Source organism: Schistocerca piceifrons, chromosome 4 (assembly GCF_021461385.2).
Source record: "Schistocerca piceifrons isolate TAMUIC-IGC-003096 chromosome 4, iqSchPice1.1, whole genome shotgun sequence".
In the NCBI taxonomy this organism is placed as follows: Eukaryota; Metazoa; Arthropoda; class Insecta; order Orthoptera; family Acrididae; genus Schistocerca; species Schistocerca piceifrons.
The window spans coordinates 566,131,492-566,275,670 of NC_060141.1; positions in this window are offsets into that span (position 1 = coordinate 566,131,492).

Sequence of the window (144,179 nt, forward strand, 5' to 3'; positions counted from 1 at the left end):
ACCGCCGTATCGTGCACCGAGCACATCGTAACCCTTTCAAAGCTGCGTTTGCCATTTGAGAACAATAATGGACGCCCTGCAACACTGCGTGTCATCCAACACCATTGATCGGAGACCAGCAGCAGCCAGACTAGGGAATTACCGCCCCATGTGTAGATTGCCGTTACCATCATAACATTAACGATGTTTCCAGAATGAGATTTTCACTCTGCAGCGGAGTGTGCGCTGATATGAAACTTCCTGGCAGGTTAAAACTGTGTGCCCGACCGAGACTCGAACTCAGGACCTTTTTCTTTCGCGTGTAAGTGCACTTGCACGCGAAAGGCAAAGGTCCCGAGTTCGAGTCTCGGTCGGGCACACAGTTTTAATCTGCCAGGAAGTTTCATTAACGATGGCGTTAGGAGTGCGACAGTCAGCGGAAGGCCGGGACTGTTGATGAATGGCGTCGCATTATGTTCAGCGATGAATCGTCATACTATACGAATCCATATGAGTCAAGCAAAATTTGTGACTGGATGAAGATTTTTTTGGTAGGGAGGACGCAGCAAAGTATCTTGGATGAAGAGTCTTCGACAGATGTAGAACTAACTTCGGTTGTTCACGAATAAAGTACGCTGGATCCCTTGCTGTTAATGTTGTATATTAACGACTTTGCGTTCATTAGTAACAGTGATCTCACACTTTATGCAGATGATGCAGTTATTTGTAACGAAGTGCAGTCTGAAAGACCAGAGCATTCAAGCAATGTTCCAGGGAGCCGTGGGAGAATCTGAATCTGTTGTAGTCGGAAGTCGAAGAATCAGGTTGGCTGGTCGGTTGATTCAGGGGAGGGGACCAAACAGCAAGGTCATCGGTCCCATCGAATTAGGGAAGGATGGATAACGAAGTCGGTCATGACCTTTCATAGAGACAATCCCGGCACATACCTGAAGCGATTTAGAAAAATCACGGAAGACCTAAATCAGGATGGCCGGACGCAGGTTTGAACCGTCGTCCGCCCGAATGCGAGGCCAGTGAGGTAACAACTGCGCCACCTCGCTCGTTGCCATGGGAGAGTTGGAGGATGTGGTGGGCAGCTCGGTATGCGATGGTGTCAGCTTATTGAACCAGGTAGTTGGCGGCTGTCGGGGGGAGGGGAAGAGAGAGTACTGCCAAACTTTTGCAAAGAAGCTGCGCAAGTATTCAGTCAGATCTTGATAAGATTTCAAAGTGGTGCAAAGATAGGAGACTTGCTTTAAATGTTCAGAAATGTAAAACTGTGCACTTCACAAAGGACATTGCTTACAAATCATTCGTGCGATCCATCCTAGAATATTGCTCAAATGAGTGGGGCCTGTACCATGTAACAGAAACAGGGGATTTTGAATGTATACAGATAAGAAAAGCACAATGGTCACAGGTTTCTTTGACCCACGGGAGGTTGCCACCGAAATGTCGAAAGAACTGAATTGGCAAACTCTTCAAGACATACGTGAACCATCATGAGAAACCCTACCTACAAAGTATCAAAAACGGGCTTTAAACGATGACTGTAGGAATATACTACGACCCCCTAAATATCCCCTTCCACAGGTACCGTGAGGGCATGATTATACCATCTACAGTACACACAGAGGCATTTGAACAGTCATTCTTCCCTTGCTCCATACGTTAACGGAGTGGAAGAAAACCCCTGTTACGTCGTACAGTGTGACGTACCCTTTGTCATGCACTTGACAGTGGTTTGCACATGTGAATGTAGATGAAGGTGACCATTGTCGGTGCATGTGGCTGTGACCTGACGAGATGTCCCATTTTTCCAACGTTTTGCTGCGGCACAGCGCGGTGTTACTCATGACGTAGTATGTGGATAGCTATCGGGTATGATTTCTGGCCACGGCTGGTAGTGATTGAGGGAATTCTGGCTCCACAATGGTAGATCTCAGAGATTCTATGTCCTCGTGTGTTACCTCTCGTGAGACTGTATCGCGGTGCCACTTTTCAATACGAATATTCGTCCACACATGGCATGTGTCTCAGTGAACGGTCTGCGTGATGCTGGGGTATCCCATATCTGCCCGGATAAAACATGTGTGGAACCAGCTCAAACCACAACTCTGCCCCAATGCCAGTGAAGTATGTCAAGGATCAGCTACAATATACCGAGAAAAGTGGCATAGTGGTTAGCTCACTGGATTCGCGTTCGGGAGAACGACGGTTCAAGCACGCGCCTGTCCATCCTGATTTAGGTTTTCCTCGATTTCCCTGAATCGCTTCAGGTAAATGCCGTGATGGTTCCTGTGAAATTGCACCTTCTTTAATTCGATGTGACCGATAACCTCGTTGTTTCGTCCCCTCCCCCGAATCAACGAACCAACCAGCTACAATAGTTGTGGGCACAGGTTGCGTCAGGACACGATACAGTGGCTTTATGACACGCTTTCCAACTGAATCAGTAGAAGCATCCCGACAACGTCATGCTGAAGAGGCGGCTCATACTTCCTAGTTCTTAGGTAATTTGACTCGATTTTGTGATCGCTGCAGCAACATCATACCTCTCAGTCAGTGAAGTTTTATTACCTTTCTAGCTGCGTCACTTTTTTTTGTCAGCAGTGTGCTGTACTGTGCTACTGAGAGGGTTCCTTTGGTTCTAGATGGAGAGGTTGAAATCAGGACGTTGGAAACGTGGAGTGGTGCTGCCAGAGATGGTAATTTGGCTTTTCTGTGGATTTACTGGAAGTTTCCACGTATTGTATCACTCGACCAGAGCATTCAAGCGATGTTCCAGGGAGCCATGGGAGAATCTGAAACTACTGTAGTCGGAAGTCGAAGAATCAGGTTGGTTGGACGGTTGATTCGTGGGTAGGGACCAAACAGCAAGGTCATCGGTACCATTGAATTAGGGAAGGATGGGGAGGGAAGTCGACCATGACCTTTCATAGAGACGATCCCGGCACATGCCTGAAGCGATTTAGGGAAATCACGGAAAACCTAAATCAGGATGGCCGGACGCACGTTTAAACCGTCGTCCTCCCGAATGTGAGGCCAGTGAGGTAATCAATGCACCACCTCGCGTTGCCATGGAAGAGCTGGAGGCTGTGGTGGGCAGCTCTATAGGCGATTACGTCAGAATATCGTAAGAGGTAGTTGGCGGCGGGTGGGGCGAGGAGAAGACTTTTGCAAATTTATGGAGAGTTTATCGCCATAAATGTTGTCGATCGTTTGTTTGATGATGTTTCGCGGTTGATGGACTCTTTGATCTGTTTATTACTGGCTAGAGGACGGGACGTGAGTGGCGCCTTGTTTGTTTTTATTCTTATGTCTGCACAAGTCAGTAGTGTCTTCGTAGCGCTGACAGGCAGCCAAACTGCTGGCAGCCTAAAGCCAGTGATAGATTAAAACTGTTCGGACGTTTAGCAAGATCGACTGACTTCCCGTTTACATTAGTATAGTGCTTTCGCTAAAACATAAATATTAACAAAGTCTATATCCTGGCCAAATGTTCCACTGCGCTCAGCTACGGCTGACTTACTGAATTGCTCGAAGCGTACAGGTCATTTGTGCTCTTTTAGGAATAGGCCAGTACATCGATTCGGAAGATTGTAGTGAGAATTGTGTGGTACCAGTACCCAAGAACTTCTAACGACATGCAGTAATATTTTGAGTATTAGGAAGAGCAGTTGCAGAAATCTATGGACTTGGATTGATCCTACTTTGTTGGCAACCACCACTGATTAAACACATTTGGTTCCGAACAAATTTGCTTCGTGAATTTCGTTCCTAATGTGTCAGACATCATACATTTTCTGGCAAAACACGTTAATATACCTGTAGTAAAGCCCTCCTCCACTGCCAGTGAGTTGTTCGAGCAAACTGAATTTTGCCACAAAGTAAGGAGCCAGTTTGAGTTCGAAAGACAGCCTCTTACTAATACACCATGACGATGAAGTGCTTAGCCTTTTTTTCCGAACGTATAAATGCTCCAGTATCGGCTGACAGGACTGCACCGAGGGCTTGGCGAGATAGGTCCCTGCCAAAGGCGCAGGCACATAGGGGGCGCCGGAAACTGAGTAAAAAAAAAAAAACAAAGAACAAAAACAATTTGAGAATTAAGTTGTGGCTAAAAGATGTTGATCCAATTATCGAAATAACTTTGAGTACATATATGAAAATATTAGTTACAGCAGCCTCTTGTGACCGCAGTTTCAACAAATTAAAATGATAAAAAACTATTTAAGGTCAAGTATGTGTGGTAGCATACTCTCAAATTTAAATGTCTTGTCTACGGAACGCGACACAGATACTAAATTCGAGGTCAGTGGCATAAATTAGCTTGCTTCGCTCAAAGCAAGGAAAACACCGTAAAATTACAGGGGAATTCAAAAAGCAACTTGCGCATAACATCCAACGCTAGGACCATTGCGCAACAAGAGCAGCGCATTCTCAGAAGAGAGAGTAGATCTTCCGGGTTTCCCGCATACGCAGTTCCGCTGCGGTACGGACTACGGGGACCAAATGCAATGTCACTTCCAATGCGACCAAAGTTGCAGAGACTTGGGTCATGCTGATCGGAAAGAAGGCCATTGACATCGAACAGAGACGACCATGTCCACAGGTAATCGGGAAACTCATTCACTGCAATCGGGAATTTTTCAACGTTGAGGACTTTCACACAGCGGTTCTCGAATGGTGCCATGACCAAAGACTGGACTTCTATCGTCGATGATGCTACGTTCCGGTCATTGTTTACAGAGATCTGGTGACTGTGTTGAAAAATCGTCTAATATAATTAAATTTTCCTCGATACATTTGAGTCTCATCTTTATCTACGATAATGATGGAAGCTGAAGAAATGATTAGATTAGATTCAGTTTTCAGTCCATAGACACAAAAAATGAGATGATCCTCGTGGATGTGGAACATGCCAGAAAGTATGAATAAAAACATCTGGCAATGTAACGGATAAGAGATCATTAATGTACACAAGGAAAAGCAATGGACCCAAGATGGAACCTTGAGGAACAACACATGTAATGAATTCCCAGTCAGATGAAGAGTGACTGCTTACTGCACAGGTATTTTGCAACGACACCCTTTGTTTCCTGTTAGATAAGACTCAAACCATTTCGTAGTCTTGCTGGTGACACCATAATATTCTAATTTACTTAAGAGAATGCTGTGGTTCACACAGTTAAAGGCTTTTAATAGGTCACAGAAAATGCCAGTAGCCTCTAATTTATTATCTAATGAATTAAATACATTCTCACTATAAGTGTAAATAGATTGCTCTGTATCAGAAACCTTGAGAAATCCAAACTGTGACTTGAAAAAAATATTATTTGCAGTCAGATCCATGAGGAGACGCTCGAACACAACATTTTCAAATGTTTTTGAGAAAGCTGGCAAAAGTGAAATTGGGCGATAGTTTGATGGTATGTCTTTATCCCCCTTCTTGTAAAGAGGCTTAATGGGAGTAGGACATCAAACGGGCCGTCTTGGAGCAGGAGAGACACCACAGGACATTTTAATTTCCACTGTCTATACTTTTACGAATAAATTCATAAAACTTTGGCAGCATGATCAGGAAGGATTCAGGATTCACAATCATAGCAGTGGAAGTTCAAAAAAATAGCAAAATAATTTTTTTTACATGTGAAAGTTCATCATTTTTTTCACTTCTATTGGCTGCGTTTGTTGCTATAGGTACACGTTTCTTCATAAGTAAGAGAGATTCTTCGATGGATTTTGCATAGCATACAAACCATACTTACAGGTGTATGAAACTCTAGAAATTATTTAATTTATGAAAAATCGAATGTGCTGTTACATTTTAAACTTCATGTTTAGAAAAAACTCAAATTTTATAGTTAATTATCTCAATTTTTACCACAGTTTTTAATAGATTTGGAAAATTCTAGAGTTTCATACACCTGTAAGTATGGTTTGTATGCTGTGCAAAATTCATCGAAGAATCTCCCTTACTTATGAAGAAAAGTGTACCTATAGCAACAAATGCAGCCAATGGTATGTGAAAAAAAGGTGAAATACAAATGTAAAAAAATAAATTATTTTCTTATATTTTTTAACTTCCACCACTATAAGCGGAAATCCTGAATCCTTTCTGATCATTCTGACGAAGTTTTATGAATTTATTTTTAAAATTATAGACAGTGGAAATTAAAAATTCCTGTGGTGTCTCTCCTGCTCCAAGTCGTCCCGTTTGACGTCCTACCCCCCTTAAGTTCAGCATATTCCAGCCAGTCTGGAAACGTTCCACTGATAAGAGATTGATTACACAAATAACTTAAGATAGAACTCAACTCGCATGAGCACTCTTTGATTAACTTCGTTGATATATTATCGTACCCACTGGAATACTTAAGATTTTAAGGTCCCGGGTTCGATTCCCGGCAGGGTCAGGGATTTTCTCTGCCTCGTGATGGCTGGGTGTTGTGTGCTGTCCTTAGGTTAGTTAGGTTTAAGTAGTTCTAAGTTCTAGGGGACTAATGACCATAGCTGTTAAGTCCCATAGTGCTCAGAGCCATTTGAAGATTTTAAGGATTTTATGATGGATGCTAAATCTTTGGGAGATGTGAGTGCCATTTCTATTTTACTGAAGTTGTTATTAAAGACTGGTCTCAGATACTCCATTGCACTGTTCACCGAACCTGATAACCACAAGCTGTCAGTTTCTGAAATTAAGTACTTGTTTAAGAGGCTTGCAACACTACATGCACGTGTTACCAAAGTCTCATTTATTTTTAGAGCTATCTGTTCCACTTCTTTTTTGGCTCCACCTGTCTCTGTCTTCACTATATCTCATACAGTTTTTATTTTGTTGCCTGGTGTAACTATCTTTTTCTCATAATAAAGCTACTTCGATTTCTGGATTACTTGCTACAATATTTTGCTGTATTCTTTGTAATGCATCACAATTCTAACATCAGAGCTGTTCCTAGATAGTAGATGCAGTATCCTTTTTGTCCCACATGATATCTTTATTCCTTGGGTAACCCACAGTTTATTTTTTGACTTCTGTGTGATTTGAGTTACCTTTAGGGGAAAACAATTTTTAAAAGTGGAGGTAACTTTGTTAATGAATGCTTTGTATTTTCCATTTGAGTCAGAAGTATTGTAAACATCTATCCAGTTCATGTATTTGAGCAATTTCCTGAATTTCTCAATTTTTTGACTTATTTATTACCCCTTGTATTCAGATTTAATAGATTTTTATCCTGACAAGTTTCATAATTTAAACCAAGATGCTGCATATCATGATGAGATAGCCCATTTACTATTGGTTTTGTGATATGACTTTTTCCCTAGATTTGTTTACAAATATATTATCAATGGCAGTCTCAGAGCATTTACATATCCTTGTAGCAAAGTTCACTGTAGGAATTAAATTGAATGATAGTGTTACTGACTGCAATAGTTGTTCACTGACAGAGCTTTTCAATAAATCCACTTTAAAATCACGAGCAACCACTACTTCCTTTTTTTACTATGATATGGGACAGCAGAGCTTCCAGATTTTTTTATGAAGAGGTTAAAATTCCCTGAAGGTGATCTGCATATACCTACTATTATAAAGGAGATATTATGAAATAGCACTTATGTTGCACAAGCTTTCAAGTGCTGCTCTGAGAAAAATTTATTAGTATCAATATTCTTGAAATCAAAACAGTTTCTGATAAATGTGGCAACTCCTCCTTTCTCCATATTTTCCCTACAGAAGTGAGAAGCTAACTTGAATGATGTAACATTAACATATCTGTACCAGTGGTCATATGATGTTCAGAGAGGCAGATTATATCAACTGGTTTGCTCAACTCTAATTCTTCAACACAAATAAGCAACTTATTAAGCTTACCTCTTAGTCCTCGGATATTCTGATGCAATAACGATACCTGATTTTGTGCACTGGTTGAATTACAACTGGATGAACCTAATTTTCCTGCCAATTTTTGAGTATCCCTAGTTTCAATCAGAGGCTGTCTGCATGAATTATGTACATTAAAATTTGCTTTCTGGCTGCCTGTTGTATCAATGTGAATATTATTGTCAGCCTGTCTCTGAACAACTTTTGTTTCTGCCCTCCCTACCCCACAGAAACTGTTGATCTGTCACTTGTAACCACTGGTATTTTACCACTTGTGACAGTGCCTCCCCCCCTTAAGTTATTTGCTATTAGCCCAGACAGTTTTCCCTTTCCTTTCCTGTTGAGGCGAAGGCCATGTCTAGTATAGCCCCATCTGCTGATAGAGTGAACAGGAACCACACTGATATGAGATCCCATATCTGATCCAAGTAGCTGTTCCACCTCTAAATTAACTCTCCTAACAGAAGAGTTCAAATGAGGCCAGTCTTGGCGCCCCAGAAGCCCAACACAAGTATGTCTCGTTGCTGAAGCTATTTTTACCAGGTTGAATAACTAGGATTTCTACCTATTGTCCGCCCCACCCACTATTACCACGGTGTCGTCCTTTGTGAAGTCTTTGCAAAGTGAACCTACAAGTTCGGATAGTAATTCAAAAGTTCTGCGGAAACAAAAACGATATAACTTGTACTGTTTACGTAAAGAAACAAAAAGTTTTACTTCTTTTTTAAAAGAAAAAGCTTACCCAATTTGTAACTTATTAACTACAGTCATATGTTTAATTTGCTGTGAACAATATTTTGACCAATTTAATTATTTTAAGTCATATTTCTCAATAGTATTACATTTTTATTGAAGCTAATTAAAAATATAAAGTTTTCATAGAAAAACATTCAGAAGTTTTGGCACTTCTGCCAGAGGCACAGAATCACATTGGTACGCAGTCCATTGATGATTCATGTTTGACTGCGTGAACTAAGGGCGCCTGAGTATACAAAAGTACGTTTTTCTACTTTTTTACCAGAATAATCATAACCGCAAATTTTATTCATCGTGTCTTCAAATAAACTCACTATTACCTTTCTTATTCTCTGGCGATAGCGAGCAACTTCCAGTATCACCAGTGTCTGACTACTGTTAAATCAAGATGTTACTTACGCACTCTGCCCTTACTTCCTGTCGTTTTTATTATCGTCACTTTCAATGGGATTTCTTTTCGTCAATATTAATTAAGATACCCTTCAAGTGATTTCTAAAACTTTGACTATTACGTCAATAATGTAATTACCCACAGCCTGATTTTCGTGGCCTGGAGGTCAGGCCTCAACTAGTCAAACTTGATTTGAACAAAAATTTTAATGGATTAAGGGTACCTGCCATCAAAAATATCCAACTTAAGGTTCTCACGCATAAACGACCTCACTCGCGTACAGATACATTTGTCTTTTGACTATGTTAGCCGACTCGGACGTTAGTAGTTTATTGTATTAGTTTTAGAGTATATTGTTCGCCACCATATATGATAGCACTTATTGGTCTTTTCTTTAGTGTTCGATGTACACTGAGGTGTCAAAAGTCATGGGATACCACCTAATACCGTGTCGGACCTCCTTTGCACGGCATTGTGCAGCAACTAGACGTGTCTTGGACTCAACAAGTCGTTGGAAGCCTCCTGCAGAAATACTGAGCAATGCTGCCGTTCATAATTACGGAAATGTCGCCGCTGCCGGATTTGTGCACGAACTGATCTCTCAATTATGTCCCATAAGTGTTCGATGGGATTCATGTCCGGCGATCTGGGAGGCCAAATCATTCGCTCGGACCGTCCAGAATGTTCTTCAAACCAATCCCAAATAACTGTGACTTGGTGACATGGCGCACTGTCATCTATAAGCGTTCCACCGTTTTTTTGGAAACATGAACTCCATGAATAGCTGCAAATGATCTCCAAGTAGCCGAACAGTACCATTTCGAGTCAATGCTCGGTTCAGTTGGACCAGACAACCCAGTCGATTCCATGTAAGCACAGCCCACACCATTATAGAGCCACCACCAGCTCGCACAGTGCTTTGTTGACAACTTGGGTCCATGACTTCGTTGGAGAGTGCGCGACACTCGAAAGTTACCATCAGCTCTTACCAACTGAAATCGGCTCATATGACCAGATCTCGGTTTTACAGTCGTCTAGGGTTACGAGCCCAGAAAAGGCGCTGCAGGAGATGTGCTGTTACAAAAGGCACTCACGTCGGTCGTTTGCTGCCATAGCCCATTAACGCCAAATTTCACCGCACTGTGCTAACGGATACGCTCGTCATACGGCCCACATTGATTTATGCAGTTATTTCACGTTGTGACTCTTGTTAGCACTGACAAAAGCCGCTCTCGGTCGTTAAAAATGGAAAATGGTTCAAATGGCCCTGAGCACTATGGGACTTAACATCCGAGGTCATCTGTCCCCCAGAACTTAGAACTACGTAAACCTAACTAACCTAAGGACATCACACACATCCATGCCCGAGGCAGGATTCGAACCTGCGACCGTAGCGGTCGCGTGGTTCCAGACTGAAGCGTCTAGAACCGCTCGGCCACACCGGCCGGCTCTCGGTCGTTAAGAGAATGCCTTCGCCTATTGAGTTGTCAGTGGTGAGAGGTAATGCCTGACATTTGGTACTTTCGGCACGCTCGTGAAACTGCAGATCTCGGAATATTGAATTCCCTAACGATTTCCGAAATGGAATGTCCCATGCCTCTAGCTCCAGCTACCATTCGGCATTCAAAGTGTGTTAATTCCCGTCGTGTGACGATGATCACGTCGGAAACCTTTTCACGCCTATTACCTGAGTAGAAATGACACCTCCACCAATGAACTGTCCTTTTATACCTTGGTACGCGATACTACCGCCATCTGTATATGAGCATGTCGCTATCCCATGAGTCTTATCACGTCAGTGTACTCGTCCTTATCAGGGACTATTTTTGGAGAACATCCATATGGTGTTTCATTCCATATTCTGTTCCTGACCTTCTCACCGGTTCCAGCCTTCCCACTTCATACATTGCTGTGCATCTCTGACATTTGTTTCTCACTCGTGTGATGAGGCTCCCTGCGATAGCTTGGTCAACAAATTTTGCAACATTCTTGCCTTGACTGTATTATGTATACTTTCGCCCCTCAGCATCTACCGCTCTTCCTCCGTCACGGAGGCTCTGATAAGCTAACTCGCCCACTACTTCGCTTTTTAATCCTTTTTCAGGTAGGCCTTCGTTGGATACGAAAGATGACCGGATATAAAATGAGATTGTAAATATCCTCCGCCAGCATTTCTTTCTTGGTCGGAAAATAATTCATGAACAGTTCTCCTAGCGTCGCTGGTATCCCGAGCTGCCTGCCACTCTCTCATTAACTTATTCCTAATTTTCTGTCAGTATTATCACTTAGAACGTCACGGACCTTCTCTCTACGCCATTTCTGCTCCTCTTCGTCTTACGATACAGTCAATAGGCCGTATCCCTACGATCATCATGCAAAGTTTTCTGCATGTGAAACTTTGAGCGAAATGTCGGAGTGGCTAACACACGGGACTCGTTTTCGGCACGTCAGGAAGCAAATCCCCGACAAGTCACTTAGATGTGTTCTGTGTTCCTGCCTCTTGGTGCAGGATGATTCAAAATGAAAGAAGAGATTTCGATTGTTTCTTATAGGCAAACTATAAAAGACAGAAACACATTGCGCATGTCAATAAATAGAGGAGGGTTCAAAGTTTCGATGCAGCTGCGCTGTTGTTTTATATAGGAATATGGCAACTACACCACAAGAGAAATAATTTTGTGTGCACGAAGTCAGTCCATTGTTCTAAAGCAACGTGCATTCCTCCGTCGATTCAGCAAGAAGCCGCTTCTGCACAGGTATCTGTATGCATGACTGGCATACAAAATTCTTGGAAATTGGTCCCATATGCAAAGGGAAGAGAACTAGTCGACGACGCAAGTCTGACGAAAATGTCGACTGTATCCGATTTGCGTTCACACGCCCTCGGAAGTCCAACAGACGGACACGTCAGGAATTTCAACTTCCTTAAACAAAAGTGTGTCTTATTCTGAAACGACGCCTGTATATGAAGCCTTACAAGTTGCAGTCACCGCAGCAATTGCGATCCGGCGACCATAACAGAAGGTACGAATTTTGCAATCTAATTCTCCAGGATACGACAGAGGACACTTTTCCAGAACGATTCATCTTTCCGGACAAATCGACATGTCAGCTATCGGGTAAAGTAAACCGCCGTACTGTATGAATTTGGATACCACAAAATCCTGGGGGCGTCGTCAAATATGAAAGATACTCATCGAAACTGAATGTGTTTTGTACCGTTTCTATCCACAAAGTTTGTGGACCTTACTTTTTTTACGGAGGAAACTGTGACAGAAATGTCATACCTGGACATGGATAGAAATGTCATACCTGGAGATGCTGCAACATTGGTTGTTTCCTCAACTTCACACAAAGATTCTAATGATTTCAGTCTGATGATTTCAGCTTTATGCATGAAGGCGCCCTGCCTCATTTTCATCTTGAAGTGCGGCGTAATCTTAACAAGCCATCCCACAACGATGCATTGCAAGAGATGGACAACAAGACCTTGTTCATTGCTTTTGGCTTCCCACGTCACAGGACCTCACACCTTGCAATTTTTCTCCGTGAGTGTGCATAAAAGACAGAGAATTTGTCCCACATATGACAGATACTCTTCAAGAGCCGAGTTCAAACTGTCGATCCAATAAACAAAGCCTGTTGATTCGTGTGTGGAATGAAAATGGCTACCGTTTCGATGTTTTTTAAGCAACGCATGGTGTTCATGTTAAGTGCAACGTCGTCCATACGACAGTTTTCAGGGGAAGGCGGGGGGGGGGGAGGAGGACTAGATATGGGGGCATGGTGTGCTTTTAACATTTTGGAAGACGAATGGCGACTTGTAAGTACCCACAAAACAGTTTCACTTCCGACTCTGTTAAAAACCTGCGTAATCTGTACATTTAAATCATTTTCTTGGAAGAAAAACACCTGACTGCACTATATTTTTTTTCCTTTCGCGGAGAGTTAGGGCAGGGACACAATCCTTCCTTGCCCCCGAATATGGGCGCCCTTGATTGAGTGTACGGTGTAGTGTGTGTGTGTGTGTGCCCGAGGCAGGATTCGAACCTGCGACCGTAGCAGTCGCGCGGTTCCGGACTGAGCGCCTAGCAGGCTGAACACAGGAGGAACATAGATACAAGAACCATTGGTATAACAGTTGTAAATTGTCGTAGCTGTGTTGGGAAAGTACCAGAGCTCCAAGCTCTAATAGAAAGCATCGATGCTCAAATCGTTGTAGGCACTGAAAGCTGGCTGAAGCCGGAGATAAGCTCAGCCGAAAATTTTTGCGAAGGACCTAACGGTGTTCCGAAAGGATAGGCTAAACACGGTTTGCGGTGACGTGTTTGTTGCTGTTAGAAGTAGTTTATCTTGTCGCGAAATTGAAGTAGATAGTTCCTGTGAGTTAGTATAGGTAGATGTCACTGTTGGCAGCCGGAATAAAATAATAATTGGATCCTTTTACCGACCTCCCAGTTCAAATGATACAGTTGCTGAAAGGTTCAAAGAAAACTTGAGTCTGATTTCAAACACGTACACGAGTCATGCGATTCTAGTTGGTGGTGTTTTAATTTACCCTCGATATATTGGCGAAAATTCATGTTTAATTCCGGAGGTACGCATGAAACATCGCTCAAAATTGTGCTAAACGCATTCTCTGAATATTATTTCAAGCAGTTCGTCCAAGAGCCGACGCGAATACTAAACGGTTGTGAAAACACCCTTGACCTCTTAGCAACAAATAATCCTGAGTTAATAACGAGCATCAAAACGGATACAGGGATTAGTGAACATAGGGTTGTCGTACCGAGACTGAATATTGTAACCGACAAAGCTTCCAAAAATAAAAGAAAAATATACCTATTCAAAAAAGCAGTTAAAAATTCACTGGATGCCTTCCTGAGAGACAATCTCCACTCCATCCAAATTAATGATATAAGTATAGACCAGGTGGGGCTTGAATTCAGAGAAATAGTATCGGCAGCAATTGAGAGATTTATATCAAATTATATTAACAAACGACGGAGCTGATCCTCCTTGGTACACAAAACGGGTCAGAACACTGTTGCAGAAACAACGAAACAAACATGCCAAATTTAAACAAACGCAAAATCCCCAAGATTGGCGATCTTTTACAGAAGCTCGAAATTTAGAGTGGACTTCAATGCGAGATGCTTATAACAGTTTCCACATCGAAACTTCGTCTCGAAACCTGGAATAAAATCCAAAGAGATTCTGGTCGTATGTGAAGTATGTTAGCGGCAACAATCAATGCCTTCTCTGCAAGATAGCAATGGATATACTATCGAAGACAGTGCTGCCAAAGCGTTACTAAAGAGTTACTAAACACAGCCTTCCGAAATGCCTGGACAAAAGAAGACGAAGTAAATATTCCAGAATTCCAATGAAGAATAGCTGCCAGCATGAGTAACGTAAATATCCTCGGAGTGGTGAAGGAACTTAAATCACTTAATATAAGCAAGTCTTCTGGTCCAGACTGTATACCAATTAGGTTCCTTTCATAGTATGCTGATGCATTAGCTCCATACTTGACAACCATATACAACCGTTCGCTCGACGAAAGATCCGTAGACAAAGACTGGAAGGTTGCACAGGTCACACCAACATTCAAGAAAGGTAGTAGGAGTAATCCACTTAATTACAGGCTCATATCATTAACGTCGATATGCAGCAGGATTCTGGAACATATATTGTGTTCGAACATTATGAATTACCTCGAACAAAACAGTCTATTGACGCACAGTCAACATGGGTTTAGAAAACATCGTTCTTGTGAAGCACAACTAGCTCTTTATTCGCATGAAGTGTTGAGTGCTGTTGACAAGGGATTTCAGATCGATTCCGTATTTATCGATTTCCAGGAGGCTTTTGACACTGTACCACACAAGCGGCTTATAGTGAAATCGCGTGCTTACGGAATATCGTCTCAGTTATGTGACTGGATTTGTGACTTCCTGTCAGAGAGGTCACACTTCGTAGTAATTGACGGAAAGTCACCAAGTAACACAGAAGTGATTTCTGGCGTTCCCCAAGGTAGTGTTATAGGCCCTTTGCTTTTCCTTATCTATGTAAACAATTTGGGAGACAATCTGAGCAGCTGTCTTAGGTTGTTTGCAGATGACGCTGTCGTTTATCGACTAATAAAGTCAACAGAAGAACAAAACAAATTGCAAAACGATTTGGAAAAGATATCTGAACGGTGCGAAAATTGGCAGTTGACCCTAAATAACGAAGGTGTGAGGTCATCACTATGAGTGCCAAAAGGAATCCGTTAAACTGCGGTTACACGATATATCAGTCAAATATAAAGGCCGTAAATTCAACTACATACCTAGGAATTACAATTACGAAAAACTTAAATTGGAAGGAATACACAGAAAATGTTGTGGGGAAGGCTAACCAAAGAGTGCGTTTTATTGGCAGGGCACTTAGAAAATGTAACATATCTACTAAGTAGACTGCCTACACTTTGCTTGTCAGTCCTATTTTAGAATACTGGCTTACCAGACAAGATTGGCGGAGTGCACCGAGAAAGTTGAAAGAAGGGCAGCGCATTTTGTATTATCGCGAAATATGGGAGAGATTGTCACTGAAATGATACAGGATTTGGGCTGGACATCGTTAAAAGAAAGGCGTTTGTCGTTGTGACGGAATCTTCTCCAGCAGAATCTTCTTCCAATCACCAACTTTCTCCTCCGAATGCGAAAATATTTTGTTGACACCGACCAGCATAGGGAGAAACGATCACCACGATAAAATAAGGGAAATAAGAACTCGTACGGAAAGATATAAGCTTTCGTTCTTTCCGCGTGCTATACGAGACTGGAATAATAGAGAACTGTGAAGGTGATTCCATGAACCGTCTGCCAGGCACTTAAATGTGATTTGTAGAGTATCCATGTAGAAGTAGATGCAGATGATATGATGAGGTTGGTACAGGAGAGGAATTCGTGACGGATCGCTTCAAACCAGTCAGAAACTGATGACATTGGTCACGCTCAAACAAGACATTCATTCTCATGTGATTTATTTCTTTTTATCGCAGCGCCATTATTATCTTATCCGCCGGGAAGTGATGCGTCGCAATATGTATCTTCCTCAGCGCTGAACAGCAGTAGTTCCTCGCTACTCCGTGAAACTGCGAGACATCAGATTAGGAAACGTCCGAAATGTCTGATAAAGTTCCGATGATGCTGCTCGTGCGAGTTAACCCAAAATACAGTTCTGTCATGGATTCACAAGGGGACTGCTCGAGCACGGAGTGGAGCAACAGTTGCAGTAACTGTACATTCAGGATTCCGTTCAACAAGTTTTTTTTTTTTAATATTGTAACATGCCATCGGGACATCTTCCACTCAAAGAGCTTCGGGTAACTGACGTGACCCACCAACCACTATGAGGGATCTACGCCGAATGGCCGTTGAGGAATGGGACAATCTGGACCAACAGTGCCTTGATGAACTTGTGGATAGTATGCCACGACGAATACAGGCACGCATCAATGCAAGAGGACGTGCTACTGCGTATTAGAGGCACCGGTGTGTACAGCAATCTGGACCACCACCTCTGAAGGTCTCGCTGTATGGTGGTACAACATGCAATGTGTGGTTTTCATGAGCAAGGGCCGAAATGATGTTTATGTTGATCTCTATATCGAATCCAGTGGATCCTACTAATCACTTCCAAATATTCAGAAGATACTCCTCGTGAAGTTCGAATATGTGAATTGTATGCATTACATTCTAATGCGTTTTTAATACACTGAACATGAATTTGGAATCCATTGTATTCCGCAAATCACATTGTGTTCACTGGGTATTCGGGGGACGCACACAGCAACGTCACACTTAAGACTCACACTAATGCTCGAGGCGGAGCTAGATCCCGCCACTTACACTGTACGAAGCACCGACTGTACCCGGAAACCACGGAGACCGACCAGCTAAGTTCACACAGTCGCTGGCTCAATGAAGCTGCGTTATATCGAAGCTGTGGCCTCGAACTTTCCAACGTGTATCTCTACCCTTGTCCTTATTGATGTATCACTTCTTCAATTTTCAGCGTGCAGCCTTAATTTGAGGTGACAAAAATGTGGTGTGTCTTCTAATATCGTGTCGGATCTCGATGTGACATGGACTCAACAAGTCGTCTGAAGTCCCCAGCAGAAATATTGAGCCTCTATAGCTGTCCATATTTGCAAAGACGTTGCCGCTGCAGGATTTTGTGCACGAACTGACTTCTTTATTATGTCCCATAAATGTTCGATGGGATTCATGTCGGGAAACGTGTGAGGCCAAATCATTCGCTTGAGCTGTCGAGAATGTTCTACAAACGAATCGCGTACAATTCTGGTCTGGAGACATGGCGCATTGTAATCCATAAAAATTCCATCGTTGTTTGGGAACATGGGGTCCATGAATAGCTGCAAATGGTCTCCAAGTAGCCGAATATAACCAGGACCTAATCCATTCCATGTAAACACAGCCCAGCCCACACCATTTTGGAGCTACAACCAGCTTGCACCGTACGTGGTTGACAACTTGGGTCCAGGGCTTCGAGGGGTCAGCGGCATTCTCGAAGTCTACCATCAGTTGTTATCAACTGAAAAGGGGACTCATTCGAACAGGCCACGATTCCAGTTGCCCAGGGTCCAACACACATGGTCACGGGAGAGGCGCTGCAGACAATATAGTGCTGTTAGCAAATGCACTCGCGTCGGTCATCTGCTGCCGTAGTCTATTAACGCCAAATTTCACCGCATTGTCCTAACAGATTCGTTCTTCGTACGTCCCACATTGATTATTACGGTTATTTCACGCAATGTTGTTATCTGTTAACACTCAAACGGCGCTTGCTCTTGGCCGTTAAGTGTAGCCGCTGGCCACTGCATTGTCCGTGGTGAGAGGTAATGCCTGAAATTTGGTATTCTCGGAACACTATCGACACTGTGGATCTCAAAATGTTGAATTCCCTAACGATTTTCGAAATGGAATGTACCATGCATCTAGCTCCAACTACCATTCCGCGTTCAAAGTCCGTTAATCCCCCGCGGCCTTAATCACCCCGGAAGCCTTTTCACATGGAACACCTGCGTATAAATGACAGCTCCGGCAATGCACTGCCCTTTTATACCAACTGTACGTGATACCACCACCATCCGTATGTGTGCATATGGCTATCCCATGATTTTTGTCACCTCAGTGTATTTCGTTTGTTAGCCGCTCTATTGCTAAAATAGTAGCTGCACTATTGCTAGTAAAATACCTATTAATCGCCTACCAGTCACTCTGGCTATAAGACCGTTCACCTAGCTGGACCCTAAGTTCTAATGATGCCTAAGTGTTCCTTAATCTAGGAGGGCTGTACATGAAACTAAAGACACCCTATTCCTTTGGGCAGAGAAAAAGTAAAGCAAGGAGTCAATAACGAATTATTTCAATCGCATGCATTTGTTTGAGAAACCTTCATCTGATTTCACGAGACAAGTCGTCGATATGCATGACTGTATAACTTATGCGCAGGACTTCAAATTTTTTATTTTCAATCGAAACATTCTATTTTACATGCATTACTTCTGTGGTGTCACCGCCAGACACCACACTTGCTAGGTGGTAGCCTTTAAATTGGCCGCGGTCCGTTAGTATACGTCGGACCCGCGTGTCGCCACTATCAGTGATTGCAGACCGAGCGCCGCCACACGGCAGGTCTACAGAGTCTTCCTAGCACTCGCCCCAGTTGTACAGCCGACTTTGCTAGCGATGGTTCACTGACAAAATACGCTCTCATTTGCCGAGGCGATAGTTAGCATAGCCTTCAGCTACGTCATTTGCTACGACCTAGCAAGGCGCCATTATCAATTGCTATTTATCTTGTGATGCATGTACCGTCAGACCGATGTTCACCAATTATGGATTAAAGTTAAATATTCCAGAAGCTACGTACTACTTTTGCTACTATAAAGACCTTGTCCTGTTCCAGACCTCACGCCATACTGCGTGAGCTTAAACGCGTGCCTTTCGGCTTCCTCTCATAGTGGATTGGCGCTCTTGCCAGTCCACTACAACTTCCTTGTCGTACTTTTTGAAAATACGTTTAAGACCAGAGTTAACTTTTACTTTCCACAACTGTTTAATGCGCCCTCAATTGAACGCACCACAAACATCCAGACGACAGGCAAATTCGTCACGTATTTCTCCGGTAATGTATGAAGTCTCTGCTTTCGCTGCTGTCGTCTGTGGGACATCGCAGTTTTCTCAGAATTGTTGGAAGGTGAATCCCATTTTTGGCGGAATCTTTCTCAAACCTCCATAAAGAAAAGCACATACAATGAGATCAGGCGATCCTGGAGACAAATGGTGCAATGCGAGATACATTCGCCCCTTACGCTATAAAAATGTCTACTCTCAACGAAAACCGTGTCATACAGTTGTAACTGAATTGCATTTGTAGAAACAGAGAACGCAAGACGCCTTCTGATGCTGTGGGATTGCCATCTCGATTCGACACACATTGGTTAATAAAGAAGGGGGCGAGGGAGATCCCATACCGGGGACCACACGAACCAGTATCTTACAGCTGGCGAAGACGCAAACATTCCGTTTCACCACGTAAACTAAAATGTTTCTATTCTCTATAACTGGTAAGGCACAGTACAACCTGAAAGTAATGTTCTCTTCTTAACGACATGTGAAATTTTTAAAGGGTTCTATTCACTTCGCAAGCGACTGCATCAACTTGGATACGGCTAGTTTCCGTAGTCTCGGGCTAGAGCCTCTGCTTTGTAGAATGGAGGTCGCTGCATCGAGATCCACCTGGATCATCAGTGTGGGCCTTACGTTTGAAGTTGCTGAGCGTGTCCCCTGAATACCCAATGAATACGACGTGATTCATTCACATCAGTGACAGTATCTTAGCAAAAAATGTGCACTTTTCTTCTCTGTGTTCCTAAATCAACGTGAATGACAGAGGAAAACAAATGCAGTGAATGAGGTTGAGGTAAAAGAGAACTGGCAGCCCAACAGATCCTTGGGTGATTTCTGGTCAAATGCAGGAATAGAGATGTCTTATCAATGAGAGCAACGTTGTACCGTGGATGAAAAGTTTTGAGGAAAGATGGTTTAATTGCAATAATAGAGAGGAGAAGAAACTCGTTGAATGACCTTATTAGAAGCCATCGTCGTGTAACATAATCTGTGTAAACTGACACATCTAGACTCAAACTGTCAACGAAGCATTCTACAATACACAGCTTCACACGGTTGAACTTAAAATTATAAATTCGTAGTGTCTGATGATTAACAGAAAGCGTCGAAATCGACAATGGAAAGAAACTGAATAAATATTAGGTTGGTGAATAAGTTTGTAGCGTTTTTGTTTTGCATGTTAGATTTCATGATGCAACGGATTTATTTATCGATTGTCGTTTTTATATGTAATTAACTGTTGCTATTTGAGTTTACATATTGTCATTTTGCTATTTGGAGATACTGAGTGGAGTTGCGGACGCTAGAAAGTGGAATGCCAAGTGGATAAATCGGAACATTTCCGACTTTATTCTTCTGTTTGAGTTCAGTAGAGGGGTGACAGCGGAGAGGGCAGCCAGAAGCATGTGCAACATGTATGGGGATAATGCCATTGGACAGAGCACGGCAATGAAATGGTTTTCTCCGTTTAAGGAGGATCGTTTTGACATCGATAACTCTTCTCTTTCAGGAAGATCTTCCGCGTTTGATAAATATCGTTTGAACGCATTAATCCACAATTGTCCATGTCAGTGCACTCGAGAACTGATAAATATGATGAACTATGTTCATTCCACCATCGAGAGACATTTGCATGCAATAGGGAAGGTTCAAAAATCGGGTGCATGGTTACAGCATGGTCTAAGCCAGAATCACAAAAATTAGTGGGTGGTCACATGTGTATATCTGCTTGCTCGTCATCAATTGGCTAGTGAACAACACCGACCATTCCTATCCTGTATCGTTACTGGTTACGAGAAATGGCGTCTCTATGCATACATAAGGAAAAGAAAGCAATAGTTGAGCCCAAACAAAGCAGCAGCTCCCCGTACAAAGATCTGCGCGCATCCACAAAGTAAAGTGTTATGCATCTGGTTGGACAGCGACGGTGTGATGTAGTACGAATTGTTTTCCCGAGGTGTAACTATCACTGCTGACATTTATTGTCGACAACTGAGACGTCTTGGAGACGCAATCCAAGAACAACGACCAGGAAGACAGCTCGAAGTGATGCCACCCCGGGATGACGGCCACCCGCATTCTGCTAGACTGACGAAAAACACTATAAAGGAGTTGGGTTAGGAAGTCATTCCGCATCCATCTTATTCACCTGATCTTGCGCTCTCAGATTTTCATCTTTTCGCTCTCTATCGAACAACCTTCAATGAACTACACTTCCGGATGAAAGTGCGCTCCGAACATGGCTCGACGATATCTTCGCCTCAAAACCACCTGATTTCTACAGTCGTGGAATCGAAAAGTTGCCCCAGCGTTGTCAGACTGTTACAAACAGTGAAAGAGAATATATTATTGATTACCAAAGTCTCTGTTATGTGCATCTGTTGTGTTTATTAAACATACGGAAAAACGCTATGAATTTACGTACCAAACCAGTACATTCACCTCAACATCTACAGTGTGTCACAAAAAGGTACGGCCAAACTTTCAGGAAACATTCCTCACACACAAATGAAGAAAAGATGTTACGTGGACATGTGTCCGGAACCGCTTAATTTCCATGTTAGAGCTCATTTTAGTTTCGTCAGTATGTATTGTACTTCCTCGATTCACCGCCAGTTGACCCAATTGAAGGCAGGTAATGTTGACTTCGGTGCTTGTGTTGACATGCGACTCATTGCTCTACAGTACTAGCATCAAGCACATCAGTACGTAGCATCAACAAGTTAGTGTTCATCATGAACGTGGTTTTGCAGTTAGTGCAATGTTTACAAATGCGGAGTTGGCAGATGCCCATTTGATGTATGGATTAGCACGGGGCAATAGCCGTGGCGCTGTACGTTTGTATCGAGACAGATTTCCAGAACGAAGGTGTCCCGACAGGAAGACGTTCGAAGCAATCGATCGGCGTCTTAGGGAGCACGGAAGATTCCAGCCTATGACTCGCGACTGGGGAAGACCTAGAACGACGAAGACACCTGCAATGGACGAGGCAATTCTTCGTGCAGTTGACGATAACCCTAATGTCAGCGTCAGAGAAGTTGCTGCTGACCACGTCACTGTATGGAGAGTGCTAAGGGAGAACCAGTTGTTTCCGTACCATGTACAGCGTGTGCAGGCACTATCAGCAGCTGATTGGCCTCCACGGGTACACTTCTGCGAACGGTTCATCCAACAATGTGTCAATCCTCATTTCAGTGCAAATGTTCTCTTTACGGATGAGGCTTCATTCCAACGTGATCAAATTGTAAATTTTCACAATCAACATGTGTGGGCTGACGAGAATCCGCACGCAGTTGTGCAATCACGTCATCAACACAGATTTTCTGTGTGTGTTTGGGCAGGCATTGTTGGTGATGTCTTGATTGGGCCCCATGTTCTTCCACCTACGCTCAATGGAGCACGTTATTATGATTTCATACGGGATACTCTACCTGTGCTGCTAGAACATGTGCCTTTACAAGTACGACACAACATGTGGTTCATGCACGATGGAGCTCCTGCACATTTCAGTCGAAGTGTTCGTACGCTTCTCAACAACAGATTCGGTGATCGATGGATTGGTAAGGCGGACCAATTCCATGGCCTCCACGCTCTCCTGATCTCAACCCTCTTGACTTTCATTTATGGGGGCATTTGAAAGCTCTTGTCTACGCAACCCCGGTACCAAATGTAAAGACTCTTCGTGCTCGTATTGTGGACGGCTGTGATACAATACGCCATTCTCCAGGGCTGCATCAGCGCATCAGGGATTCCATGCGACGGAGGGTGGATGCATGTATCCTCGCTAACGGAGGACATTTAGAACATTTCCTGTAACAAAGTGTTTGAAGTCACGCTGGTACGTTCTGTTGCTGTGTGTTTCCATTCCATGATTAATGTGATTTGAAGAGAAGTAATAAAATAAGCTCTAACATGGAAAGTAAGCGTTTCTGGACACATGTCCACATAACATATTTTCTTTCTTTGTGTGTGAGGAATGTTTCCTGAACGTTTGGCCGTACCTTTTTGTAACACCCTGTATATCTGTATCCCGCAAGCCATCTGGTGAAGTGTAGTGTAGAGTATTTTGTGTACGACTGTCACCCCCCGCCCCTCCTCCCCTTTTTTTCCTGTTCCAGTCGCGAATGTTGCGCGAGAAGAATGTCTGTCAGCAAGCCTATGTGGAAGCTCGACTCTGTCTAGTTTTACTTCCATCGTCGTCTCATATGATATATATAGGAAGAAGCAAAATGTTGTTTGAGTATTCTACAAAAGTATGCTCTCGGAATTATAATAGTAATCTACACCGCTATCCACAACAATTCTCTTGTAATTCCTGCCACTGAAACTGAATGATTATCTCCACGATGCTTTCGCTATTACTAAACGTATCTGTGACGAAACGCGCTCTCCTTTCCTTGTGTCCTCACTGTTTCCTGCATTAGAGCTAGCCAGTAAGAGTCCCATAGTCCCACACTGAGGTCGAGGGTTTTGTAAGCCATGTCCTCCCTGGGCGGACTACACTTTCTGTGAATTCTTTCAGTGAACCTCAGTCTGCCCTATGCCTTTCCTACTGTTAGTTATATGTGGTCGTTCCTCTTTAAATCTCGTCATACGCAATTTCCCAGATATTTAATGGATGTGACTCTTTTCTTTGGTTGTTCAGCAATCATATAATCATTCAATAACGTATCTTTGCCACTATTTGTGCAAAATGCATTATATCTTTTTATTTTGACGATCAGCTGTCAGTCTTTACACAAAGCTTCGATCCTCCGCTGACCTTGCGAAACTTCCCTTCAATTTTCTTGAAGTGCGACTTCTCTGTATACATCGTCCGTCGAAAAAGTTCCGAGATTGGTTGTATTCCTGGCGTATAAGCGACGGTGACGTAGTAATTACGGTGGCAGTTTGAACTAACAACTGTAAACAACAGATATGTGTCAGTTGGTGTCTAATTAAGAAAGTCAGCAGGGTCGAAGGATGTGACGATGATTTCTTCGACGACTAGTACTATATTCATCTACATCTACATCTACATGGCTACTCTGCAAAATCACCTCAAGTGCCTGGCAGAGGGTTCATCAAACAATCGCCACATCAAATCTCTATTATTCCACTCTCAAACAGCGCGCGGATAAAACGATATCTAAATCTTTCCATGTGATCTCTGATTTCCCTTGTTTTATTATGGTGATTGTTTCTGTCTATGCACAAAGTCGTCAATAAAATATTTTCGCATTCAAAGGAGAAAGTTGGTGATTGAAATTTCGTGAGAAGGTCCCGCCGCAACATAAAAAGCCTTTGCATTAATGATTTCCACCCCAGGTCCTTTATCTTATCTGTGACACTCTCTCCTCTATTTCTCGATCATATAAAACATGCTGCCCTTCTTTGAACTTTCTCTGTGTACTCCATTAATCCTATCTGGTAAGGATCCTACACTGCGCAGTAGTACTGCAAAAGAGGAAGGACAAGCGTAATGTAGGTAGTTTTCTGCCAATAAATTCCCCGTCCCCACAACATTGCCAGTTTAAGTTGTTCGTAATTGTAATTCCTAGGTATTTAGTTGAATCGACGGCCTTTAGATTTGATCGATTTATAATGTAACGGAAGTTTAGCGGATGCCTTTTAGCGCTCATATGAATGACCCAGGAATTACAGGAGAATGACCCCTCAGTTGCCAATTTTTGTACCATACAGATATCTTTTCTGAACCATTTTGCGATTTGTTTTGATCATCTGATGACTTTAATAGACGATAAATGACAGCGTCATCTCCAAACAACCTACGACGGCTGCTCTGATTATCTCCCAAATCGTTTATATAGATAAGGAATGGCTGAGGGCCTATCACACTACCTTTGGGAACGCCAGAAATCACTTCTGTTTTACTCGACGACCTTCCGTCAGTTACTGCGAACTGTGACCTCTCTGACAGGAAATCACGAACCCAGTCGCACAACTGAGACGATATTCCACAAGCACGCAATGTGATTACAAGCCGCTTGTGAGGTACGGTGTCAAAAGCCTCCTGGAAATGTCGAAATACGGAATCAGTTTAAAACCCCTTGTCGACAGCACTCAACATTTCATCTGAGTAGAGAGTGAGTTGTGTTTCAGAAGAACGATGCCTTCTAAATCCTCGTTGACTATGTGTCGGTAGACCCTATTCAGTAAATATTCTGTTTTAATTTTACGCTTGCACGTACACGTTCTCGTTTTCAGAACTGCTGTGTCCGTGCTAATTAATCGGATATATTACTATTTGAATGGACATGTTGGCACCTACGACACTTGAGAATGGCCTGTAAGGCCGAAACTGGTCGGTCGTGCGAAATTAAATAAAGTGAATACTTGTAAACAACAACCGAGATGGAATCATTACAATATCCTTCAACAAATATACGACTGTGGAACCCAGCATGAAGACAACGACTGACATATGCTGTCGACCAGTCAGTTGCAAACAGGCAATAATAAGTAGTGGACGTGAGCCCAAGTCTGTCAACGTTGTTGTGTCACAAATCCTAATAGAGAGACGTCTCTAAATCAAGTGTCCAAGAACTTCTCCAGGATGATTTGAAGAAGGGAAAAGTACACTATTTGATAAAAATTATCCAGCACCCCTAAAAACATACATTTTTCATATTAGGCGCATTGTGCTGCCACCTACTGCCAGGTACTCCATATCAGCGACCTCAGTAGTCATTAGACATAGTGAGAGAGCAAAATGGGGCACTCCGCGGAACTCACGGACTTCGAACGTGGTCAGGTGATGGGGTGTCACTTGTGTCATACGTCTGTACGCGAGATTTTCACACTCCTAAACATCCCTAGGTCCACTGTTTCCGACGTGATAATGCAGTGGAAACGTGAAGGGACACGTACAGCACAAAAGCGTACGGGCCGACCTCGTCTGTTGACCGACAGAGACCGCCAACAGTTGAAGAGGGTCAAAATGTGTAATAGGCAAAAATCTATCCAGCCCACCACACAGGCATTCCAAACTGCATCGGGATCCATTGCAAGTACTATGACAGTTAGGCGGAAGGTGAGAAAAACTTGGATTTGATTGTCGAGCGGCTGCTCACAAGCCACACATCACACCAATAAATGCCAAACGACGCCTCGCTCGGTGTAAGGAGCGTAAACATTGGACGATTGAACAGTGGAATAACGTTGTGTGGAGTGACGAATCACTGTACACAATGTGGCGATCAGATGGCAGAGTGTGGGTATGGCGAATGCCCAGTGAATGTCATCTGCCAACGTGTGTAGAGCCAACAGTAAAATTCGGAGGCGGTGGTGTTATGGTGCGGTCGTCTTTTTCATGGAGGGGGCTTGCACCCCTTGTTGTTTTGGGTATCACTATCACAGCACAGGCCTAATTTCATGTTTTAAGCACATTCTGGCTTCCCACTGTTGAAGAGCAATTCTGGGATGGTGCTTGCATCTATCAACACGATCGAGCACCTGTTCGTAATGCACGGACTGTGGCGGAGTAGTTGCACGACAATAACATTTTTGTAAAGGACTGGCCTGCATAGAGTCCTGACTGGAATCCTATAGAACATCTTTGGAATGTTTTGGAACACCGACTTCGTGCCAGGCCTCACCGACCAACATCGATACCTCTCCTCAGTGTAGCACTCCGTGAAGAATGGGCTGCAATTCCCCGAGAAACCTTCCAGCAATTGTTTGAACGTATGCCTGCGAAAGTGGAAGCTGTCATCATGACTAAGGGTGGGCCAACACCATATTGAATTCCAGAATTACCGACGGAGGGCGCCACGATCATGTAAATCATTTTCAGCCAGGTGTCCGGATACTTTTGATCATATAGCGTATGTTTAAAATTTGTTCCGTACACCTTGACTCAACAATGCGTGGATTCCTGCCGCGACTTAACTGAAAAGCGATACATGGACAATTCTTTTCTGGAAAAAAGCATCATGGGTAACGAGACTGGGTCTTATCAATACGAACGTACCACTAAATGACGAAGTGCGGAAATTCACATGAACTGTCAACGCTTTGATGACATAACCGTCATTCAAGCCAATAAATCGCACGAAATGAACCACATCCCAAACAAGAACTTTTCTGACAGTTTCCCATGGTTGTATGAACGTTACGAGCGTTGTATTCCAGTGGGAGAAGATTATATGTAACATCTGAAGCATTAACTTTCTCTCTTTTTTATTAGTACAGTCTCGATACTTTTAGGACTGATGGGTACCAACAGTACTATTCGCGAACAGCCTCATGAAGTTTATATTATCCTACAGGTACTGTTAAAACAATTTCAGAGTCTATATATCATGTCCGTGATGACTTAACCGCTCTACAACCCAAATTTTGATCTCTGTTTTTCTTTTTAATCCTCATTAGACAGCTTGTGCAGTAGTTAAAATTCTTGCAGAAGAATTTTTTACCAGTGGCTTCAGATACGAAAAAAAATGGACCGAGAAGGTAATGACGAGGATCGGTTTGTTTACATCTGATTACTTTGGTATCAATTTCATACTTCTACTCTCACAATAAAATGTTCACGAAACAGGAGATATTACTTTCATTACAGTCTTGCTGTTGGTTTGGTAACTTTGGAAGTGAGTTGCAACACCGATATGATTATGGGAAATCGGAGAATGGATTGATCAAGATTCGGTATTTTAAGAGAATGACTCTTACTCCTTGTGATGGTTAACAAGTACTACTCATTTATCCAAAACAAACTGCTGCCTCTGGACCAACAGGGGTGGGGGGGGGGGGGGGATAACACACACCATTCGCACATGATAGTTGCTCACTTCCTGTGCGAATGGGGTTAAGATGAGTTGATGAGCTGGTGGCGAGCGAAATTTATACAAAATAATTTTTTGCTTACACCGTATTTTTCGGCTTGAGCATGCCTTGCAGTCACTATATTATGGTATGGATAGCACTTCTGAGGACTAAAAACTTTTTTTATGGAGCCACACAGGTAACTGAAAATAGTAACATTTAATGGTAACGAATAACACATACAGCTGAAACTTCCTGGCAGATTAAAACTGTGTGTCCGACCGAGACTCGAACTCGGAACCTTTGCCAGGAAGTTTCATATCAGCGCACACTCCGCTGCAGAGTGAAAATCTCATTCTGAACACATACAGCTGTTTTACGTTTTTAATGAAAAAGGTAAAGAATAGTACAAATACATAACTTTGTTCTGAACTGAAATTACTGTCTGTTCTTCAGCTTGTGCGTTGGTTTTCACAAGTAAAACATTAAACACTAAGTAGGTAAAATGCTATTACCAACAGATAGTCCAGATATTACAGAAATTATTCGTGATAATAAACAGGCAATTAATTGTGCAGGTCGTTGTTGTCGTGGTCATCAGAACTAAGACCTAATCTAATCTATTGTAATCTAATCTAATGTAATCTTTATGCAGTTCTCCACATTAGTCTGTCCCGTGCAAGTCTCTTCATCTTTACGTAACTGTTGTAACCAACAATCATCTGAACCTGCTTACTGTATTCAAACCGTAGTCTCCCCCCCCCCCCTGCCACCCCATTCGGTTCATTAACAAAGTTACTATTCCTTGATGGTTCAGGCTGTGTCTGATAAACGTGTTCCTTGTTTTAGTCAAATTGTGGCATGAACTTCTTTTCTCTCCGACTCGGTTTAGTAAGTCTTCATTAATTAACCGATCTACTCATCTACTCTTCAGCGCTCTTCTGCAACACCGCATTTGGAAAGCTTCTAATCTGTCCGGGTCTTAGTGTTTCTCGATTACGATTCACTAAGATTACACTTCACTTTTGAATTTCAAAATTTTCTTGACAGCGATCCAGCAACATTTTTTAAATTTCATACAGCGCTTATTAACAAATTTGTCATCAGTTGCAGTACAAATATTCGGTGACTAGTTTCAAACGTTACACGTTCATTTTCAAGCTCGGCCTACTACGATGCAGTGAAAGTGCCTGATCTTAATAAAGAACATGAAAGTGGCAACACATGCTTTATAAAATGTATGCAGAATGAATGTCATAATCCAGACGTACTTCTTAGCAAGTCAAAATCAGACCTTTGTAGGGAGTCAGGATAATACCTGATGTGTTCCCAGTTCTGGTAAAAAAACGCCAACGCAGACGTATGCCCTAAACAAAATACCTTTGTTTAAAATGTTACCCTTCCTTTCCTTTTACAAAATGTTAGTTCAACATAATTTTTCACCAACACTTATGTTCTCTACTATCGACCAGAACACCAATATAAAATGTAGTATTATGGAACACCTTACTCCTAGTTTTACACTTATTTGCAATTGATGGCCAATCTGTAACTTCGTTTACAGACACACATTTTTGCGGTTTGCTACAGGTATTAAATTTATGAGCATTCTCTCCGGTGTACTTCCTCCTTCGAACAACAGATGAATCGAATCCTTGCAAAACTAAATTTACCTAGATTTGTACTAATATACTATCTGATTTTTTTCCGTAGGTCCGTGTTCGTCAAAGAATTTCTTAGATGCTTGACTGTCGTTCGCACTACGTTCCTTTCTAACGTTAATCCTATAAACATATGTTGCAACCTTATTAATAATAACATTACTATATTTATTTTTAAAGATCGTTAGTTCATCTTTAATGTTGTAGTGCCTAAATGTAGCCATCTATTTAACATATATATCAAACAGGCCTGCGTCCTCTTGGCTAGTAATTTTTACACCATAATTAATCTCAGTCGGCCACGTTTGAAAATGAACCTGTAAGTTTTGAAGCTAATCGCCGAATATAAGCACTACAACTGTTGAAAGATTCGTTAATGAACGCTTTATGAGATTACACTTCATACAAATACTTTCAGAAAAGACTTTCTAACACTTAAATTCATATTCGACGTTAGCATATTTCTCACTTTTAAGAAAGCTTTTCCTGCTGTTACCAGTCCGCATGTTATATCCCCGTTGCTTGTGCAGTTGCCAGTTATTTTTCTGTCCAAAGAGCAAATCTAATTTAATACTTTTGGCATTTCGTTTCATAATCTAATTCCCTGAGCTTCAATTGCTTTAATTCTGTTTCATACTATAGTCCCTGTTTTACCTTAGTTGGAATTTACACACTCGTCCTTGGCGATTCTGTGAGGTTTGATTTTTGATGCGGGGTCTAGTGGCATTATCAGTGAAAAATAATTATTTGAATCCTCTCTGTCTATTGCACGAATTGACTTGCAGGTAATCACAACATGCCAACGATCCATATCTCACCTATTCCGATTAAGGTGCGCTGTCGAGTGCAAAGGAGTAGATCATCGAACAAACTAAGTGATCCAGAAGACTGCGATTTACATTCTATTGACAGCTTCCAGTCACGTTGTCGCAAGGGTATTACGTCTTTAGCGATATCCGTTTGCACATCACATGGTTTTCCTCGCACGAGAACATACTTGATCTGTGGTATGGCTCTCATACGCTGCACTAAACGAGCTTGCCTCCTTCAGAACAGAATGCGTGTTACGAATAGCCGTATCTCAACATATATGTCTATTGGAATAAGTAAAAAAGATATAAACCCCTTCAGTCAAGTTAATTACTTGTCTATTTAGATGAAACCATTGTCGTGCCTCACGTATGGTGCATCAGTTCTCCTTACGTACGTATGCAGCGCCATTTACATTAAAACCGAATAGGAGCATTCGCCTTGTGGAAGTAGGTCCAGATTGGCAGTACTCTGACGTTGCGCTGAGGATATACAAGCAACAACAACAACAAAAGTTTGAGTCGAAAGCTATATTAGTCGTCAGCGCGTCATTCGCAGTATCTTTATCCGCGTCGAACACAGTGTTTCCCCTAATCGCATAATATGCGAACGTTGTAATCCCATAACTATTTACCAGCAGGCGATAAGATATCAGCACATACGTGGAGCAGTGTCATTGCTGTGCGCCACGACTGATGCACGTCCTAAGGAGAAACCACTCGTGTGAAACACAGCTAGCTTTTTATGTAAACTGAAGGTTGAGAGGGGAGAAAGGAAAGGTACTAATGATATCAGCTGTATCAGGACTTTATGCGGAATAAGTGCCGAGGAGTGAAAATGTGAACTGGACCGGGACTCGATCCCAGGATCTCCAACTTACTAAGGCAGTTGCTTTAACCATTGCGCCATCCGGATACAATAGTTATCGCAAATGCATGGACTATCTCGGCACGCTCCGCAGCTGATTCATATTCCACTTAGCGCCACCTATCCACAGTCCACGTCCATCTGCTCTGTGCTTGTTAATTTTAGAGTCCCACTGGAGTTCGAGTGTAAATGTGCATCTTCACCGAAGGTTTTGGATTCACTGCCCATCGAGGATAATCAGTTATATGAATGAGTGGTGTCTGTTTTTTCGGAGATGTCCGAAAAACAGACAAAAAATGGTTCAAATGGCTCTGAGCGCTATGGGACTTAACATCTGTGGTAATCAGTCCCCTAGAACTTGGAACTACTTAAACCTAACTAACCTAAGGACATCACACACATCCATGCCCGAGGCAGGATTCGAACCTGCGACAGTAGCAGCCGCGCGGTTCCGGACTGCGCGCCTAGAACCGCTAGACCACCGCGGCCGGCAAAAACAGACACCATGCAGTCATGTAACAGCTTGCTTTATTTAAAATGTACACTACTGGCCTTTAAAATTGCTGCAACACGAAGATAACGTGCTACAGACGCGAAATTTAACCGACAGGAAGAAGATGCTGTGATACGCAAATGATTAGCTTTTCAGAGCATGCACCCAAGGTTGACGCCGGTGGCGACACCTACAACGTGCTAACATGAGGAAAGTTTCCAACCGATTTCTCAAACACCAGTTGACCGGCGTTACCTGGTGAAACGTTGTTGTGATGCCTCGTGTAAGGAGGAGAAATACGTACCATCACGTTTCCGACTTCGATAAAGGTCGGATTGTATCCTACTGCGATTGCGGTTGGTCACATCGCGACATTGCTGCTCGCGTTGGTCGAGATCCAATGACTGTTAGAAGGATATGGAATCGGTGGGCTCAGGACGGTAATACAGAACGCCGTGCTGGATCCCAACGGCCTCGTATCACTAGCAGTCGAGATGACAGGCATCTTATCCGCATGGCTGCAACGGATCGTGCAGCCACGTCTCGATCCCTGAGTCAACAGATGGGGACGTTTTCAAGACAACAACCATCTGCACGAACAGTTCGACGACGTTTGCAGCAGCATGGACTATCAGCGCGGAGACCATGGCTGCGGTTACCCTTGACGCTGCATCACAGACAGGAGCGTCTGCCATGGTGTACTCTACGACGAACCTGGATGCACGAATGGCAAAACGTCATTTATTCGGATGAATCCAGGTTCTGTTTACAGCAACATGATTGTCGCATCCGTGTTTGGCGACATCGCGTTGAACACACATTGGAAGCGTGTATTCGTCATCGCGATACTGACGTATCACCCGGCGTGATGGTAGGGTTTGCCATTGGTTATACGTCTCCGTCACCTCTTGTTCGCATTGACGGCACTTTGAACTCTACCCTTCATTCGATCCGTGCGAAACCCTACATTTCAGCAGGATAATGCACGACCGCATGTTGCAGGTCCTGTACGGGTCTTTCTGGTTACAGAAAATGTTCCACTGTTGCCCTGGCCAGCACATTCTCCACATCTTTCACCAACTGCAAACGTCGGGTCAATGGTGGCCGAGCAACTGGCTCGTCACAAAACGCCAGTCACTACTCTTGATGAACTGTGGTATCGTGTTGAAGCTGCATGGGCAGCTGTACCTGTACACGCCATCCAAGCTCTGTTTGACTCAATGCCCAGGCGTATCAAGGCCGTTATTACGGCTAGAGGTGGTTGTTCTGGGTACTGATTTCGCAGGATCTATGCACCCAAATTGCGTGAAAATGTAATCACACGTCAGTTCTAGTACAATATATTTGCCCCATGAATACCCGTTTATCATTTGCATTTCTTCTTGGTGTAGCAATTTTAATGGGCAGTAGTGTATACCTCGTAAATAGTAGATGCAAATAAACTGGTAGTTTCCATCTTCGAGATCTTCGAAAGTCATTCGACACCATATCACAACGCCGACTAAAATCAAGATATGATCATACAGAGTACCTTCACATATAAGTGAATGGCTAAGGGTTTCTGACTAACGGGAATCACAATTCTGTACTGAACGGTGAATGTTCAACTGCAACGAAAGTAACATCAAGTTTGACTCGAGGAATGGTCATCACTATCACACTGATGCTTATTATCGAAATGACGATCATACTGTTAGCAAACGAAATTTGTGATTGAATTGAGGATTTGTTGAAGGGAGGACGCAAGAGGTAATCTTTGATGAAGAGTCGTCGACAGATGTATAAGGAACTTTGGGTATGCTCTATGGAAGTGTTTTGGGACTGTTACTATTCATATTACATATTACAAGAAACGACAGGTATTTTGCAGATGATACAATTTTCTATAATGAAGTACTGTCTGAAAAAACTGAACAAGTATTTACAGTGCTTAACAGATTGGTAACTCGTATGAAATGTTGAAAAATGTAAAACTGTGAACTTCACATAACGGAAACACATGGTGTCTTGTGGGTACAATAGACCCCTACAACACCAATGGGTCACAACTGGTACCTGTCAACTCTTACATACACTTGGTATAACAATTTGTAGGAGTGAAGTAATTAAAAATATATGTCATGACTGGGTGGGAGTTCTTCAAGATGTTCAACTGCCTGTTTACAAGTTCTGTCAAGTGTACGCCACTTTGGCGACTTGTGCTACCTTAATCTACCCAAGTTCAACATGGTATCCAAGCCAGGCATCGTTCCAGATGACAAAAGTCGTGGGATAGGGATATGCACGTATACAGATGGGGGTAATATCGCATACACAAGTTATAAACAGGCAGCGCTCACATTTGTACTCAGGTGAACCAAGTGAAAAGGTTTCCGACCTGATTATGGTTGCGCGGCGGGAATTAGCAGACTTTGAACGAGGAACGGTAGTTGCAGTTAGACTCAAGGGACAATCCATTTCGGAAATCGTTAGTGAATTCAATAGCCCTAGATCCACACTGTCAAGAGCGTGGCGAGAATATCAAATTTCAAGAATTACCTCTCACCGCGGACAACGCAGTGGCCGACGGCCTTCACTTAATGACCGAGTGGAGTGGCTTTTGTGTATAGTTGTCAGTGCTAATAGACTAGCAACACTGCGTGAAATAACCGCAGAAGTCAATGTGCGACGTACGACGAACGTATCCGTTAGGACAGTGCTGCGAAATTTGGCGTTAATGGGAATTTTGCAGCAGACGACCGACGCGAGTGCCTTTGCTAACAGCACGACATCGCCTGCAACGCCTCTCCTGGGCTCGTGACGATATCGGTTGGACCCTAGACGACTGGAAAACTGTGGCCTCGTCAGACGTGTCCCGAGTGCAGACGGTACAAGCTGATGGTAGGGTTCGAGTGTGGCACAGACCCCATGAAGCCATAGACCCAATAATTTTTTCATAATGTGGGGGCACAGTCATATTTCTTTAAAGTCAGTACCGCCATTAGACTTTTATGTACAGTGTTACATTTACACTTACACGATCATGATTTCGGCTTCAAAGTGCCATTATCAAGTGTTTTAATGTTACACAGTGCCTAAGACGGCATACTGTCGTATTTAAAATATGGTACTTTGAAGCCGAAATCATGATCGTGTAAATATAACACTGCAAATAAAAAACAGTTTAATGGCGACACTGACTTTATAGAGCCATAGACCCAAGTTGTCAATAAGGCCGTGTGCAAGCTGGTCGTGGCTCCGTAATGGTGTGGCCTGTGTTTACATGGAATCGACTGTGTCGTGTCGTCCAACTGAACCGACCATGAACTGGAAATGTTCGGCTACTTGCAGATCATTTTCAGCCTTCATGTTTCCAGACAACGACGGAATTTTTATACATGACAGTGCGCTACGTCACGAGGCCACAATTGTTCGCGACAGATTTGAAGAACGTACGAATTTTTGGCCACCAATATCGCCCGACATGGATCCCATCGAAATTTATGCGACATAATCGAGAGGTCAGTTCGTGCACAGAGTCGTGCACCGGCAACATTTCCGCAATTATGGATGGCTATAGAGGCAGCAGGGATGAATATTTCTGCAGGGGACTTCCAACGTCTTGTTCATGTCACTTCGAGTTGCTGCACTACCACTTGGCCAAAGGAGGTCCAACATGATATTAGGAGGTACCCTAAGACTTTTGTGACCTCAGTGTCTTGAAATCAAGGAGAGGTAAGTGTTACGGTAGAGGCAGACTGCAAAATACCAGTGGGTTAGCGGGGTTCGACCCCACGACCTTAGACTCTCCAAGTCTCACATTTTACCGCTTTTTTTCCTCTTCATGTGGTTTGGTTGGACGTCACATAGCAACCCTTCAATTTTATCGGTGAATAGTTCATTAGTTTTTTTTTTTTTTTTTATTAGAGAGGGCAGCCAGCCCTCTGACCAAACACGTTGAGGTACTGTGCCTGCAGCTCTAGACTATGAAGCCCAACAGCTTGCAGAAGTGTGAAATGGAATGTTCACTTAGACCTGGACCTCTATACTTGGAAAATGGAGTCAGTCTGCAAAGAATAGTTAGTACTTTAGATCGTACGCGCACCCCATCTTTTTTCTTTAAATTCATTTGATTTGAATCCTCATTTTTTGCAAGGTTTTCCCATAGTTATATTTTGGTGTGGTGCATATTTAAAGGGCCCAAAATGATGTGGTTAAGATCTCCGACCCATTCAGAAGTGGTTAAGATCTCCGGCCTCTTCAGGATGTTCGCTACAGGAGGGAGAATGTATCATTCCGATCCTATAGAAGACAGCAGTGAAACATGTGTGTCCCAACCTTATTCGAATAATTAATATCACATGTCTCCTTCGAAGATTCTTCTGGGTGTATGAAGGTTTTGTTAGAATAGTGCGGTGGAATGAAGTTTACGTACCCATTGCTTGTATATCTCTTTCCTTGAAGCGTGGAGAATGTTGGAATACCGAAACGGTATAAATAGTGAATTCCGTTCTTTGATGTTTCTTTTGTAAGACTGTCAATTACTTCGTTGTGTCGTATAACTGAGTGCTCCTTAACCACAGTAGATGAATTTTCTTACGTTTCTTGGCTTTCATTATTGATTACACTACGTCAAAAATCTTCACATCCGATGATCTAAGTGCTACGAAGTACTTCTCAGAGCAGGTTAGAGGTCCCACCCTAGAATATTGCTCAAGTGTATGGGACTCATACCAAACAGGACTAACAAGTGACACCGAAGGTATACAAAGAAGGGTGTCACGAATGGACACACGTTTGCTTGATCCATGGAGGCTGCAAACCTGATTTGATAGACGCTAGAAGATGGACTCCAATTACATCGCAAATGCCTATGTACAAAGTTTCAGGAAATAGTATAAAGTGAAGAATTGAAGAAAGCATCTCTATGCATCGGTGCCTTTAGATCTCGTAAGACAAGATTAAGCTGACTGCAGCGCACGCAACCACTAACCCCTGATGGTGGCGGACACATTATGGTACGAGGTGTGTGAGAAAAGTAATGAGATGGACAACACTGCGAGCGATCTAGCAACGGTGTGTTGTTCTACTTGTGTAGACCGGTGTGTTCATCCCTTCCAGTTGATCATTCTGAATTTTAGCTCCGGACAGCCATCACGTTATTTTTGAGAGCGCCATCAGTGAAGCTGTCTGTGTTTTTGTTCTGTGCTACGACAATGGAACAGCGAAATTTAGAGCAATGTTAGGCCGTCAAGTTTTGTGTTAAACTTAGGGAATCCGCAAGTGTGACCTTTGAAAAGTTGAAACAGACCAATGGGGAACATTCCAAAACAAGAGCACAAGTTTTTCGCTGGCACAGGTCATGTTTCGAAGGCCGTGAACACGTTGACGATGAACCTCGCGTAGGGAGACCTTCAATTTCAAAAACCGACGAAAATGTCGAATGTGTGCGTGCTCTTGTGAGATCAGACCGACGTTTAACAATAAGGGTGATGTGTGGTCTCTTAAACATTTTCACCATGCATCAAATTTTGACCGTAATTTTGCGCCAGCGAAATGTTTGTGCAAAAATGGTTTCGGAAACCTCATAACTTAACAGAAGGATAATCTAAGAAACATGTAAGTTGACCTTCTTGAGAGGTTTGCCAATGACCACGAATGGTTCAGTCGTGTGATCACAGGTGATGAATGCTGAATTCTTGAGTACGATCCTGAGAGAAAGCGACAAAGTGAGGAAGGGCACACTGAAACATGTCCTCGACCGTAAGAGCTCTAATCAGCAAAACAATGCTGAGTTGATCTTTTGACAGTAGGGGTATTAGGCATAACGAATTTGTTCCTTCAGGACGAACTGTCAACAAGCTGTTTTATAAAGATTTCCTTGAAGGCTCAGGAAAAAGGGTGAATCGAGTGAGACTGGACAAGTGGTTGCTGCATCATGACAACACCCCATACCACATGGCGACTTTCATCGCGGAATTACTGACCTTAGAACGCATTCCTGTTGTTTCACAGTCCCCCTATTCACCTGATTTGAATCCTTTTGACTTTTTCCTTCTTCCAAAATTGAAAAATATCTTAAGAGGACGTCATTTTCGGACTCTGGAGAACATGCAAAGGAACTTCATCGACATTTTAAAGGCTCTATCAGTTGAAGCCTTTCAGCGCTGTTACCAAACTGGGAAAAGCACACCACAGAACTGCTGAAGCGTCTTAACAAATCTCTATTTGCAATGCGAATTGTGTCAGGCATATGGGATATAAAAATGAAAAAGCTGGCATACTATGCTTACTTTCAATCCATAATGTCATATGGGATTATTTTTTGGGGTAATTCATCAAGCCAAACTTAAGTTTTATGGGCACAAAAACGTGCAGTAAGAGTTATATGTGGTGTGAACTCAAGAACATCCTGCAGAAGCCTGTTTATGGAACTAGGGATATTAACTACTGCTTCCCAATATATTTATTCTTTAATGAAATTTGTCATTAAAAATATATCACTTTTTCAAACCAACAGCTCAATTCATGGAATCAATACTAGAAATAAGAATAATCTTTACAAGGATTTAAAGTCACTTAGTCTTGTACAAAAAGGTGTGCATTATTCAGGAACACACATTTTCAATAACTTGCCAGCAGCCATAAAAAGCTTAACAACCAAAGAAATTCAGTTTAAGGGAAGCCTAAAGGATTTATTGGTGACCAACTCCTTCTACTCTATTGATGAATTTCTCAGCAGAACCAAGTGATTTGTGTGTGTATATACGTATATAAGTACAATTTAACTTCTGCACAATTTCAGTGCAGTAATGTGTTCATTGTAAATAAGAGTGTATGCGTGTGTGTGTGTGTGTGTGTGTGTGTGTGTGTGTGTGTGTGTGTGTGTGTGTGTCTGTGTGTAAGTACAATCTAACTTATGCACCATTTCAGTGCAGTAATGTGTTCATTGTAAGCCGGCCGAAGTGGCCGTGCGGTTAAAGGCGCTGCAGTCTGGAACCGCAAGACCGCTACGGTCGCAGGTTCGAATCCTGCCTCGGGCATGGATGTTTGTGATGTCCTTAGGTTAGTTAGGTTTAACTAGTTCTAAGTTCTAGGGGACTAATGACCTCAGAAGTTGAGTCCCATAGTGCTCAGAGCCATTTGAACCATTTTTTTGTTCATTGTAAATAAGTATTATAGTAGTTGTATTACACGTTTATTACTTTATAAATAAATTAAAAAAACTTTTTTATTTTAAATTCAGTACAGTAGTATTTCTAAAATGATTCTTTCATATAGTGTTCATTAAAAATGACAATCATTCCACTTAGGACCTGTGGAATGGTAAATTAGCTTATTTGTTTGAGTTGTAAATATTTGTCATGTATTGTTGTTTTTCTGACATGTTCTACATCCTGGAGGACCTCCTCACTACGGATCAATAGGAATGAGAGTAAATATAATCTAATCTAATCTAACCAAGACTGGGAACAACGACTCCGCTGGTATATAGCTGCTGAACGAAACTACTTTGAAGGTGACGTTGTTCTTTAAAAAAAAACTCTGTTAGACAAAAAATCACTCACAGCGCCTCCAAGCACTGCCTTCTCATGTAGTCTCCAATCTTGGCGTGATGATGTTTGTTATAACTGAAACAGGTTACCTCCAACAGGACGGAAATAGCGATTAGAGCCTTACTTTTTATTTGTACACAGACTGAGGTCAGTTGGTGCTGGGCTCCAAGTTACAGACCGTACCCGACTTATCGCTCTTGGACCATATGGGCGCATTAAATATGGTCTTCCACCAGCAGCTAAATGTGCCTGTGCCACATCATGCATCTACCTCATTCCCAGCCATGGGCCATGTGTAAAATTTGAGTTCAGTTATACGTGGAAAAGTTTAAATTTCAAATGCGCTTCTACTAACTAGGACAATTTTTCATCATCATCTCAGCGTTGGCTCGTAACAACACATCCGCAGTTATATCTCAAACTGATAGTCTGCGAACTTGTGTTTGCTGGAACGTTTTTGCTTTTGTTACTGTATAATTGCACCTGTGTCAGCTTTCGCTGTTAAATATTATGCTATCTGTATACTATACTGCTCAAAATAATTAGGGGAAAATAACTTTGGGCGTCTGCCATACTCCACTGAGCAATAGTTGGGGACTGGTTATGTTACCAAATACACTTATGTATCACAGTTTAAGTACACAACAAAACATCATTACATCCCCGAGAGTTTACATAAGAAGAACTGAAATACTCGACAGGTGTCGAAAAAAAATGGAAACAGTCATTCGTCCCGTACTCCTGGGTGCTTTTCATTAGACTTCAATAGCGTGTATGCGCTCCATAAGCATTTATCACTACCTGACACCTATACGGCACGGTCCGTATGTGTCTGTGGTAGTCACCCTGTGGTATCCGTTCCCATTCTTCAGTAAGAACCCATGAGAGAGCCTATGTTGGAAAAGGCGTCCAGGAACACGTCTGTCAAGCATGTCCCATATACCCATGATGGGGTTAGGTAAGGACTCACCGCCAGCCACTCCATTACTTCAGTGTCCAGGCTTCACAAGACATCCCTGCTGACGCCCGCCACATGGTTCCTGGAATTATCTTAGATGAGAAAGAATTCAGTGCCACCATCGTATGCAGCAGTCACCTCACAGTCCTACAGGCTCTGTTCGATGTACAGCCTGGCGATAAAGCGATCATGAACAACGACTAGATCCGTACAGCTGTCAACACTGATGTCCCCCACCACACCATCAGAGAGGACCTTGGCCGAGTCCGTCAATTTCCCGGACAATATTTGGTAGGTACCGCTCACCACACATGAACACGGACATCACCTTGTGTCAGAGGATATATGGACTTGTCTGTGAATAACACGTTTCGCCAGTGACGAAGTTACCGGTTGGTATGGGACGAGCAGAACTGAAGACGAACTGCAAGATGTTGTCGTGTCAAGTGGCATGCTCGAACAGGATGTCTTGGTCGTACAGTCATTTCTCATAACTTTTTCGTTACAGTCTGATCGGACATAGAGGCATCAGACTGAGCACGTCCTATAGTGCTCTGTCGGTATCCGTACGACGCCGAAACGCAGAAATGGCCAGATACCGGTCTTCATTTAGGGTTGTAATGCGTTGGCGACCCTGTCCAACTCGCCCTATGAACTGACCTGTCTCCCTGTAGGATGTCCACAACCTATCGACGATACATGGAGAGGCATTGGCATCTCCAGCAACACGACCGAACGTCCATCCATTTTGAACCAAACAGTCCGTCCTTGCAGCTTTCAGTGCAATAAGACGTCGCATTGCGTGCGCTTGGTTGAATACAACGTCCACAAATGACAATTGCCTTCTGTGTACTACACTAGAAAACACAAGAACACCGATACTCACTTCCTTTTGAGGGACCAGCGCACACTGTAATGCACAGTACAGCGAATAGATGGCGAATGATTTTAATTGTTGCCTACATTGAAAGCGAAGATCTCATGCCATACAATAAGACCACAGGTATCGAAATATAATATTTAACATATCGGACGGTGATACACGTTCTCCCCTAACTCTTTTGAACAGTGTATATACGAGGGTGAGTCAAATGAAAACCTTAAATATTTTTTTAAATATTATTTATTGTGCAGAAGTGGTACAAAGCTGTATGACTTTTCAACATAATCTCCCCCACGTTCAATGCAAGTCCTCCAGCGCTTACAAAGTGCATAAATTCCTTTAGAAAAAAATTCTTTTGGTAGTCTGCGCAACCACTCATGCACCGCGTGGCGTACCTCTTCATCAGAACGGAACTTCTTTCCTCCCATTGCGTCTTTCAGTGGTCCAAACATATGGAAATCACTTGGAGCAAGGTCTGGGTTGCTCATTCTCTTCGTTTCCGGTTGGTGGAAGTGAACCCAGGTTTCGTCCCCAGTAACGATTCTTGCAAGGAAGCCATCACCTTCTCGTTCAAAGTGCCGAAGTTCTTCACAAGCATCAACACGTCATTCTCTCATTTCAGGAGTCAACACCCATCTTGCAGACACTTTGTGAAACTGGAGCACATCATGCACAACGTGGTGTGCTGACCCATGACTAATCTGTAAACATGCTGCAATGTCATTGAGCGTCACTCGGCGGTTTTCGTTCACAATGCCTTCAACTGCTGCAATGTTCAATGGAGTCACAACTCGTTGTGCCTGACCTGGACGGGGAGCATCTTCCACTGAAGTCACTCCATTTGCGAACTTCCTACTCCATTTGTAGACTTGCTGCTATGACAAACATGCGTCACCGTTCTGAACCTTCATTCGTCGATGAATTTCAATAGGTTTCACACCTTCACTACGCAGAAACCGAATAACAGAACGCTTTTCTTCCCTGGTGCAAGTCGCAAGTGGGGCGGCCATCTTTATACTGATACTGCGACGGTATGTGTGCATCTACACTATGCTGCAACCTACAGGCCATTCTGCACGCTGTTTGTAGCACGCTTACCAACTTACAGGATATCGACGCGAAATTTTTATTTGTTATTACATATTTAAGGTTTTCATTTGACTCAACCTCGTATTTACGTACATGTACAGGCACGACGTACATATACCGTGCCTGTTAGCTTCCGGCGCAAAAGTCAGCGAGCTGATAACGTGTATCTTTCGTAAGCCGTGACTTCCGAGGTACGTTTCCTCTCTCTCCTGCCGGTAATATGCTAATGAAGCCTGCTTGTCTCGGCTTTTGTCCTTCAGCCGGCGCGAGGCAGTTTGAGCCTAGCACGCTTCACTCGACACAAATGCACTTCCTTGCCTGCGGTGGCGCCAGCTACGGAAGTACTCTGTTCGAGTCCAGCTTGTGAGAGAAAGTTCCAGCGCGTCAGTTTCGCGGCTGGCGTAGGAGAGAATGCAGCTCGTAGTTACTGGTTAAAAAACTTGACAGCCGGGGTTCTCAGCTAGATTAAAAGTTTCTAGCCAGTGTCTTCCACATATCCATCCACATCCATAAGCTGCAAAACCACTGTGGATCCGTAGTACCTGCAGAAAATACTTCCGTTATGTACCAGTTATTATTAGGTTTTCTACCCGTTCCATTCGCATGGGGAATGCTAGAATGATGAGTACTTAAACGCCTCCGTGCGCGCTGTTAAGTAGTCAAATCTTGTCGTCTCTGGGGCAATGCATAGTGGCAGTAGTTGTTTTTTTTTTTCTCGAGACTCTTCACATCATACTTGTTCGTAAAACTTTGTAAGCAGGCATTCGCGAGATAGTTTGTGCCTATTTTCAGGAGTCTACCAGTTCAAGTTATCCACCATCTTCATGACGCACTCCCGTGAATCAGACAAACCTGTGACGATTCGTGTCGTTCTTGTTTGTATACGTTCAAGATTACTTCTTAGTCACATTTGGTATACCCTAGAATGGAACGCTCTAGTGTTTTGTCTGCAGTCTCCTTTGCATTTCCATTTGTATAGAATCTGACCCATTGGTCTCTAGAGCCATGTTCAGTTTTCGTGATTTCAACTGTTTGTTACGGAGTAAGAGTAGCTTGTCCTTCGGGTGGGTGTGTTAAGTTCTGTGGCCTGCAGCAAATTCACCCATTCGTTTCCTTATATTCTATTCATAAATACAGAAAACCCACCGTTAACCGATCATAGACACTCTTCGCAAATCAGCCATACACTTCACATGTGGTCGACAAATCGGAAGGAGGTACACTTGACAGCACAAAATTTTGCCTGCGAAAATCGCAGCTAGTGTTGAAGTCTGGTATTGCACTGACGTGAATGAAATGCAGATTGCGGTTTTTTCTCTTTACCTTTGAACATGCAGGCGAGAAAATATTACTTCAAAAACTACAGGAATCTGATCTCGGCCGCGCGGGATTAGCCGAGCGATCTCAGGCGCTGCGGTCATGGGCTGTGCGGCTGGTCCCGGCGGAGGTTCGAGTCCTCCCTCGGGCATGGGTGTGTGTGTTTGTCCTTAGGATAATTTAGGTTAAGTAGTGTGTAAGCTTAGGGACTTATGACCTTAGGAGTTAAGTCCCATAAGATTTCACCTACATTTGAACATTTGAAACTGATCTCGTCGTTATTCCAGATATGTTCAAGAAAACACGACACCGAGCGAGGTGGCGCAGTGGTTAGCACACTGGACTCGCATTCGGGAGGACGACGGTTCAATCCCGTCTCCAGCCATCCTGATTTAGGTTTTCCGTGATTTCCCTAAATCGTTTCAGGCAAATGCCGGGATGGTTCCTTTGAAAGGGCACGGCCGATTTCCTTCCCAATCCTTCCCCAACCCGAGCTTGCGCTCCGTCTCTAATGACCTCGTTGTCGACGGGACGTTAAACACTAACCAACACCACCAAGAAAACACGAAATCTTTTCTACGAACAGACTAAGCTAGTATTACCTATAGACACTGCGTGGAAACTGAACAGATATAAGTCAGTAAACAGTCATTATGCCGACTAAACAACTCACAGGATTTATAAGTGAAGTGTCTCATGTTTTAATCCAAGTGAAATTTTCTTTTTGCCAGACACCCTCCACTGCATTATATGAAACACATTTCGATGACGGGCAGCTAATTTTCCAGAGAAGGTGCGACGGAATTTCGACTATAAATCAATGAGAGTCACATGCGGTGGAGAATAAACTCCCTGGAATCGAAAAATTAAAATTATTGCCTCTATTTGTCGTAACACCTGGATTATTCACACAATTTCGTTTACATTACATTATAATAGATTGATATTCTGTCGTGGCGAGTTAGGTCTGCAAGCATACGGGTCGTTCTACAACAACTGACAGTACCTGAGAGAGGTCAAATACCTGCACCGCATTCCTTTCAGTCGAGTCACATTATTCTTTCGTCATGCCTCATCGTCAACAGGCCATTCCTGTCCGCGTCATTGCTCGTGTGGATGAAGGGAATTTGACGGCGGTAGAGGACGGGTCGCGGTATAATGTTCCTGAGCACACTTTGACGATGAATCAAACGTTATCGAGATAGTGCAGAAGCCGTTACGCGTGTTGGAACTGGATTTTGGCGTTCAAAAAAAGTGGTTCAAATGGCTCTAAGCACTGTGGGACTTAACATCTGAGGTCATCAGTCCCCTAGACTTAGAACTACGTAAACCTAACTAACCTAAGCACATCACACACATCCATGCCCGAGGCAGGATTCGAACCTGCGACCGTAGCAGCAGCGTGGTTCCGGACTGAAGTGCCTAGAAGCACTCGGCCAAAGCGGCCGGCTGATTATGGTGTGTAACAATGATTGTCCAGGATAAAGATCTTGTGAATACGCCTTGGGAAAATCCTTTTTAAAGACGGGCCCGTTGAAACATAGGACTGCGTTTCTTGGGTTGGTGGATGCGGTTTAGCGCCGGGTTCGGGAGACCGGACTATTAGTAAATTGGTGGCCATCAAGGAGAAGCTCCGCGTCGATCATAGACTTCACTGATCGGTGTTTGTCAAGGACAATGTCAATCGTGACTTGTGCGGTGTGATATTTTCCAACGAATCGGCATTGACCTCAGCGAATGGTGGTTCATTCGAGTGTACAAGCCGCACGGTGCCCGTTTCGACCCCAAATACACCCAAGAGTCATCTCGCGGTGGCTGTGTGTTCGTGGCAGTTTGGGGCTAGTATTTTTACCATGGACTTATAATGCTTCAATGATAGACGGTGGAATTTATGTTGCTCAGTATACTAATATTATAAGTAATATTATGGCCCCATCAACGTGACAACTATATCCTGAGGGAGTAGTCTGTTCCCACTAGGACCAGTCTCCTATAAACATGTCAGCAATGGTGCAGGGGTGGATTGCAGAACAGAATGTCATTTCTCGGTTCGCCTCCTCCTGCACCAGACCTAAACCCAATTGAAAATGTATGATCAGAGACGAAACGGACAAGGCGAGAAAACTGGACCGACCCCGCGCCAAGAACCAGTGATAAGCTTTGGAACGTCACCCTTGCTGCGTGGGAGGACTTGAGAGATTTATCAACCACGTTACAGATTCCCTTCCGCGCACATTGCAGGCAGTCAATGAAGTTGAAAGCCTCTGGACTGAATAGTAAGTGGTAAAAAAAGCCACGTACTGTGTCCTTTCGGGGACCGAAAATATCACAATAACAACTGTGAACTGCTCATTCTATTAACGTCGTGTTTTCTGTTCATTAAACAAATTAACGGAGTTAACTAGCACTAAGCCAGATACGAAGGGAAACTTTGTCCCCACGCAGTTGCCAACTACACCATCGACTACGCCACTGTTGGTGGGCGAGTGCGGGGAGGGAGGGGGGAGGCTCCTCCCTCCCCTTCAGCCTCTTCCTTGCGCTCATCAATATTCTGCTTTCCCGGCCTGCCACTGAAATGCGAATGCAATATGCTACAGCTGACGACATGGAGATAGTTCTTACCACTGTTGACTCCACACTACGAAACTAAATGACTCCGCTAGGTCTGCAATGCTACGAATGACGCGGTATCACGGTGTAAGTGTATACGTGTGGGTGTGTGGGGCCCACTTATCCCGGGAAAATTATATATTTTTATTTTTATAATTATATATTTTATGATTTTGGTTGGGGTGGCTTTAAATATTGTGGGCTGGCATGAGACTTTTATTTAACTTATACCGTGATAACACTCGTACGGACATCGGCTGCCCCGAAGTACGTACGACATAATACTTTTTTAACACAACGCTCGACTCATCGCCTTCTAATAAATAGTTTGAGTGAGCGCGGCTATTTAGAAAAGAAAATATGCGTATTCTTAGGCAAACTGTAATTATTAATATGGGTCTCAGGGGCTACTGGTTATTTATGTACCAAATGTCACAAAGATTAACTGAGATATTGCGGAGCTTATTGAATATACTGATTTTCAGTATTTCTTGTTCATTATTTGCAAGGCAAAACTGGAGAGAATCTTATCTGCCGTCAGGCGGCCAAACTGAACGATACTAAACTCATTCAGTGCTGTGGATTTTAGTACATGAAATTTATCACTACTGTCTTTAACCTTGAAATTAATGTAAGATCAAAATTGAGAGTCTCTCGCATTTACATTTAATATTATGATATGAAATTTTAATTAAATAATACAGTCAGCGTAATGGTCGACTAAATCCTGCTAGGGGTGATGAGCTCCCTGCACTATAAAGTAAGGCAAAAATTTTGTTAATTGTAATTAATGGTTGCGACTGTGAGAGGTGACAACTAAGTCAATAATACACACTTTCTAATAACAATTACAAGTATATTTTACTAAATTAAAACCAAAATTACATTAAACATTATCCAGCGCTACAATGGCGGCCTACCTCTAGACGAAATAAAACATGAGAGCTTTCAATAAAGCAATGTCTTTGATCTTCACGGTCTATGTTACAAAGAGATTATCCCAAAAAACAGTGTTTTGTTAATTACATCCATATTTGTGTTTTGGTAATAATAACTTCGGTTCTTTACTATTTGTTATACATCGCGCACACGTACACAGTCTTGAAATAATTTATGTTTCACACGTCTCATAGCAAAAACTTCTTTTCCCTTTCTCCAAATGTCCATTTACGTGACGTACCGTCACAGCGGCGCAGTTTTCTTGCGTGTTTCTAGAAGGTGCGACCTTACGCTGTATGTCAAATAGGTGTTAATCCTTCTAATGCGCTCACAACTACAAGTGCTCTTTACTTTTATGAGCAGGTCTGTACACCCTGTAATGTGAATGGCTCCAGCGTAACATGCCGTGTAACTCAAATATCAGCCACGAACATTTTTTGTGCTCTCAGTTGTACGTATTTCTACCGAGGTTTCAGAAAGAAAGTCGAGTGAGATTCCTTCGTGAGACCTTTCTTATCTTCCTTCCACCACATACAGAGAACTCATCAGTATCACAATAAATATTCTTCTCTTTGGATCTTCCGGTGCCAAAGAAGGGCGATTCATTTCACTTTTATTCTAAAACACTTCCGTTAACATGTTTGCGCCTTTATAAACTGTAATCGCAAACGTTAAACAAAAATTTAACTGTATCTGCTTCAGTGAAATATAATCTTATGCGTTCACTATTACGTCTTCTTCAAACACGTCACTGTAATGCACTTCTGTTAACTTCTGGTATATTTTTCATAGATTTAAGCGTATCTTACAGAAAAATTATTGCGCAACTTGACTAAAAGAAGGCATCGGTTGACAGGGCTCATTCTGAGGCATCAAGGAACAGTTATTTTTTGAAGGACATCACAGGCGCCGTTGACTGTAGAGATTAGTTATTTCACAACTGCAGTTTCGGCCTTAGGGTCATTTTCAAGTGGCGTCGCAAAACATCTCAAACTTTAAAATGTTCCAACATATGTATATGTCGTCATCACAACTGAACATTTCCACTGTAAGAATGCAGCAACATTACAAGAGCACGAAGCACCGTACATCGTGAAATGGTGTTAATTACATGAACTACTGCCAATGTCTACATCCCTAATACATATCGCATTAGTGAAATAAAGGCTCTACACTCAGCGGCAAATATGATGTCCTTTAAAAAATTCTGCGTGTCTGTGAATAAACGAAACAAATTCTATATAATTATTGTTGTTATTTTGTCCTCAATAGAACTTTGTTTATCATGATCAAAGGCAAGAGTTTTCTGTTATAATTGATAGGTATCGAAGTTGTTTAGGAATAACAGAAACATGTTTTATATAGGTTCGACGAGGTATTGAAGCGATCTTTTGCATTTTTAAAATTTTGCCTTCTCTTTAGGAAATTGCTTTTTCTAGCGCTGTATGATAAATCTGTATTGTTTCTTTTTGTCTTTACTACAACATCCCTCTGTTACAAGTTGAAAATCAACAATTTCCAAATAAAACCTGAAATAAACAGACAATTTCAATTTTGATATAAATACTGTTTATTTTTAGGTTACAGGCAAGAGGATAACTATGTAGAACAAAAATGCTCCTTAGGTTATGCGGCCGCTTATGTATCCACAATCAGTCTCTAGATGGATTTCCGGTATCTGGGGGAACCTGGTAAGATACTGATCGCAATATGGAAACAAAGCTATCGAAATGAGATAATGCCCGGCAGGTATGCAACACACCTAACATGTAAGTAACATGGCTACTTAACTGACCTGAGCTACTAATAATACTACCGTAGTCTACTCTCACTTACGATAGTCTACGGTAGCCTAAGGTAGCTTTACAACTCTATTACTACAGATGGAACTATCATTTTCCTGCTTCATAGTTAAATTTTATGTAATGGATAAAGGCAGATCCTTATCACAGAGAGTTTTCTTGTTCAAGATCCAGTCATGATCAGCCACGAAGACACAAACAAAATTATAGACAAGAGTAAACTTGTAGATAAGAACAATCGTCACCCGTCTTTGCGAGCTTGACGTTCGTTGCTGTTTTCAACTAAACATGTATCATCTCTTGTAATTAGGTAACATGTGTGGTTTTTATGGATCCTACTCTTTTCGTGTGCTGATTGACTCTTGTTTAAGCACTAGATGAATACAATAAAAATTTCCAAATAACTCTGTTATTGGGAATTTCAATAGAAATAACCAACTTGCCAGCTTGTACACAAACAAGGTTATGTCCAGTGAAATAATAAATTTTAACGTACAGATAATAGACAACTTATAATGTGTCCATCTGGTGCTTACACAAGAGCCAATATGCACACTAAAAGAAATAGAGACATAAAAATCACCGGTGATGCCTAATACAAACAGGTGAAACGTATTTCGCTGATAACAGTCGTAGACACGTATTTACAAAAGACGAATAGAATATATTCTAATCTACGTGATAAACGTGTAAGAAATAACAGTTGAGGAAAAATAGCTGCAAATATAAACAACAGAAAATAATTTTTACACATTACATAATAAAAGAATGCGTCAGCACTTGTTAGAAATTACTGTCAAATTTTACTCAAGATTCTAACAGAGATCGAATCCACACTTTCCCTTTCGCGGGCACTCTACAGATTACGTGACGAGTGGCTTCCTGGAGAACGTAAATCCTTTCCTCAAGAAAACTAGGGCACCGCACGAGTAGTCGTAGTAATTAAGTCTTCAGACGCTTCCTCGAAAGGAGTCCTCCATTGTTTCCCCAAATCATCTCATTTAAATGCCGTGAAGGCTCCTTTAACAAGGCCGTAGTCGGTTTCCTCTTCCGTCGTTCGCGAACTCCGTATCTAAAAGACCTTCATATCTACAATATATTAAACTCTACACTCTTCATTTCCGGACTGTATTTAGATGGTACAGTCTAAGTCATCGTATTACATAGTACATAAAATTTTGCATCAGCTGCACGTCTCTTTTCATGCCACAACTGGTTTCCGGAGTACAGGTCTGTTTCAAGCGGTATCTAAAGTAAATACATGAGTGAAATGTAGCGGAAATGAGGTCATTAGAACATCGAATTATCGAGAAATACTATTACTATTAGTTTAAAATAAAATACCGTAACATAAAAACTCAATGTCTAATGCCAAAAATCCAATCAGCAGTAGGAGATACAATGAAAATAGATGCCGGTGTAATTGTTAACAGTCCATGTTAGCAAACATTGTGCCATATTTCATGATGACCTCTACAAAGACTTCAACGTCATAGATGCAGCTACTACTCCACTGAAGCCCGCCCGGCTAGCAGCGCGGTTTAACGCGCTGCTTCCCGAGCGGGCAGCTGTGCCGGTCCCCAGCACGAATCAGCCCAGCGGATTAGTGTCGAGGTCCGGTGTGCTTGCCAGTCTGTGGATGGTTTTTAAAGCAGTTTTCTATCAGCCTCGGCGAATGCAGGCTGGTTCCCCTTATTCCACCTACACTGTCGACGATTGCTCTCCACGTACGCGTACACCATCATTACTCTACCACGCAAACATTTGGGGTTACACTCGACTGGTATGCGACGTTACCGGGGAGGGGAAGGGGGAGGGTCACTGGGGGCCGAACTGCACAACAACCCTGGGTTCAATGTGGTGCAGCGGTGGTGTGGGTGGACTGCTGTGGCCTGTTGTGGACCACTGAGGGCTACGGCGGGACAAAGCCTCTCTGTCGTTTCTACGTCCCCAGTTCAATACACACACAATACACACACCCCACTGAAAGCTTTAGGGAAACTCGAAATTAATTTAGGTTATAAAAAAACCTAAAAGTTAAACTTAAAAGTTAAAATAAAACATTTCTGGATTTAATTACGATACTTGAGGGATTCATCATGATGTTTCCCAGATATCAGAAGTCGACTGTTTGCCCTTATTTTCGTATGTCAGCGCCTTTCAATGAATCCCGTATAGTAAACTGGATTTTATTGTTGGACTTTACATGAATTTTGTTATTGTATTTTATTATAAATCAACTATGCAGATAGTACTTCAAGATGTTACTGGATATTACGTGTATTTTTGTGGTGTCACCGCCAGACATCACACTTGCTAGGTGGTAGTTTTAAATCGGGCGCGGTCCATTAGTACATGTCGGACCCGCGTGTCGCCACTGTGTGATCGCAGTCCGAGCGCCACCACAAGGCAGGTCTCGAGATACGGAATAGCACTCGCCCCAGTTGTACGGACGACTTTGCTAGCGACTACACTGACGAAGCCTCGCTCATTTGCCGAGCAGATAGTTAGAATAGCCTTCAGCTAAGTCAATGGCTACGACCTTAGTAACATTGCATGTATCTATGGAGTCTCACTTATATCGTCAATAGCGATGTACCAAGGATGGATTAAAGTTAAGTATTCCAGAAGCTACGTACTTTTCTTTATAGCATTCATTACGTATCCTGTTACAGACCTATCTCTTGCCTGCGTGAACTAAACGCGTGCCTTTCGGCTACTTCCGTGGCGTGGCTGTCTTGCTACGCCACAACAATTTTATTTTAATCCAAGTATCTGATGGTATTCTTCTACAATTCACTTAGTTTTATTGTGTTTTTAAAATAAGCTAATTTACGTACGGCGCTTACGTCAGCTGCTGCGGTTATCCCCAAATGATTAAAATGTAGCTATCATGAACTGTATTCGCAAACAGTGAATACGGTACCGCTACAGCTATACAGTTTATTGGAAACAAATGAAAATTTGTGATGGAGCGTGACTCGGACCCGGATTTTCCAATATCCCAGTGCTTGCTATTCATAGTGCTCACACGGTTATGTGATTATCGCACAGGGAGAGACTTGTTTACTTTTCTCTTCAGATTGCTTTGGATTTGACATGAAATGCTTTGGTGCAGTGTCTGTATTTCAGTGTGTCAAGTTCGATGCAATGCATGATGATGCATGCATGTAACGTATGGAAGTCTGGGTCTGTCTGTGTAGGGGGCTCGCATAGCCAAAACGGTTAAGGCGACTACTCTCGTAAAGCGGGAAATCAGCGTTAGAGTCCTGGTCCGGCACAAATCTTCATTTGTTTCCAGTAAGTTGCATAGCTTTGGTGGTATTTCATGGTTTGATACGGCTACGAAGGTCCGAACTTTGCACTGTCAGATACAGACGTTGCACAAATGTATTTCATGCCAAAGCTAAGGCGATGTGACGAGAATATGAAGTAAGTCTCAATCTGTGCGGCAATCACATAATTGTGCGAGCACTATCAGTAGCAGACACCGGTACGTTTGGAAGTTTCGATCTGTCGTGAAGAGTGCTCGGATGGCTAAAGTTGTTAAGGCGACCGCTCGTTAAAGCAGGAAAATTCAGTTAGATCCAGGTTCGGCACAAATTTGTTTCCAGCAAATTGTGTAGCTATGGTGGTACCATATTAGCAATTTGCGATACATTTCATGATTTAATACTCACATAAATCGTCAGTAGAGTTTTCACTCCGTCGAATTTTACATTGTCAAATATAGACACTACACTAATGGATGAAAATATAGATTTAATCACCCATACGACGATATGTTGTGCAGCAGGAAAGAACAAGAACCTGTAGCCTTCTTCGAGTGAAACCGGTCCGTACTGTACCCAGGACCGTCTTTAACCTATAGAAGCCTTGGGTACATTAGGATAGTGGGGCCCCTATGAGGATAGTGGGGCCCCTATGACCCTGACAGAGCATTATTTTGTTAGAATAGTCACAGAAAGTAGATAAGCGAGGTTCTAGATATATTTTCATTTCTTTACAATCACGTTAAATGAATAGGTAACATAATATAATCTGCAAAAGTAACTGTTTCAGCATTCACAGATTAGTGCTTAAAAGTCTGTTGTACTTAGTTCATTTTTATTCTTTTCAATTTGTTTTCTTTCAAAAGGTGATATATTTCCAGTATGCTATTAGTTCCTCCATTTTTACTATGAACAATTTGGAAGTATTCTGTTAAATGCAGACATTCCGTTTTCAACTCTCGTTCGTTAACGCCTTCATAATAAATTTCAGCAAATTCTTTGCAGCTTTGTCTCAGCTCTTCGGAATTCAGAGTTTTCAAGCGAGAAGAGGGGCCTGACTGTTCCTTCCCCGCTGAGGATTCCACGTGAAGCGCTAGGCAGACTGGGACGTGCTGTTGTCATGGTGACGTTCTCGACATTCTCACGACCCCAGAAGAGCCGCGCTGCAGTCATGATTCACCACAGCTTGAAACCTCTATCCATTGTTCAGTAGACCTCCTTGCGCCTGCCGTTGTTGACGTTTCACAAGGGACTCGTCGCCTCACATACTTACCGTCTCCATGAAGCCTTCCGCTCAATGTGCTCTGTAATCACTCTTCCCGTGGAAATTGCAGGAAATGAACGTTGACGAGATCTGGCTGTGGTCTTATTCCTTCTTGAGTATGACACACATCGCTCAATGGCGAATTCCTAATCTTGTAAATGCCGCGACTGTTATTAGAAAATACTGCCACAGTCTAAGGATAACAGGAGGAGGACCATATAACCATCTGACTTACGCCCTGCAGCTAACTGAAATTGATGAATTTACCGTAAGCTTAACTGATCTGGTTAAATGAAATGGCATGAAATACTATGGAAGGTAGCCAGTCACAAAAAATCTTATTAAAATGGCTTCAAGTTTCTAATAAAATTGAAAAGCTCCAGAAAATATTTTCTTTTACTCACAGTCGACCAATATTAATGTAACAGCCTTGGATCTCCGTACTTACGCGAAATATCTGATGGCGTGGATGAGGAAAGAAAATGTACTGTCATGACTGACAGATCCAAGGACACCAGGAGTTCTGAGGGAATGTCGTCTGCTACAAGAGGCTTGTTTCGACTTAGCTCTTTTAATGCTTTATCAGATTTTTCTGGCAGTATCACATCTTCCATCTCATCCTCTTCTAATTCCTCTACAACATTCTCTTCTAGTCAATTTCGCTTGTATAGCCCCTCATATACAGGGTGTTACAAAAAGGTACGGCCAAACTTTCAGGAAAAATTCCTCACACACAAATAAAGAAAAGATGTTTTGTGGACATGTGTCCGGAAACGCTTAATTTCCATGTTAGAGCTCATTTTAGTTTCGTTAGTATGTACTGTACTTCCTCGATCCACCGCCAGTTGGCCCAATTGAAGGAAGGTAATGTTGACTTCGGTGCTTGTGTTGACATGCGACGCATTGCTCTACAGTACTAGCATCACGCACATCAGTACGTAGTATCAACAGGTTAGTGTTCATCACGAACGTGGTTTTGCAGACAGTGCAATGTTTACAAATGCGGAGTTGGCAGATGCCCATTTGATGTATGGATTAGCACGGGGTAATAGCGTGGCGCGGTACGTTTGTATCGAGACAGATTTCCAGAACGAAGGTGTCCCGACAGGAAGACGTTCGAAGCAATTAATCGGCGTCTTAGGAAGCACGGAACATTCCAGCCTATGACTCGCGACTGGGGAAGACCTAGAACGACGAGGACACCTGCAATGGACGAGGCAATTCTTCGTGCAGTTGACGATAATCTTAATGTCAGCGTCAGAGAAGTTGCTGCTGTACAAGGTAACGTTGACCACGTCACTGTATGGAGAGTGCTACGGGAGAACCAGTTGTCTCCGTACCATGTACAGCGTGTGCAGGCACTATGAGCAGCTAATTGGCCTCCACGGGTACACTTCTGCCAATGGTTCGTCCAACAATGTGTCAATCCTCATTTCAGTGCAAATGTGTGTTTCCATTCCATGATTAATGTGATTTGAAGAGAAGTAATAAAATGAGCTCTAACATGGAAAGTAAGCGTTTCCGGACACATGTCCACATAACATATTTTCTTTCCTTGTGTGTGAGGAATGTTTCCTGAAAGTTTGGCCGTACCTTTTTGTAACACCCTGTATATCTTTCAACTTCGCATTCTTTGCTTAATATTGCTTTCCTGTCTGAGCTCTTGATATTCATACAACTGCTTCTCTTTTCTCCAAAGGCCTCTTTTAGCGGTATCTGTCTTTCCCCTAGTTACACGCACTTCTATAGACTAGCATTTGTCTTCCAGCCATTGTTGCTTAGCCATTTTGCATTTTCTGCCAGTCTCTTATGTTAACATCTTTCGCCTACTTCGTTTGTTGCTTTTTTTTTATTTTCTCCTTTCGTCAGTAAAGTTCAATATATCCTGATGTAACCAAGGATTTCTGCTAGGCCTTGTCTTTTCACCTATTTCATTCTCTGTTCCTTCACTGTTTCATCTATAAAAGTTACCCATGTTTTTCTGCTGTATTCCTTTCTCGTGTTTGAGTCAGTCTTTACCTAAGGCTCCCTCTGAAACTCTCAACGGTCTGTTACAACTTATACAGGTCCCATCTCCTTCATTTCCAATCTTTTTGGAATTTCTTCAGTTTTAATCTACAGTTCAAATTCAATAAATTATGGGAAAGGTCCACGCCTGTCCTTGGAAATGTCTTACAATTTAAAATCTAATCCCGAAATGTCTGTCTTAGCATCGTATTAGCATTCTTAAAACTTCCAGAATCTCCACGCCTGTTCCACTTGAACAGTCTTCCTTCACGATTCTTAGCCCACATGTTAGATATGATTAAATTATACTCTATGAAGAATTCTGATTGGTGGCTTCCTCATCCATTCCTTCCCTCCAGTCCATATTCACCTATTATTTTTCCTTCTCTTTCTTTTCCTGTTTTATTTCTCCCTTAATCCATTAACCCCATCGGTTATCTATGTGCTGATAACTTACGCCGAATGCAACCTGTGTTATTGCTGTTTTGTGATCATTTTTCGTAATTTTTGTACGGTTATATGTTAAAAGTTCAGACTGTTCAAATTTCGGTTCGATTACGTAGCAAACTTGAGTACGGTACTCAACAACGAAGTATAACAGCGCGTTTAGTTAATGCCTGTCTTAATAAGACGTTATTTATTTCCTACAGACGAAATTTGTAATACGCAAGCTAACGCACATTTTTTAGGGCCAGATACTTCTTCATATTCGTCAGGAATGGTTCGTCTGAAAGCAACTATCGACATCCATCCATATTTTTCTGAAATTTACAGTCGTGGTCTTTAAGTAAGTCGCATGCTGGAGGAAGTAACGTGTTTCCCGACTCCACTTGAAACTCGGGCTCCCCATACGATTGAGAGTAAGGCTCTCTGCGACGGACAATCAATTTCTTTTGGCGTTTTGGGCTGAAGTACATGACTGTTTCACGTTGCGAGAGAACACGCGGCCCTTCTCTGGATCTTCTGCCCGTCTAATTCAACTTGGGAAAGACATCATAACCACGATTAATATTCAACAACTGGATATGTGAGATATATCTGTCGTGGGTGAATGACGTTTCCCTTAATTCGTCGGATAAATCTCCGTTTTGGCATCTACCTTTCCCAAAGCTAAGTATATGATGTAGTTCCACTTTTACATCACACCAGAAATATGCTCCTAGTTAATTTATTGGTTCAAATGGCTCTGAGCACTATGGGACTCAACAGCTGAGGTCATTAGTCCCCTAGAACTTAGAACTAGTTAAACCTAACTAACCTAAGGACATCACAAACATCCATGCCCGAGGCAGGATTCGAACCTGCGACCGTAGCGGTCTTGCGGTTCCAGACTGCAGCGCCTTTAACCGCACGGCCACTTCGGCCGGCAGTTAATTTATTCTCGTTACTAATCGTCAATTCAGTTGTCAAACGATTTCGGGTTTTTCCATTTGCTTACGGACATTATCATGTTACATCTGTTCATGTTGAGGTTCAGTGGTCACCCTTTCCACCAAGTCTTTATACACTTGGCAACAAATTTCTAACTCTGAGACCTCTCAGTGCACAAGCGCGTTATTTGCGAACTGCTCAGAGCGCTAGAAACGTTCGCTGCCAGGTCATTTATACAGGCTGACTTTTCAATATACAGTAGTGAGCCAGACCACTATGGCACAGCCCAATACTTTTCAACCTTTTGGCTAAGATCAAAGTGTAGTAATTTCGCCTGTCAGAGTTGCGAGCACGTGTCGCTGTAATGAAAGTATACAGAGTCATTCACCTAAGATATTTCCTGAATCGTTTAAATATCGTTATTCTGTTTTCATCGACATGAATTGTAAACAAAAGTCCTCACTAAATGACGTATAATCTCTCTTTACAGCTAAATTAATTACACAGATATTGGTATCAACTTTGTTTTCTTTTTTTTCCGAATGGAACAATATAAATTCCTGCTGCTAGTATCGTAGTTTTAAGAGATAAATGCAGCAGCTTTCACCTTTCAAAATGCGATTGGTGGTTTCGGAGATATCACAAAATCGAAAACTCAGTACTTGTCTGTTCTGAATATGAAACTGATGACTGTCTTATGCGGAAGTTCGTCTCATACGTAACTATAGCATCAGCCTGATGTGGCGCCCTGTTTGACGCTCCCAAAAGGGCCTGCTTACGAAAGCGGAACAGCGGAGAAAAGTTTACTTTAAAACTGATTCGAGAAGGCGTAATTAAGCTGTGGTATCCGAGGCAATGTCTTAGGACCTCTGTGGATAAAGGTTTCAGGCGTCCGGAAAAGAAACCAGAAGGAAATGGAAAGAAAAAGGGGAAAGATTTATAAACTCTGTCAGTCATGTGATGTATTTCCCCTTGTTAAAATAATCAAAGGTGCCTTTGTAAATCATTCAGAAGTAAAAATATGTGACTTATTTAGCTCTTTTATCCAGATCAAAAATCAGTCGCGATCAGAACTCGAACATATATTAGATCTATAGAACAAAATGGACTAGACGTGAGCAAATCATGTGGCCAAGGTTATGACAGAATTATGCACTTCAAGAGGTATTTGCAAAGTGCAGATTAGAAAGGTCCACACAGCAGCACATTTGGCGTGAATGTAAAATATAGTAATATCTGTAACATATACAGGCTACATAATTTGGAGAGATTTACTCTAAAATTTCGATATGTATAAGAGACTTAGATGTTCCTGCAGCCTGGGCTACAAACAGAATCAAAAAATCATGCAGAATAGCAAGGAAGTATGATTACAGGATTAAATAACATTCCAAAGTTAACTGCAAAATTCTACGAAAAATCGTCGTAGACTCAAAATGTACGTATTTTCAAAGAATGAAGCGAGATTATCGTTTAACGTCCCGTAGGCGACGAGGTCATTAGCGACGGACCACAAGCTCGAAAGCGGAAACATAGACACCGACTACAGGATGGTTAAAGAGACCTGTGGAAAAAAAGAGATGCAACTGTTCGAATATCAAGACTTTAGACAGCACCCCAGTTCTAAGCAATGAAGGGAAAGCTGAAAGGCGGAACGAATTTTTTTGGAGGGGGGCTCTACAAGCGAAAAGAATTTCAAGGCAATATTGTAGAAAGGGAAGAGGAAGTAGATGAAGATCAGACGGGAGATATGATACTGCAAGAAGAATTTGACAAAACGTTAACAGATCTAACTGGAAACAAGGCCCTGTAGTAGACGTCATCCGCTCAGAATTACTCACGTCCTTGGTAGAGCCAGTCACCTGATGTTAAGATGTATGAAATCCTCAGATTTCAAGAAGAATGCAAGAATTCCAATTCCAAAGAAAGCAGGTGCTGACACGTGTCTTGGTTGCAAAATGCTAAACGAATTCTTTACAGAAGAATGAAAAAACTGGTAGAAGCCAACTTCGGGGAAGGTGGGTGAGGTACCGCAGAAAACTGGGATCACACGAGGGAGTAGGTAAATATCGCTTATATTAAAATTGAAGAGACCTTTGGACAAAATGAAAAGTTAAAGAAAGCCAAACATACGTTTACAGCATTGACAAAATGAAAAGTTAAAGAAAGCCAAACATACGTTTACAGCATTTGTAGGCTTACTTACAGCTTTTGACAATGCTGACTTGAATATTTTCTTTGAAATTCTGAAAGTAGTAAGGGTAAAATACAGGGAATAAAAGGTAATTCTGGCAGACACGGTAACGGACTTGGAAGCTCAGTTGAACGGAATGGACAGTGACTTGAAAAGAGATAACTGCAAAAGATGTTATAAGATGAACATCAGTAAAGCAAAGGTAATGGACTGTAGTCGAAACAATTCAGGTGCTGCTGCAGAGAACTATACCAGAAAACGAGACACTAAAAGTAGTAGCTGAGTATTGCTATTTGGGGAGCAAATAATTGACGATGTCGGAAGTACAGAAGATATAAAATGCAGACTGACAGTAGCATGAAATGTACTTCTGAAAAAGAGAATTTTGTAAACGCCGAACATAAATTTAAGTCACAAAGGAATTACATTGGCTGCGAGCTGGCATTGATGTAAATCAATGGGGAAAGTTGAAAATTTGTGCCGGACTTGGATTCAAATCTGGGTATCCTGATTACTAGGGACTTGCACTGATCACTGCGCCATCCGGACACCGTAGTCATCACAGCTGCATGGACTACCCTAGCGCGCCTTCCACCAGACCCAAATTCTCAACCTATCGACACACTTCTAATGCCCTTTAACCTCATTATTCGTGGTATTTTGCCGATTCCCGCGAGAGTTCGAGCTTTGTGTGCATCTGCAGTAAAGAGATCATTAGCTGTCCTCGCCTTAATTTGGTGTCCGTTCTTTCTGACATGTCCGAAAGAACAGACACCACATGTATAAATTTAAGTGTTCGGAAGTCTTTTCTGGAGCTATTCGTATCTAACTCTGTACGGTAGGGAAAAGTGAAAATTAGCAGTTCAGACAAGAACAGAATAGAAGCTATTGAAATGTGACGCTGTAGAACATTGTTGAAGATCAAAAGTGTACAATTAGTAACTAATGAAGAGGTACTAAATCGAACTGGAGACAAGAGAAATTTATGGCGTAACAAGACTAAAAGAAAAGATCGGTTGACAGGAACCATTCTGAGGAAAAGTAGGGTAACAGGAGAAGTATCTGGCCACCTTTTACACCGACGTAGCAAATGGTTCAAATAGCTCTGAGCACTACGCGAGTCAACATCTGAGGTCATCAGTCCCCTAGAACCTATAACTACTTAAACCTAAATAACCTAAGGACATCACACACATCCATGACCGAGGCAGGATTCGAACCTGCGCCGTAGCGGTCGCGCGGTTCCAGATTGAAGCGCCTAGAACGGCTCGGCCACACCGGCCGGCTCACTAACATAGCCAATCCATAAATTAACACGCCGATCCCGTGAAGAAACGGGATAAAGGACAGGGGAAAGAAATACTTCAGTTGACGAGCCAATTAAAAGTATCTTTTGCACAAGCGACGCTGCAACAAATAGTCAGTGTCGTTCTCAACGACTAGATATGCCATGACCAGTGTTTCGTGGGACGTAACAAGTAGTATTCTCATTACTGTCTTGCAGGGAGTAAAATAATAAGTGGAAAATACTACACACCTCTTCTGTATCAATTGAAACAAATACGACAGAAGAGCGCTGAATTGTTGTAGGTTAAATTCATCTTTCGTCACGATAAAGCAGCTTTTATGAATGGGGATTCTAAAGCTTTTTGGAATATCCGTTCTGTTTTTCAGATATGTCACCCTCTGCCTTACAACCATCTCCATATATAAAGGAATTAGTGATGGAGAATTCTTTTAGTGCACTGAAGTTGTTATGGCGGTGATACAGGGTGTTTCAAAAATGACCGGTATATTTGAAACGGCAATAAAAATTAAACGAGCAGCGATAGAAATACACCGTTTGTTGCAATATGCTTGGGACAACAGTACATTTTCAGGCGGACAAACATTCGAAATTACAGTAGTTACAATTTTCAACAACAGATGGCGCTGCAAGTGATGTGAAAGATATAGAAGACAACGCAGTCTGTGGGTGCGCCATTCTGTACGTCGTCTTTCTGCTGTAAGCGTGTGCTGTTCACAACGTGCAAGTGTGCTGTAGACAACATGGTTTATTCCTTAGAACAGAGGATTTTTTTGGTGTTGGATTTCCACCGCCTAGAACACAGTGTTGTTGCAACAAGACGAAGTTTTCGGAGGTTTAATGTAACCAAAGGACCGAAAAGCGATACAATAAAGGATCTGTTTGAAAAATTTCAATGGACTGGGAACGTGACGGATGAACGTGCTGGAAAGGTAGGGCGACCGCGTACGGCAACCACAGAGGGCAACGCGCAGCTAGTGCAGCAGGTGATCCAACAGCGGCCTCGGGTTTCCGTTCGCCGTGTTGCAGCTGCGGTCCAAATGACGCCAACGTCCACGTATCGTCTCATGCGCCAGAGTTTACACGTCTATCCATACAAAATTCAAACGCGGCAACCCCTCAGCGCCGCTACCATTGCTGCACGAGAGACATTCGCTAACGATATAGTACACAGGATTGATGACGGCGATATGCATGTGGGCAGCATTTGGTTTACTGATGAAGCTTATTTGTACCTGGATGGCTTCGTCAATAAACAGAACTGGCGCATATGGGGAACCGAAAAGCCTCATGTTGCAGTCCCATCGTCCCTGCATCCTCAAAAAGTACTGGTCTGGGCCGCCATTTCTTCCAAAGGAATCATTGGCCCATTTTTCAGATCCGAAACGATTACTGCATCACGCTATCTGGACATTCTTCGTGAATTTGTGGCGGTACAAACTGCCTTAGACGACACTGCGAACACCTCGTGGTTTATGCAAGATGGTGCCTGGCCACATCGCACGGCCGACGTCTTTAATTTCCTGAATGAATATTTCGATGATCGTGTGATTGCTTTGGGCTATCCGAAAATTAGAGGAGGCGGCGTGGGATTGGCCTCCCTATTCGCCAGACATGAACCCCTGTGACTTCTTTCTGTGGGGACACTTGAAAGACCAGGTGTACCGCCAGAATCCAGAAACAATTGAACAGCTGAAGCAGTACATCTCATCTGCATGTGAAGCCATTCCGCCAGACACGTTGTCAAAGGTTTCGGGTAATTTCATTCAGAGACTACGCCATATTATTGCTACGCATGGTGGATATGTGGAAAATATCGTACTGTAGAGTTTCCCAGACCGCAGCGCCATCTGTTGTTGAAAGTTGTAACTACTGTAATTTCGAAAGTTTGTCTGCCTGAAAATGTACTGTTGTCCCAAGCATATTGCAACAAACGGTGTATTTCTATCGCTGCTCGTTTAGTTTTTATTGCCGTTTCAAATATACCGGTCATTTTTGAAACACCCTGTACATGTGTATTTAGTAAAGCATCCACGCTCCCACTTGATTAACGGAGTTCACTCACTGGAAAAGAGATGGGCAACAAAGCTTGCGCTAAAAAAAACTGCACTTTCACCTGAACCAAAGGTAGTTTTTGATTGCCGATAAGAGAAATATTCATCTAACTCTTGTCAGCTAAGTAAAAAGAACATTGCTCTCATACAGAGGCTCTGTTAACAACGGACGAAAAGAAAGAGCGTGAAGCAGAGCAGCAGCTTCCAAACCTTGGATATGACACCAGGATGAAAACACACGGAGGTCATGGGATACCTCATAATACCCTGTCGGACCTCCTTTTGCGCTGCGTAGTGCAGCAACTCGACGTGCCTTGGACTAAACAAGTCGTTTGGAAACCCCTTGCAGAAATGTTGGGCCGTGCTGTCTGTTTTATTTTTTTATTTACACGTCAAGTTCCGTAGGACCAAATTCCATGGTCATGGAACGTATCAGTACATCAAATTACAACATAAACCTAATAACAGATAAAAATAAATGTTCATGAACCTGAAAAATGTCAGCCCATAAGTTTAAGTAAACACTATCAGCAATACAATAAGAATCAGCTCAATTTTTCAGGGAACTCCTCGACAGAATAGGAGTGACTCATGAGGAAGCTCTTCAGTTTCGATTTGAAAGCGCGTGGATTACTGCTAAGATTTTTGAATTCGAGTGTCAGCTGACTGAAAATGGATGCAGCAGTATACTGCACATCTTTTTGCACAAGAGTTAAGGAAGTCCGATCCAAATGTAGGTTTGATTTCTGCCGGGTATTAACCGAGTCAAAGCTGCTTGTTCTTGGGAATAAGCTAATATTGGTAGCAAGAAACGACAATAAGGAATATACATATTGAGAGGCCAATGTCAAAATACTCAAACTCGTGAACAGAGGTGGACAAGAGGTTCGTGAACTTACACCACTTATTTCCTGAATCGCCCGTTTCTGAGCCAAAAATATCCTTTTAGAAAGGGAAGAGTTACCTCAAAATATAATACCATACGACATAAGCGAATGAAAATAAGCAAAGTAGACTAATTCTCGTGTCGAACGACGATTCACTTCTGATACTGTTCAATGGTAAAAATGGCAGTATTAAGTCTTTGAGAAAGATCCTGAACGTGGGCTTTCCACGACAGCTTACTATCTATTTGAACACCTAGAAATTTGAACTGTTCAGTTTCACTAATCATACGCCCGTTCTGTGAAATTAAAACGTCAGGTTTTGTTGAATTGTGTGTTAGAAACTGTAAAAAATGACTCTTACTGTGATTTAGCGTTAGTTTATTTTCTAAAAGCCATAAACTTAGGTCATGTACTGCACTATTTGAAACCAAGCCAATGTTTCACATAACATCCTTTACTACCAAGCTAGTTTCATTAGCAAACATAAATATTTTAGAGTAACCCGTAATACTAGAGGGCATATCATTTATATAAATAAGGAACAGGAGTTCAAAAATGGTTCAGATGGCTCTGAGCACTATGGGACTTAACTTCTGAGGTCATCAGTCCCCTAGAACTTAGAACTACTTAAACCTAACTAACCTAAGGACATCACACACATCCATGCCCGAGGCAGGATTCGAACCTGTGACCGTAGCGGTCGCGTAGTTCGACTGTAGCGTCTAGAACCGCTCGGCCACTCCGGCTGGCGAACAGGAGTGGCCCCAACACTGATCCCTGGGGCACCCCCCACTTGACAGTACCCCACTCAGACCCCACATCACAGCCGTTATCAACATTATGAATAATGACCTTTTGCTGGCTCTTGCTAAAGTAAGAGGTGAACCAGTTGTGAGCTAATCCCCATATTCCATAATGGTCCAACTTCTGGAGCAATATTTTGTGGTCAACACAATAAAATTCCTTAGTTAAATCAAAAAATATGCCAAGCGCTCGAAACCTATTGTTTAGCCCAACCAGTACCTCACAGAGAAAAGAGAATATAGCATTTTCAGCTGTTAAACGACATCTAAAGCCGAACTGTACATTTGATAGCAAACCTTGTGATATAAAATGATCAATTTTCCTTACATACACAGCCTTTTCAATAACTTTTGCAACACTGATGGCATAGAAATAGGTCTCAAATTATCTACATTATCCATTTCTCCCTTTTTATAAAGCAGCTTTACTACTGAGTACTGTAATCGCTCAAGAAACTGACCATTCCTAAACGAAAAATTACAAATATGGCTCAATACAGGGCTAACATGTGCAGCACAGTACTTTAATATTCTGCTAGGCACTCCATCATAACCATGAGAGTCCTTAGTCTTCAGTGATTTAATTATTAACTCAATCTCCCTCTTGTCTGTATCACAGAGGACTATTTCAGACACCAATCTCGGAAAGGCATTTGCCAAGAAAGTTATATGATTTCCTGTAGAAACTTAATTTTTATTTAATTCACCAGCAATGCTCAGAAAATGATTGTTAAATACTGTATATATATCTAATTTATCAGTAACAGAAATATTTTTACTGCGAACTGACTTTATATCGTCGACCTTGTGCTGCTGACCAGACACTTCATTCACAGCTGACCATATGGTTTTAATTTTATCCTGTGAATGAGCTTTTCTATTTGCATACCACATACTCTTTGCCTTCCTAATAACATTTTAAGCACCTTACAGTACTGTTTGTAATGGTCTACTGTAGCTTGATTGTGACTACTTCTACCATTTTTATATAATTCCCACTTTGTTCTACATGATATCCTTATCCCGCTAGTCAGCCACCCGGGCTGCCCATTACTGCTAGTACTCTGTTTAGAACGTTCTAATGGAAAGCAACTCTCAAAGAGCATGAGAAATGTGTTATGGAAACCATTGTATTTATCATCTATGTTATCGGCACTATAAACTTTCTGCCACTCTTGTTCCTTGACAAGGTTAAAAAACTCTATTGCTCTTGGATTAACTTCCCTACATAGTTTGTAACTAAATATGACATTGGTTTGAGTACATGTGCATCATGGTCTGAAAGGCCATTCACGCTTTTACTAACAGAATGCCCATCTAGTAATGAAGAATGAATAAAAATATTGTCTATGGCTATGCTACTGTTCCCCTGCGCCCTAGTTGGAAAAAACACAGTCTGCATCAGATCATATGAATTTAGTAGATCTACTAACACCTTTTCTCTTGCACCATCACATATAAAATTTATATTGAAGTCACCATATATAACTAGTTTCTGGTACTTCCTACAAAGTGAATCAAGAATCCTCTCTAGCTTAAGCAGAAATGCTCTGAAGTTGGAGTTAGGGGACCTATAAACAACAACAATTAGAAGTTTAGTTTCACTAAATTCAACTGCTGATGCACTACATTCAAATATCTGTTCAGTGCAATGTCGTGATACGTCTATGGACTCAAATGGAATACTGTTTTTTATGTTCATGGCCACTCCCCCACACCGCAAGGAACTCCTTGAGAAACAGCCATCTAATCTGTAACCTGGTAAAGGAAGCCTCTGAATTGTCAAATTACTTAATTGGTGCTCTGATATACCAATAATTTCAGAGTCAACATCTATAAGCAATTCACTAACTTTATCTCTAATACCTCTTATATTTTGATGAAATATGCTAATTCCTTCTCTACTTGGAAACATTACATCATCGGAAGGTGAGCCCTTAGTTAGAGAGACTCCCTTTAAGCAGGTATACCTATCAGCTGTCTTCAATCTAAAAAAGGTGCAGCTCTAACACCAACTACTACAGGAATTTTTCCCTGAGTGACACCACCACCACCACCACCACCACCACCACCACCACCACCCACTACACTGTCACCTATAAGCTTAGCCAGCCTCCCCTTCCCATAACTCTTTAAGTGCAGGCCATGCCTAGTGAAACCCGATCTACTGATAGACCCAACTGGCACCACTGAGATGTGACCCATGCCTCTGGCATCAGTGTCCTCCCCAGCCCCACATTAATGCGCCTAAAAGCTGCATTAAGTTGAGGCTGATCATGACGCTGAAACAGTTGCACGAAATGCACATTAGTGCCACCAGTTTGAGTAGCTATTTTTACCAGGTCACCACCTACATCATATTCCCCATCCCTATCAAGACTGTTCCCTGCTCCACCCACTATCACTACCTGATCCAACTTCGTAAAATTCTTACGTAACTCCCCTATGCTGTCAGTCACTTGAGCCAGCCCTGCACTAGGCTTCACAATGCTGGTGACCTGGTACCCACTCCCCAACACTTCGTGCAACTGCTGGCCCACACCTTGGGAACTACCAAGCAGCAGAACCTTCTTCTTTCTGCTAGACTTTGCAACTAACCTAGGCCTCCTAACTTCTGAGGACTGCTGCATGTTCCCTACATCTACAGCTGTATAGCCGTCCATAACTACAGAAGTCTTGCACGTTTTTGTGCGCGAATTGATCTCTCGATTATGTTCCATAACGGTTCGCTGGGATTCATGACAGGTGATCTGGGTGGCCAAATCTTTCGCTCGAATTGTCCAGAATGTTCCACAAGCCAGTCGCGAACAACAATGGCGCGGTGACATGGCGCATTGTCATCCATAAAAATTCCATCGTTGTTTGGGAACATAAAGTCCATGAATGACAAAAAGATCTCAAGTAGCCGAACGTAATCACTTCCATTCAATGATCGGTTCAGCTGAACCAAGCACCCAGTATATTTCATGTAAACACAGCCCACACTATATCATGGAGCTACCACTAGCTTGCACCGCGCTTTGTTGACAACTTGAGGTCTGTGTCACACTCGTACCCTGCCATAATCTCTTACCAACTGAAATCGGGACTCATCTGACCAGATCTCGGTTATCCAGATTTCTAGGATCCAACCGATATTGTTATGAGCCCAGGAGAGGCGCTACCGGCGATGACGTGCTGTTAGCAAGGGTTTTCGTATCGGTCGTCTGTTGCCATATCCCATTAACACCAAATTTTGCTGCACTGTCCTAACGGATATGTTCATCGCATGTCCTACACTGATTTCTAAGTTTATTTCACGCAGAGTTGCTTGTCTGTTAGCACTGACAACCCTACTCCAACAGTGCTGTTCTCGGTCGTTAAGTGAGGGCTGACGGCACTGCGTTTTTCGTGGAAAGAGGTAATGTCTGAAAATTGGTATTCTCGGCACTGTCTTGTGGATCTCAGAATACTGAATTTCCGAACGATTTACGAAATGGAATGTCCCATGCGTCTAACTCCAACTACCATCCCGCTTTCAATGTCTTATCTCGCGTTTGTGCGGCCATAATCACGTCGGAGTAAAAGTCACAGTACCGCTAAAGCAGTGCCTTTTATACCTTGTATACGCGCTACTACTGCCATCTTTGTATGTACATACCGCTATTCCATGATTTTTGTCACCTCAGTGTATTACTATTAAAGTAGTTCTCATATAACATAAATGGACACTGTAAACTGTGTCCTAGATGAGGTAGGTAAATTCAAAGACATTTAATGAGAACTAGGGGCTAGTAATAATAATTTGTATCGAGAAGAAGTGAAAAACGCGAAAAGTACAGGAAGAATAGGCTATAGTTGATGGGACGGATAGGTCTCAGGAATGATTTGACAGTCTGCGAGAGGAGATGGAGTGTGTGGAGATATAAGGAAGACGGAACGTGGTGACAAGAGGTGCGGCAGCAGTTCAGGTTTCTCAAGGGAACGATGGGATAGGACTGGCGAGGATAATCCTGGTGTTTAAAGACATGTTGCATATTGTTTAGCCAGTACGGAATACGGATGGAGGAGGGTAAGCTGCTGACGAAGTCGAGGTGCACCACGCTCAACGATTCGTATTATGTACTATAATCTGGAAAGGGTAGTGATCCATGCAACATCTGTGTACTGTGTAGGTGAGGATGGGACAAATGAGAGTGTGGTCTGTATGTGATAGGCGAGGTATTTAGTCCCATGTTCGACAAGTTAGTAGTTTTAGTCTATTGTGGGTTTCCTTTGGATGAGTAACTGGAGGATTGCGTACTAGCCCAAGGTATTGTAGTGTTTTAATTATGTGAAATGAAGAGTTGTGGATTGTGAGGAAGAGATCAAGAGTAGCGTTTCTTAGCCTTTCAGTATTCGGGACCCAATATTCAATCATAATTTTCATCACCCTCCCCTCCTTCGTATCTCGTCGTCCTCCCCCCCCCCCCCCCCCCTTTCCTTCATTAGAATGTGTTTTGCGTATTTTGCCGCTAAAGCTACAAACCTTACAGATTACCAAGAATAAGTAAATTTACTGCTACTTTGAACCAGAATCGCTGACCCTCTGTACCTCCCTGTCTTACAGCTAGCGCGCTAAAATGCTTCCAGAAGTCTCTCAACTGGCGAACAAGATGACTTCATAGATTTCACGGCAAGTGGCGAAATCGAAAGACAATTTAGCAACAAATCGCTCTTTGAATTTTAGGCAGAGGTGGATTGATGAGTTTTCTGCACAGAAAACAGGAGCGTTTCGTATAATATTACGATTTTCAACACCTTACATTTGCGAAACCGAATTTTCTGCGTTGTCTGCTTTGAAGACAAAATATGGATCTCAGCTAAACATAGGAAAAATACTCAGTGTCTTTTTCTAATATTAAAACTTCCTTCGATAAATTTTGCTCTGCAAGCCCGGCCCAAGTGATTCATAATTAATTGCAAAACTAGACTTTAATTTATAACTGGAAGATGAATTATTAAATGCATTCTCCAATACTAATACAGTCCTATTAATAGAAGCACTGTATCATTGTAAATGCGAATTTTAATTTTTTATTATATCAGAATATATTTTGCAGGGCTTTCATTTCAGAGAATTAATCTGTTTTTCAATTAACATCATCTTCTTTTCAATAATCTCTACAGGTTGAGAGTGGCTGATCTAAAGGGCAAAAAGCTCGTTGACTTTTTTTACAATTATTGGCTGAGATTGTGGAGGACTGATAGAGAGGTACCATCGGTTACAGCAACTAACGTGCCTCTTTTTACTGCGTCGAATATTGCGATTTAGAAATATTATTTTACTTTGTAAATCTCATATGTATCTTCTGTGATTTTGACTGTGGCACATATTGTCACCAATTGCGAATAAATAAAAGGAAATGTTTAATTATCAGTGAATTTAAATCGTCGTTATAATATTCGGACTTTGTTGTTACTTACCTTGTGTTGGCTTTCCATTAGAAGTCATTCTCGTTGTTGGTACAGTTTCTCTAATATGTATATCCTGCTCGCATAAAGCAATTTCACCGTACTGTGTAGATCAACGTACTCTTTTAAAATGAAATGTATCAGGCTTTTTCTTTCTATCTTGCACATTTTAATCAACACTTCCAATATACTTCTCAGAATACCTCCAATCGACAGTAGGTAAAATTTACAACACATTACACATCATACACGATACAGTTCCCGCCAAAACTTCACGACAGAGAAGATACATCAAAGATTGTGATCACAACGTTAACGTAAATAGTTCATTCATATTGTACATACTTCTGATCCTCTACAAATATTTCGGTAAGAATAATGTCAAATGTAATTTTAACAGTTTAATATAGACGTAATAAACTGTATCCGAAATACATTAACGCACCGTGTTGTATATTAAACTAGTGTATCGTGTTGTTTAGTAAACAGTGAGAGCGTAGCATTCACCAGTTTCATTACAAGAAAGAGAGAAAAATTGTAAAAGCGGAATTCGAGGTATCTTTGGAAAAATTGTAGTGAGGGATTTGAAATGATTATCTGATTCAGTTAGCCTTTGCGTGGCCCCTTAAAGGTCGGCGTCTGCTAGGACTAACAGATAAGGCGGTATCGGGCGTAACGGCGGTATTCTAATTTTCAACCACAGCTGGAAGTATTCCTCTGTGTAGAGTTTCGGAGGTACGTGACAGCTGAGATGCCTTCTTTCGACATTATTTAGCGCGTGAGCGTCCGTGGTAAAACAGCATAACATTAGCGGCGGGCCGCGAGCTGTTTGTTTCCGTGTAGCGCTCCCAGAGAGGTTCACTGACTCTCCGCTTTCACCTGCACTTCCCCACTGGCTGCCTGAGCCCGAGACCGAGGAGAACACTGTTTTTCTAATGGCGGCGCTCGGCTCTAAGTTACAGCCCTCATCCACGACTAACGTGCGAAGTTCAAAGTCGCGGACTTGGCTTTTTGCGAGGTATCCCGTTAGCAACGCTAGTAAGCTACACTTAACGCTTGGAGATAAGTGGCTAGATTCAGAAATGTGTAGTAACGAAATCTTGACTTCTGAATGGAATACACACATTCGCCTCAATAGGCAACCAATCCATAACCTTCATCGCGGATGCACGTTATCGTTCCACCTCCAGCGGGAATCTAAAATTAACAAGCATGAAGGAAATTGACGGGGACTGCGGATACGTGGCGTTAGGTGGAAACGTGAGTCAGCCGGGGATCGCGCCGAGATAATTCGTGCATTTGTGACGAACACTGTGTCAGGGTGGCGCAGTGCTTAACGCAACTGCCTCGTAAGCAGGAGGTCCTGGGAGCGAGTCCCAGTACGGCACACTTTTTCACTCGTCGCCGGTGATTCCGTATAAAGTCCCGATGCACCTGATATCATAGGTTTCTTTCCTTTCTCACCCCCCTCCCCCTTCCATCTTTAATTTACGTAACACACAGGAAAGGCAGGACGGACATCACTGGTAGCCGTGTTATTGTTCAAATGTGTGTGTAATCTTATGGGACTTAACTGCTAAGGTCATGAGTCCCTAAGTTTACACATTACTTAAATTATCCTAAGGACAAACACACACACCCATGCCCGAGGGAGGACTCGAACCCCCGCCGGGACCAGCTCAAATGGCCCTGAGCACTATGGGACTTAACTATGGTCATCAGTCCCCTAGAACTTAGAACTACTTAAACCTAACTAACCTAAGGACGTCACACAACACCCAGTTATCACGAGGCAGAGAAAATCCCTGACCCCGCCGGGGATCGAACCCGGGAACCCGGGCGTGGGAAGCGAGAACGCTACCGCACGACCACGAGCTGCGGACCCGGGACCAGCCGCACAGTCCATGACTGCAGCGCCTCAGACCGCTCTGCTAATCCCGCGCGGCGCCGTGTTATTGATTTCTGTGAAAAACTGAGGAATGATTAATGAAACTCGTGTGATGTTGTTGTGGTTTTCAGCTCGAAGACTGGTTCGATCCAGCTGCCCACTCTAGCGGATCCTGTGTAAAAATGGTTCAAATGGCTCTGAGCACTATGGGACTTAGAAGCTATGGTCATGAGTCCCCTAGAACTTAGAACTACTTAAACCGAACTAACCTAAGGACATCACACAACACCCAGGCATCACGAGGCAGAGAAAATCCCTAACCCCGCCGGTAATCGAACCCGGGAACCCGGGCGCGGGAAGCGAGAACACTACCGCACGACCACGAGCTGCGGCCGATGCTGTGTAACTTCTCTCCATTCCTTAATTAACTTTCTCTTGATGCTTCAAGATGCTTCCTATAAATCTACCCCTTCCTTTAATCAAGTTTTGTCATAAGTTTCTTTTCTCCCCAGTTCGATTAGCTGAGTAGGTCGGATTTTTCTGTAGCGCCTCAGCTTCTGTGGCATCTGCTCTCCTCCTGTCTGAAACGTTTGTCATTCACGTTTCACCTCCGTGCACGGTGTAACTGCTCCTTTTAAGATATATTGGAAATGTTAGTTGATGATATTCGTGCTCCGACTTACTAGCGGTAATATTGTCTTATGAGGAACATGTGGTGGCACCGCCAGACACCACACTTGCTAGGTGGTAGCCTTTTAATCGGCTGCGGTCCGTTAGTATACGTCGGACCCGCGTGTTGCCACTATCAGTGATTGCAGACCGAGCGCCGCCACACGGCAGGTCTAGTCTAGAGAGACTCCCTAGCACTCGCCCAGTTGTACAGCCGACTTTGCTAGCGATGGTTCACTGTCTACATACGCTCTCATTTGCAGAGACGACAGTTTAGCATAGCTTTCAGCTACGCCATTTGCTACGACCTAGCAAGGCACCATATTCAGTTACTACGAATGTATTCTGAACAGACGATATTGTGAATCATGTACCGTCAAGAGCGACGTTCATCATTAATGGATTAAAGTTAAGTATCAAACTAATTACGTCCGCTTTCTGAATTCTAATTATTTGTCATGTTCCAGACCTCACGTCAGTATAGTTCTTCCCTCCTCACTCCAGCCTGCGTGAGCTAAAACGCGTGCATTTTCGGCCTCCTCTAGTAACACAGAGGAGCCAACACAACAGAACATTACATAAAATATCTGTCCTGCCGCACTGTATTCACGCCGAGTGCGTATCAATGATACCGACCAGTTCAAATAACTACACTCCTGGAAATGGAAAAAAGAACACATTGACACCGGTGTGCCAGACCCACCATACTTGCTCCGGACACTGCGAGAGGGCTGTACAAGCAATGATCACACGCACGGCACAGCGGACACACCAGGAACCGCGGTGTTGGCCCTCGAATGGCGCTAGCTGCGCAGCATTTGTGCACCGCCGCCGTCAGTGTCAGCCAGTTTGCCGTGGCATACGGAGCTCCATCGCAGTCTTTAACACTGGTAGCATGCCGCGACAGCGTGGACGTGAACCGTATGTGCAGTTGACGGACTTTGAGCGAGGGCGTATAGTGGGCATGCGGGAGGCCGGGTGGACGTACCGCCGAATTGCTCAACACGTGGGGCGTGAGGTCTCCACAGTTCATCGATGTTGTCGCCAGTGGTCGGCGGAAGGTGCACGTGCCCGTCGACCTGGGACCGGACCGCAGTGACGCACGGATGCACGCCAAGACCGTAGGATCCTACGCAGTGCCGTAGGGGACCGCACCGCCACTTCCCAGCAAATTAGGGACACTGTTGCTCCTGGGGTATCGGCGAGGACCATTCGCAACCGTCTCCATGAAGCTGGGCTACGGTCCCGCACACCGTTAGGCCGTCTTCCGCTCACGCCCCAACATCGTGCAGCCCGCCTCCAGTGGTGTCGCGACAGGCGTGAATGGAGGGACGAATGGAGACGTGTCGTGTTCAGCGATGAGAGTCGCTTCTGCCTTGGTGCCAATGATGGTCGTATGCGTGTTTGGCGCCGTGCAGGTGAGCGCCACAATCAGGACTGCATACGACCGAGGCACACAGGGCCAACACCCGGCATCATGGTGTGGGGAGCGATCTCCTACACTGGCCGTACACCACTGGTGATCGTCGAGGGGACACTGAATAGCGCACGGTACATCCAAACCGTCATCGAACCCATCGTTCTACCATTCCTAGACCGGCAAGGACACTTGCTGTTCCAACAGGACAATGCACGTCCGCATGTATCCCGTGCCACCCAACGTGCTCTAGAAGGTGTAAGTCAACTACCCTGGCCAGCAAGATCTCCGGATCTGTCCCCCATTGAGCATGTTTGGGACTGGATGAAGCGTCGTCTCACGCGGTCTGCACGTCCAGCACGAACGCTGGTCCAACTGAGGCGCCAGGTGGAAATGGCATGGCAAGCCGTTCCACAGGACTACATCCAGCATCTCTACGATCGTCTCCATGGGAGAATAGCAGCCTGCATTGCTGCGAAAGGTGGATATACACTGTACTAGTGCCGACATTGTGCATGCTCTGTTGCCTGTGTCTATGTGCCTGTGGTTCTGTCAGTGTGATCATGTGATGTATCTGACCCCAGGAATGTGTCAATAAAGTTTCCCCTTCCTGGGACAATGAATTCACGGTGTTCTTATTTCAATTTCCAGGAGTGTATATGCTCCCCCACATGTACGAGCACTGCTACCCGTAGTTGCACACCAGTGGCTATCCTTGTACTAATTATGGCTACAGTCCATGTACGGCAATAGTTTCTCCCCTAAAGTATTCAGTTTACGTAAGATTAATAGTTCGAATCGGCACAATAGTTTTCTAACGCGACAAAGAATATTTATGTATGCTGCGCTCTGTTGTTAATCTATGTCGTCGCACAAATAACTATTTCTTAAACACACAATCCCCCCCATGAACCATGGACCTTGCCGTTGGTGAGGAGGCTTGCGTGCCTCAGCGATACAGATAGCCGTACCGTGGGTGCAACCACAACGAAGGGGTATCTGTTGAGAGGCCAGACAAACGTGTGGTTCCTGAAGAGGGGCAGCAGCCTTTTCAGTAGTTGCAGGGGCAACAGTCTGGATGATTGACTGATCTGGCCTTGTAACAATAACCAAAGCGGCCTTGCTGTGCTGGTACTGCGAACGGCTGAAAGCAAGGGGAAACTACAGCTGTAATTTTTCCCGAGGGCATGCAGCTTTACTGTATGATTGAATGATGATGGCGTCCTGTTGGGTAAAATATTCCGGAGGTAAAATAGTCCCCCATTCGGATCTCCGGGCGGGGACTACTTAAGAGGTCGTCGTTATCAGGAGAAAGAAAACTGGCGTTCTACGGATCGGAGCGTGGAATGTCAGATCCCTTAATCGGGCAGGTAGGTTAAAAAATTTAAAAAGGGAAATGGCTAGGTTAAAGTTAGATATAGTGGGAATTAGTGAAGTTCGGTGGCAGGAGGAACAAGACTTCTGGTCAGGTGACTACAGGGTTATAAACACAAAATCAAATAGGGGTAAAGCAGGAGTAGGTTTAATAATGAATAGCAAAATAGGTATGCGGATAAGCTACCACAAACAGCATACTGAACGCATTATTGTGGCCAAGATAGATACGAAGCCCACACCTACTACAGTAGTACAAGTTTATATGCCAACTAGCTCTGCAGATGACGAAGAAATTGAAGAAATGTATGATGAAGTAAAAGAAATTATACAGATAGTGAAGGGAGACGAAAATTTAATAGTCATGGGTGACTGGAATTCGAGTGTAGGAAAAGGGAGAGAAGGAAACGTAGTAGGTGAATATGGATTGTGGCTAAGAAATGAAAGAGGAAGCCGCCTGGTAGAATTTTGCACAGAGCACAACATAATCATAGCTAACACTTGGTTTAAGAATCATGAAAGAAGATTGTATACATGGAAGATCCCTGGAGATACTAAACGGTTTCAGATAGATTATATAATGGTAAGACAGAGATTTAGGAACCAGGTTTTAAATTGTAAGACATTCCCAGGGGCAGATGTGGACTCTGACCACAATCTATTGCTTATGACCTGTAGATTAAAACTGAAGAAACTGCAAAAAGGTGGGAATTTAAGGAGATGGGACCTGGATAAACTGAAAGAACCAGAGATTGTACAGAGTTTCAGGGAGAGCATAAGGGAACAATTGACAGGAATGGGGGAAAGAAATACAGTAGAAGAAGAATGGGTAGCTATGTGGGATGAAGTAGTGAAGGCAGCAGTGGATCAAGTAGGTAAAAAGACGAGGGCTAACAGAAATCCTTGGGTAACAGAAGAAATATTGAATTTAATTGATGAAAGGAGAAAATATAAAAATGCGGTAAATGAAGCAGGCAAAAAGGAATAAAAACGTCTCAAAAATGAGATCGACAGTAAGTGCAAAATGGCTAAGCAGAGATGGCTAGAGGACAAATGTAAGGATGTAGAGGCTTATCTCACTAGCGGTAAGATAGATACTGCCTACAGGAAAATTAAAGAGACCTTTGGAGAAAAGAGAGCCACTTGTATGAATATCATGAGCTCAGATGGAAACCCAGTTCTAAGCAAAGAAGGGAAAGCAGAAAGGTGGAAGGAGTATATAGAGGGTCTATACAAGGGCAATGTACTTGAGGACAATATTATGGAAATGGAAGATGATGTAGATGAAAATGAAATGGGAGATACGATACTGCGTGAAGAGTTTGACATAGCACTGAAAGACCTGAGTCGAAACAAGGCCCCCGGAGTAGACAACATTCCATTGGAACTTCTGACGGCCCTGGGAGAGCCAGTCTTGACAAAACTCTACCATCTGGTGAGCAACATGTATGAAACAGGCGAAATACCCTCAGACTTCAAGAAGAATATAATAATTCCAATCCCAAAGAAAGCAGGTGTTGACAGATGTGAAAATTACCGAACTATCAGTTTAATAAGTCATAGCTGCAAAATACAAACACGAATTCTTTACAGACGAATGGAAAAACTAGTAGAAGCCAACCTCGGGGAAGATCAGTTTGGATTCCGTAGAAACACTGGAACACGTGAGGCAATACTGACCTTACGACTTATCTTAGAAGAAAGATTAAGGAAAGGCAAACCTACGTTTCTAGCATTTGTAGACTTAGAGAAAGCTTTTGACAATGTTGACTGGAATACTCTCTTTCAAATTCTAAAGGTGGCAGGGGTAAAATACAGGGAGCGAAAGGCTATTTACAATTTGTGCAGAAACCAGATGGCAGTTATAAGAGTCGAGGGACATGAAAGGGAAGCAGTGGTTGGGAAGGGAGTAAGACAGGGCTGTAGCCTCTCCCCGATGTTGTTCAATCTGTATATTGAGCAAGCAGTAAAGGAAACAAAAGAAAAATTCGGAGTGGGTGTTAAAATCCATGGAGAAGAAATAAAAACTTTGAGGTTCGCCGATGACATTGTAATTCTGTCAGAGACAGCAAAGGACTTGGAAGAGCAGTTGAACGGAATGGACAGTGTCTTGAAAGGAGGATATAAGATGAACATCAACAAAAGCAAAACGAGGATAATGGAATGTAGTCGAATTAAGTCGGGTGATGCTGAGGGAATTAGATTAGGAAATGAGACACTTAAGTAGTAAAGGAGTTTTCCTATTTGGGGAGCAAAATAACTGATGATGGTCGAAGTAGAGAGGATATAAAATGTAGACTGGCAATGGCAAGGAAAGCGTTTCTGAAGAAGAGAAATTTGGTAACATCGAGTATAGATTTAAGTGTCAGGAAGTCGTTTCTGAAAGTATTTGTATGGAGTGTAGCCATGTATGGAAGTGAAACATGGACAATAAATAGTTTGGACAAGAAGAGAATAGAAGCTTTCGAAATGTGGTGCTACAGAAGAATGCTGAAGATTAGATGGGTAGATCACATAACTAATGAGGAAGTATTGAATAGGATTGGGGAGAAGAGAAGTTTGTGGCACAATTTGACCAGAAGAAGGGATCGGTTGGTAGGACATGTTCTGAGGCATCAAGGGATCACCAATTTAGTATTGGAGGGCAGCATGGAGGGTAAAAATCGTAGAGGGAGACCAAGAGGTGAATACACAAAGCAGATTCAGAAGGATGTAGGCTGCCGTAGGTACTGGGAGATGAAGAAGCTTGCACATGATAGAGTAGCATGGAGAGCTGCATCAAACCAGTCTCAGGACTGAAGACCACAACAACAACAACAAACACACAATATTATATGGGTTGAAAGAAATGTCACACGGTAAATCCACTTTATGCTGTTTATTCTATACTATTCACGCCCTATCATTGTATTAAGCAAGTGACTTTTCCCTAAGCTGAGTGGAATTAGCTATGTAAATTTCCGTCAAAGAGTTTGTACCAAGATCCAGATTTCATTTGCTACTTTAACGAAACTTCAGTACTTTCTCACAATTCGATACCAATGTCATTTCCTATGTCGGTAAATTGCCAACAGTTTATTACTTTGGATCAAAGTTCAGTGTTCCCTGCATGATAATTTAAGACAAGTTGCAATCTTTTCCCCTCTCGGCCGTACGTACTGATATGCTCAAGGATGCTGACCTACCTATTTCAAGTTTAATGGTTCCTAGCAGATCTCAAAATTTCCAAAAATGAAAAAAAAAATGTCGTCGCTTCTACGTACAAGAACATACGTTGTGGTACGACCTGATCCAGCAAGCGCTAGCAGCACATTAACAATGTATGACTTCTTTCTTCTGTATTATGCAGTGTCCTCATAGAGCACTCACAAGGAGTATTCTTTGAGTTCACTCGATAAGTACACTGCTTTTGCGATCTACTATTATTTTAATTTGAAACTAATGTATTCTTTTCTTTTCTTTCCCTTTTCAAAACATTAAGTCACTTTTTCTTTTCTATATACTCGCTACTATTCAGTGATGCTATTCCAATGGGACAACCGAGCGAGGTGGCGCAGTGGTTAGACACTGGACTCGCATTCGGGAGGACGACGGTTCAATCCCGCGTCCGGCCATCCTGATTTAGGTTTTCCGTGATTTCCCTAAATCACTCCAGGCAAATGCCGGGATGGTTCCTCTGAAAGGGCACGGCCGACTTCCTTCCCCATCCTTCCCTAATCCGATGAGACCGATGACCACGCTGTCTGGTCTCCTTCCCCAAACCAACCAACCAACCAACCAATGGGACTTGAAATTGGATAATGGATTTTGGGACTTTTATTGGATTTCGGGTACTATTTTATATTTTCAGTTTTGCGTCCAAAGAAAGCGGCGTCACAACTGCTACACTCCAGACAAATACATTCAGAAAATACTTCCTAACGCTGAAATTTGTATTAAATATTAACATATTTCTCTTTTACAAAAAAGGTTATGTTGCTATTGCCAGTCTCGATTTTGTATCCCCTCTACTTCTACCATTCTGTAGTACAGGAAGTTAAACTCATGTATTACGTTTACTGTCTTATTTCCCAGTCTAATTCCCTCAAAATCACCTGATTTGTCTGACTACACTTCTTTATCCTTGTAGATGTTCATATTAATCATCTTTATGAGACACTATTCGTTCCGTTCAACTGATCTTTCAAGTCTCTTGCTTTGTCTGACAGGACGACGATCTCATCGACAAACTTCAAAGTTTTTTTTTTTTTTTTTTTTTTTGTTTCTAAGGAGAAGAGCAGTCTGTTTGAGGTCGGACCCATTACGCGTACGCATTTCTTTTCAGCTAATACCTCAGTAGGCTGGAGATGGAGCAGAGGAAATCTGAATTGGAAATACGAGGTGCATTCAAGTTCTAGGGCCTCCGACTTTTTTTCTCCGGACTGGAAAGAGATAGAAACATGCGCATTGTTTTAAAAAGAGGCCACGTTCATTGTCAATACGTCCCAGAGATGGTAGCACCGTACAGCAGATGGAATTTTACCGCCTGCGGCGAGAATGAGAACTGTTTTAAATACTTAAAATGGCGACGTTTTCCTTACTTGAACAGCGTGCAATCATTCGTTTTCTGAATTTGCGTGGTGTGAAACCAATTTAAATCCATCAACAGTTGAAGGAGACATGTGGTGATGGAGTTATGGATGTGTCGAAAGTGCGTTCGTGGGTGCGAAAGTTTAATGAAGGCAGAACATCATGTGACAACAAACTGAAACAACCTCGGGATCGCACAAGCCGGTCTGACGACATGATCGAGAAAGTGGGGAGAATTGTTTTGGGAGATCGCCGAATGACTGTTGAACAGATCGCCTCCAGAGTTGGCATTTCTGTGGGTTCTGTGCACACAATCCTGCATGACGACCTGAAAATGCGAAAAGTGTCATCCAGGTGGGTGCCACGAATGCTGACGGACGACCACATGGCTGCCCGTGTGGCATGTTGCCAAGCAATGTTGACGCGCAATGACAGCACGAATGGGACTTTCTTTTCGTCGGTTGTGACAATGGATGAGACGTGGATGCCATTTTTCAATCCAGAAACAAAGTGCCAGTCAGCTCAATGGAAGCACACAGATTCACCGCCACCAAAAAAATTTCGGGTAACCGCCAGTGCTGAAAAAATGATGGTGTCCATGTTCTGGGACATCGAGGGCGTAATCCTTACCCATTGCGTTCCAAAGTGCACTACGGTAACAGGTGCATCCTACGAAAATGTTTTGAAGAACAAATTCCTACCTGCACTGCAACAAAAACGTCCGGGAAGAGCTGCGCGTGTGCTGTTTGAGCACGACAACGCACCCGCACATCGCGCTAACGTTACGCAACAGTTTCTTCGTGATAACAACTTTGAAGTGATTCCTCATGCTCCCTACTTACCTGACCTGGCTCCTAGTGACTTTTGGCTTTTTCCAACAATGAAAGACACTCTCCGTGGCCGCACATTCACCAGTCGTGCTGCTATTGCCTCAGCGATTTTCCAGTGGTCAAAACAGACTCCTAAAGAAGCCTTCGCCGCTGCCATGGAATCATGGCGTCAGCATTGTGAAAAATGTGTACGTCTGCAAGGCGGTTACGTCGAGAAGTAACGCCAGTTTCATCGATTTCGGGTGAGTAGTTAATTAGAAAAAAAATCGGAGGCCTTAGAACTTGAATGCACCTCGTATTTAGGAGGGGACTTTCAATTTCAGTATTCGCCCGACAACCAAGGGAGACCTCCTAAAAACCTTTGTCAGATATGGGAGATTGAAATGTTATTTTATTTGTTGGATAATATTATGCACCGTCCGAGATAAAAGTTAAAATTTGGTATGTATAAGAGTGTGTTTATATGTGCACATACATTAACTTAGCAAATGTCTTGGGATAGTGGGCCATAGATGGCGCAGGCGTCTTGTATGCGCACAACAGTCCCACTGTGCCAGCTGCAGTTTTATAGGTCACCATCAGAGAAATGGTTGTGCAAGTGATTTCTGTAACATGCAAAGTCATTCTTTGCTTCACACATTCAACCGTGTCCACGATGTATCGTGAATGGTGGAATGAGCATGTCACATCTATAACAGACGATCCATCAGCCGTCCAGCCACCCTCGATGAGCGTGACCAGCGACAACTGAGACCGATCATCAGTAGTGACAAAAAACCGTACTTAACACGTCTCGTAGTGGAAAATCCGTGGGAACGTGGGTTCCATGGGGTATGCGAGCCGGCGCCACGCCAGGTACGTTTTTTAAACCAACGACATCGGGCACAACGGCTTGCACTTGTCGCCGGTCACCGAGAATTTCCAAACTGGATCAAAGGCGTAACGTGATATGATCGTACGAATCACAATTTCGACTGCACCATGCCAGTGAGACCACATGAACTGATCGAACCCGCCTGCCAAGAAGATGGGATCCAAGGCGGTGGGTCTCTGTTACGGTCTGAGATGCATTTTCCTGGTAGGTGATGAGCCCCCTAATTGTTCTGGAATGGACTTCGAACGACCCGTGGTATGATGAGCTGCTCGGGGACCATCTCTACCAATTTTTGGCCTTCCAACACCCTGACGGTTCTGCAGAGAGACGATAACGTGCAACCACTACCCCGCCGCCCAGGAAAATTCCAGGAACTTTCTGGAGAGGTCCAAAGAGTCTGAGACGGGCAATACCAAGCCCAGACTCGAACCCCATCGATCATATCCATGATGACACAGAACACAGGCTCCGTGCCATGGAACCTGCATCCACAAACGGGCCATAATAGACTGTATCTCTGTAAACAATTTGGTGTTAGCTGCTTCCACAGGAGTACCAGGGACTTGTAGACTCACTGCAGTCCGCAGGACCAGACGGGGCCCCACGCGGTATTAACTACCTGTCTCATTACATTTCCTAAGTCAGTGCATAAAATTAGGGCTTAAGGTCACGTCCTCAAAGAGATCATTATAGATGGAGCACAAGCTCGGATTGTTTAGTTCACGATGGGGAAGGAAATCGGTCGTGACCTTTCAAAGGAACCATGCCACATTAGCCTGAATCTATTTAGGTAAATCATGAAAAACCTAAATCTGGACGGTCGGACGCAGGTTTGAACCGTCATCCTCCCAAATGCGACTCCAGTGTGCTAACCACAGCGTCGCCTTGCTCGATAATATGTATGTATGCGTGTGCGTAGTGTGGTGTGCGTCAACGTTTATTTTGTCACTGATTGTTAGTCGTCCACGGTTCAGTTCCACTCATGAGGCAAATACGGAGTCTGAACGCTAGAAAATAGAAATCGGTTGTTTATATCGTCCACCCACATCACGAAGTTTGATTGGTCGGCGCAAAGCTTGCCAGGAAAATTCATTTATCTCCAATGGGAGACTTTACAAGAAGGGTGCTGAACTTGGCGGACATGGCTGAAAAGTCTAATAGGTCGTATTTTAAAACGAGTCATGAAAGGCATGACTGGATCCAACTTACCTTCTGTGGCCGAGCGGTTCTAGGCGCATCAGTCCGAAACCACGTGGCTGCTACGGTCGCAGGTTCGAATCTTGCCTCGGGCACGAATGTGTGTGATGTCCTTAGGTTAGTAAGGTTTAAGTAGTTCTAAGTTTAGGGGACTGATGACCTCAGATGATAAGTCCCATAGCGCTTAGAGCCTTTTGAACCATTTGAACCAACTTACATTCCACGTAGTGACTACAAGGGTAAAATTAGAGGAATTCGAGCGTGTACTGAGTGGAACCAACAAATCTGACCGTACACATGAAACAGGAAAGGGGACAAAGAGATTTTGGTACACCACGTAACCTCCGTCAGACCTCTTAGGTGACTCAGACACTAGAGATGTAGATGTAGATGAACTATAGAGTAACAGCAAATCACGGTAGCTCTCCTAATTTTAAGACAACAATATTTGGTTAAAATGTACACAGGGAGTGTTCCTGTGAGAATTTAATATTGGAAGAAAGGAAATTTAGAATACATCACAATGATATCGAGGTTGATAGGGACGGAAGATAGAGAAATAAAGCGTCCTTACCTGTGTCACTGGAACCATCCCAGATATATGTAACGCAAGACATTGTGCTTCACGGAGAGGTTTACTACTGAAATGTCGAGAGAGCATTTTCCACACACATCTCGCACTTTACACATACATCTCGCAGTTTCCAGATACATTTCACGTAATGACCAGGACAAGAAAATTCGAGAAATTAGAGCCAATACAGAGGCTTAACGGCAACCATTCTTCCCACGCACCATTCGCGAGTGGTACTGGTCGGGATGAGGGGGAGGGGGGGGGGGGGGGGAGAGGGCGAGGGGTGACGCTTAGTGCTACCAGAAATACTCTCCGCCGCACACCATTAGATGGCTTACAGAGTATGATGCGAATGTAGATGAACGACAAACGTAAAATTAGAAAGGCGTTCTTCCCTTGCGTTGATAATTTTATATTGTTGTTGTTGTGGTCTTCAGTCCAAAGACAATGGAAAATTGTACTGAAATGCAGGAGGATCTGCAGCGAATTGACGCATGGTGCAGGGAATGGCAATTGAATCTCAATGTAGACAAGTGTAACGTGCTGCGAATACATAGAAAGATAGTTCCCTTATCATTTAGCTACAAAATAGCAGGTCAGCAACTGGAAGCAGTTAATTCCATAAATTATCTGGGAGTACGAATTAGGAGTGATTTAAAATGGAATGATCATATAAAGTTGATCGTCGGTAAAGCAGATGCCAGACTGAGATTCATTGGAAGAATCCTAAGGAAATGCAATCCGAAAACAGAGGAAGTCGGTTACAATACGCTTGTTCGCCCACAGCTTGAATACTGCTCAACAGTGTGGGATCCGTACCAGATAGGGTTGATAGAAGAGATAGAGAAGATCCAACGGAGAGCAGCGCGCTTCGTTATAGGATCATTTAGTAATTGCGAAAGCGTTACGGAGATGATACATAAACTCCAGTGGAAGACACTGCAGGAGAGACGCTCAGTAGCTCGGTACGGGCTTTTGTTAAAGTTTCGAGAACATACCTTCACCGAGGAGTCAAGCAGTATATTGCTCCCTCCTACGTATATCTCGCGAAGAGACCATGAGGATAAAATCAGAGAGATTAGAGCCCACACAGAAGCATACCGACAATCCTTCTTTCCACGAACAATACGAGACTGGAATAGAAGGGAGAACCGATAGAGGTACTCAGGGTACCCTCCGCCACACACCGTCAGGTGGCTTGCGGAGTATGGATGTAGATGTAGATGTAGACTGGTTTGATGCAGCTCTCCATGCTACTCTATCCTGTGCAAGCTTCTTCATCTCCCAGTACCTACTGCAGCCTACATCCTTCTGAATCTGTTTACTGTATTCATCTCTTGGTCCCCCTCCACGATTTTTACCCTCCGCGCTCCCTTCAAGTACTAAATTGGTGATCCCTTGATGCCTCAGAACATGTCCTACCAACCTATCCCTTCTTCTAGTCACGTTGTGCCACAAATTTTTCTTCTCCCCAATTCTATTCAATACCTCCTCATTAGTTATGTGATCTACCCATCTAATCTTCAGCATTCTTCTGTAGCACCACAGTTCGAAAGCTTCTCTTCTCTTTTTGTCTAAACTATTTATCGTCCACGATTCACTTCCATACGTGACAACACTCCATACAAATATTTTCAGAAAAGACTTCCTGACACTTAAATATATACTCGATGTTAACAAATTTCTCTTTTTCAGAAACGCTTTCCTTGCCATTGCCAGTCTACATTTTATATCTCTCTACTTCGACCATCATCAGTTATTTTGCTCCCCAAATAGCAAAACTCGTCTACTACTTTAAATGTCTCATTTCCTAATCTAATACCCTCAGCATCACCCGATTTAATTCGACTACATTCCATTATCCTCGTTTTGCTTTTGTTGATTTCATCTTATATCCTCCTTTCAAGACACTTTCCATTCCGTTCAACTGCTCTTCCAAGTCCTTTGCTGTCTTACAGAATTACGATGACATCGACTGACCTCAAAGTTTTTATTTCTTCTCCATGGATTTTAATTCCTACTCCGAATTTTTCTTTTGTTTCCTTTACAGCTTGCTCAATTCACAGATTGAGTAACATCGGGGATAGGCTACAACCCTGTCTCACTCCCTTCCTAACCACTGCTTCTCTTTCATGCCCCTCTACTCGTATAACTGCCACCTGGTTTCTGTACAAATTGTAAATAGCCTTTCGCTTCCTGTATTTTACCCCTGCCACCTTCAGAATTTGAGAGAGAGTATTCCAGTCAACATTGTCAAAAGCTTTCTCTAAGTCTACAAATCCTAGAAACGTAGGTTTGCCTTTCCTTGATCTATTTTATAAGATAAGTCGTAGGGTTCGTATTGCCTCACGTGTTCCAACATTCCTACGGAATCCAAACTGACCTTCCCCGAGGTCGGCTTCTACCAGTTTTTCCATTCGTCTGTAAAGAATTGGCGTTAGTATTTTGCAGCCGGGGCTAATTACACTGATAGTTCGGTAATTTTCACATCTGTCAACACCTTATTTCTTTGGGATTGGAAATATTATATTCTTCTTGAAGTCTGAGGGTATTTCGCCTATTTCATACATCGTGCTCACCATATGGTAGAGTTTTGTCAGGGTTGGCTCTCCCAAAGCGATCAGTAGTTCTAATGGAATGTTGTCTACTCCCGGGGCCTAGTTTCGACTCAGGTCTTTCAGTGCGCTGTGAAACTCTTCACGCTGTAGCGTATCTCCCATTTCATTTTCATCTACATCCTCTTCCATTTCCATAATATTGTCCGCAAGAACATCGCCCTGGTATAGACCCTCTATATACTTCTTCCACCTTTCTGCTTTCCCGTATTTGCTTAGAACTGGGTTTCCATCTGAGCTCTTGATATTCATGCAAGTGGTCTCTTTTCTCCAAAGGTATCTTTAATTTTCCTGTAGGCTGTATCTACATTACCCCTAGTGATATACGCCTCTACATCCTTACATTTGTCCTCTAGCCATCCCTGCTTAGCCATTTTGCACTTCTTGTCGATCTCATTTTTGAGATGTGTGTATTCTTTTTTGCTGCTTCATTTACTGCATTTTTGTATTTTCTCCTTTCATCAATTAAATTCAGTACCTCTTCTGTTACTCAAGGATTTCTATTAGCCCTCGTCTTTTTACCTACTTGATCCTCTGCTACCTTCACTATTTCATCTCTCAAAGGTACCCATTCTTCTTCTACTGTATTTCTTTCCCCCATTCTTGTCAATGGTTTCCTAATGCTCTGCTTGGAACTCTCTACAACCTCTGATTCCGTCAGTTTATCCAGGTCCCATCTCCTTAAATGCACACCTTCTTGCAGTTTCATCAGTTTTAATCTACATTTCATAACCAATAGATTGTGGTCAGAGTCCTCATCAGCCCCTGGAAATGTCTTACAATTTAAAACCTGGTTCCTAAATCTCTGTCTTACCATTATATAATCTATCTGAAACGTTCCAGTACCTCCAGGCTTCTTCCTGGTATACAACTTTCTTTTACGTTTCCTGAACCAAGTGTTAGCTATGATTAAGTTATGCTCTGTGCAAAATTCTACCAGGCGGCTTCCTCTTTCATTTCTTACCCCCATTCCATATTCACCTACTACGTTTCCTTTTCTTCCTTTTCCTACTATCGAATTCTAGTCACCCATGCCAATTAAATTTTCGTCTCCCTTCACTATCTGAATAATTTCTTTTATCTCATCATACATTTCATCAATCTCTTCGTCATCTGCCGAGCTAGTCGGTATATAAACTTGTACTACTGTGGTAGGCGTGGTCTTCGAATCTATCTTGGCCACAATAATGCGTTCACTATGCTGTTTGTAGTAGCTTACCCGCATTCCTATTTTTTATTCATTATTAAACATACTCCTGCGTTACCCCTATTTGATTTTCTATTTATAACCCTGTATTCATCTGACCAAAAGTCTTGTTCCACCTGCCATCGAACTTCACTAATTTCCACTATATCTAACTTTAACCTATCCATTTCCCTTTTTAAATTTTTTAACCTGCCTGCCCGATTAAGGGATCTGACATTCCACGCTCCGACCCGTAGAACGCCATTTTTCTTTTTACTGATAATAACGTCCTCCTGAGTGGACCCCGCCCGGAGATCCGAATGGGGGACTATTTTACCTCCGGAATATTTTACCCAAGAGGACGCCATCATCATTTAACCATGCAGTAAAGTTGCATGCCCTCGGGAAAAATTACAGCTGTAGTTTCCCCTTGCTTTCAGCCGTTCGCAGTACCAGCATAGCAAGGCCGTTTTGGTTGGTGTTACAAGGCCAGATCAGTCAATCATCCAGACTGTTGCCCCTGAAACTACTGAAAAGGCTGCCGCCCCTCTTCAGGAACCATACGTTTGTCTGGTCTCTTAACAGATACCCCTCCGTTGTGGTTGCACCTACGTTACGGCTATCTGTATCGCTGAGGTACGCAAGCCTCCCCACCAACGGCAAGGTCCATGGTTCATGGTGGTGGTGGTGGTGGGGGGGGGGGGGGGGATAATTTTATATTTACATTTATATGTGAAATCTGTCATCTAGTACGTAAGCGGATTGTTGCATTTTAGACGTGAGATATAGCACCTATGTGGTGGCTGTTGCAGTCCTTAATTGTATCCTGTGTCTACGATTACTTTGGTCTTCAGAGGCGAATCCAAGGCCGTACACAGGGGAAAGTCAGCTGTTAATTAAATTAGGAGTACTACATTTATTCTGTTTTTTTTTCTATTAGAGTACCTCTCAGATGCAGCGAGGTAGCGTGGTGATTAAGGCATTGATAGTGTGTGCGAGAAGAGTGGGGTTCGAATGTGTTTACAGCTACTCGGATTTTGGTCCTCAGTGATTTCATCAAAGGCAAATGTAGGGATGATTCCTTTGAAAAGAATACTGCCGATTTCACCTTCATGACCAGCTCGAGTCTGTATTCCAGCTCCAACGATCTCTTCGTTGAAAAGTCAAATCTTCTCTCATTCTTTTACTGAATACGTCTGAAAAAAAAAAACGCTGCTCTTCGAAACAGGCAGCCATTTCCTGGCTTCCTTTCATCCTATAACTGCATGGCTATTGACTGGTGTTCCCCAATCACAACGCAGTAAGTTGGTAGCTCTTTGAGTCAGGTGCTACCATTTAATCCTTTGACATGTGGAAGTTGCTTAGCCGCTAAATTTGATGGGTTACTTTGCAACAAGGACACGTAGACTAGGCAACCAGAAAACTTGATGATTGTGTTAATCCTACTCTACGAATTCACTGTCGAATGCAACACATTTTTCCCATCGATGGCAGGGATCTTGGCTGACTGCGTTTCGTGCTCTTCAGCAGATGTTCCAGCTCAAAGATTACCCCGTCGTCAATTTGAGAACCCTTCTGACATAACAGTTTCTTCGTCCGAGCAAAGAGGGAGAAGTCACATCAGGAGTGTGCAGAGGCCGAATCATAATTTGAGAGTGAAGAAAACAGCCTGTATGACTGTGTCCTGTGGAGAATGCTAGTGGTTGGGGGAAAGGCGGTGGTGGCCCGTAATCTCGTCAAGATTTGTATAGTACGCTCCTGTGTCGGTTTGCCCCTATGAGCTTAACTGTATCACCACAACGAGGCAGTCTCAGGCAACACTCAGTATCGCCTTGCATGATGGTTGAGTCTTCGTATATTTCGCCAGTGGTAAATCCTCATGATTTCACTGTTTGCTGTGCACCTTTGTCTAGAGGTCATAGTGATACAGCAATCATCCATAGTGATTAGGTGGCTAAAGAAGTCATGCGGATTGGCCTGACACAGCCACAACACTTCAGCTGCTGCCTCTGTTCGAGGGGCTTTTTGAATGGATGTGAACAGTCGCGGTACCCAGGGAGCGGCGACCTTTCCCGTTTTTAAAGTGTCGTACAGGGCATCGAAAACAAACCCAAGACGGATTTTCACTTTTTCACTATCACCTCGATTTTGATACGCCTGTTCTCGAGTGTCATGGCCTCCATTTCTTCTGCGATTCTCAGTTCTTCATAGAGAGATGGGCTGTCACTTTATTCTTCGTTGTGCAGACTTGTTTGATCACAATGTGCCACCTATGCACTGTGTCATACGATGGTGAATTATTGCAATAACTTCCACCAACTCAATCATTAATTGTTTCAGCGTTGTTCCCCTCCAAATGCGGAAAACGAATTATCGCACGACATCGTACTTTATCAATGGGCTGCAATATTTTGTTTTCAATCCTCTAGCGCCGTGCAACGGAACTAAGGCGCGGCAATTTCAGTATGTACTAGAGCAGCATACACGTACCCGTACAGAAACAAACACATTAATTATGGGACTATTTGTTTTTAGGCAATAATTGAAAACTGATGTTTTATTCTTCATGTAGAGCCACAGTCATGTAAAACTTACGAAAAGATACAACCGCCATTTGACTGTACGATATGCCTTATTAGGCGATCTAGATTTTAGCTTTAGATCATTTTCAAGTGTTACAACTGGAATGAATGAAAACACAACAAAAGTACAAATAGCAAAAAAGTAGAGCAAAATATAATTAGGAACACAAGTCATCGTTAACATCTTGTTCCTTTTTTGTTATTTCATTCCCCCACATCCCATATGGGAGGGGAGTGGACTGTCAGCGGTACAATACTCCGCACTCCAGCCTAAAGTGCTAATAAAAAGATAAGGTAGGTGAGAAAAAAATAAAAATATGAGGACTGTTTGCATTTTAAGTTAAAAAGAATAATTACGGACAGCTAAAAGAACGAAGAATAGATACAATTTATACTGGAGGGCCAAAGAAACTTGTATAGGCATGCGTATTCAAATACAAAAATGGTTCAAATGGCTTTGAACACTATGGGACTTAATTTCTGAGGTCATCAGTCCCCTAGAACTTAGAGCTATCTAAAACTAACTAACCATCCATGCCCGAGGCAGGATTCGAACCTGCGACCGTAGCGGTCGTGCGATTCCAGACTGTGGCGCCTAGAACCGATCGGCCACCCCGGCCGGCTATTCAAATACAGAGATTTGTATACAGGCAAAATACGGTGCTGCCGTCGGCAACGACTATATAAGACAACACGTGTGTGGCGCAGTTGTTAGATCGGTTACAGCTGCTACAATGGAAGGTTATCAACATTTAAGTGAGTTTGAGCGTCGTGTTGTAGGCGATGCACGAGCGATGGGACACAGCATCTCCGAATTAGCGACGAGGAGTGGTTTTTCCCGTACGAGTTTACTAAGAATATCAGTAATCCGGTAAAACATCAAACCTCTGACGTCGTTGCGGCCGGAAAAAGATCCTGCAAGAACGGCACCAACGACGACTCAAGAGAATCGTTCAAAGTGACAGAAGTGCAACCCTTCCACAAATTGCTGCGGATTTCAATGGTGGGCTATAAGTAAGAGGCAGGCTGCGAACCATTCAACGAAACATCGTCGGTATAGGCTTTCGGAGCCGAAGGTTCACTCGTGTACCTTTGATGACTGCACGAAACAAAGCTTTACGCCTCGCTTGGGCCCGTCAACACCGACTTTGGACTGTTGATGACTGGAAACATGTTGCCTGGTCAGAAGAGTCTCGTTTCAAATTGTATCGAGCGGATGGACGTGTACTGGTATGGGGACAACCTTATGAATCCATAGACTCTGCATGTCAGCAGGGGACTGTTCAAGCTGGTGGAGGCTTTGTAATGGTGTGAGGCGCGTAGATACGACTCTGACAGATGACACGTACGTAAGCATCCTGTCTGGTCACATGCATCCATTTATGTCCATTACGCATTCCGACGGATTTGCGCAAATCCAGCAGGGCAATGCGACACCCCACACGTCCTGAATTGCTACAGAGTGGCTCCAGGAACACTCTTCTGAGTTTAAACACTTCCACCGGCCACCACACTCCCTAGGCATTAACATTATGGAGCATATCTGGGATAGCTTGTAACATGTTGTTCAGAAGAGATCTCTACCCCCTCGTACTCTTACGGATTTATGGACAGCCCTGCAGGATTCATGGCTTCAATTCCCTGCAGCACTACTTCAAACATTACTCGAGTCCATGCCACGTCGTGCTGCGGCACTTCTGCGTGCTCGTGGTGGCTCTACACGATATTAGGCAGATGTACCAGTTTCTTTGGCTCTTCAGTGTAAAAACGGTTACGATAAGGTGAAATTCTTCTATAAAGAAACACTGGAACACTGCACTTTCACTTAACATTTCATAGACCTGCACTGGGTAAAAAAGTATTCTGGGAGGAGAGAATATGTTCTATAGAGGTTCGGGGTCGGAGGGTTCAAATGGCTCTGAGCACTATGCGACTTAACTTCTGAGGTCATCAGTCGCCTACAACTTAGAACTAATTAAACCTGACTAACCTAAGGACATCACACACATCCATGCCCGAGGCAGGATTCGAACCTGCGACCGTAGCGGTCGCTCGATTCCAGACTGTAGCGCCTAGAACCGCACGACCACTCTGGCCGGCGGGGTCGGAGGGGAGGGGGGGGGGTCTAATGAGATAGGGGTCTGTTAGGTGGAGATGATAGGTAGGAAATGAAACAGAAAGTGGGAATACAAGCATTGGGAAGGACAGAGGACAGAGTGTGAGGAGAAGTAATGGTGTGTGGGGAGGGCAGTGACACAAGAAGAAGTGAATGCAGGTGGTTGCAGAAGGAAGGGAGAGAGGGGCCCTGATGTACAATGAGACAGATTGGGAAGGGTTAAAGTTGGTAGAAAGGATAAATATCGGTGCGGATCTCATTGTCTGGGAGAGAGGGTTGGTTGAAGATCATTAAAATGTGTATCTTCGGTTGTATAAACCTGATGTTTCGTAAGTAAAAGTGAGAACATTTTTGTGATATATTAATTGGTTGGCGACTTATGTGACTTATTAATAGGATAAGGCTGTGAAATAAAATATATGACCAAAGCACACGTTTACACTTCGTTTCGCTGTGTCTAAGCAGCAACCAACATAAACATAAGAAAAGCGATCGTCAAAAAATGTGATATCTCTGTGACGAATTTTGATGATTGTTGTACTTTGTATTTATGTTGGTTGCTGCTTAGACACAGCGAAAAGAAGTGTAACTGTGATTTGGCCATCCGTTTTATTTCAAAGCCTTATCCTGTTAATAAGTCATGCAGGTCATCAGCCAATTAACGTATTCCAAAAACGTTCTCATTTTTACGTACGAATCGTCAGGTTTATACAATCGAAGATATATATTTTAAGTCAGATGGTTTTTGACTTGTAAGTAAGAAAACAAATCATGTTTATATCTTTTCACAATAACTGGAACTCTCAAACTACTCCTCACAACTCTGTAAGTTGTCTCTCAAGCTGAGTTAGTACGCTATATATACTTAAGTGCCACTTTTTTTTTAAACTGATCTGATAATGGGTTGTGTGTAATCCAAAGCCGCTAATGTTTGAATAGACGTTGCGACCCCGGGCTACTAAATTAAATCTGTTAGTTAGATAATGGTCACTGTTCTCCTTTTACATAAAACTGTGAAATTTTGTCATTTTTGTTTATATTTAAATGTGCGATTTGTTGAATTTTTAACGTTTCGTGTAGTTCCGGGTCGCAAATTCCTTATGTGATGTGTTTATTCCAGATTTGTGGTGAGTCTGAGTGATCTTTGGTTTTCACTTGCGTTTTGCAACTGTTCCTGCACTGTTGCGGTGGTAGCAAATTAAAACAGGAGCACTCACTTTCGCGTTTCACGGCACTTGTGTGAATGCAACCATCAGTGACCATTCATTTGTTCCGCCAGCCTTTCGAGGAGTTAAATTTCAATGTACGGCAGGATGCAGTGCATCTGATCACACTCACTAGCAATTGACTGAGAGAAAGCTCACTGTTTTAGTTTTATGTTAAAAAATATTTCCAGTGTTGACTTTGCAAAACGTGGTCTGCTGCTTTCCGTCTAGATAGCTGCTTACCGTCTCAACACTTCAACTTCACAGTGCTAATCTTCATTCGATTCCATTAGGGCAATGTTATTAAATGTGTACATTAAGTTATCAGGAACCTTTCTCATCTTTCAGCACTAATAATCCGGCACAACTTGAAATTACAAGGTTTGAAATGTTGCGTCGAGTTAAAACCTCGCAGCGATTTCTGCATTGGCCCAACAGGTAGCCTACTTCATAGGCGACTCCGGCTGACTCTCAAACTGCTACGCGCCATAATTGATACGTCTCCTTGAGAGTCTCTACAATAACAGAGAACCAGAAGCCTCTGGAATTTCACTTCTGCTAGTCTATGTAACACTTTCGAACGCGGCAAAAGGTGTAAATATCATTAGTGTTTGCAGCAACAAGTTTCACTGATCACATCATTTGTCCGCCGAAGGAGAAGAATTCTGGACAACCTGTTTGCCGTGAGTTTGCACTGATCTCTGTACAATAATTGGTCTGAAGCTCAGTTGCGTCTTTCAAAAACGATATTTTACAAACGGTGGAAGCGGGTTAACGAGCAGATTCCGCCTTCGTAGATTTACGAAAAGCGTTAGACATTGTACTACGTCACTGACTATACCGATGATCATAGGGACATCTTCGCAGATATAAGACTCGCTTGATGGATTTTTTACTAATAGAAGCCATTAGGTTTGAGACGTGGCAGTGATCTGCTGTAGCCTCTGCTGCATTTAACTACGCAATCCCCTTATTATTCCGCTCATGGCTGCAGACAGTTCGTTCTACAATACATTGCGGTCTTCTTCTCGGCGTCTTCCTCCTATCCGTTCGATAACGATGCACTTATCGTTAATGGGTTTGAGGATTTGCTGTTTCAGGGTGTACTGGACGGCGAGTGATCAACAGAAACGAAAGTAAAAGCTGGTGTTCCCCACGGTAGTGCGATAGCATCTCGATTTATCATTTAGGGTCAGTAGCATTGACGTTGTCTACAGGAAAAGGATCATACGAAAGTACAGGAAGACTTCCACAAAATCTCCACTTGTTGTAATGAATGCCAGCTCACTTTAAATATGGTTACGAGCAGAATAATACATATAACAAAGTTAAAATCACTATAATGTCCGAGTACAGCTTTAGTGGTAACATCAACAACACATCACATCGCTTAAATATTTACCGGTAATACTAAGAAACGATATGAAATTGGACGAACATATGAAATCAATATTAGAGAAGGCGAAGGAAAGACTTAGGTTTGTTGGAAGGGCTCTGAGAAAGTGCAGGGCATCTGCAGAGGAAATCGTGTAATAGACGATAGATTCTAGAGGATTGCTCCGACATTCATACTTCCTATCCAGTAGACATGAAATCAAACACCAACCACTATACGGGCACACTGTCTGAGCTTTGTTACTAACATAACAGGCGAAGGCAAAGAAGTTTGCTGCTCGGGATATAGTGAACTTTCCAGACCACGTCACTTGAAGCTCTGTGTGTGGTCTTCGGAATGTACCGGATAGACTATACCATCAGGTATCGGACCACAGTGTACTGGTCCAAGACTGGAAGATTGGACAAGATACCTACCATAACAGGAGAAAAAGTAAGAGAGGAAGGCCATTTAAAGAGGTAATGGTCAGATAGCTGGCAACGGGAATGGGACAGTAGTGGCCAGGGCCAAAGAGTTTATACCTAAAACTCTCTGGTAGACAGGGACTCGAATCCGGGACCTTTGCTACTCGCGTAGCAAACTGGTCCGACTCAGTCTTAATCTGACAGGAAATTTTAAAGCGCACACCTCGTTGCAGAGTGAACAATTCATTCTGGAGTTTATATCTTATACCTTCAGCAGAGTCATGATCCACTTCCTAACTGGATATGGCCCTTACCCAGTGTACTAAACACCGCGTGCATCTCAGTGAAAGGGAAGAATATACTTGTGGGGAGAGAGGTCGCCACAGAGCACTTCGTATGCACTGGACACTTCTCACACAGGCCAGACGATTAGAGCACACATACAAGGATTTATTTAATGTGATTAGAGACGAAACAGCGTGGAAAGAAACAAATGGTACGGAAGACTGGACCCCAAGGCCCTGCGCCTTCAGTACATAAAAGAACGACAAATAGATCTGAGGTCAAACCTAATTCACAACTATCAACGTGACAGACACGTCAGAGGAAGATGGCGAAACTGACCCAAGCAACAATACAGACGAAAATGACAACTACCCTGACCAAATCACCTAGGCTGAATTAGCCCCTCTGCTACCTATAATCCATCGTAGATGCTTCGAACAAATAACAGTGCTCAGTTCTTGGGAAAAAGCACTGGTCACAAACGTCTACAAAGGGGTAGTAGAACTGATCCACTAAACTACCGTCCAATATTCTTGACACGATTTGTTGTAGACACTTAGAACATACTCTGAGCTCAAACATAAAGTGGTATCTTGAAACAGAATGATCTCCTCAGTGCCTATCAGCATGGATTCCGAAAACACAGATTATGAGAAACTCAACTCGCACTTTTCTCACATGACATACTGATCAAGGCAGTCAAGTAGATGCAGTATTTCTTGATTTTCGAAAAGCATTTGATTCTGTACCACACCTACGCTTATTGTCTAAAGTACGATCATATGGGGTATCAAATGAAATTTGTGTCTGGATTAAGGACATTTTGATAGGGAAGACACAGCATGTTATCTTGGATGGAGAGTCACTGTCAGATGTTGAAGTAACTTCGGGTGTATCCGAGGGAAGTGTGTTGGGACCCTTGCAGTTCATGTTATATAGTAATGACCTTGTAGACAATATTACTAGTAAAACCAGGCTTTTGTAGATGACGCAGTTATCTATAATGAAGTACTATGTGAAAGAAGCTGTGCCGGCCGGTGTGACCGAGCGGTTCTAGGCGCTTCAGTCTGGAAACTCGCGACCGCTACGGTCGCAGGATAGAATCCTGGCTCGAGCATGGATGTGTGTGATGTCCTTGGGTTAGTTAGGTTTAAGTAGTTCTAAGTCTAGGGGACTGATAGCCTCAGATGTTAAGTCTCATAGTGGTCAGAACCATTTGAAACATTTTATACTGTGACAGCACCTCATTCACACTTCACTGTTGGTACTATACATGTTTTCAGGTAATGTTCCCCATCCATTCGCCAAACCCAAACCCGTCCATCGGATTGCCACAGGGTATAGCGTGATTCATCACTCCAAATCACTTGTTTCCATTTATCGATTGCGCAGTGGGGCCGCTCCATACACTATTATCTTTTCACTCACAACATTTTTCTCGAACTATGTGCGTTTTCGAGATATGTAGTTGTCTCAGTTTCAAACACATACCCTGTATATTTATTAAAGTGTAATCGTCCTTCCTTTTTTTCTATTGTGTAGATACATGAAATGACTGATAAACTATACATAGCGTGGCTGATTGTGCATTTGTTCTAAGAAAGAAGTAGCAGGTAATGATTCGTCTGTCGACTAAAAGCGTCGAACGAACACTCCAAGTCTCACGTATCAGCCTTGAACGACCGTGAGGTAGTCACCTGCGATCAGGATCAGTTCACGGATCTGAGACTCGACGTGAAGGTCACGGTCACAGCAGCAACGCTGACTGGAGGGAACTGCAACCTGCTGAAACACTGCACGTGTTACGAGGAGGAAGGCAGTCTTAACACGTCTGTGCTAGTAAACATATGGACCTCCCAGGTTTGAGGGTTCTTGCATTACTCTGTGTTATGTGTCGTACGTTTTGGTGATCGGTTTTTGAATGTTCTACAGGCTTTTTAATAGAACCACAGATGGATTGTGTAAAGAAGCAAAATTACCATAATTAAATTGTTATTTTGTAATGCTCGCCGGAAACCAGAGGTCCAATAGACCAAAATACTGAGACGATGTCCCTGAACAACTTTCGGAGTTACGTGAAGAAATGAAAAAAGAGACTAAAAAACAAATAAATCTACACTACTGGCCATTAAAATTGCTACACCAAGAAGCAATGCAGATGATAAACGGGTATTCATTGGACAAATATATTATACTAGAACTGACATGTGATTACATTTTCACGCAGTTTGGGTGCATAGATCCTGAGAAATTAGTACCCAGAACAACCACCTCTGGCCGTAATAACGGCCTTGATACACCTGGGCATTGAGGCAAACAGAGCTTTGATGGCATGTACAGGTACAGCTGCCCATGCCGATTCAACACGGTACCACAGCTCTACATCTACATCTACATCTACATTGATACTCCGCAAGCCACCCAACGGTGTGTGGCGGAGGGCACTTTACGTGCCACTGTCATTACCTCCCTTTCCTGTTCCAGTCGCGTATGGTTCGCGGGAAGAACGACTGTCTGAAAGCCTCCGTGCGCGCTCTAATCTCTCTAATTTTACATTCGTGATCTCCTCTGGAGGTATAAGTAGGGGGAAGCAATATATTCGATACCTCATCCAGAAACGCACCCTCTCGAAACCTGGCGAGCAAGCTACACCGCGATGCAGAGCGCCTCTCTTGCAGAGTCTGCCACTTGAGTTTATTAAACATCTCCGTAACGCTATCACGGTTACCAAATAACCCTGTGACGAAACGCGCCGCTCTTCTTTGGATCTTCTCTATCTCCTCCGTCAGACCAATCTGGTACGGATCCCACACTGATGAGCAATACTCAAGTATAGGTCGAACGAGTGTTTTGTAAGCCACCTCCTTTGTTGATGGGCTACATTTTCTAAGCACTCTCCCAATGAATCTCAACCTGGTACCCGCCTTACCAACAATTAATTTTATATGATCATTCCACTTCAAATCGTTCCGCACGCATACTCCCAGATATTTTACAGAAGTAACTGCTACCAGTGTTTGTTCCGCTATCATATAATCATACAATAAAGGATCCTTCTACATCTACATCTACATCTACATCTACATTGATACTCCGCAAGCCACCCAACGGTGTGTGGCGGAGGGCACTTTACGTGCCACTGTCATTACCTCCCTTTCCTGTTCCAGTCGCGTATGGTTCGCGGGAAGAACGACTGTCTGAAAGCCTCCGTGCGCGCTCTAATCTCTCTAATTTTACATTCGTGATCTCCTCGGGAAGTATAAGTAGGGGGAAGCAATATATTCGATACCTCATCCAGAAACGCACCCTCTCGAAACCTGGCGAGCAAGCTACACCGCGATGCAGAGCGCCTCTCTTGCAGAGTCTGCCACTTGAGTTTATTAAACATCTCCGTAACGCTATCACGGTTACCAAATAACCCAGTGACGAAACGCGCCGCTCTTCTTTGGATCTTCTCTATCTCCTCCGTCAACCCGACCTGGTACGGATCCCACACTGATGAGCAATACTCAAGTATAGGTCGAACGAGTGTTTTGTAAGCCACCTCCTTTGTTGATGGACTACATTTTCTAAGCACTCTCCCAATGAATCTCAACCTGGTACCCGCCTTACCAACAATTAATTTTATATGATCATTCCACTTCAAATCGTTCCGTACGCATACTCCCAGATATTTTACAGAAGTAACTGCTACCAGTGTTTGTTCCGCTATCATATAATCATACAATAAAGGATCCTTCTTTCTATGTATTCGCAATACATTACATTTGTCTATGTTAAGGGTCAGTTGCCACTCCCTGCACCAAGTGCCTATCCGCTGCAGATCTTCCTGTATTTCGCTACAATTTTCTAATGCAGCAACTTCTCTGTATACTACAGCATCATCCGCGAAAAGCCGCATGGAACTTCCGACACTATCTACTAAGTCATTTATATATATTGTGAAAAGCAATGGTCCCATAACACTCCCCTGTGGCACGCCAGAGGTTACTTTAACGTCTGTAGACGTCTCTCCATTGATAACAACATGCTGTGTTCTGTTTGCCAAAAACTCCTCAATCCAGCCACACAGCTGGTCTGATATTCCGTAGGCTCTTACTTTGCTTATCAGGCGACAGTGCGGAACTGTATCGAACGCCTTCCGGAAGTCAAGAAAAATAGCATCTACCTGGGAGCCTGTATCTAATATTTTCTGGGTCTCATGAACAAATAAGGCGAGTTGGGTCTCACACGATCGCTGTTTCCGGAATCCATGTTGATTCCTACATAGTAGATTCTGGGTTTCCAGAAATGACATGATACGCGAGCAAAAAACATGTTCTAAAATTCTACAAGAGATCGACGTAAGAGATATAGGTCTATAGTTTTGCGCATCTGCTCGACGACCCTTCTTGAAGACTGGGACTATCTGTGCTCTTTTCCAATCATTTGGAACCCTCCGTTCCTCTAGAGACTTGCGGTACACGGCTGTTAGAAGGGGGGCAAGTTCTTTCGCGTACTCTGTGTAGAATCGAATTGGTATCCCGTCAGGTCCAGTGGACTTTCCTCTATTGAGTGATTCCAGTTGCTTTTCTATTCCTTGGACACTTATTTCGATGTCAGCCATTTTTTCGTTTGTGCGAGGATTTAGAGAAGGAACTGCAGTGCGGTCTTCCTCTGTGAAACAGCTTTGGAAAAAGGTGTTTAGTATTTCAGCTTTACGCGTGTCATCCTCTGTTTCAATGCCATCATCATCCCGTAGTGTCTGGATATGCTATTTTGAGCCACTTACTGATTTAACGTAAGACCAGAACTTCCTAGGATTTTCTGTCAAGTCGGTACATAGAATTTTACTTTCGAATTCAATGAACGCTTCACGCATAGCCCTCCTTACGCTAACTTTGACATCGTTTAGCTTCTGTTTGTCTGAGAGGTTTTGGCTGTGTTTAAACTTGGAGTGGAGCTCTCTTTGCTTTCGCAGTAGTTTCCTAACTTTGTTGTTGTACCACGGTGGGTTTTTCCCGTCCCTCACAGTTTTACTCGGCACGTACCTGTCTAAAACGCATTTTACGATTGCCTTGAACTTTTTCCATAAACACTCAACATTGTCAGTGTCGGAACAGAAATTTTCGTTTTGATCTGTTAGGTAGTCTGAAATCTGCCTTCTATTACTCTTGTTAAACAGATAAACCTTCCTCCCTTTTTTTATATTCCTATTAACTTCCATATTCAGGGATGCTGCAACGGCCTTATGATCACTGATTCCCTGTTCTGTACATACAGAGACGAAAAGTTCGGGTCTGTTTGTTATCAGTAGGTCCAAGATGTTATCTCCACGAGTCGGTTCTCTGTTTAATTGCTCGAGGTAATTTTCGGATAGTGCACTCAGTATAATGTCACTCGATGCTCTGTCCCTACCACCCGTCCTAAACATCTGAGTGTCCCAGTCTATATCTGGTAAATTGAAATCTCCACCTAAGACTATAACATGCTGAGAAAATTTATGTGAAATGTATTCCAAATTTTCTCTCAGTTGTTCTGCCACTAATGCTGCTGAGTCGGGAGGTCGGTAAAAGGAGCCAATTATTAACCTAGTTCGGTTGTTTAGTGTAACCTCCACCCATAATAATTCACAGGAACTATCCACTTCTACTTCACTACAGGATAAACTACTACTAACAGCGACGAAGACTCCACCACCGGTTGCATGCAATCTATCCTTTCTAAACACCGTCTGTACCTTTGTAAAAATTTCGGCAGAATTTATCTCTGGTTTAAGCCAGCTTTCTGTACCTATAACGATTTCAGCTTCGGTGCTTTCTATCAGCGCTTGAAGTTCCAGTACTTTACCAATGCAGCTTCGACAGTTGACAATTACAATACCGATTGCTGCTTGGTCCCCGCATGTCCTGACTTTGCCCCACACCCGTTGAGGCTGTTGCCCTTTCTGTACTTGCCCAAGGCCATCTAACCTAAAAAACCGCCCAGCCCACGCCACACAACCCCTGCTACCCGTGTAGCCGCTTGTTGCGTGTAGTGGACTCCTGACCTATCCAGCGGAACCCGAAACCCCACCACCCTACGGCGCAAGTCGAGGAATCTGCAGCCCACACGGTCGCAGAACTGTCTCAGCCTCTGATTCAGACCCTCCACTCGGCTCTGTACCAAAGGTCCGCAGTCAGTCCTGTCGACGATGCTGCAGATGGTGAGCTCTGCTTTCATCCCGCTAGCGAGACTGGCAGTCTTCACCAAATCAGATAGCCGCCGGAAGCCAGAGAGGATTTCCTCCGATCCATAGCGACACACATCATTGGTGCCGACATGAACGACCACCTGCAGATGGGTGCACCCTGTACCCTTCATGGCATCCGGAAGGACCCTTTCCACATCTGGAATGACTCCCCCCGGTATGCACACGGAGTGCACATTGGTTTTCTTCCCCTCTCTTGCTGCCATTTCCCTAAGGGGCCCCATTACGCGCCTGACGTTGGAGCTCCCAACTACCAGTAAGTCCACCCTCTGCAACTGCCCGGATCTTGCAGACTGAGGGGCAACCTCTGGAACAGGACAAGCAGCCATGTCAGGCCGAAGATCAGTATCAGCCTGAGACAGAGCCTGAAACCGGTTCGTCAGACAAACTGGAGAGGCTTTCCGTTCTGCCCTCCGGAATGTCTTTCGCCCCCTGCCACACCTTGAAACGACCTCCCACTCTACCACAGGTGAGGGATCAGCCTCAATGCGGGCAGTATCCCGGGCAACCACAGTCGTAGTCCGATCAGGGGATGCGTGGGACGAGCTGGCCGTCCCCGACAAACCCCCATCCGGACCCCCACAGTGATGCCCATTGGCAACAGCCTCAAGCTGTGTGACCGAAGCCAACACTGCCTGAAGCTGGGAGCGAAGGGATGCCAACTCAGCCTGCATCCGAACACAGCAGTTGCAGTCCCTATCCATGCTAAAAATGTTATGCAAAAAACGTCTGAACTAATCTACAGAGAGCGCAAACAAATCGACAAAATTTAAACGGTTATTAAAATACAAGACTGCCTAGTAAATGCAGTAATGCTGCTACTTGCTCACTGCTGACACTGCTCGGCGGCGGAAGGAGACTAAGCGAAATTACACTATTCAGGTACTAAAACGCGATGCTACACTCTCAAATACTATAATACGCCCGAAATTTATGAATTAAACAATGCAAGTACCAAAAACACGCAAAGAAATTAAGAATTAAACTATGTAACAAATGAGTGAGCTAGGAGTATACGACTTGCTGCTCAGCTGCTTATCCAACGGCGGCAGGGAGCACACTGACTGTGACCAACCGACACTGGCCGCTCAAAACAAAAACAGACAAACGACTACGCGAATTTACACTATTCAGGTACTAAAACGCGATGCTACAACTCTCAAATACTATAATACGCCCGAAATTTATGAATTAAACAATGCAAGTACCAAAAATACGCAAAGAAATTAAGAATTAAACTATGTAACAAACGAGTGAGCTAGGAGTATACGACTTGCTGCTCAGCTGCTTATCCAACGGCGGCAGGGAGCACACTGTTCATCAAGAGTAGTAACTGGCGTATTGTGACGAGCCAGTTGCTTGCCCACCATTGGCCAGACGTTTTCAATTGATGAGAGATCTGGAGGATGTGCTGGCCAGGGCAGCAGTCGAACATTTTCTGTATCCAGAAAGGCCTGTACAGGACCTGCAACATGCGGTCGTACATTATCCTGCTGAAATGTAGGGTTTCGCAGGGATCGAATGAAGGGTAGAGCCACGGATAGTAACACATCTGAAATCTAATGTCCACTGTTCAAAGTGCCGTCAATGCGAACAAGAGGTGACCAAGACGTGTAACCAGTGGCACCCCATACCATCACGCCAGGTGCTATGCCAGTATGGCGATGACGAATACACGCTTCCAATGTGCGTTCACCGCGATGTCGCCAAACATGGATGCGACCATCATAATGCTGTAAACAGAACCCGTATTCGTCCAAAAAATGACGTTTTACCATTCGATTCCTCATACACCCACTTGTGCATCCAGGTTCGTCGTGGAGTACACCATCGGAGGCGCTCCTGTCTGTGATGCAGCGTCAAGGGTAACCGCAGCCATGGTCTCCGAGCTGATAGTCCATGCTGCTGCAAACGTTGTCGAACTGTTCGTGCAAATGGTTGTTGCCCTGCAAACGTGCCCATCTGTTGACTCGGGGATCGAGACGTGGCTGCACGATCCGTTACAGCCATGCGGATAAGACGCCTGTCATCTCGACTGCTATTGATACGAGGCCGTTGGGATCCAGCACGGCGTTCCGTATTACCCTCCTGAATCCACCGATTCCATATTCTGCTAACAGTCATTGGACCTCGGCCAATGCGAGCAGCAATGTCGGGATACGATAAACCGCAATCGCGATAGGCTACAAACCGACCTTTATCAAAGTCGGAAACGTGATGGTACCCATTTCTCTTCCTTACACGAGGTATTACAACAACGTTTCACCAGGCAACGCCGGTCAACTGCTGTTTGTGTATGAGAAATCGGTTGAAAACTTTCTTCATGTCAGCACGTTGTAGGTGTCGCCACCGGCGCCAGTGTTGTGTGAATGCTCTGAAAAGCTAATCATTTGCATATTACAGCATCTTTTTCCTGTCAGTTAAATTTTGCGTCTGTAGCACGTCATCATCGTGGTGTAGCAATTTTAATGGCCAGTAGTGTATGTATGGCTCATTGTATATATTACAAGTGCAACATTAAGAATTATATTGTGAGAAGCTGAGCGTAGAAATCCGTTTATGGGAAGAAATGTGATCGCGGGAAAGAAATTGTGTTTACACTTCCTGATAAGAAAGTGAGGCACCCAGAATGGAAAGAGGAAACTAAATGAAACCTCACAGTTTGAGGGGGTGATTACAATATCTGCACAGATTTACAATGAACTTGGCAATATGAGCCCACATATTAGTATGAAGCCAATGGTCCTGCCGCAATGGTAACACCGGTCCCCATCAGATCACCGAAGTTAAGCGCTGTTGGGCTTGGCTAGCACCTGGATGGATCGCCGTCCGGGTCTGCCGAGTGTTGCTTGCCAAGCGGGGTGCACTCAGCCCTTGTGGAGCCAACTGATGAGCTACTTGATTGAGAAGTGGTGGCACCAGTCACAAAAACGGACCATGGCCGGGAGAGCGGTGTGCTGCCCGAATGCTTCTCCATATCCTCATCCGAAGACGCCTAAGGGGTGAGGATGACACGGCAGTCGGTCGGTACCGTTGGGCCTTCATGTTCGGACGGTGTTTGTTTCATTAGTATGACGTTGCTCCCCCTTTGCCCCAGATGCATGGAATTATTCAGTTTGGAAGGATGTCGTAAAGTTGTTGCAGCCCCTCATAAAGCAAGCTGGTCCACAACTGTTGTAGCAGCTCCTTCACCGGCACTGAGACAAAGTTCACGTCCGATCTGGTTCCATACATGTTCTACGGGAGAGATGTGAGGATCTTGTTGGCCACGGCAGAATCTCAATAGCCCGAAGACAGATCATAAAGACACATGCTGTATGTGGACGAGCATCATCCTATTGAAAAGTGGCACCACGATATTGTCACATGAGAGATAATACACGAGGAAGCATAATATCCGTGACGAACACTTGAAGTGTCTCAGTTCCCTTAATCACTACCAATGGTGACCATCCTGGGAATGGGACCCCTCTCCAGGTCAATGGAATATTCGCTGAGGATGGTCATCTGAGGTAGTGCAGAACCGCTGAAAACAATGCGACGTCATTCTTCAGCAGTCCAGGGCTCCTGGCCAAGGCACCATTCCAAACGTAGCGCAACGTGTTGTCATCTTAACGGCAGCCTACAAATGGGATAATAATTCCCCAGTGTGGTAGCGTTCTCGCTTCCCACGCCCGGGTTCCCGGGTTCGATTCCCGGCGGGGTCAGGGCTGGCTGGGTGTTGTGTGCTGTCCTTAGGTTAGTTAGGTTTAATTAGTTCTAAGTTCTAGGAGACTGATGACCATAGATGTTAAGTCCCATAGTGCTCAGAGCCATTTGAACCATTTGAACCTCCAAGTAATGGTGTGGTACGACACAGAATATTGCAGGGAGTCCATCACTTCTTCCTGGATGGCAGGCGCAGATGTGGTCACATGTGGTTGGCTGGAACCTTCAATACGGGTATGCCCTCCCTCTCGTTCCCATGCAGCCCAACACTGTGTCACTAACACATCCGAATGCCCCGCAAAAGTGGATACTGCACGATTCGACCACATGAATATCCACACTGAGGCCCCTTCCGAGCTGTTTCAGATACTGATGACGCTGTCTCAGACAACTACGCGGCATCTCCGTATCCTTCACAGTGATAACACCTGACGCTTTTCACGCCTCTTATATATCCTATCAGGCCTGGTAACAACATTATACAGGGACAGCACTAATGCGCCCTGGTGACAGTTCTACCTGTCATAGAGAACTCCAACTCTAATCATTTACATACCTGCCGATTGAGTGTTCGTGTACGAAGTTACATTCACATCCGAATATGTCTACTGACTGCTCCAATTTATTTGTCAGGCAGTTACATGCAGTTAACATCAATGATTACTGTATCGGTATATGAGGTAGCAGAGTGATTATGAAATCAATTCTTAATTTTAAAAATTAGATAACGTCGGCCCCCGATTCAACCAATCCGTTGGTTCACAACATTGTTAAAGCGCTTCAGATACAGCTAACAAGGACGCACAGAAGTTTGACGGAGGTGCTCATTCATCTTAGGTGACAGACACTTGAAAAGAGGCATTGTGTGCATCACAGCAAAATTTGTTCTTAAAATTCCGAGAGTGTACATTCTAAACCGAGTGAGCTAATATAGAACTTCCATGTATCCTACGAAACGATAAGGACAGTAAAATCAGTAAATCCGAGCTCGTGTGGAGAAATATCAAGAGCTTAGGCGGTAAACCAGTTCCAAGCAAAGAAAGGAAACCAGAAAGGGGAAGGGGTATACAGAGGGTCTCTACAAGGGCGATGACCTTGAAAGCAATATTGTAGAAAAGGAGGTGGACGTAGATGAAAATGAGATGGGAGATATGGTACTGCGAGAAGAATTCGACAGAGCAATGAAAGAGCTAAGTCGAAACAAGACTCAGAGAGTAGACGACATTTCGTCAGGATTGCTGATAGCCTTGGGAGAGCCAACCATGACAAAACTCAACCATCCAGTGTGCAAGATGTATGAGACAGGCGAAATACCCTCAGATTTCAAGAAGAATGATGAGCCGTGCTGCGGCTCGCGTTGGTGCCGTTGCTAGGTTGGCATTGTTTAGCTGGTATAGTTACGGTTGTCGTCTTCTTCTTGTGTTCATTGACGCCACTCCGTTTGCAAGCGTTGTCAGTCCGCTAGTGGCAGCAGCGGCGGTTATCGATATCTAGTAACGGTGGTACTATCTTTGGGGCGACGTTGTGGTGTTTCCGTGTCACGTGAGTCGGTAGTTCGTTTGTGGACGGACGAGAACACGCTGGGACCACTGGCGGCGCGCATGCACTGCCGGATGGAAGGGCTGTAGTCACGAGGGGGACAACCTCGTTGTCAACCGGACCCAGGAAGTTTAAGTTGAGTGGACCTTAATTCCAGTAGTGAAACCTCCACCATTGTGAGATCTCACCATTTGCTTGTGTGTTGCTGCTCTCAATGTCGCCGAGACGAAGAGCAGCGAGTGGGACGTTTGGAGAAGGCGAACCTACATCTACATCTACTTTTATACTCCGCAAGCCACCCAACGGTGTGTGGTGGAGGGCACTTTACGTGCCACTGTCATTACCTCCCTTTCCTGTTCCACTCACGTCTGGTTCGCGGGAAGAACGACTGCTGGAAAGCCTCCGTGCGCGCTCGAATCTGTCTAATTTTACATTCATGATCCCCTCGGGAGGTATAAGTAGGGGGAAGCAATATATTCGATACCTCAGCCAGAAACGCACCCTCTCGAAACCTGGACGGCAAGCTACACCGCGATGCAGAGCGCCTTTCTTGCAGAGTCTGTCACTTGAGTTTGTTAAACATCTCCAAAACGCTATCACGCTTACCAAATAACCCTGTGACGAAACGCGCCGCTCTTCTTTGGATCTTCTCTATCTCCTCCGTCAACTCGACCTGGTACGGATCCCACACTGATGAGCAATACTCAAGTATAGGTCGAACGAGTGTTTTGTAAGCCACCTCCTTTGTTGATGGACTACATTTTCTAAGGACTCTCCACTTCTTATTATTAATTGTTGTATTCTATACGTTATTATTTGTGAAGTTCAACCAATGGTTATTTTTCCTGCCTAGTGGCCGCTAACGCCCCAGTTACCTGCCCTGAAGCTTAGTATATGTTACAGCAGTGTACTTTTCCTCGCCTTCTCGCTGCTGTCCGGTAAGGCGTGTAATTCGACAGCTTCCTTGATTTGTGGGCCGGGTGGTGGTTTTTTCCCCCTACTCTGGTAGTAGTGGTTCCTTTCTGCTTCCGGATGCTCTAAACACTGGAGTCTGAAGGCGTAGTGCTGACCGCCGGTTCCGGCTTGGGTGTGTTATTCCATCGTTGCATTGGTCATCGGAAGTTAGGTAGATTCGGCAAATGATTATTGGTCATGCGTTTAAACTGCCACTAGTCTGAGTTGCCATCTCGTGAAGTGAATGCGACACTTGACTGCCTGTCTCATCGCTTGCGAAGTTTTGAGGGACTTTCCTGGGTCGATCCTTGTAGCAACGTCTGCGGACTCCCTCCCCCGCTCCCTTGGTTTGGTCACATTTGATGATTTTTAAAATTTAATAACTGTTATTTCAAGTTTGAAGATGTATAACTGGTTCTTAAAGGACTGCTAGTCAGGCCTTCAGCCGTGAAACAGTTTTTAAATTATTACTGTTGGAGCCTTCAGCCGAGAAGTAGTTTGAATTTGTTGTCATTAAGGCCTTCACCCGTGGGTGTTACTTGTCTTAAAATTTTAATTAGACAATTGTATTCTAGCAGTGAGATTTTGATGAGTGTTCTCTTAAAACATTTAATATTTGTAATTGCACAACGTGTTCGGAACACTTCTTGCTTCAGGTAGCCACAAAGGAAAAAGTCTGCACATGAAAGGTCAGGTGAGCGAGGCGGCCAGGAAATATCGGCAAAACGGGAAATTACCGGAAAATATCTGTCGCATGAAATCCATGCAAATTCTGGCCACCATTCCTAAGTTGCAGGATCGCACCAGAACTGCCGTCGGCAATGTCCCAGAGAATACGTTACGCCAAGTTATGGAAAGCTTCCAACGCCGCCTACAAGAATGTGTCGTGCAGAGGAGGCATCATTTGATAGGAGTCATCCACGCAATGGACAATGACTTACACATTAGTAAATGGCATACTTTTAACTATTAATTGACATAAGAGATAATAAATTACAGTTACTGCCTGATCGTGTGTTTTTAGTATCCTATTATGAACGCTGCCGCATCCTGTATTTTGTCCGCAGCTCGTGGTCGTGCGGTAGCGTTCTCGCTTCCCACGCCTGGGTTCCCGGGTTCGATTCCCGGCGGCGTCAGGGATTTTCTCTGCCTCGTGATAACTGGGTGTTGTGTGATGTCCTTAGGCTAGTTAGGTTTAAGTAGTTCTAAGTTCTAGGGGACTGATGACCATAGATGTTAAGTCCCATAGTGCTCAGAGGCATTTGAAGGCAACCCTGTATTTTTGCCTTTGGAGCCATCATATTGAGGTACAAGAATCTCTTCTTGGAGCATTTGAGAAGGCTTTTGTGGCAAGATGACGTAATGTGGTGCGATGTACCGGTGATAGAAGGTTTAATCGGTATGGGTATCGTGAGAAAGACCGCCTAAATTGTGGTCCTCCTCCGCGTTTGGCTGCTGCGTTCCAAAATGATAGAAATGGAAATATCGCCTCCCGCCGGGTGCAAGTCTTTCGATTTGACGCCACTTCGGCGATTTGTGCGTCGATGGAGATGAAATGTGATAATTAGGACAACACAACACCCAGTCCCTGAGCGGAGAAAATCTCCGACCCAGCCGGGAATCGAACCCGGGCCCTCAGGATTGACACACTGTCGCGCTGACCACTCAGCTACCGGCGGCGGACAATCTCCGGTTATTAATATTAGACAAACTAAACAGCGTATTTGCTTTCAGTTCAAAGTAAATCATCTCTCAATAGCCTGCTATCATTCCATTACTTCACAAGTATTAATAATCAGCAAAAAAATAAATAACTGCTACACGAAAAGCCAGACGAAGCACTTCGGTGATCTTCGGATCGCGTCTAACTTGGATGGCGGGTGAAGTTTTTCGGCTGTAAGATCATAGCGGTGTCGGAGGACAGACGTGTTGTCTGCCGCAGTATCAGTTAAGACTTTATTAGTACTCAGTGGTTTGTAAATATGAGAGCTTGTTGGTTAGCCTCGGAGGACAGACTTATTGTCTCCCGCAGTCGGTGTTAAGATTTTATAAGCAAACTCTGATTATTTGGACGTATAGTTGAGAACACTGTGACTTTCATTACGGAAATACGCAATTCATTATTTTGTTGAAGAAAGGAAATTATTTGTGGCTCTAAAGTGGAATGGATTGTGCAGTTTTTCGTTTTCTGCTAATAAAAAGCGAGTGGCATTCCGCATAAACAAACTTATTGAAAATTTAATTATTCACATAATATTAGTTCCTCGCTAAGAGTTTCTTACAGCCTCAAGATAACGGATTCACGCCCTATGTGCTGTTTTCTGCACAAGGGGCAACAACTTTAGAAGACGGCAGGTTGGTGAACATTTATTAGAACCTATGCATTCCACTCAAGGCGGTGGGCCGGCCGCTGTGACCGAGCGGTTCTAGGCGCTCCAGTCCGGAACCGCGCTGCTGCTACGGTCACAGGTTCGAATCCTGCCTCGGGCATGGATGTGTGTGATGTTCTCAGGTTAGTTAGGTTTAAGTAGTTCTAACTCTAGGGGACTGATGACCTCAGATGTTAAGTCCCTTAGTGCTCAGAGCCATTTGAACCTAGGCGGTGGAAGCAAATAAGACACCTCGCGTGTACTGCAGTCTTGGTACAAATGAGATCAGTGACACGTCATGTGTGCTGACACAGAGGAAGTATCAAGGAGAGAAATTTTCGAGAGAAAGGGTTTATAATACGCTCGTATAGCCCCCCTCCCTCCCCCCCTCCTCTCTCTCTCTCTCTCTCTCTCTCTCCCCCTCTCTCCCCCCCCCCCCTTGCCGCTCTTTTTCAACTAGCCTAAGGTTAACGCAGGATATGAGCACAGTTTATCGGTGCCAGCAAGTTAAGCAGTGATGATGTACTCACCTATGTGAGTTACCACTTATCTAGCACCCTTAATGAATCCATGATTGTCGTTAAGATTTCTAATATACACAATTGTAGCATTTATGTTTAAAAAAGTTTTATGAGGTGGCAAACTGAACGGATTTAAAGAGTTCAAGAATTCTACGGGGTACTACTGAGAGTTTTTTTCTTCAGTTTAGACAGAATCAGAACTGAGGTAAACATTTGCTTTAACATTTGCTTTAACATTCACTAATTGTTGTGTAATCATCATTATTTGGACACGAAATTGTCGTTGAATAGAATCGCGAAACATTTTGTTCATTGATTTCCGTGGCACTGAATATTGTGGTGATAAATCAATCGCTTACAACAACTATGCTAACAAACTTTGAAATAATCTGTTTGATGTTTTGAATCACCATTACCCAATTTAAGTAACCATTCAGCGAAAACGCAATCACCATTTGCACTCTTATTTTGCTTCAGCTTATGAATTTTAAAGATGAGACCATAAGAGCAGTCATTTAACTATAATTCCGACAATAACTGTCTATTAGCATGTCTAACGACGAGGAATACGGTATTTGACAGAATCTCATTATTATTCATGATGTCTCCTAAAAGACGATCGACAACCCTTAACGCTTCTTTCCAAACAATTGAAATCTCGATCAAAATGATGAGGTCAGACAAACGGAGAAGTTGTGCGTTCTTCCTGCGAGCGCGAATCGATGAGACCGATATCTTCAGAATGGATACAGGTAGTTTGGAAATCGAATTTGATGTGCGTTTCCCCGGTAGGAGATACGCAACAACCCGTGTCCATGCAGCTGTTATAACAACCACTTTCACCTCGTAAAGTGTGACACAACATTATGTAGACAAATGTTTTACCGGAACCTCCCGGACCGTCAGTGACGTAACGATTGGGAATCTTATTTCTTACTGAATGTAACACTTCCTCAGTGGTACGCATTACTGGCGTAAGATTGCCTGGGAGTAATACTTGCCAGCAAAATAATTTTACTAATTACGCCAAAAGGACCTTGACATATTACGACAAAACTAAATAAAATTACTTAAAAACAAGTACTGATAATCGATCAACAATATGTCAAATATTTCAGTGAGATAAAGTTGTAGTGTTAATTCATATACTTGCTCTCAACCCTCCAAAAGCCATTACTGGGAATATGAAGTATGAAAATTTAAATTTATAACAAATGTTATTCTCTTTCCAAAAATATACAAATGTTGTGTGCCATTGGTTTCTATTGTTGAAATATTTACAGCAAATTATAATAAGAGAAGCAAGATAATATTCCAACAAGTGATGTTACATAACAATCTCTTCAAAGGTTCTGACAAAACAGTCTTCAAATAGGTAGTCCACAAACAGTTCTTGAACGTTTTTGACTAAAATAAAACAAATAATTGAGGTTTGCCTAATAAGGGGTTCATTAAAAAGGCACAAAAACAATTAAGGCTGCTTGATGTGAAATCATCACACGTCGGGCTGTGTGGTCCAGACGAACGAATTACCTAGGACAGGCCCGATACGTTGCTCACTGCAGTCCTCTAGTCAACCAGTGGGAACACGCTGCAAGTCACAAACTACAATGATTACCTGATGAACAGAACAGTAATTTTTAAGTAAAACGAGTAAAAACGTAAGTCATCAGATTACATGCTGGTATTGCGGAACAAAACAGCAGTGAAAGGTTGCTAACAGATAATAAGGTAACTTGCCAAGGCAACCCCCCCCCCCCTCCTCCTCCTTGCCAGTTCAGCAGCCAACCGACATAAAGCTTCAAATCACTCCACGAGGCGGAAACGATAAAAACTTAACTGTCGCTCGGGACGGAAAACGTAGGTGGAAGGAAGACGCGAACGGTTGGCTGATGAACCTCACCTATGTAAACACAAACTTGGCTTGAAAGTATAACCCATCAAAATACTTGCAACAAGGTTCGCTCCGGTAAGGAGCATAAGCTAGCGGACTCCAAAGTCACTAAAGAAAGCGACTTGGTGATTTAGTGCACAATATATTGGACATAAACTGAACGTCCCAAATAATGACGCATTAAACAATAAAGCAAAAAAAAAAAAACAATGGCTCTGAGCACTATGGGACTTAACATCTGAGGTCATCAGTCCCCTAGAACTTAGAACTACTTAAACCTAGCTAACCTAAGGACATCGCACACATCCATGCCCGAGGCAGGATTCGAACCTGCGACCGTAGCGGTCGAGCGGTTCCAGACTGCCGCGCCTAGAACCGCTTAGCCACTTTGACCGGCTTAAACAATAAAGCAATTTACAAAATCCCGCTAATTTAAAACACATTATCAGATCACAACTCTATGATAATTACCAAATGGAAGCTATTACCTTTTGATACGAGCGACACGCTCCTCAAATTGCCTGGCAAGCAAGACCTAGGAACACAGAACAACAACCGCAGAATCCTGAACCGAATCTGATATAGAAGCAGCAGGGCACAAATAGGCGCAGGAAGCGAACCAGTTATATTTATCATGCTCACAGCGAAGAACAAGATCAGTCTTTACGAATGCCGAAGCAACGAACTAAAGGTAGCTCACCGATAATACAAAACCACTGCACGATGACAGTGGAAAAACTTGTAGCTGCCAGAAGATGTGTGAATGACGAGGACCTACCGCTCGCCTCCAGATGTCGTAAGTCAGAGTAATAATGTGTCCACACCCGTTTCCGGTGCGCCGGCAGGTGTGGCCGAGCGGTTCTAGGCGCTTCAGTCTGGAACCGCGCGACCGCTACGGTCGCAGGTTCGAATCCTGTCTCGGGCATGGATGTGTGTGCTGTCCGTAGGTTAGTTAGGTTTAAGTAGTTCTAAGCTCTAGGGGACTGATGACCTCAGATGTTAAGTCCCATAGTGCTCAGAGCCAATTGAATTATTTTTGAACCGTTTCCGGTACAGGTCTCGCGCGTCCGGAAGACGCTCAGCCAGACCAACTTGGAAGTCACCACGGGCGGTAAAACAAACAGACGGCCCACTGCTCCGCAGACCTGCAGTGTACGTGCTGCTTTGCACACTGCCTCTTCCCGGAAAACCACCTCAACGGCACTTGCAGCAAACGCGCCATGATCGTTTTCTAGGAACGTGGCGCGAGCTGTCGATTGCACGACGGTTCACTCAGCTGTTGCCTTCTGTTCTTCGTATAGCTTCTCGCAAGCTGTTTTGCCATTCGTACGTTCTTCTTCTACGTTGTGGGCTTTCGTTGAGTGTGGTCCAACAACAGGGATCAAACTGAACTGACGGCAAGATTTTTCATGATAGTTAAAAACATTCTACATTTCGAACAGTGGTTGGCTTCAGGTGGCAGGTGCTGTCTCTGAAAATCTTCTGAAGGTGCGTCATTCGCGCAGTACACAACATATGCGTAGCGAAAGTAAACAACCACAACTGCTGTTGTCTATGATAGTAAAACTAGATTGTCAATAGATGTCGCCTTCTAAATTCTTTACCTCGGAATCTATCGTGTGATAGCTTACGCTAGAGTACAGAATCTGAACAACTGAAACAGCAGTCGTGCATGTAAGTTAAATAGATGGCTCCTTCTACATTATTTTCATAAAATTGTTTTTAAAATAATTTTTTTAATGAAAATAACTTAAAATTATTTTTTGAAGCAGATTTGGCGTGGAGTCTGTCTTTGTTTTTGGCTCTTTGTCTTTGTCACGGTGGGCTTGATGGAAATAATAAACTACATAAGTAGGGAAAAAGTGTCTGGGTTAACAGTTTACCGAACCTGAGAACCAACGTCCTAATCTTTACAGTGCTTCTGGCGCTCACTTCCTATTTGAGTTAGGAACATGAAGTAAAAAGTTTTTGGTTTAGCCCGACCGAGTGGCCATTTGTATAGCCATTTAGCCGCGCGGGATTAGCCGAGCGGTCTCAGGCGCTGCAGTCATGGACTGTGCGGCTCGTCCCGGCGGAGGTTCGAGTCCTCCCTCGGCCATGGATGTGTGTGTTTGTCCTTAGGCTAATTTGGGCTAGGTAGTGTGTAAGCTTAGGGACTGATGACCTTAGCAGTTAAGTCCCATAAGATTTCACACACAATATATATAGTCATTTGAAAATCCATCTTACTGTATCTATGTTATAGTTTGTTAAGCAAGGTTTCAACGACGAACTGTGCGAATCGATTAATACCTTTTGAAAAAGATTTTAACTGGGCTCAAATTAATGTTCAGCTACTGGACCGTTTGGATTTTAAGTCAAACCATGCAAAAAAAACACGTATTTCTGGGGTTTGTTTGAAGCCCACCACTTTTAGACCTTAAACTTGTACGGACAAGTTTTTTTTAAATCCAATAATCCTTATCCGTTGTCGAGATATGATGTTTAAAGTCGAGCTAAATGTAGCGCATAAAACTGTTCCTACGTGAATTGAATGTGCGGAAACGGTTTAAAGTGAACCAAATAATTAAAAAATGCATTCTTACGATAAAACTGAAAACTTGCGTTCAAAAATCTAGCTTCGTTCCGATTTTACGTCCCATCCCCGAAGGTACAATGTCTCCCCTAAATTCACCCTTTGTTACATGTATGGTGAGGGGTGTAAGAACAAATACACATAAATTTATGTGTTTATAGAGAGTGGGATTCATCTAAAATAGGAAGTATCCGCAAATGGGGTTGCATGTGTAATAGGAAATATCCCAGAGATGGTATACAGGCATCCTAAACTTTAATGACACGTTGAGTCATACTGCGCGACATGACAATTGCCACGTTGGATGACAAGAAGGAATGTTTCATGCTACGCAACATAACATCATGTATCATGTTACTTTACTTGACACGGTGCGTTATTTTCCACGTATATGGTACTAATATTAACGAGTAAAAAAGCGTGAATGTGTCAAGATGTTTTGATTCAAATGCCTTTGAAGGTGGCTCATAAGGCGGAAAGCTAGTTCCCTTCTTTTGCATTCATAGATCCGCCCAGCAGCCCAGCACATATTCACCTTTTTTGTGCCTTGTTAGGAGCATTTTTCATTCTGATTTAAAGATATGTACTTTTATTTATTTTTATATAATACGATGTACATCCATGCACGCACATGATATAGTTTCCATTTTGTTATTTATTTCAAGTTTCTGCTACCAGTCACTTTTTATTTTATGCTTAATCTAACATAATGCAACGCGTTTCGAACATGTTCTGTTCATCTTCAAGCGTTTATACATACATACATACATACATACATACATACATACATAGAGAAATGTTACTTAAAATAAACAGTCTTAAACTAGATTAATCTAGAACACTTTGTCCATGGTTTTTTACTGTAGCTGCTGGTGTGGCATTTGGGGGGGGAAGGAGCTACAGTAAAACACAATAGACAAAGTGTTCTAGATTAATCTAGTTTAAGACTGTTTATTTTTATGCAACATTTCTCTATGTATGTATGTATGTATAAACGCTTGAAAATGAACAGAACATGATCGAAACGCGTTGCATTATGTTAGATTAAGCATAAAATAAAAAGTGACTGGAAGCAGAAATTTGAAATAATTATCCCACACAGTCACGGTTCACAAACATAGCCATTATGGCTGAAAATAATTCCATTTTGCTATTGCAGCGAAACATTAGCACCTTGCAAGACCAACTAGTTTCTGGTGTTTTGAATCCATGTATTGATGGTATGCAGTGTTTGGGTGGCGGCACCGGGCAACGAACCGCGGCCGGTGGAGGCGCCAGCTTTCGCAGCACTTTCTCGCTATCGCTGCACGCTGCCGCAGTCATCCTCACGCCCACGCCCCCACTCACCGCCCCCACTCACCGCCCCCACCACCGCGCAGCCGCATACCTTCGCTGTCTACACCGCCTCTTTCAATATGGGCTTTACTATTTTACAGTTCGCGACAAACTGTCAAAGCTATCAACTACCCACGTGTAACCTAGTGTCACCTTGTAGTCCTGTCTCCTTGACGGGAGTCAGATGTTTTATCATGCACCAGTTTCAAATCAGCGTCTTCTTACTGTGAAGCAAACTGTTGGTTATCTTCCTGTAAGGGTTGTTGATTACTTTGTTTGAAGACCGGAGGGTGACAGCAAAGTCCTGTCGAAACCAGCTGCCGAAAATAAAGAATTTATGCGAGCTTCTTTACCAAGATTACCTTATTTTTCAGAGTATTCTCCTCACTTTAGACTTACTCAAAATGGTTCAAATGACTCTACCGATCAAAAAGTTTCCGTTTGAGCGCTTGGGGCAGCATACAAGCAATGTAGCACGACTCCGATGCGATGTAGCGTGCAAAGACATGTAGGCAAGGAATTAGTGTATGACTCGTGTCTTTCCAACATGCGGGTGGTCAATTCGGAAACGTGAACTGTGGCGACGTTATTACCCAATGCGTCCAAGCAAGGCCACCGTGCTGTTATTCTGTTGTTGGTTGCCGATGGGCAAACACCGGTAGACATCCATCGGCGAATGAAGTATGTGTATGGGGCAGCATGTCTTTCGAAAACCATAGTTATGGAATAGTGTGCCAAGTCACACGCTGGTCGCGCTGCGACACAAGACGCCTCCGTATCGCAAATGTCATAATGCCGAAGTTACGTCAAATCAAGCGAGAGGCACTCGAGCACCGTCCCTGTAGTCCCGATCTCTTCCCACGCGGTTATTACGTCGTCGGTCCCTTAAAAAGGGCCTTGAAGAGTCGACGATTACTGTCGGATGAGGATGTGCAGCAGGCAGTTACGGACTTCTTCACGCAAATGTTTAACCAAACGGTTATCTTCAATCTGGTGCGTCGGTGGGATGATTGCCTCAATGCTCATGGCAATTTTGTCTGACTAGTTACCAATTATGGACTGTATAGCCATCGGGTAGAATGTTTTAGAGTGCCCCTTTTACAAAACTGGGACAAATTGCCAATAAAAAAAAACTTATTTTGCTATGTTATTATGTCAGGCTTTGCTATATTATTACAACTGCGCTATGATCTTTTTGTAAATGACTAAACTATGGACACAATGGGTACTCTAAGGATGAATTATGTGTTGACAAAATGGATGTGGGTCAGAATTTTGGAGGAACTCTGCTAGATACCATTCAATGAACTGATCTTGTTTATAAGCTGAAGTACTATGATTTCCGATAAGCAAAGGCATTTTACCTGTTGCACTTGAACAAATGTGAATCAGTGATTGCAGTCAACGGTGGTAGTCGTCGGCGTTTTGGGACTGTTCAGCTGGTGCCATAAACATTGCACATTAGTATCGCCAACATGAAGAGACAGGATTTCTGTGAGTAGTGATATTCCAGTTACATGCTCGCTAATCGGTTTGTCATGAGGGTCAAAACCCTCCCTGTCCTTCTCAAGGTCCCTCCCTCTCAAGGTCAACCCCTCAAGGTCACTCTTTCCCTCTTCTCCCATTCCCCTCCTCCAGTTCTGGATAACCAACGACCTCCCATATCCCCAAGCCACGTGAGCTAAAAAGAAGAACGGTACATTGGAGAATGATCATGTGAGTTGCATAACGATGAGGTGCCAGTGTAGTGTACATAATAATGAGGCAGGTGTGTGTGGTGTGACCCTGACATGTCTAGTTGAGCTGATCCGTGCTGTGAGTGGTGTGCAAAGTGTTTGCTGTTGAGGTGCATAATAATGAGCTGTCCTGAACTCCCAGCCACGATGCTCCCGTCCTCGGCTTCAGTCTGTGCCCACAATGAGTAACACTAAATTCACAAAAACTCAGTCACATGTCACGTCATTTTTGCGTCACAAGCTGTATCGAAGACGAGAAGAGTTATCGACTTTCGCTATCGTTCAGTTCACAACACGTGAAGCGGATATGCCGTTCAAAACAATAACATTCGCCTCAATTAGAGAGAGAACTTATGGTACGGTACGTTAAACTTGAAGTTATATTGTTTGTAAATATGAAGTCCTCCATTCACGTGGACTGAGCTGTGGATAAAGGAGAGATTAAAGTTTTAGCAAGATTTAATTCAGAAGCTTACTGAAAAGTTGTACTAACTATTTTTCCTAACACAGCTTCTTCAACCCCGAAAGTGAGACGACTTGCTGATATGCATGCAAAGAAACAAGTTGAAGTCATCCAGTACCGAATCCAATAACGTATATATTCATTAAGGTGTCTCACCAACATAGATTTACTTTTAGAAACTATGAAAACTAGTTGCAGGAGGCTAGTTGCAGGAGTTGGTCTGTAATTAGAAAAAGGAAATTGTCATTCTAGCAGACGAATTATAACAGCAGCTATTTTAATTTATGCCCAACGAATAAATGCTGTTTCAAACAGAACAGTGAGAATTTCTCGAAAACACGCCGGTACTAGTACAATTTTTGTGATATCTGGACAAGAAGCGTCATGTTGGTGGTTAAAGATGTACTTTCACTGAAGGTGTTCTTGATTCGAAAAGAAACGTCCTACAACAACTAGATTGTTAATTTTGTTTTATACTTTATTGATGGCCGAAACTAAGTTATCTTTTAATTCTTTTGTAAATCTATCAATCTATTCTCTCCTTTTTATTCTGTGTGGTAGTTTGTTTTACCATTGACCAACGTGTTTTGAATATTTACTCACATTTGCGCGCTTCAGGTTTAATTTGTAAATTATTGACAATGACAATTCGCTCCTGAGAAAGAGAGCACTCTTATATGTACACATAAAACGAATATTACAGAACATACTTCTATTAAATTAATGAGACAATCCCATAATGTTTTAGAAACATGAGGGTGAAAAAATGGAAATAGCAGGAAATGAACCAATTACTTTACTCTGTTTGTAATTTCGTCGTTTTTTGTCAGTTAAGATTCCATCAATGAGAGCTTCACTCAGTTTTTTTTAGTTTCTTATTTTATTAATTTTTTTTATTACAGAGCGTGGCCATCCACTGACCTAACAAGCTGAGTTGTTGAACCGGCACGCTTTGTTGTAACTCCACACTTACAGCCTCTGCATCACAATGAACGTGCGAAACTGTTGACTCATTGCTATACCTTAGATCTCATGAAGGCTTTAACAGGCAATTTACACAGATCAGCCAAAACATTATGACCATCGACTCTCTATCGACATAAACTCGCCCAGGCGATAGCAGCGTCACCTGGCGAGGAGTGACTGCTAGTCAGACACTCTCACAGTGCATGCAGTATCAGTGAGCGTACTGGCCGTGTGTAGAACGGGCAAGGCGCGCGATCTATCTGAGTTTGACCGAGGGCAGATTGTGATGGCATGAAGACTCGGCACGAACATTTCGGAAACTGCACCATCTGTCAGGTGTTCGACGAGTGCTTCGGTGAATGTCTTCAACGTATTGAGAAACCAGGGTGGAACCGCATCCAGACGTCGTGGGGCCGGGTGGCCACCCCTCATTACAGATGTCACATGTTGTAGGCTGGACAGACTGATGGAACAGGACAGGCGGCGGACTACTGGTGGAACAGGACAGGCTGCCAACTGTGTTGGGACTAACACCAGACTTAAATACTGGACAGAGTACGAGTGTGTCTGAATACACAGTGCAGCCGACGACCCATGCACATGCCAATGTTAACACCATGACATCGGCAACTGCACCTGAAATCTGCACATGACCATTAATACTGGACGCTGGCGCAGAGGTAGAGCTTTGCATGGCCTGATGAATCTCATACCTTCTTCATCATGCCGATCGGAGGACGCGAATCTTCCAGGGGAACAGCTCTTTGACACCTGTGACGGAAACGAGCTGGTGGCGGTTCCATTACGTTCTGGGGATCTTCCACGAGGGCACCCATGGGTCCAGTGGAGCTTGTGCAAGGCACCATAACGGCCAAGGAGTATCGCACACTGGCTGCAGACCACATATGTTTCCCGACGGCAGTGGCATTTTTCAACAAGATAAAGCGCCATGTCACAAGGCCAGGAGTGTGTGGAGTGGTTCGAGGAACACAGTGGCGAGTTCCATTTGATGTGCTGGCGTCCCAACTCCCCAGATCTTAAACCTATCGAACACATCTGGGATGTGACTGAATATGGCGTCAGAGCTCATCGCCCCCCTCCCCGGAATTTACAGGACTTAGGTGACTTGTGTGCGTGCAGATGTGTTTCATCGACCTACCAAGGCCTCGCTGCTTCCATGCCTCGACGCTATTATCCGTGCCAGAGGTGGATATACCTGGTTAGCTATTGATCATAATGTTATGGTTGATCAGTGTATCGTTATGTGACGTTTAACTATAACAAATCGGACCAAAAATGACCTGTTTTTTATAAATCTTCACTGTGCTGTTGCCTGGAGCAGCATATATTCACAGGACATGAGCTATTAAATAAAATCCAGCAAATAAGAGCTTCAGCTGTTGTTGTTGTGGTCTTCAGTCCTGAGACTGGTTTGATGCAGCTCTCCATGCTACTCTATCCTGTGCAAGCTTCTTCATCTCGCTGTACGTACTGCAGCCTACAGCCTTCTGAATCTGCTTAGTGTATTTATCTCTTGGTCTCCCTCTACGATTTTTACCATCCACGCTGCCCTCCAATACTAAATTGGTGATCCCTTGATGCCTCAGAACATGTCCTACCAACCGATCCCTTCTTCTAGTCAAGTTGTGCCACAAACTCCTCTTCTCCCCAATTCTATTCAATACCTCCTCATTAGTTATGTGAGCTACCCATCTAATCTTCAGCATTCTTCTGTAACACCACAGTGCGAAAGCTTCAACCAAGAACTATGAAATCCGACCACCCCATATCGAACACTCAAGTAAGTCGATAACGTGTCCTCCGGTTTTCGATACCGCATGTGGCTCAATGATTACGTCACGTGCGTCTCATGTCTTATGAATTTATTGTTACCTGCACACGAAATGCGTGGACTGAGGGATGGCAGTCGGCTGAAGGAGCACGCACCATGCTGCGCCACTCGCAGCAGCCACCACCTAGGGATGCCAGTGCGACGGGGCAAGAAGACCCCATTGAAACGCCCGCTAAATCCGCTGGGCAGAACAGGTGACTAGGATTGTGGAAAGGGCCAAATAAGGTGTCGGTCAGGTTCACTCAAAATTGTAATTTATTGTAACTTAATAACACCTTTAAACCAAAACGGGACATAGCCGAACCTTTAGAACTACGAGTTTCAAAAAGGTAATTATTTCACGGATGAAGGCCTCCAAACAAGAAATCTTAATGCAACAAGATAAATCTCAAGTGGTAAAAACATGCAGTTAAAATTGCAAATAAAATAATTAACATATACATACACAGCGAGGTTGAAAGCCTCAAGGCTGGGGTGAATAGACAAACATAAACAAGAGGCAAGACAAATGGCTGAAGGCCCACAGTAAAATTTGATTTTCCAGAATTCAAAAATACATAAAATCCAGTAAAAGCAAGAATTTTTTAAATCATTGGATATGATAGATTATAAACAGAAATTAAACACCGGTGAGAAGGACAATAAAGAAAACGGCACTCAGAAGCCTCCAGGGAGGTCAGTCTGCCCTCGTTCACTTAGGTGAGACAGGTAGTGAGCCCAACTACACTTGATCCGTCAGAACCCAACCAGGGGACAGCCACGGACCGACCGACAAAACGATTTGCTTGCCACCAATCGGTACATGAGAACTCAAACACAATAAGTTACGAACGTGATTATCCACAATGAAATAATTATTAGCTGTCAGAACTACACACCATGTTGGACAGCGACAACAGGTGAAGAAAGGACGCTGCCTGAAATTACGTTAGTGCCCAGGGCAGGTAACCGGAACACTAACGGCCACAAGGCAGAAAATTCCACTGGTACGCTTGAATTTGAAATACGGTAATATAGTTAACTTCCCTAAAAATGAACACTGCCTGAATTTACGTCAGTGGCCAAGGCAGGTAACCAAAACACTAACGGCCACAAGGCAGAAAATTCCGCTGGTGAACCTGAATTGTAGTCAATCAATATAGTTAATTGCACTGCGTGGTGGCTAAATTTCAGTAATAGAAACACTCAGTGCTGTTCACAGGAAAACCTCCCCAACAGCGAACCACCGAAACGGACCACACAACATGTATGGACGTGGCTTGGGTACTTGAAACCACTACTCAACTTTGACGTCCTGGGTCGGTGAACCACGAAGGTCGTAGCAGTCGGACAGCTCCGTACACGCTCCGACACTGTGCAGAGACCGCCAGCGGACCCAGCCGCACCACTACTCAACTTTGACGTCCTGGGTCGGTGAACCACGAAGGTCGTAGCAGTCGGACAGCTCCGTACACGCTCCGACACTGTGCAGAGACCGCCAGCGGACCCAGCCGCACCACTACTCAACTTTGACGTCCTGGGTCGGTGAACCACGAAGGTCGTAGCAGTCGGACAGCTCCGTACACGCTCCGACACTGTGCAGAGACCGCCAGCGGACCCAGCCGACTGCAACGCACGGAGATAACTTCCCTGGTCCGCAGCAACCGATCGACTCCTCTCAGAATGCCGACAACATCTAAAATAGTCGTCAGTGGAAATAACACCAACTACACACACAACCTGACAAACACTTGCATGAAGACCTGAACGACACCCAACAGTAACTAAGCACGCATGAAGTCGATGCACACACACACAGCCGACTCATGAACGATCGGCGAGCCAAAACGCGTCGTCCGAAAGGGCGACCGACCAACGATGCAGCAAGACCGTGGCCCGGCTGAAGTGATGAGTGGCGGCCATGGTCGGGCAAACCATGTCAACGCAGACCTCACTGCTACTCCAACCCGACTGCACTAGTGCCGCTTTGCAGTTCCCCAACGGGCAGGTCCGGACTGCGCTCCAGACGCGTTCCAACTGACTGGCAGACCCGAACTCGCGACCCCAAGGAGCTTACGACAGACAACGATCGGGAAGTAATAGCAGTCGAGCAAAGATACTACGAGAGGAGATATATCGATACGCATTGCTAGCGCCGGTCACAGTCAGGCAAGGCAGTAACTCAGTGACAATAGTAATTTAAATTAACGTAGTGAGGTGGAAGTACGTTAAACACAGGGTGTAAAATACATGATGGCGGGAACACGAGCCACGCACGGTTCACCCGTACCTGGTATCCTGCCGTTTCTAAGACAGTTTCGGTTCTAACTATGATTGTGTCATGTCCAGGGCTGCAAGGACTTTTTTCCCACACATGTCCAAAGCAGCCAACTTCCGGGCTGCAACAGGATATGTGGCCTCGTCAAGCGCAACTATGGAAACTCTAGTGCCAAAATTAGTTAACAAGGAAAGTTAAACACCACACAGAACTGGAAACAGAGACTAAAATTAGGCTGCCGATGCAACAGATCAATACAAAAATTCTTTAAATGACGCCGACACATATACGTGATAGTTTGATATAAATGTTATTTAAAATAAGGAAACACATACTAATCCTTTCTAGCAACCATAAAAGCTTTATCAGGCTCAATTACCCACTCACTAACACCTGTCCTTGTGCAATTAGAAACAGCGTTGTTGTTTTTGTTGTGGTCTTCAGTCCAGAGACTGGTTTGATGCAGCTCTCCATGCTATTCTATCCTGTGCAAGCTTCTTCATCTTCCAGTACCTACTGCAACCTACATCCTTCTGAATCTGGTTAGTGTATTCATCTCTTGGTCTCCCTCTACGATTTTTACCCTCCACGCTGCCCTCCAGTACTAAACTGGTGATCCCTTGATGCCTCAGAACATGTCCTACCAACCGATTCCTTCTTCTACTATACTCGATGTTAACAAATTTCTCTTCTTCAGAAATGCTTTCCTTGCCATTGCCAGTCTACATTTTATATCCTCTCTACTTCGACCATCAACAGTTATTTTGCTCCCCAAATAGCAAAACTCCTTTACTACTTTGTCTCATTTCCTAATCTAATTCCCTCAACATCACCCGACTTAATTCGACTACATTCCATTATCCTCGTTTTGCTTTTGTTGATGTTCATCTTATATCCTCCTTTCAAGACACTGTCCATTCTGTTCAACTGCTCTTCCAAGTGCTTTACTGTCTCTGACAGAATTACAATGTCATAGGCGAACCTCAAAGTTTTTATTTCTTCTGCATAGATTTTAATTCCTACTCCGAATTTTTCTTTTGTTTCCTTTACTGTTTGCTCAACATACAAATTGAATAGCATCGGGGATAGGCTACAACCCTGTCTCACTCCCTTCCTAACCATTGCTTTCCTTTCATGCCCCTCGACTCTTATAACTGCCATCTGGTTTCTGTACAAATTGTAAATATCTTTTCGCTCCCTGTATTTTACCCCTGCCACCTTCAGAATTTGAAAGCGAGTATTCCAGTCAACATTGTCAAAAGCTTTCTCTAAGTCTACAAACAGCCTTAACAATGTGATAATTTGAACACATGCTATGAGTAAGTTTACTACAAGTCTGCTCGCCAAAAATTCAGTGATTTTCCATTTTTATCATCCTTGATTTCATACGCCAAAGGGTCAGCTCTAAGACTACAAAGTTTGGTAACACCGTTGGTGCCACCCACCCATCTTTGTTCAGCACTTTAAAAATGTATCTGTACAGAGACAACTGGTGACGGAATCCTAGGCAGGCTACGCTAGATCCTGCTAGCGAGAACATGGAATTGATGGAATTGGAGGGACGTCATACAGTTGCCTGCCTATAGGCGCTTAGAAATCCATCACGCGTTGTCTCTGTACAGATACATTTTTAAAATGCACAACGAAGTTGGGCAGATAGCGCTGAGATTGTTGCTGAAATGGGCAGTCTAAGAGGGATCCTTTGCTATTACAATCACGCACATGTCAATGTCGCACTGCCCTTCTGATCACGCCACAGGATCGCATGTAAAAGGAGGGAATAAAAATGCTTTTCTGCTACGGGTCTCGCTCAGATTTCTCCGGATGGTTTTGAACGGTCCCTAGTGGTTTCACTTTGTACGCCATAGCAAAAATTGCTGTCATGCTACACTCCAAAATGGTTTGATCATGTTCTGTGGGATTGCGGCAGCACGATGTCCCTAGAAGAGGTTGGAATCGTCCAGAGGGTGTCAGCAGTGCCAAAATTTCCCAAGAACGTCGTCCTGTTGCTCCTCATTTCACTGTAAACTGTCGATTTCGACGGCGAAATATTTGCGAATCAACACCGGGAGGAAAGGGGCAGTTTCGTTGAGCCCTTTACGCTTCCTTCAGAGGCCTTTTCGTGTTGGTTCTAAGCGGTAGTGTATCTGAAATCTATTCCGCGGCGACTCATAAGAAACTGTGTGATTTCACGCTGCGTGTTGCCATTCTAACCTCCATCGCAGGAGGCTTCGAAAGAGGTGGTCAAATATGGGTAAGAAGGGTGTGACGACCTCGCGTGTGACAAGCGCACGCTGAGTCGGGCAGAGTTGTGGTGTAATTTGGTGCCAATGCAACATCATTAATCCACCTTACATCTCAGCTTTTGAGCTCTGGCCTTTCTTTGCATGTGCTGACACCTCGCTGTTCGAAGCATCGCCCGAGCCCGAGGGGAATATTGCAGGCCGCCACGGTTTTGCGCAATTACAAAGGAAAGTTACGGGAGGTGTGTGTGTGTGTGTGTGTGTGTGTGTGTGTGTGTGTGTGTGTACTCTCTTTCTAGTGGCTGGCAAAAACGGATTCTTATGAAAGTGTGCCACCGATGTAGGTACACATTATCTGAATAATACAGACCAGAGCTGCGTCAAACTTAGATACGTTACCAGTGAAACTCCTTCGAACCAAAATAAAGACATGGTGTGAAAAAGGGCAGTACTCAAAATCATTTAGCTTTATTAATTTTGTGTAGTCTCCGTTAGAACGGTTTTTATTAGTTTGTAAAATACGTAATGAGAAATGGTTCTCGTGTTGTTTACAACCAGCAGCGTGAAACCAACTGTTGTTCTTTTTTGTTCAGTGAGCACATAATGATAACAGAAGTTTGACTGTTCACCATCGTAGAAGCTAAGGAAATTGGGCACTAAGGTGCTAAGGTCCCGCCGTCGTCGGCTGATACTTGTATCCGAGTTTTCATTTCTCTCCTGAGATTTCCTTTGTAACGGTTCAGGTATGGAAGTGTCGTTGATGGCTTAGAAATCCAATCCTAGCGTGGAACATCGCTTTGTAGCTTTTGTTCACTCCGTGACGCCTGGACACTTCCCTTGTTGAGAGCCCTTTCTTGCACAAAGTGACAATGCGAACGCGGTCGAACCGTGGTATTGACTGTCTGGACATGGATAAACTACACGAGCCGTGTACCTGCTTCCTGGTGGAATGACTGGAACTGATCGGCTGTCGGACCCCCTGCGTCTAAAAGGCGCTGCTCATGCATGGTTGTTTACATCTTTGGGCGGGTTTAGTGACAGCTCTGAACAGTCAAAGGGACTGTGTCTGTGATACACTATCCACAGTCAACGGCTGTGTTCAGGAGTTCTGGGAACCGGGATGATGTATGTACAAAAAATTCAATGTGGCCATACAACGGGCAACCAGTTAACAACTCAAGAATTTAAAGCGTCGGCCGCTCTGCCCTCATCATACATGGCAACTGAAAAAATTAAGAATCTAGATAATAAATTTACCTAGGATCAGAAATATATCCTCCTAGTGCACTTAGCTTTACTGTTACTATCGCCACCCAACAACTAAGTCACGAACTACTAACAAACTACCAATCTACTCATGCTAATGTCTAAATGAAAAGTTGCCCTGTTACATATATGACCATTCACTCACGCAAGAAGATACAAAACAAAGTCTTAATTCACGTGAGTGAATAGCTGGTTCAATCAAAAGGATTCAAAACAGAATCTATTCTCAAAAGCCCCGGAAAAAGAACTGACTCAAAGTCGTATGGAAAAACAATTAGCTTTCATTTAATTTGCTTAACAACGTCCGTGGCGTGTACTTTCGCTCCAAACACGGTGCTGCACGGCCCGCATGCCATAAACACAAACAAGCTGTTACTCAGCACTCACAGACTCCCATTCAGTCAGTTATTTACAGTTGGTTACACTTAGCACACGTTCTTGCGTAACACCGGTCGCTGCCTCAAACCAAAGCCCACGAGGATGTCACCATTAACTGCAAAAGCAATCGGATTTTGCTGCTTACGGTCTGCCGACGCCATTCCCTCGTCTTCATTGCAATACTGTGCGTCCAACCGAGGAAAACAGCAACCGCTTAACATGTTTATTGTCCACACGGCAGCTCCACTCGAATTGACCATTTTCTCGTCCAGTACTATCTCGCACATCTGCTCCTTGAGCCCTTCGGACTTGGCTCCGTCTTGACCTATATCCTTCCGTGTCACTCCCGGAATTGGCTACGTTACCGTCCGTCCATCTCCAAGCACAACCCGAGCCGCCATCGGGAGAAACCAGATTCACATCGGTAACACTTCCGTACGTTTGGAGCACAGCATTGTGAAACATAAATTGTGAGAAACCGGAACAGAAGAGAATCGAAGCATTTGAGATGTGGTGCTATAGAAGAATTTTGAAAATTAGGTGGACTGATAAGGTGAGAAATGAGGAGTTTCTGCGCAAAACGGAGAGGAAATGAATATGTGGAAAACACTGACAAGGAGAAGGGACAGGACGATACGACATCTGTTTATACATCAGAGAATGGTTTCCATGGTACTAGAGGGAGCTGTAGAGGGCAAAAGCTGTAGAGGGAGACGAACATTAGAATACACCCAGCAAATAATTGTGGACGCAGGTTGCAAGTGCTACTCTGAGATGAAGAGGTTGGCGGGTCGCATCAAACCAGCCAGAAGACTGATGACTCAAAAAAAAAAAAAAAAATAAATAAAATAAAAATAATGCATTTTTCCAACATGCCACTATGATTTGTACGATTATCAGTCTTGTGTTTACGGACATATATCACCACAGTGAACCAACAGTCTGACGATTTCACTTGGGAGTTGGCACCATCATCGTGCTGATATGTGCCACCACCTAGGGAACATTTTTGTAATAGCAGTTAACGGATCTGAAATAACGTGACTGTTGCTGCTTTCAGTACGTGACTATTTCCAAGCATGAAAGTAATATGTAGATAAGAAAGTTATGGTTTTTTTTCAGAATTAGCCTACAAATTCCCAATCATTGTGCGTGCCTCATTAATATTAAAAAATTGAAACGGATTTGTTGGGTGGTGTACCAGTAGATAAGCCACATCTTCCCTCAACTTATTCGATTTTACCTGTTTATTGACTTCGTTTCACTTGAGCTATTTACTCATTTGAGGAGCATATACATAATGTAATTCTGTCTAGTTACATAAACAAAATTATACGCGCTTTACACACCAGAATAATAAATTTAGTACTTCCATAAACATTTTTGAAACCGTAAAAAGATTGTTAATACGAAGTATCGTTGTGACTATGGCAGCCATTCTTGCTCACTAATTAAGGCAGCACCTCATTTTTTCAATAGATACATCCATTGCAATTTTGGAAACTATTCTTGCCTTTTCTTTCCCTCAAAATGAGAACCCGCCAACTTAATACTCGTTAGTTACATGCCATAATCATGTATTACGAAAAGCACTTAACAATAAGCTTCTCCAGTGGTAAAAGTGTGGTGGTTGTGTGAAGTGTGTCCTAATTTGAGCAAAAAAATTACAATTCACTGCGAGAAAAAGGAAGTTCTTCTTTTGCAATTCTGAAAGCAATTGAAACAACGAGTTAAAAGAGCTGCACTTACATTCCTGTACCGGTAGCAGAATACGTCTGCATTCGCATAACATGTTCTTGTTTGGAAAACAAGTCTCCTAAAACAACTACTTTGTAAATTTTCTTTTTTACTTTACAGACGGCTGAGACTAAGCTGCGCTGTAATTCTTTTTCGAATGTATCAACTTTTCTATGACTTTTATTTCGAGTGGAACTTTCTTTGTTTCACCAGATGATCAACGTAATTCGAACATTTACGGGCATTTGCGTGTCCACCACATACACGACACCAGAAACACTTTAAGAAAACAATGACGCTGTTTAATGATAAAAGTACTTAAAATCTCAAAGAATGCTTCAAAAATGTTTACTGTGCTGAAGATTTCAATGAGCCTAGCGCTAGCTCTAAATTCAACGTATTTCTTAATAAATTTGTATCCATTTGCGAAAATAATTTTCATAAAACCACAATTAAATGCAACACTGAGAGATTATAAAAGAAATCTTGGAGCATTACAGGTATCATAATATCTTCACAACATTTACAAAATATACAGAATAACTAATAATCCAGATTTTTCTTTCACGATACAAACAGTACTGTAACAAATTAAGGAAAGTTGTAGAAAACGGAGAGTATGCACGTATATCTGAAACTGGAAGACCAGACAATAAAATCAAATCAACATGGAATATTCTTAAAATAAAAGGGAGGGAAAGATGCCATAGAGTGCAAGATTATTTCTGTTAAAGAGAACGAGAGCATTCTAAAGGACAGTTCATATGTACCAGATATCTTCACTAATTATTTTTTTAAATGGTTGAGAAAGCTGTAGCATATACTTCAGAAGGGAAAGTAAAACAGTACACCGAAGAACCAATAATGAAGACATTTACTGAAATAAAACTCAGTTCTTCATGTTCACGTGAAATCATGTCTAGAAAGTAAAAGGCCATATGGGATGACAATATCTCCAAAAAGACATTTAAAAAGTCATATAATATATAATGTGCTTAATAACTTATGTAATGCAGCATTAATTCAAGGTGTTATTCCAGACAGATTAAAATATGCCATTGCTAGGCCTCGCTATAAGAAGTGTGACTCCAGATACCAATAACTACCTCCCAGTGTCACCCCTCGCATAATTTTCTGAAATTTTTGAAATGCTAGTGTACTCCATTGTTGTCCCCCACTTGTGTATTATTGCAATACTTAGCTAATCATACTTTGGATTTCAAATGGTCTATTTATTGAGTCAGCTGTTCATACATTTCTGAGCATATAATAAAAATCTTCAAATAATAAAATATCCCCAGTTGGGATCTTCTGCGACTTATCGAAGGCATTGGATTGCATCAGTCGCAGTATTCTATTAGAGAAGTGAAGTATTAATGGAATATGTAGTTCACCATATGCCACGTTTAATTCTTATTTACGAAACAGAAGGAAGAATGAAGCCTAAGCTGACAGACCGCACTTCGTCCACTTTACGAGAAATTACGATGGGAGTCACACAGGATTCGATCATTGGAACACGACTGTTCTTGTTTTATGGCAATGATCCGCCGTTTTATTTGAGTCAGGAGACAAGTCCTCTTTGTAGATACTAGAAGCATTGTAGTGAAGCCAAGCAAATAAGCATCAACAGAGAAAACAGTAAATGGTGTTTTTGTAAAAGTTACTGACTGGTTTTGCACATATGGTCTGGCTTTAAGCTTTGAAAAAACACAACTCATCCAGTTTTGTACCGTCAAAAATATCCTACTTCCTTAAAAACTAGTCTACCAACAAGAAATACTAAACAGGATAGAAAATTCTAAGCTTTTAGGTGTGCATATTAATGAAAACTTTAAGTGGAAACCATACAGTAAATCTGCTAAAACGGTTGAGTTCGTCTACTTTTCCAATATAAATGATAGCCAACTTTGAGGATGTGGAAATCAGTAATTTAACATATTTGGCATATATTCATTCACTGATCACTCGGGGGATAATACACTAAAACAAAGATACACCACGGAGCATTTACCCGAATGCAACGGAAATCCATAGATGTGATGTACATGTACAGACCAGCAAATGACTACTGTTTCAGAAAAATGGCTCATTTATTCAAAAGAAAGGTACTCACGAACTGAGCAAATCAATAACGTTGGTCCACCTTTGGCCCTTGTGCTAGCAGCTATTCGGCGTGGCATTGATTGACAGAGTTATTGGATGTCCTCCTGATGACATCTTGCCAGATTCTGTCAAATTGGTGCGATCTTCAAAATCCCGAGCTGTTTGGAGGTTCCTGCCCATAGTGGTCCGAGTGTTCTCAGTTGAGCAGAGATCTGGTGACCTTGCTGGTGGTCAAGACAGCGTTTGGCAAGAACGAAGACAAGCAGTACAAAGGCTCGCCGTGTGCGGGCGGGCATTATCTTGCTGAAACGTAAGCCCAGAATGGGATGCAAAGAAGGGCAACAAAACAGTGCTTAGAATATCCTCGATGTACCGTTGTGATGTAAGAGTGCCATGGGTAGCAACCAAAGGGGTCCTGCTACAAAAAAAATGGCACCCACACCATTCATTACTCCTGGTTGTCGAGCCGTATGGCGTGCGACCGGTCGGTGTTCCACAGCTGACGAGGGCGTCTCCAGCAAACTTCGGCCTAGAATCTCATTGACAGGAGTAGAATTGTCATCACTGATGAGTCCCGTTTCGAACTGAGCCCTGAGGACCGGCGAAGTTGGTATGCTATGTTTTAATTTCTCCTACGTATTTTATTCTTCGTCAGCAATTTCTTGTTATGTACCTGCTCTAATTTGTAACAAAGTCTGATGACTGCTAATTCAGACTAGTTCACTATAATAAAGAGCCGTTAAAATGATCACGTACTTTTATTCAATCTCTGTGTCTTCAGTTTATTTCTTTGAGAATGTACACACCAAGCAGTTTGCAAGAATTAGCGCAGCCGCTGAAGTTGTACACCAGGGCGTATACACTGCTTGGCTGTACCGTCAGTTGTGAACATGGTAGCAGGTATATTGAACACTATCCGCGAAGAAACGATTTTGTACAGTATTGTAACGCACCAACGAGCATTTCAATTAGAGATTGGTGCAATGTTGGTTCAAAAAGGTTCAAATGGATCAGAACACTATGGGACTTATCATCAGAGGTCAACAGTCCCCTAGAACATAGAATTACTTAAATCTAACTAACCTAAGGGCATCACACACGTCCATGCCCGAGGCAGGATTCGAACCTGCGACCGTAGCGGTCGCGTGGTTCCGGCCGAAGTGCTTAGAACCGCTCGGCCACAGCAGCCGGCTGCAATGTTGGACAGGGAGACCAGCTGTCTCCAAGGTGAATAGAAAACATCGGCGTTTCATGTGATTAAAGCGTCGTCAGACCTGGTATTGGCCGTTTACTTGTCAATCGAACACAGAATGGCTTAAACGCGCAATATCAGCACATGTGATCATGGATAGCCAGTGGGTATCCGATGAATGGGACACACTGTATACAAGACACTGGAGGTACTTAATTCTTCGTGTACTACCCTGTCAAGGGTACAAGTCAATACCTCGATTCTGTGATTCGGGAAAAACTATCGCTGGTGGCTTAATCTGCCAGAATCAACAATATCTTTGACTCTAAAACTGCGTTAACTAAGCAAGACTTGTCTTGCTGAACAGTTATGCTACGCCGTTTCTCGAGACATCTGTCTCGCGCGTTTCATTTATACACAGCAAGACGCTGCGCGAAAAAGCCACGAAAAGAGTGAGCCACCAGTTTGGTCGAGAAAGCCACAGCGGCGCGAACTGTTGTACCTCCGGCTGCTGCAACTGCGTTCACCTTCGTGACGATGGTGTATCTGAAAAGAAAAAAAGAAAACGAAACGAGATCGAAGCTGATGGAGTAAGAAATTATTTCGTCAGCGATGTCAGTGTGGGACCCAGCTTACGAGGGAAATATTAGTGAAATCCATCGAAGACAGCCGGCCGGTGTGGCCGTGCGGTTCTAGGCGCTTCAGTCTGGAACCGCGTGACCGCTGCGGTCGCAGGTTCAAATCCTGCCTCGGGCATGGATGTGTGTGATGTCCTTAGGTTAGTTAGGTTTAAGTAGTTCTAAGTTCTAGGGGACTGATGACCTCAAATGTTAAGTCCCATAGTGCTCAGAGCCATTTGAAGCATTTTTGAACCATCGAAGACAGCATCATGAACTTCATCCGAACAAGTGGAGAATATTTTGAATGTCTTATGTTACAGCTCGGTTCGAAAATCGAAGAGATGGATGCGAAGCTGAGAGAAGCAGTAACTGTTCGAGAATGACCGGCTTTCACACTGCGATTGCTTGCAATAGCTGATTCACAAAAAAGTTTACAGTATCTGTTCAAAATTTCAAAGCCTACAATATGAGAAATTATCTCAGCATTTTTAATGAAGTGATCCACGGTGTCTGTAAAATAATTTTTATTAAAAGTCACTACCCCTTTCGCGTCAACTGAAGGCGCATCCTCAGTTCACAGAGATTCTATTTAACAAAGCATAGCGGGAAGCCGCTCCCCATCATTAAAAATAAAAAAATAGCGGGCTAAAAGCGGTAGTCCATTGTTAAAATGAAGGGGATAACAGAACCGTGTCACGAGCAGGAGCGAAGTTGAGGGGCAGTAGGCTAGACATGCCCATGTTGGGCATCTAGAATCTGAGTAAAAAGCTTGGAGACTATTTTCTTGCAGTCATCTTCTGAAACCCTGGAGACGCTTAGGAATAACCTGTACGTAAAAGCAAGAATTATTACTTGTATTTTTATTTTTTAATGCTCATGCTTTAATAATATTTCAAGAAGTGTAGTTCTAGCGTACAGAAAAAGAAAAAGCCAATACCTTTTCTAAAATTCAGTAAAGCAAATGGTCTCCTCAAGGTTCATAGTCTTTTGTGTAGCATGGTACGTTTACACAATGCAAAACAAGATAAACGAGACACTTTGTTTTGTGACCAAAAACCGACAGGGGTCTGGCTCGTTACAAAACAGCCTCGTGCAACACGCTTCATGGTGGGGACCGCATTTACACAACGCTAGACGCCTCACGAAACTGTTGCGCGGGGCTGTTTCGTTGATGTAAGCGCGAAGTAACAGCTGCTACGTTGGCCACGTTGCAGAAGAATGACACTTCGATTCCGTGTTGGTCAACAATCATTGAGCAGTCAAACCATCCAAAAACACTTCCTCCCTCTATGGTACATAAGCCACCACACCACACGTCCCAGGGCACAGGCACGCCTTTCTTTGATAAAACATGACAAAAACTCGCCTCGACTGACGGATCGTGGAACATTTCGGTACACGTCAATGGCACGTTTAGAATTTCATGAGACAATGGATTCCGCTTGCCGACAAGGTAGGTGATGGAGATGATCAGGTGTGGAGGATGTGCCGGCCGTTGTGGCCGTGCGGTTAAAGGTGCTTCAGTCTGGAACCGCGTGACCGCTACGGTCGCAGGTTCGAATCCTGCCTCGGGCATGGATGTGTGTGATGTCCTTAGGTTAGTTAGTTTTAATTAGAATCACAGTGATATTCTGGCGATATATCGACCAAATGCAGGGTCGCATGCAACAGCGGTGAAATGGTGCCAACAGTTTGACTACGACCGCACAGATGTCGGTGATGCTGATCGGGAAGGAAGACCATCGACATCGACCACAGACGACAATGTTCAGGCAAACAAGGAACTGATTCGCAGATCTTCCGACAATGAGGACGTTTGCACAGCGGTTGTCGAACGGTTCCCCAGCCAAAGAGCGGATTTTTATTGGCAAGGAGTTATACACTAGCAGAATTTTGCGACTGTTGTTTACAGAGACTTTGTGAGTATGTTGAAAAGAAGTGTTATGTGTTTGTGTCACTCGGAAGTGTAGTATAGCATTCAATAAATGTTTCTTGGCCCCGCCATAATATTGTGTAACTCACTCTTTGATGTCCCGTCTTACTACACTCCTGGAAATGGAAAAAAGAACACATTAACACCGGTATGTCAGACCCACCATACTTGCTCCGGACACTGCGAGAGGGCTGTACAAGCAATGATCACACGCACGGCACAGCGGACACACCAGGAACCGCGATGTTGGCCGTCGAATGGCGCTAGCTGCGCAGCATTTGTGCACCGCCGCCGTCAGTGTCAGCAAGTTTGCCGTGGCATACGGAGCTCCATCGCAGTCTTTAACACTGGTAGCATGCCGCGACAGCGTGGACGTGAACCGTATGTGCAGTTGACGGACTTTGAGCGAGGGCGTATAGTGGGCATGCGGGAGGCCGGGTGGACGTACCGCCGAATTGCTCAACACGTGGGGCGTGAGGTCTCCACAGTACATCGATGTTGTCGCCAGTGGTCGGCGGAAGGTGCACGTGCCCGTCGACCTGGGACCGGACCGCAGCGACGCACGGATGCACGCCAAGACCGTAGGATCCTACGCAGTGCCGTAGGGGACCGCACCGCCACTTCCCAGCAAATTAGGGACACTGTTGCTCCTGGGGTATCGGCGAGGACCATTCGCAACCGTCTCCATGAAGCTGGGCTACGGTCCCGCACACCGTTAGGCCGTCTTCCGCTCACGCCCCAACATCGTGCAGCCCGCCTCCAGTGGTGTCGCGACAGGCGTGAATGGAGGGACGAATGGAGACGTGTCGTCTTCAGCGATGAGAGTCGCTTCTGCGTTGGTGCCAATGATGGTCGTATGCGTGTTTGGCGCCGTGCAGGTGAGCGCCACAATCAGGACTGCATACGACCGAGGCACACAGGGCCAACACCCGGCATCATGGTGTGGGGAGCGATCTCCTACACTGGCCGTACACCACTGGTGATCGTCGAGGGGACACTGAATAGTGCACGGTACATCCAAACCGTCATCGAACCCATCGTTCTACCATTCCTAGACCGGCAAGGGAACTTGCTGTTCCAACAGGACAATGCACGTCCGCATGTATCCCGTGCCACCCAACGTGCTCTAGAAGGTGTAAGTCAACTACCCTGGCCAGCAAGATCTCCGGATCTGTCCCCCATTGAGCATGTTTGGGACTGGATGAAGCGTCGTCTCACGCGGTCTGCACGTCCAGCACGAACGCTGGTCCAACTGAGGCGCCAGGTGGAAATGGCATGGCAAGCCGTTCCACAGGACTACATCCAGCATCTCTACGATCGTCTCCATGGGAGAATAGCAGCCTGCATTGCTGCGAAAGGTGGATATACACTGTACTAGTGCCGACATTGTGCATGCTCTGTTGCCTGTGTCTATGTGCCTGTGGTTCTGTCAGTGTGATCATGTGATGTATCTGACCCCAGGAATGTGTCAATAAAGTTTCCCCTTCCTGGGACAATGAATTCACGGTGTTCTTATTTCAATTTCCAGGAGTGTATATGTACAGAGTACGTCATTTTACTTACTGCTTCACTCATTCCCAAAAGCTATTCCTGTTATGATTCTCGTCGTCATTTGTTATGAAGACAGGTGGCCAATGCTAAATAGAAACATATATTGCAGGTTTGGCAGTGAAGTCGGTAAGGAGCTGGCTGCATACTGTGTATCTGCAACGACTGAAATAAGTAGTAGTCATTGGTAAAAAAATAATATATATTGTACTTAACTTGTATTACAGACTTCTTCATCTGCTGGATACATGTAATTACAAGCAGATATCTAGAGAGGCATTACGTATCCCATACTTGACTAAGCACCTTGTTAGAGGTTGCTTCCCATCAGCTGAAGCCTATGCTACATTCCTAGTTGACGTCCCGAGCAACAGTGGACGAGAGCTCGCTAGATACTTGTCACGAGCCGCAGAGCGGCGCTAGTCGCGACTCGCGGGTCCAGCGATATCTATATATTATGGACTGCGGTCGATATCTGCAACCCCTAACAAGTGTGGTACCGAACTTTGATACCACAATTCCCCTCGTACTGTATACAGGAGGCCGGCCGGTGTGGCCGAGCGTTCTAAGCGCTTCAGTCTGGAACTGCGCGACCGCTACGGTCGCAGGTTCGAATCCTGCCTCGGGCATGGATGTGTGTGATGTCCTTAGGTTAGTTAGGTTCAAAATGGTTCAAATGGCTCTGAGCACTATGGGACTTAACTTCTAAGGCCATCAGTCCCCTAGAACTTAGAACTACTTAAACCTAACTAAGCTAAGGACATCACACACATCCTAGCCCGAGGCAGGATTCGAACCTGCGACCCTAGCGGTCGCGTGGTTCCAGACTGTAGCGCCTAGAACCGCTCGGCCACCCCGGCCGGCGGTTAGTTAGGTTTAAGTAGTTCTAGGTTCTAGGGGACTGATGACCTCAGATGTTAAGTCCCATAGTGCTCAGAGGCATTTGAACCATTTGAAGTGTATACAGGGTGATTCAGGTAAAGCCCAACACGTCTTTTCTTCATGAACGGTTACACATATCGAAACGCGGTTTCCGGCAAACGTTAGAGCGTCGAGGCGCGCGTATGTTTTTGTTTGGTCAATGTTTTTAGCGCTGGTAACAACAGAGATATTGAAGTACGTAAGGTTTTTTAAATGGAACCGTATCCTTTTTGTAACTGCATTCGATACACAATTACAGTGATATAGCGTTTGTTAATATTAACATTGAAACGTGTCGTAAAAAAATCGAGAAATGTTCTAGACTGTCAGAGCACGGTAGCCGGAAACAGAATTTGCGGTGCAAACACTGCCGAACAGGCGTCCCTAACCAGGCTACGTAGTTGTATGCCATAAGATAGGTCTTTATTTCCCCTTGAATCAACTTACGACCTAGATACAGGTTCACTTATCAATGCTGTATACGGAAATAGGACATAGGCTAGAAAGTAGTTTATCACGAAGGGCTGAGGAAAAATATTTCACATTTGCGTATCTTCCCAGAATTACGTGAGCTGAAACGGATAAATCAGCTGTTCATTCTTCAGGAATGAAGAGGTCTTATACGCTCCAGAAAGCAACTACTGTATGAAATATCTAAATGTCAGAAGGAAGATTTGACCTATCTTATCCTGTACGTGGCTGTGTGCTTCTTAGAGGTAAAATACAAGTTGTCGGACAGCTGTCTCTACCTGCACTGCTCTAAGTTATATCATATTGGATACATTTGTTGAAGTAAACGTTTTGTTAAAAATACCTTGGTGACCACCTGTAAATAAATATTCATCTTAACAAAACGTCGTTTCACGCTGAACATAAGCGCGTAACGACAGTGTTACAAGCTACGTGCAATACACGCTGTCAACTTATTTGACTTCGAAGTGCAATTTCGTACACACGTAAATGAAATAAACAATTTACTAACAATGATTTGGTAATCATTCAAACCACATAACATAAATTTGGACTTCCAGAAAAATAACTTTATCCTTTATTTAAGCGTATGTGCAAACTGTTGATCATGGACTGAAAGGTACATTTGCAATCGTCTTTCGAAAGAACGATGAACAGATGTGATTACAGTGGATGATATCGTAGAGTATGCATTGGCGATTCGACGACACGTATCGTCTGGCGTAGTTGGGGCTTCGTCATAGACTGCAACTTTGAGTGCTCCCCAAAGAAAGAAATCGAGAGTAATCGAATCTGGGGACGTCGCTAGCCATTTGACAACAGAATTTCGTCCTATCCAACGTCCAGGAAAACGCTCATTCAGCATTTGCGTTGCAACACGGGACGAGTGAGTTGCACAACTGTCGTGTTGCAGCCACTTACACTGATATCTCTCCTGGAAGAACCGGCAGAATGTTCGTCAGAAACGAATGTCCAGTTAGTACGCCCGAGATGAAGTAAGGTCCCACAATGTAATTTCCTATGATGCCGCATCATACCTTTACGCTTCACGGCCGTTGATGTTGCACCCGTCCAGTAGTGCACTTTATGAAATTTTACACTAGCATCGTTAGTAAGCGTTGCTTCATCGATAAAGAGCACACATTGGAAAAACGTACGTTCGTCTCTCAGTTGCTGAAGAACAAATAGACAAAGTTCTGTACGACGTTCGAAATTACTGTCGTCTAGTGCCTGATGTAGTGACAGATGATAGGGATGAAAATTCTGTCGATGGACAATGCGAATGACACTCGTCTGGCTGATTCCACATACCTTGGCAATATGTCTCGTACCACCGTCGTAGCCAGAAAAGCTTCTTCGTGTCGTTTGTCAGTTGCAGTCTTCTTTGTTGTCCTCTTTCTGACGTTTAAGCAGCCTATCCGTACTAGTGTCTTAGTAATTTGCGCAATTGCCCGGCGCATCGGACATTGGCTGTACTGTTTTTGGGTCATTTCTTTTACATTCGTCGTATAAAAGCAGTACATCCAACTTCCCCTCATTGGTATACAGGACTGCACGCAACGAATGTTGAAGCGGAAATGAGCGGCCTGCAGTGCAGATAAGTAAAGAGGCAAATGTGTTCACATCCTGACACAGCTTGGCTGTGTTTGCATCGCTAATGCAGATTCCGGCCACCGCGCGCTCACGTTCTAGGACATTTCTCGATTTTTTTTTACGACAGGTTTCATCGTCAACATTTACAAACGCCATATTACTGTAATTGTCTTCTCAAGAGCTGTCGAATGCAGTTGTAGAAAGTATACGATTCCATTTAAAGAAAACCGTACTTGCTTCAGTATCTCCGCTGATACCTGCGTTAAAAAACAAACAAAAAATATGTGCCCCTCGACACTCTAACATTTTCCGAAAACCGCCTTCCGATGTGTGTAACCGTTCACGAAATAAAAGGTGGATTAAGTCTTACGTGACTCACCCTGTGTAAAGTATCTTATATCCTTACTGCTCCGTTCATTTCTAAAGCTATTGCAACATGTCAATCTATCATCTGTATGCAAAATAAGTGATATTGCTCGTATTTTTGTACGTTCTTGCCAATAGATTATTTTCCTTTAGCCGGCCGGTGTGGCCGAGCGGTTCTAGGCGCTTCAGTCAGGAACCGCGCGACCGCTACGGTCGCAGGTTCGAATCCTGCCTCGGGCATGGATGTGTGTGCTGTCCTTAGGTTAGTTAGGTTTAACTAGTTCTAAGTTCTAGGGGACTGATGACCTCAGATGTTAAGTCCCATAGTGCTCAGAGCTATTTGAACCATTTATTTTACTTTATGTGCTGTCCAGCAATCAAATGGATGGTTTCTCGGTTTCTTCAACTAATTGAATCAACAGCGACGATGCTCTGCCTTCACTATCTAAGATAAACTAAGGTTGGATATCGTACAGATTGCATATAACCTGGAGGCTATAAAATTCCAACAAAACTAACTAACTAAATAAATGAACACATTAAGTCTTTCTACAACGCCCATGGGGTCCTTACATTATTTCTCCAGTGAAATATCAATGAACAAGTTTTGAAAGTCCGTTTGTACTGTCGTGTCCTCTGTGAAAGTGTTTGTTGTTGCTGACGAACATTTTTTTTTTCTTGAAACTGGTCAACGGTCAGAATGAAAAGAAATCAATAAACTTGCGATTCACTCCATGAAAAGAACGAGACTTTGCTTTCAAACTCACTGTGGTGCGGTGTCTGCGGAATGCTGCGTGGTATTGTTCGGTGTACAGCGAACGGAATTCTGTGCCTTTTTCCTCTCCTCTCGCTGTGGACGGCCACTTTCACTGGACTCTCGAACAGAATCGAGCGGCGCTTGCATTCTCCGTCCGTGGTTCGTTCGGAAAACCGCAGTTAAAACACGCGGTTAGCATTTCTCTCCCGCATTTCAGATAAGGGGTATCACGTGTAAAACAGACCGACTAGTGTTTGGTAAAGAGGTACAGGCTATCTAAACAGGTTTGTTAACGTTTCAGAGTATGTAACAGTTCAGAGTTTCGCTGCGAGATGTCTGCCCAGAGTTTTATCTGGCGAGGTTGCAGCAACTTCGTTTTTTAATTTATGAAAATAATTTTTAACGATAATAGATAGTTGTTGAAAAAACCTGTACGTAACGTCGTTAACCCCATTGTGTTTGAAGGGGCACGTACGTTCCACTACAGCAATATCCAGTTTTGAGCATCGGGACGTAGTCTAACGAAAGAAATAAAGTGGGGCAGTGGGTGTTTATAGCTGACATAATAAATCTGTTTTACGGAAACCAAATCAAATGATCATTTTCTCCGTTGCAAAAATGTCCGAGGTGAGTAACTGTGTTTCCTTGCACATTATAGACACTGATTGAAACATTACAACACGCCTCAATAATTTCAATAATTCTGCTGTTTTTTACAAAATCTGTAGTTAGAGGGAGTCATATGCTTCAGTTTATTTCACATAGTGTAAAAATCGTTGGCATGCGACGTGTCAAAACCAATTTTATGTTGAAAATTTGCATACGGTATTGCATGTTTTTCTTTCTCATGAGAAAAAACATGTTTTGGTACGGATTTTTTTATCATTTTTCCGTATCTACCATCCCGATGAAGTGCTTTTTTATGCGGTACCCTACGAATTCTTCTCCTGCGCCAACCCTTCCATCTCCGAGTACCACTCGGAACCAGCGCTCTCAATTAACAGTTGGATATATTTCATTCCCTGTCTTCCTCAGACTTTTTACCGTCTGCAGCTCCCTCAAGCACCATGGAAGTTATTCCCTGATGCCTTAACGGATATTCTATCATCCTGTCCCTTCTTCTTGTCAGTGTTTCCGTATGTTCCTTTTTTTCCGATTCTGCTAAGAGCCTCCTTATTTATTGTCTTAACAGTTCATCTAATTCTCAACATCCTTCGACAGCATGACATCTCATACGCTCCTATTGTCTTCTCAGCAAAGAAAAATATAACTGAAAAATCCTAGGTTCAACTGGTCCTAGTTAGGTTCGGAGGGCACGTTTCCCACAACACTGATTTTTAGAAACGGGCAGCTTAAAATTTTTTGTTGGTGAAAGTGTATCACTGACCATGGTACAACAGTTTTTTACCTTTTATTTTTGAAATACGTGTAAATGAGTAATAAAAACGAAAGAGATAAAATTTATGGTTTAATTTTTCCCACAAACATCCAGGAAATGTAGTAAATTTGAAACCTAAGGTAGCCAGAAAGTAGTAGTTTCACCTCCATTGACAAGTACGAGTAGACATAGGCATAACTCCGGCTATACGTTTAGCACATTTTCCATAACATTCGCTTAATTAAGAGACGCACAACTTTGTGTACTAATGCTTGCTTCAAACCTTCTTTCCATATCTCGGACCGTTATAAAACATCGGCAGTGTCCACATTACGTTGGACATACAGCACATTTTGAGTTGAACGTAATGTACACGATTCTTCACAATGACGTGAAACGTGTCGAATTTCATAACCTATCTCTTGCATTGTGGATGTTGCCAGGCGTAGATGATACAAATATAAAAACTCTAGCGTACCTCGCTTGCTTTCGTGCGATAATATAATGTTTGTTTAGGTGATAACTTGCCAAGCCAAACATAAGTTTTGGTGTGGAAAAGGGTATCATACAAATTATTTGTGGTGTAAATTCGAGAGCGTCTTGTAGCTTTTCAAAGAACTGCTTGCAGTAACAACTCATTCTGGGTACATTTATTTCTTAATTAAAGTTTTCGCGCCCTGCAGCAGTCACGTCAGCAACTACAACCACATAATGAAATGTAGTGTTTTGTGGAGGCAAATCCCAGAAGTGTATTTGCAATAAATCTCTCTTTCAGACATCGACTCAGTTCAGTATCAAGAATCAGATCTATTTTCATAGAGAATTACATGTACATTAAATGACAAAATGTACCTTCTTTACTTTTCCACATTCCTTATCACCGTTTCACTTACATGACAAAATGTAGTTTTTTTGCATTCTTGAGGATCACTTCACTTAGGATCTGTGAAAGGAACATTTTCCAGGTACGGCCTTTTTAAAGTATATATTGCATGTTTTTCTTTCTCTGACATGTTCGACATCTTCTGAGATCTTCTCACTGTCGGTTAATGGAACAAGTATATCAGATTTTATCATCATTCCTAGAAGTATTTCTACTTCAGTGCAATATATTATGCTCTTCCAGAGTGCCTCGTACTTGTTGCTTTGTCTTTTTATAAAATATAATCTTATGGTGTAGCTATTTTCGTCACTTGCGGCCTTTTTCGGAGTAATTTCGGCAACTTCACCAGTATCTGTATTCCGCACTGTTGATGCTGTACTTACTGTAATTATGGTAAATTTACGCAATTTCCAAGTTTGTTAGCCACTATAACCTGAAAAGAGTTTCAGAAAATTAATAACTTTTATTCTAGGTCTTTTCTGTTGCCTTAATAGAAATCCCGTTTTGCGTACTAAACTGCATAAGACAATTAGAGGGTCACTTTTTAGAAACCCGTAATTGTTCTCATTGCGACGTATAAGTTTGAAATTTGGCTCGTAGCCCCAAGTGGTGTCATACTCGGGGTCGGCGACAAATCAAGCAGCAAAGTGTAGACACGTGGGAAAAAACGGCGAGAACTCAGTTCATTGAGGTGTACCGTGGGTTAGTGATGTCACATTGGCACAAAATTTCACCACACTTCGGCCCAACGCCACCGTGGACGAGTCACGCGATGATAAGGTCGTCACAGCCCCTCTTGTCTACATTGTACCCCTTTTATTGGCGCACCAGCGGTGGAGGCTAGAACTGCGGAGCACAGCGTTAAAATCACACGAGGAACTTATAGGTGACCGACAAGAACATTTCAGACACACCGCCGCTCAGAATTGACAAGAAAAGGCCTCAAGGAAGTAGTATAAAAGGCGTTAATGAAATCACCCATTCGCTTGAGACGTTGATTCCCACAGATTTCGCAGTCGAAAGTGACGGTTTACCAATGAGCAACCTACGACGTTCTTAAGAAGTTGCTGACACCCTCGTACGATTCAACCCTCCTAAGGATAGCAACCCCACTGAACACGGTCTGTCTCCTATGGAGCATAGTGCGACCGCAGTTTTTGCTCTGGCATACAAACGGAACCGGTAGCGATCATTAAAAAGTATGCGACGACATTAGAATGTGATCCGAACGTATTTACGCTTTTTCCGTCCTCCTACTTCACGTTTTCCTGTGGCGTGATCATAGGTTGCAACACTGACACGTATGTGACTAAAATTGTAGAGGGTCCCTTTACGACCTTCTAATTCAGCAACTCCCTCAGTGCCACCTAACTTCCTTCGTTGATCACATTAAAAACGTACCAGTACAAAGAGAATCTGTGACCGAGTCCTAGGCGCCTGCAGGCAGGCAATCCCCTGACACCTCTCTGATGCCACATGCCTGCTAGGAGGGGCTAGAGAAGCAGTATAGCCAGCCTGCAGGTGACTTTCACTCACAGGTTGTCTCTGTACAGATACATTGTTAAAGTGCTCAACAAAATAGGGCGTTTGGCAGTGTGGGTGTTGTTACCAAACTGAGTGGTCTTAGAGGGACCTTTTGCAGTTTTATTTACACACAGATGACAATGTGACCCA